The sequence below is a fragment of the Struthio camelus genome, chromosome 3 (assembly GCF_040807025.1).
Source record: "Struthio camelus isolate bStrCam1 chromosome 3, bStrCam1.hap1, whole genome shotgun sequence".
Taxonomy (NCBI): domain Eukaryota; kingdom Metazoa; phylum Chordata; class Aves; order Struthioniformes; family Struthionidae; genus Struthio; species Struthio camelus.
Window position 1 is genome coordinate 105,792,097 of NC_090944.1, and position 114,429 is coordinate 105,906,525.

A 114,429-nucleotide genomic window follows, 5' to 3' on the forward strand; every position below is an offset into this window, starting at 1 on the left:
GCAGGACAACCAGCTAGGTCTGGTAGTCACGTAAAAGAAGCTAAGATGAAAAACAACCTTCTTTGACTGCACTTAACAAGGCTTCTTCAAGTACCCCATGTGTAGAGTACCTACAGGCCACAGATGCCCATAGGCAGCTCTGGAGGGAGGGGGATAGTGGGGTCACCTCACAGTCCCCCTCCCTCCATGATGATTGTCTCCATGAAGCCCTGCTTCTAGGTCCCCGGGTTAGGTTTTTGTGTATAAATACAAATGACTGATGATGCTATGTGTCCCCAATGCTAAAAGATGATGCCTCTCCCTCAGTTCACGGCTAGCCAGGCAGGAAGTATGTGAACTGTGCAAATACCTTCAACACCTCTTCCTGCAGCCCAGCGCCCTGACTATTTTGGCCCTGTTCCTCAGGGTTTGTAGTCAGTGTATCGGCCCCATTTGGAATATGCCCCTTATGCTCCCTGGCACCATAACACACTCTAAACTATGATACGAGATACCAGCTACAGCCATGCTACGAGCCCATGCTTTCATATGTTACTAGCTTTCAGTAGACTCCTCAGCAACACAGGTGACAAGTTTAGTGAGGAGGGGTCCTGTGCAGATGGTGGTGCGAGGGCAAGCCCCCACTCCTGCCCTCCCTGCTCAGGTCCTGTGTCAGCTTCATTTATGTGCTATGAAATACACAAGCTGTTCCTAACATCAATCTACAATATTTCTGCAGTCACAATCACTTTGATATTTGTTGGGAATAAATGCAATTGGGAAAGTAGCATGTATGGATTTCTCTGATGTTTAAAAAAATTGTACTGTGGGAGTTTTCTGTAGCCTGAAGACTCAACGCGTAGGCTGTCTGGATTATATCGGTTGCCATCTGGCTCTCAGTCTCACTCTTTGTTTTCAGTCTCTAGGCCATTATGTCTTTAGTAAATAATCAAACATATTTTGTTCTATTCAACTTCTTTTATTCTGTTGAATTGCTGATTAGGAGCCAAAGGTTTATTTGAACAGGTGATAACTTTGCTGCTTACTTGGTGCTACTGGAACATAGTTTTGGGTCACATCTACACTACAAATGCAGTCGTGTCAAGCAATCTGAACACATAGCAACAAAGTATAGTGTCTCTAAGGCTTTGAAGGTGTTCCAGAGAGCTCCAGAGAACAGAGAGCCAAGTAACTACAACAACTTACAGTAGGCACAACCGTTTTCAAAGACTATTTTGAATTCCAGTATCATTACAAGTCCCTACAAGGTTGTAGACAGGCTTCCCTAGTTCATACCATGGCCTGTTGGGGGCCCTGTAGCAAAGCTCTGTCCTTTCTCTTGTTGAACCACGTCACTGGAAGATCAAATCCATAGCAAATATTAAACGCTTGCGGCTGAAAATGTGCAAAAACATGAACGTCCACCTTGAACCAGGCCATGACCACTCAGCTAGGTACCCCGTGGCTTCTCGGTCGCTAACTGCCTCCTTCAACTGAGGCAGTATGGACTGGGGCAGCTCTGCTGAGCAGGAGAAGCAAAACGTGTCCTGTGTTTGCGCGCTCAGAATGCCAACTGGCAGTTGTGTCCTGCCTGCTGGCAGCTGTGACATTCCTAGGGGGCCACAGGAATAGTTACAGGACAGACGCAGCACAGCAGAGGAAAGGGAAAATTGTGACATATAAGCAAGGAGAAAAGCGATGGGAGCCAGAAGAGCCAGCCAAAAGGGGTAGAAGTTGTAGCCTTCCATAAAAAATGAGTTGGGTGATTACTGAGTAGGTCTGAGTAGAATAGTGTTTGAAATCAGTCACTGCTCTCCTCATCCTGAATCTTGTTGTTGTTGTTTTAAAGAATGGCCATTTTACAGTAAATAAACTGTGATAACCCCAAAGCCTTTCCTCCCTCTCTGTGCCAGAGGAAGCTAAGTTTATCCCAAGCATTTCCAAAATCACATAGCATTTGAAGGCACAGTAACATATGGGGTCAGAAGCTTATAAATAAAAGCCAGTTTGAGCTTCAATCCATTTCCACCTTGTTTTTTATTTTTGTTGCATACTCTGAAAGAAAAAGTCTCTCTCAAGCCTACATATTTTAACAGGCTGCCAATTCTTTCCTGCAGCTTTTGCAGCTTTCAACTGTTCATGCCCCCATAACTATATATTTTTTAGTTACTGATAAACATCGCAGAATTAAATTCCCTCAGAAAGTCAATGTCATTTGGCCAGATAACATCTTCAGAAAACAGCTATAAATCATCTATCAGAAAACTTATATCCTGGTATTTTAGATCAAACTTCTGCACAGATATTGGATCCCTCAGCTACCATATTTTTAGGTTTCTGATTTTTTCCTGTACTTGATGCAAACTGTGTCTCTCACTCTAAAAAAAAAAAAAAAAAGGATTCTCAATTCAGCAAGAACCACACCACCACCACCTCCTTTAATTTTGCTTGCATAACATGTGGTGGGGTTATCAGAGTGGTACTAGATGTCAGGCTCTCTCCTCAGTTTAAGCTGTTGTAAAGGATGAAGAGCTTGCACCATGAAACTACAGAGAACTTTAAAGTGTAAATATAGGTGTTCACTTTATCTTCTTGCCTTTAGCTGTTTCCTATCATACATCTCAGAGTCTAGTTTGTTATTTTAAAATTAAAGACACAGGAACTTGCACTTTCTTAAGAAACAGCACAGAGGAGAAAGAATCTTACAGTCTGCAGCTTCTTCCTTATACAAAAGTCCTCCTTATAAGCCTTTCTCACTTTGAGTTAAGCCACTGATTTTCTATCATTTATTAAAAACTGACAGCCACAAAACCAGCCAAAGAGGGCAGCGTCCTGCCTCAAATGTCCAAGGCGTACTGCTTACTCCTGCTTGTATATTCACTTCCCATTCCAAACAGCAATTAAAAAACAGACCAATTAGCTGACTATTTTTCCTTCCTTTCCAGCCGTGCCAGAGATGGAGCTGGCAAAAGTCCCAGGCTGAGAGGAATAGAAAATATCATAAGAGTTTGCCTGTGCCTCAAGTCTTGATTTGTTCCTTTACTTTCCACTAACTGCCAATATACAACAGATAAGCAGCAAATATGAAGGTTGCTGGAGAAGGACAACACAGCTTTATGAATATAGGCTTATCCTCTAGCTTCAGAGGCTTATGACTTCTATTTCAAGCTGAATATAGATTTATTTCACATTTAGGGACACATATATTTTTCAGCTGTGCCCAGCAGCTAGGAGTGTGGAAGAACGATTGCTTCTCTGCACCCGGCTTATGTTGATCAGTGTAAGCAGGGCCCAACCCACAAATAAGCTCACAAAAGGAATTTTGTCTCTGATCTTAATGGCATTAGGAATTAATTATGATACTTCCTCATACACCCAGAAACTTAACTAGATAAACAAAAACGTGATCAACAACTGCCCTAAGCTGTAAGTCCACAGAAGGTGCAAAGCCGTTGACAGGCCTTGAACAGGATCTTTTCTTTTCAGTGTTTCTTCTAGTCTGTTATGAGCAGCAAGGAGAGAGAGTAGGGAGGTAACTTCTGGTACCCCTTAAAAAAAAGAAATGCTAAAACTAGAAAACATAAATTGTTTTATTTGCAGTTGTTTCAGTTCAACTTGCAAATTCAAAGTCTTTCTTTAAATATTCCCATCAGAATATTTCTCACATATCAAAACTGGTTGTTTTTCCAGCAGCAATTCTGGCCACAATCTCTATCTGGAAACTTGGACATCAGAGAAGCCCTCTAACTGGAATATGTTATCTGCCTTTCAAAGACACTTTTTTGTGGGATAATGGCTCTAGCCTCCCATGCCACCTCGACTTTCCTTTTTCAGATTATCCCCTCTCATTTGAAATCGCAAATTTCTTTGGGCAGTAAGCCCAGTCTTTGTATGCATTTCTTTTTGGACCTCTATGCTCACGCGATTCCCAGTCCTGCTCACTACGTTAGGACGGCTGCATAAGACAAGATAATCACAGCATGAATTTTTTTTCATTCCATGACATAAAACACCTGTTTATTACACCTGTCTGTGTTCCCATGAAACATCATCAAAAAAAAAACCCCTCCATCCTTCCTTCAGAGAAACCACCAGTTGGATTTCCTTAGGAGCTAGGGCAGAACTCAAGGAAAGGGCGGTCACTGGCAGCGCAGGAGCACAGCCCTTTCTCCTGGGACTGTACCTGCGTGTGAGTCAGCAGAAACAGCCTTAGCTGCCTCATGAAAGAAGGAACCTGCCAACATGAAAGTGAAAAGTAATTGCTAAGAGAGCTCTTTAAGTACCCCAAGATGTGTAAGACCTATAGATGCCAAACACATCTGAGAGCGAGGTAAGCACTGCAAAGGCCTGCCAGGAAAAGGCAAGGCCGAGCGCTGGCTAGCCGTGCCGCGGCAAGGTGTGAATCCTCCCACCCACCTGCGTGGTCCCAGCCCTGGCACCGAGGGCAAGCCCCCTGCTCTGCCGGCTTTGGGGCCAGTCCGGTGGGAAGCGTGGGGACATCGGCCCCACCAGAAGCTGCGGCTGAGCATCTCGGCCTGCAGCAGCCTCTTTTCCTCCCATTGTCTCCACTTTTTCTTTCTCCTCACCCTGGGAAGGGAGAACACGTAATAGGGCTCTCCCTTCCCAGGGTGCGGAAAAAGAAAGAGCAGAGTGGAAAGTTTATGCTGCTGCTACCTTCCCATCCAGCTCTCCTGGCTGGGATTCGGGGCAGCGAACAGCACACGGTGAGCTGGGAAGGGCATGGGGCCATGCAGTGTGCGAGAGCTGGGACTGCCCCGGGGGCAGATGTGCAGCCCCAGGCAGGCTGTGGCTGTGTGCACTATGGGCAGGGCTGGGTTTGCTTCCACCCACTGCTCCCTCCTGTTCTTCAGGCGTGGAGTCAGAAGAAAACCGCAGCCTGCAACAGTGCTATGAAGCCAAGCACGGAATGTGGATAAGGAGGCCCATAGTCTGTAGGCAGTGCAGGAGCTCCCTGTGTGTTTTTCAGAGCCAAAAGAGGCCAACATCTAACGAACACTGTATTCAGCCCAACTTTTTATTCCTTAATATTACAGTATTACATATCTTATGAATGGGAAGTTGAGGCCAAAAGGTAAAAACACTTTGTTGAAAGGCATAATGTATAAGCTATGAATTTAATACAACAAAAAAAACCCCTTCCTGTTCCAACCATAGAGCAAAGTCCTGCACCCCACTGGCAGATCCTTGCATAAGGGTTAAGATGTTTTACAGAGTCTTCAGGATAGAAGTCTTATTACAGGAAACTGCATTGAAGAGACTCAAGAAGCATTTTTCTGTCTAAAACCATCTTTAGCCTCCTATTTCACCATTTTCATCTACCAGAATTAGAAGTTTGAGTTCTACATTTCCATCAGCTGCAGGTTGCTAGTATCACTTTGCACCTTGAGCTACAACAAGCGTTCAGTGAGAAGATTTCAGCTTTTGCAAGTGTTGCCTGGTCTGCGATTTTATCTTTTAGGCTATTGTGTTCAGAGGGGAACACACAGCCAGGCATGGACCATAGGAACAGATGCTTAACAGATACAGGTTTATCTTGTTTTTCTACTTCTTGCCACCCTCCCCCTCAAAATTACTGAGTCTCTCCTGAAATACTGAGGGCAATAGGTGAACAGGAGTCTGTGGGCTCTAAGCTGCTGGGAGCCGATATAAGTGTTATCAGGTGCTTACCAGACTCAGCATTATGTCCTGCCCTCAGCTCCGTCAGGGAACCCCACCTCCCTCTCCTTGGGCTAGTTTTGGCATCAGTCACCAGTCAGGCACCTCTTCCTCCTTCTCTTCTGTTAGGATGAATTCTTGTGGGGCTGAGCGTTAATGTAGGCATTGGCTACATTAACTTTACTTAAATCATGATAGTATCCTTCTCTGTCTTGTGCCTGTGCATCTCACTACTTTCCTAGCTCACACCACAGTAACCTCACCTGGTTGCCAAAAAGCAAAGGTTCAGCCCCTTCTCCCTCAGAATGAGGCTGTCCTCACTTCTACAGATGTCTATCATGGGTATCACTGAAATACATTTTGCTACTCATTAAGGCAAGCAGTTACCTATTTTGGACGGTATTTTAGGGAAACTGTTGGAGATGAAAAAGACTGTAAATACTGCTGGACCACCTGATGTAGTTACACTGTTGCTAAAAGTCTTACGAAAAATTCATTAATAGCCGCTCAGCTATTTGAGTCTCTCTGGCATTCAGACAGCAGCCATAAAAGCACATTTTATTTTATTGTAGTACTAATCAATTCTAACACTTCCTGTCTCAGTGCATTCTCTTTTAAGCCCTCCCCACCAAAAAACACAATCCCTAGAATAAACCTTTGTTCCTCTTTCAACAGCTGTCCCTAATCTTGTTGTATAATACTTCACTACGCTGTATCCAATTGAAGACCAGATGCTACCGAACTGAAATCACCAATATTCCATATAAGTGCGGCCATATGCTTGCATAAAACAACTTGCTTTATCAGCTCCTTACCTTCAAGCTCTTTGAAATAGGGTAAGTCTCATCTGTGAGGTACATTACAAGTGCAGGGAGCTGTAAAAATAAATTTCATTTATTGATTTCAAACCTCCTTGTGACAGAGAGGATAAACTGTAATTTTTTTATTGCAAAATATTAAAATAAATTACATTTTACAAAGACTTAGCAAATATTTACATACAGTGTGATTCCAGTGACAATCAGCAACAAAGAACAGACAGACAGGCATATTATGGAGTGATATAGTCAAGGCTGTAGAAACTTCAAAAGTCATATGAAAGACAAGCAAAGTTTTTAAAAGGTAAATATATCACAAGTGGAACGAAGTCCACGAGGCACAAAAGTTACAAGTCTACAACAGAGTTCTTACGTTTCTGTTTAGGTCAACAGACTTGCATATTGCTTTTTGCTCTCCTTATCAGCAAGGCTTGTCTGTCTTTACCTGTACTCTCACAGATCAACTGGAGAAACATATCTCAACATACACAACTGTGTCACTCTGGACCTGTTATCAGTCTATCATTTTATTTCTGCATGTTTTGTGACATCCATTGCCAGCAACAGATTCACAAATCGTTAGCGGAGAAAAAATTAAAACAACACTTCTTGTATTTCCTCAGTGATTTCGTACCAGTGTATCAGATGTGTTACACTGCCTGCCATGAGATAAGTATCTGCTACTGACGCTCTTCTGGTTACCTTAAAACAGGTTTCAATGGCACAAGACACAAAAGCAAGAAGTGTCACAATGATGTCATGAAGAACAGGGTCACCTAATCTATACCTTTTAATTGTAAAAGGGCCTTTGCAGGAACAGACTTAAAAAAAAATTTTTTTTTTGAATTGTTGGCTCATCTTGGCAAAATTAAGATAATATTACACAAGTGTACTTAACATAATGGCCTCGAAGTGACTGGAAATCAATTTATTTGCATATAATAGCCAGCAAGAAGAATTTTCACTTCTTTTCCATCCGTTCTTCACAAATCCTTATAAGCTTGCTTTAACAGAAAAAAAAAAAAAAAACCTCCTCTTTCTCCCCTTTCCTCTCTCCCCAGCAAGAGATCTGTTTCACCTGTAAAAATTAATTACATAGAATTAAAAGTTACTAACATTGCTATTTAGCCAAATGCAATCTTAAATAGCATCCAAATAAAATGTTTCCAGACTGGCCAAATAACTGAAATAATTATATGACCTTACCAAATAGCATTGGGGAATTCCCCAAAATTAACCAGAGGTGCTTTTAAGGCTGAATAGCTCAAAATCCAGACTGGACACCCTTCTAACTCACTACATGTAAATCTAAAGGCAGAAAGATAACATTAATTTAGGTTCCCCAGGCAGCTGCTTTTCTCAAGATATGGAAGACAAGCAGGCAAAAAGCTGTCTTGCTTAGCACTTCAGCAGTTCTGAGATGGCACCGTAATTTTAAAAACACTGGGAAATGGTTCAACTTTTTGAAGAGAGCCAGTATGAAAGCTGTATGCCAACTAAACTCCTCCAAAACACAGAGAGCAAGTACGGCTTAACTTGAACTTACCGCTTGTGCTGGCCCCTGTGCAAAGAGGTGAACTTTTTCCCCAGCATTAAAATTGCATTAAGGCACATGGTGGGGATGTCTTGAAAACAGTTTGTGAGGTGTTATCATGTTTCCCAAAAGTGGGAATTTTGTACTTTGTTTTAATAAATTTAAACCATTGCTTTAAATCCCATGATGCTTGTTATGCAGACTTACAGTCTATGCTGACTGCACTGCGAAAGGCCAAAGAGCCACATCTAACTTGATAATATGAAACAGATCCCATCCGTCCTCAGCTCTGCCATACAAGTGCACTCCACTAATAGAGAGTCTAGGTTCCAGTGTGAAACATCCCTTCCCAATCACAGAAGCCCAGCCAAGTGTCTGGGTTGTATTATTTCTGTATTCAAGAGTTTTTGTTTTTTTTTTTTCTAAATGACGCTTGCACTTTGGCTATGCTTTTCCACCTGGCAAGCCTCTTCTCCCTTCACTGTCCCGTAGCTTACTAACTGTTGCTAAAACTTTGATCTTTGTATCAATAATGGAAGACAAGTTGGAGGATAAGAAAAGCTGTATGGAGTGCTTTTTCATTTTCTTGTAAGCTAATATGCATTTTTTTAAAACGAGAGGGCTAGACTCGCTACATAAGCATCCTTTATGTCACGTATGCTGTCTTACCTACCAGTTCTTATGGCTGTAAGGTACAGTTATCAGCCTTGACCCTTCGTACACAAAGCCCTTAATTCAAAACAGTTGAAGGGCTTGGAGTCCTTTTAAAATAGCGGTGGGGAAAAAACCTTCTCAATAGGCCTCTCTTTCTTCTGTCTGCTGGAACTCAAACTGATCCAGCCGCTCCCACTCCAAATGGCAGTAATGTAATGCAATTGGACTTCAAATTAGAACCTCCCTTCAGCAATATTGTCATCAAATATGAATTAACTACTGAATCCAATGATGTTGATTCCACATTTTTGTCAGCGTAACAGAGTTGGCCCTGGCCTTGTGTTAACTTTTCATTTGAAAATCTCATACACGTGGAAGCTTCTAAAAAGAAATTAATAAAGACATCCCCTTGTTTCACAGTAGATGACTTCAAAATTTCTTGTCAACAGGATATCCAGCCAGAGAGCTGGGTTCCAATGTGTCCTCTTCCTCTTATGGAAGGAGAGGCCAGCAATTCAAGCAGCAGTCAGTATTTGCAGTTATTAGAAAATTTAGTAATTCAAGATTAGCATTGCAAGATTCCATAAACCCTTCTTATAAAGTTAATGAGTCAGCCAGCATTACACTGAAAATGAGAATGAGACAACTTTAACTGTTCAGTGGCATACTGGGCATACTGGAATGACTTAAGTAATGTAAAACTAAACAAAACAACAGAACTTGTCATATTAAAGTTCAAAGGTCTTGGCAATTTTCTGTTCCAAGAATATTTGATACAACTGAAATCAGTACCTTTTGCCAGCATGTGATCAAGAGCCTCACTTGAAAGAGCTATCAGGATTAATGCATAGACAAGGAAAAAAGGAAGAAAAATAAAAATCATGCTATAATTTTTTTTGTAGCCAAAATGATTTGGGCTTAAATATTATTAAATGATATACTTCCTTATATCAATGAGAAGCCCATCTCCAAGTCAAGTGATAATACTTTCTGGAGCTCATAGCTGAAGTCCGCTTAAAAAAAAGAAAAAGTGTCTTACAGTCTTAAGTCATGCAATCACAGCTCAGTTTTACACCAGATCTGACATTACCCAGCATTCTTGAAAGTGGGATAGAATAACCATTGTGTACCCATACAGGTCAGGCTTAAAAAAAAACAAAACAAAACAAAAATGCAAAGTATAACAAACTGTTTCAAAAATCATCTCATTCAAGTCTAGTCTGAAGTACCAAGGCAGGGAGAAACAGCAAACAACAATACTGACAAACACACTGCACAAAGCAGCAGCACTAAAGGTCCCTTCTGACAGGCATCAGGGCATTTGGAGAGTATCTGCTACTCCAAAGGCGACTTTTCTCAGAAGAACAGAGTCACTAAAACTTCACCTGTACATAGATACTGTATAAGGTTCATTCAAGTATTTCCTCTAGGAAATGGACAGTGGAAGGACACGTTCACCATTTAAAAAAAAAAAAAAAAAGTTGCATCCTGCTTGTGCTCATATATGCTTTGATCAACAGTTCTTCCAGTCACCTTATCTTTAACAGTTCTGGGGCTGATGTGCAGTTTAGCAGCCCGACAGGTGAGCTTCATCCCCGATGAGTTGTTCTTTGTTAGAGGGCTCCTTCTCAATCCATTCCTTTGGAATTTTTAATTTTAATATTTTATTCACAAAAATACTATTCACTGTCTTTTGACCAGCACTAATGTATTCCAGGCAGATATTCCAGAAGCTTCTTCTCCAGTTTGCCAATGCACCTCAGCTAAGATGGAATACCAGGACATACAGATCTGAAGTTTCTCATTAAGAATAAGTTATACCATTTTTTGTGGTAGCAACTTAACAATGGACAGCTAAAAAACCTCACACTCCTTTTTTTCCATCTGCGATCAAAGCAGGATTCAATCCAGGTTTTCAGAGGTGAAAGGCTAGTGGAGTAACCGGATACATCTGATGCCCAAAACGGTCTGTCTGCAATAGTATAGTTTCACTCCCAAACTAATTTCTCCATGAAATGCACAAATACAGAGCAGGTCCAGTGTAATAACTAGTCTTTTCTTTTCTAGTTTGTTCAAGAACTATAAAATCCCAAGAAGGAGTAGAACTCCAAAATCAACTGTTATTTTACAAGTTTTCTTAAAAAACAGAAAAGCAAAGCTGATGGGCTCAGAAACCAACTTAGGATGGCAAAAAGACACTGGAGTTTATTAGTTTGGGGCTTGCTTTTGTTTTCAGAGATAGAAGAAACTGCAAAGACACGCTCTTCTCCTTGCTCCATTTATTTGTTCGATATGCACTGGCCACTTTTAGAAAACCATTGTCAAATGTGCTTCACGTTGCAGCCTTCACATTGCTTACTGTATTATATTCATTCATCAGTTGTTCATAAGGCACAGAAAGTTCCAGCTCATTGTTGGTAAAGGTAGATTCATCAGAGGATGGGAATTTTACCAGTTTTTTTGCAGTTTCAGGTTCTTCTACGAGATTATCATCCATGGAGGATTTTGAAGTTTCCTCATCATCTGTGAGATCCTCCTCTTCATCATCATCTTCATTTACAAATGTTATGTTGGCGTTCTCAAAGATTAGGGGTCGATAGTCTCTCGAGTCCCACACTTCCCCTTCTTCTTCACTGATCCTGTCTAGCTGGTTTACAAACATTGTTCCTTCTAGAGGGCTGTCTCCAACACGTTTATCATGCAGGTGTCTCAGCACATGACCATTCTGAATGTCTAGGGAAGCCTCATCATACTCAAATGACTTGGTCTTTGTGTAAGTCACCTGAGCATCTTTACTGGCATTCTGCATATTTTGCTTGGCATTCTCTACTTTAATCATTTTGTCATTATTAGTCTTCAGGGCCTTCTTTCCAATCTGCTTAATAAGATCATTGTAGGTCTCTTCCTTCTTCGAAAGGAAGCTGAAAATGTTCACATCCTTTGAGGTACCCATTTGAAGGGGTTTTTTAGATCGAGGATGGTTGTCAAATGATTCTTTTCTTTTTTTCCTCCGTTTCTTGATTGCTTTGTGCACTTCCACAAACATACTGACCTTCCAGTTGACAAAGAGTGAAAGCCAAGCCAGGCCTAGGTAGATCCATAACTCCACAAAGTATCTGTAAAGGGCATGATAGTTTGCATCTGGATTTACACCTACAAAGAATTTGAAACAGGAACATTACTGAAAGAGTACTTACAGCTGAAAAGCCTTCAAAGTTATCACCCAGAGAAGTATTCCCTCCCACACTAACAGATCCTTATTGTTTGGACACTGCTCTGAGAAGTGATAAGTGGGGACCTGAAACCTCCTGACAGAAGCAGTTGCAGGTCTTTCACTTGCCTGCATGTGTTCTAACCTCTGGTCTACAACATAAAATAGCAGCATATTTGACCTCCCCTTGTAAGCTCTAAAAGTGAACTTCGTTCTCTTCAAAAAATACAAGCACCCCCCCTGCCACTACTCTCCCTTGAGAGAGGGTTCAGCCTCCAAAGTCCTGATCAAGGCAGTAGATTTTAGAGAAAGATACGATTAGGAGGGAGAACCACTATGTTCAGCATTTCCTGTTGGCTAGTTCCAGCTGCACAGAGAGCATCACTCCATTACTGATATTTCCTGCTCAGCATACAGGATCCCATTCCAAGGTGCTTAACTATTAGGGTGAATAGGAAAGCTCCTTGCCTGAAATAGGGAAATAGGGACCTGATGCACCTGAGAGTGTAATGAACTCCAAAACTGCTCCAGACTAAGGCTAAGGGCTTAGGTATCTAAAACCAGAAAAAGCAAGATCCAATCCATCAGAGCAGGATTCAGCTTTTATCAAATCTTGTATTAAGCTAAATGCTTTGCAAAAGCTTAGAAAGCACCTTTGAGAATTAAGAGTTTAAAAATACAATTGCCTCACTATGCTAAAAGTGAAACAATACAAAAAAATGCAATTACTAACCAGCAACAAAATCTCCAAATCCTATGGTGGTGATAGTGATGAATGAGAAATAGAGACCTTCAATGTAATCCCAGCCTTCAGTCACCATAAAGACAAAGGGAGGAATAACCAGATGGACCAAGACACCCCAAACAATGAAAATAGCTGTGCATGTAATTTGTGCTTTCCTCTGTAAAGAAAGAAGAAGCAAAATTCAAGAAAAGAACTCTTAACTTGCCATAACTAAAAGTCACTGACTGAAGTAAACACTGAAGTAAAGGTTTTTCCTTTATGCAGAACGGACTACTCTTACTACTATTTACTCAAAAACGATTCTTTGTTCTCAGGGCATTTCCTCATAGTTCTGCTTCACACAGTCTAAAAGTTTTAGAGTTCCTGATATTTTATAAATAGGCACGGTATACAAATATAGCACTCCGGTTTACAAAGCACAGTCAGTACCTCTGATTTTCATTTTATTCATTTGAGTATAGAGGATCAGGAGCTGGGTTAGGACACTTCTATTTGTCTTCCCTCCCCTGTACCACTTGTCTTATATCTCTGCACAACCATACTTCACAAGTTTGCATGCACATGTGCATTTCACCATCATTTTCTGTACCTTCTCAGGTGCTGAACCAAGAAGATTTTTGTTGCATTAACACTTAGGCCAGCTCTGTTTGTGAAATTAGAGCGTAAACCAACCCCACCCTCTTCCAGGCATTCTGCCCCCTGCATTGCCTGCACCTCTGTGCACTGAACTAGAACGGAGATAAATTCACCAGGCAAGAAGAAGCAGGAGGAAAAAAAAAAATCACAGTAACACAGAACAAAACATCATTTCTCATCTGGTTCACTACATTGCAGGAAATGCTCACACTAGCATAAAAGCAGTTGGGAACAAAGCAGGACAGCTTATTTCAATGCCAAAGAAGCTTGAAGGGAATGCTTGTGAAACTAGAGCCTCATCTACACTGAACATACAACTTCTACTATAGGAATAATGTATGTTTCCATAGAAGCTACAATATTTATATTTAGTATCATTCAAAGGTTTCTTCAAGACCTTAATTTGCTAAAACTTCTGGCAGAACTTACCTACAACATCTAGTCCTGCTGTCAGTTACACCTATGCAATATCATTTGGGAAATTCATACTTGTGTATGTGTTTGTTTACTACCAAGATTAGCAGGTAAGTGAAGAAGTGTAAGCTTAATTCATGCATCAAAAATACACAGCAGGAGGATAAACAAGCAGAGGACCTTACCAGGCTTACTCCTCTTTTTGTCAGAAACTGGCCCAGCCTCTTGGCACGTCCTCCAAAAAACTTCCCCAGAGCACTGATCCATGTCAAACAGAGAGGAACTCCAAAGAGCCCATAAAATATGCAGAAGAGACGCCCAGAGGGTGTCTTTGGAGAAACATTTCCGTAACCTAAAAGAGGTAAGTATGTACACGGTCTGTTCTTGTTACAGAGAATTCAAGGCAATTCTACCTATATAGAAAACAATACTGTGTGGGCTTCTGCTACATCAGATGCTCCTTACTTCACCATCCATAAGAGCTTTAGCCTACTCCAGCTGCTGATCTTCGGAATCTGGATGCCTTTCAACCCTACTCCAGTAAATGTGTATTGTATTAATGCAGACTGAGAGGAGTGTTGCATTTTGAGTGTTTCCTGGATTGCGTGCCTCTTTTTCTTGATTAGATGAGATAAATAAAACTCATCTCAAGGCCTTTGACATGATTTCCTTCCCTCCAGCAGCAATGTGAAAAGCTTGAGTTTTAACGTGAACCAACTTTACAGAGTAAAAGCTCAAAATTGCCCCCAAAGTTAGCTTCCACTTGCAAGATCTATTATGCACATTTACCTCGTGACCTGGAGCCTTCCCATGGAGAGAGCTTGTAGGTGAAGCGGAAGGCGAGTTATGACACAACAAGGTATTTTGACTGAATTTAGCTTTTTGCTGGCCACAGAACCCAATAGGGCATTACAGACTCTGTCTCTAAAATCACTATACTTTCTAACCCTCTGCCACGGTTTTCTTATTTAAGTCAGTTCCCAATTTCTTCAACTTTTTGTCACAAGTTATAATATAAGCTGGGTATTACGAGTTTCCAATAATATATGAAAAACATGATGCTGCATATGCTTTAATAGTAAGACTTCCATTTCTGCATACTTTGAACTTTCTGTAGTTAATTTGCATTCCTGTTTCTTACATAATAGGTGTAAGCAAGGTGTAGCAAAATCTTATAGCAAAGATTTTTCTGTAAAAGGAAAACACAGATGATTTTTGAGCTCTTCTGTATGTCAAAAGAGGAAGAAGTCTTCCAGTTCAGAGGGTATTATAAGCACTAATCAGCAGTGAGATTTATAAGAGCACACCTGTTCTTTGCTTTCTTAAGGATGGAGGGGAAAAAAGTCTAGACTGTTCTGCAAGGCAAGAACACTGCTAATTCAGTAGCTTAAGAGGATGCATGTGAGTAGTAGGACAGCCATGTAAAAACTTCATATAAACATGCTTCAAGCATTATCTTAATGAAATATTTTGTAATAGTTTTGTTCTGGAATTTTATGATCTGGAAATTTAAGTGCACGATTCATTGGAATTGGAATGACACCAATCATCCCAGACACCAGCATCTTGAACTAGTTACTTATCAGAAAGGGCAGCATTTCCCGTATTTACACCCATGAACGGAGTGCTAAAAAACTGCTTTTCCTCTATGAACCTGCCTGTGAGGACAGGTATTCTATTCAGCAGATACCTTGACACAGAAATGGAAGAGCACAGACCCACTGGTGCATAAGGAAAATTACAGCTAGGAAAGTTGATATAGTAAATACTTACCGATTGTAGTGATTACAGTAGCAGCAAAGATCACAGCGTTAGGCCAATTCCAGTTATTGAAAGTGTTGTTCCCAGTGATGGCAACCCCTTGTCCAGCAGCATTTGACACAACCTGCAAGAAAACAGTTTACAGTCATTCTTGGAAAATCCTGGCAGCCTGAAAGAGAAATGCGCGCATCCCTCTCAGGTTTTCCCCATCTTGTTCCTACTTGCAAAATAATCACACAGGTTTTTTGTGAAGGCTAGCCTTGTACATTCACTGATAGTAATTTTATGAAATATTAAAAATTTGCCTCAGCTAGTAAGTAGCAGCATAGGTGCTGTGACATTTAAATAGCAATTTTTAATTAGATAAGCTCTTACTTGATTCACCAGTTTTACCCAAATGGATCTCTTCCAGAGACCCAACGCTCTCTGCCAGACCCAGCTAGCATTTCATCTCCAGTATAGTTCCTAAATTCGGTTAATACTAGACAGGGACATTCTTCAGAATTACAACCCATTTCAAAACACTTACGTGCCTCAGTTTGACTCGGGTATGAACAGGACATCAAAGAATCGTTGTCAAAGCTAGTGCTAATAATGTTAATTCACCTGCTGTTCCTGGCAAAATCAGATCCTCTGCAAGCCAGCATAAAACTACTTCTAAGCAAAGAAAGACAACCTATGTTTTTCCAAGCTAACTAAACTGCTTCCATCCAACAAGACTCTAATCGCTGACCTTGAATTGGGCCCCTTTCTCATCCCCTGTATTTGAATCTAGTAGGTCATTATGAATGTAAAGCTTTTGTTTACAATGTCTGGGGTGGAAAAGTGTAGTTTTTGGTGTTTCCACAGATTCAGCAAATCCATCTTTTGACATCTGTTCAGGTCTTCAGGAGCTGAAGAATTATTAACCATCTTCACCTTTTATAGGAAGGGACTTGGACACAGCCTGCTCCAGCTTTCAAAAACTAGACTACAGAAACTGCTATGATAACCCACTCAATGCCTATTTTGCCAAACCTCAACGTTTCAAAGTAAAACCATGCATGTTATGATTCTGACATGTATTTCTACCTCCCTAAAGTGAAAGAGTAAAGCAGTTTACAACACTGTCCTAGAAATGCCTAGTTATTTAAATCTTTGTTCTGCTACATCACACTGCAGTTAAAGCCTTCTCAAGTTGCAGCTGCATTTTCCCCTTCAATGTAAACTCTGGTGGTCTAAACACAACTCTAAAGCTACATCCATATACAAAGAGGGACAGGTACCTTCGAAAGGTGATTCACCCCATAACCTTCTATGCCTCCCCCTCAGAGAACGTTGAGCACAAATAGTGAGTTGACTAAATGCCTACACTTTTTACCTTTTAACACAACAGGTAAGGTTCATCTTAAACTGGTAAGAATTAATACAGGAACCTGTAACTGACTCTTCCTTCCCTCATCCCCTCCCTCCTTTCTTCTATCCTACTTGATTAAGATCTGATCTTGGACCCAACAGAGACTCAACATAAAGTTCAATCAATCACCATTAAAAACATATGCAAGTTAACACAGGTTTTAATTATTCTTGAGACTTATTACGTATCACCACCCTCCCACTGTAATAAATTGCCCTCAGAATGTGTATTGTGCATATACAAGATGCAAACAATTTAATTAAAAATGCACTTTCAATGCAGAAGCTATTATGGAAGACAAAACAAATAGCACGGAGAGTGACTGAAGGTACAAAACTAGACCTTTCTCCTGGGAAGCTCAGCACGCATACAAAGCAGCATGCAGTGACTTTCCATAGCCTAAAGGCTCTGTCTGGATAGAAAAAGATGTAGAGAATGTTCTCACCAAGGCAGTCATTTGTCATAAGAAAGCAGTGTTGAAATCAGAAGTAGCCCTGAAACGAGCAGGCAGATAGCAAGCAGGTAAACACACACAATGCCACCCTCTTTCAAAACAGGAGCCTGTTAATATTTAAGATAGCTATACTGGATGACAATAGTTCATCTGAGCAAAGACCAATCAAAGTCACTTCATTCATTTCTGCTACGGTCTACAAATGAATTTCCTAAAGTCTCAAAGAACATCCAAAGCACCTGATAGATACAATCTGTGATTTATGCGCTATGAGAAGATATTTAGACTTCTCCTGCTGCCCAGCAAAACCGCACGAAATGTTATATGAAACACCAGCTCTCCAGTTACTTTTCATGCTTTAAGCTGACTTGGATTTCTTCTCTTCCTCACAGAGCAACTGAACTCATAAGAGAGGCACTGAAGTATCTGTTTCCCCTGTCACTGGGCCATTATCTCATTGCCTGACTCCACCTTCAGTTTGAGCGGATGAGCTCAGTTCCCCAGCACGCAGAGGCAATTACTTTAAAACGAGCCGGTGGTTGAGGTCTGGAGGTGTGAAGGGGGCCCTGACTCAAGGGGCAGAGAAGCAGCTGGAATGAGTAGCATGCAGCTGCTCTTCACACCCAGTCGGTTAGCATTTTGGGATTGGAGAGGGATGGCTAGCTCTTCCAGAGTTGTATAAACACTTGAAATTCAGAATCACAGCTACTCTTTAGCCAAAGCTACACCACCCTCTTCTTGTCCCTATTAGCACACAGTTATCTGCTATTAGTGCATAATTATCTATATGTTCAGCCTATCATTAAAGTTATTTTATGCCTGTAATAGGCCTGAATGTGATTGCTGCGCCCAGCCAGAACAAAGAGTCACAAAACAAGCTTAGTTAGCTTTGGTGCAGTGGGAAATACATAGCTGCTTTCCAAGCAGAGTAACTTTTGACCATACTGAAATAATTAAATCTTTTGGCTTTAACAAACAAACGGACACTATACAACTGAACAGCAAATGTTTTTTTGCTTGGTAAATCAGTTATGCAATGTCAGAGATGCCTTTATTTTTATACGCTAGGATACAGAATGCCCCAGTCTGGCTGTGTCAGACTTCTCAAACTACAGAAAATTTGCTCTAAAAAGCCTTTGGCCGGGATTATTGGGGGTGACGGAGAAGAGGTTAGATTTTGTATCTGCTCTTAATATCCTGAAAGAAGTTGTTCTGAACGCATCTTTTAAAGTATGCCCAAATTAACAAGCTGAAAATAGTTAACTAACTTGGAATACGTACATTGCTTTAGATTATACCACATGACTGTCTGTATTGATAAAGTAAAAACTTTATTTTAGCTCAAATGACTTCTGCCTCACAGCGATCAAACCTCCTCTCCTGCCCCACCAACTCTGCACTTTGGCAAGTGAAACAAGGAAAATAAAGTCTCTAGACCCTGGAGTTATTGCTGAAAGTCAATAGATATTCCAATTGCAGAGGGAAATTTAAGGTACACATAAAAATAATACTCCTTCTGATTACGTTAACAGAAACAGAAACTGGGGCGGGGGGGGAAGCAGGGGGTAAAGAGGCCGTTTTGATATAATCAAGCATACCATTTGCTCCACTTGAAGGTACTTCCCCAAAAATCAACCACAGCACTGCTCCAGTACAGCCCTGTTTCCTGGTGCCAGTGACATTTTCCTTAACTCTCTGATGATCGGTTTTATGATTTACGAGAGATCAGAAAAAACTAGTTGTTCATCTCCATTATGTATTGTCTTGGGCAAAGGAGAGTTATCTTAGACAGGATTTGAGATGCTTTTGGGAACATAACACTTGCATCCTCTATACAATTAAGGATATAACTGAACAAAGAGAGAAAGAGAGCGGGAGAAGGGGAAGAGAAGTCCCAGAAAAACAGCAAGGTCCTCCTAAACTCGGAAGCCACATACCACTACACTTCTTCAAATGGCTATGAATTACAAAACATAGAGGATTCTTCTGGTTATTGGCCCATAAGGATTTGCTCAGTCAAGATTTGCTCAGGGCAAGTCTCAATGGTGGCTTAAAAGCCTGCAACAGTCAGCAAACCCATCTCAGCTGTTCTTGTCTTCAGATTAGCAGGAGGAATGGTTAAGTTTGAAATTTGACAAATACCAGTACAGGGTAAAATAGGACACAATAGAATTACATTTAAACCCTGTAAAAGTGATATGAGGGTATAAAACTAAAGGAACAAGCAAATGGAATTCTGTCTATATGATTAGGAGTGACAATTAACTGAGTATGTGTAATATGCTATCTTACTTTGGATTTTTAGCCTTTAGAGGAAAAAAAATGTAGAAGACAACCACCTTCTGTCTTTGCAAGCATGAACAAGTGAGAGCCATGCCTTTATTTTCTTCTTTCTAGGAAGCATATTTTTAAAGTAGCTTCTGTTCAGTAAAAAGTACCTAGTAAAAAGGTGCACCTTTGTTAAAAAATTAGCTTTACAATGTCATTGCAAAACATTATTTGCAAGCAAATTCACATGAGGAAAAGTGAATTTGAAATCTTTTTACAGTGGTACACTTAGGAAAAGATGTTCACATATAACAAAAAAGGTTTGAAAGAAGGTACTGTACACACTGTTACCTTGTTTAGACACCTGCACCGATTTTTGAACTAATTCATCATTATCCAAACGCAGGTATGTTTCATAATGGCTGTAATCAAGTTGTAGCAGCTGTAGCTAGCACAGAATTATCTGAAGATAAGAAGTTTGAATGCATTTGACTTATTTGCCTTGATAAGACAGAAGAACATGATGGACCATAAGACTACCTTTCTTACAGCAGAAATAGACTTCCCTAAGTAATGGCAGTTATTGCTGTACTCTTTGGCACAAAAGTGATTGTGTACCAGTGCAAGAATATACACACGGATGGTAACATTATTCTCGGAGTTAAGGGCTGCAAGAAAGTTGTGATCCAGGTTTTGTATATCAAATAGGAATAATTTCATATTTGGAATGAAATCTGAGACACTTTAGTAAGGATTGGCTGGGTCTGACAGCAATAAGCATTAGAAAAAAAGGAGCCCTTCTTCCAAGGTATTTATGGTCAAATGAACTAAAGATACAGGACAACAAACAGGTTATGTAAACTAGAGCAACAGATCCTTCCTCACAGGCACCCTATTACGTATAAAAATAACTCTTAGGTACCACCCAATCTTAGGTCTCCGTTTGAAGAGGCTAATGCCTCCCTTCTGTAATTCAAAGCATTCCCTGGTCTAGCTGTAGTTTTAAAGTTCCCCCACTGGCATGAACCCCAACCCCTTAGTTAATATCTTTTGCAAATGCAAGTGTTTCTCTTTGATCAGAAAGGAGAATTTAACTGTTAAGCTTGAAATCAGACCCATGGGCTTTAATTCTACACTCCACACAGTATTTCCAAGTATCCTCTATATAAAGTGCAGCTGCAAAAGGCTGATGCATCCAAAAGCAGAGTCTGCTGATTAAAGCAATAACTGATGCATCCTTTCAGGACTCCTGAGCTTTGTCTACATTTCTCACTCCAAAGGAACATGAAATGGCTTTACTTCTTCCTCAAGATCTTATGCTTATGCTGTAAATAGTTAATGTGCAGAGGAGCATTTAAAATTACAAATCTACCCGGTACTTTAGAGACCTTCCCACAAGGCATAAATCTTCATTTAATCCATCATACTTTGTAAATGGAAACCAATGTAGTACTGTTTCGAGTAAGCAATTGCATCTTGGGACTGCGTTCTAATCCTCCTTAAACTAGCTGTGTGGTTTTGTTTTCTTTTCTTTCTCTGAAATCTCTGAAACACCAAGATGCAAGTTAAGCATCTAAAGATTTTTAGAAAATCCTCAAATTCTCTTTCAGAATAGTCCATTGCTGTTCCACCTTCCATTTCTTACATACCAAGAATTTGTCTTTTTTTGTGCTGATAGATGACATTTACAAATTCAGATCACCCTAGAAAGACTTTTGCTTCTCCCAATAGCCTACTTATACTTTTCTCCATTGCTGGCCTTACTGAAGGTTTTATCCAGCTGAGATCTCATTTTTCACACTGACATCCAAATCTTTTATATAATTTGAAGAAACTAGAAAACTGTGGAGTAATTATCTAATCGCGAGTACGCACAATTTAGCCAATCATAATAAAACTGTCCAGGGTTATAGGGTTTGCATTTATAAATATCAGATGAAACTTTACACTGCTGTTCATCTTTCAGCAGTTTTTACTTTAACTGAATCCAGCAGCAATAGAATAAACTAGCAGAAGACAAAAGGTCCACAAGCCACTAGCACTGCAGTCTTGTTTTTGATTTCACCACAAGGCATTTTAGCAGAAGAGAGGCCAAGTCAACAGACATGGAAGGAGATACAGAGCCAGAGATACAGCTACATACACAGTTGTCACAGCTCCCCCCAAGGATAGGCAGAAGTGTCTACCTGTGGCTCCCAAAACACAATCCTTATCATTGCTCTGCTTTTGGTACTTGTGTGCTGGTGAAGTCTTCAGATAAAAAGCCTTTGCCCAGGAAACCTGAAACGCGCAGTGCAGAGGAGAGGATAGGCATGGCAAAGCTATCTCCAACAAACAAACCAGAACTTGGAAGGACATCAGCCACCATCCTTCAGACAGCATAGTTGCTATATAACATAGACAGAGATATTTGCATTCTCAAAAATACGAGTGACTCACTCTCAGCATGCACAAAGCAGAATGCAACATATGTTGAGATCACCTCCAGTCATCTGGAGAAAAACAGGTCAAGTGGTGCAAGAACTTGCATGGACATTTTTCATGGCTTATCGAATCAAATACGGTAGTCTAAAGGTAGTTGAGGTAGCCTTTGGACTACCTAAACTACTTTAAAGAAAACGCAACTGCATCTCTTCTATTTGTCCCCCTTGGTTTTTGCAGTTACCCAGCTTATCTGGCTACAATAGTACAGTTACAATAGCAACTGAATGTTTACAATAATCCAATTTTAAATGCAATTAGAATATATTCAATTGTTAATGTTTATCTTTGCAATAAGAAAAAAAATGGACTCAGATATGTTAAGGCTCCCAGGCCAGACCTACATTACGGAGTTCTGCTGACCTAGATAACACTGACACAGGATTACATGCAAGTAAAGAGAAAAGACAACCTCTTAGTTCATATCCCTTCTCAAGCAAAAATAATCCTGTGTGGTCAGAGCTAGACCGTTAGAAGAAGTTTCTCAGACTTATCATGCAGGCAAGCAACACAGTCACCATGGCCAGACATTTCCTGCCCTGTTGGCATATGGCACTTGGACATCTGCTGGCATATTGACAGCAGCAGAAACTGTTCCACAGACACAGCCTGAATTTGTACCTTCTTTATAGCTAGATCAAAAGTAGTAGTTTCATGGACAAGCTTGGAATATATTAGTCCTGGCTGATAGCTGACACTAATTGTCTATCGTAGAAGTTTGTGGCTCAAGTGTTTAAGCAAAGATATTTTTATAATAAAATCCCATAATCTATTGTTTTAACTTGTAGCTGTTAAAAATAAAGTTTAAAGCCACTTGCCTCTTTTCCCTTTTTTGACCTGACTAAATAGAGGATACTGCACATCACAGGAAATATTTTCCTCACTGGAGTATCTTGGCAGCATGGGGCTTGAGTAAGCAGGAGGAAAGAGAAGCCAAATATGCAACTAATGATCTTACCAATGAGTAAAACTCAGAGAAACTTTTCTCCTCCAGTCACTTTTCCTGTCTGGATAGAAGACGTGTATGGGTATGATTCATGAAAATTTTCTGTTTAAGTTCTCTGAAAATTTCATATTAACCTATATATGCTTGAGACTAAAATAGTTTGCTTCTCTCCCTAACCTTCACTTCCAAAGACAGCTGCCGCTGCTGCTAAGAAAATCTTCCTATGCGCTTACCTTGGTAGCCAAAGACTCAAGGTAGCAGAACTGCAGAAAGACAAGTCAGAACACACCAGGTTAAATTATTTGATCTAAGTAGGACTAACGGCAGCTATTCTAAAGTCATTTTTAAGAGTGCTGCTGTACATGTGTCCGTGTACAGGGAGATCAAAGCTCATTGTTTCTGGGATATAGAAAAAAATCCTTCAAGGAAACCAAAACACACAGCCTAGAATACAAAACAGCAGCACCCTTTTCAGATATGCATATTTTTGCCAGCCTTTTGGCATCTTGCAAATTCTGCAAGTAATCTGCTCAGACCAAGAGTGCTCAGGAAACTAGGGCAGTAACTATCCACCCCTCCAGAACATCTCTAACTCCCCAGAAAAGCACAGACTTGTGGTTCCTGTCCATAATTTTTTCCCTATCACCAGTTTAATGACGGCCTTATCCTGATTGCTTACTTGGACTCCTAGTTCCCAGCTGACTGAAACATGCTGGCACATGACCAGCACCAGCATGCAAGGCCAAAGGAACAAGCGTTTCAGGCTGCCTCAGGCACTTGACAGTCTCTGCGGGACTATGCTAATCAACAGGACTTCGGATGGTTGACCTTTCATTTCCCTCTCTCTCTCTCAGCATTATCTGAGTTTGGAATATGAATTTGATGGTCGTCAGGACAAGAACCATGCCAGATGTAAAAAAGAAGACTTTTAGCTGAGTCCTGGATTTCCTACTTCACTTCTGTGGGGAATGGTTTGCGACCTTTTTTGTAGAAAGAAAAATAAGACAAGTGAACCACATTGTCTCGGTCTAATGGGCAACACCCTTGTGTCTTGCTAACCTGTGAAAGTTTTACTGTCCTTTACTGACCTATGTAGAGAGTAGAGTTAGAAGGTGGTTGGGGCAAGAGATGCAGGATATGAGTCAGCAGCACCTGCGTTAGAAAAGGATGGTGGGGATAAATCAAACAAAAAAAAAAATCCACATTTATTAAAGAGGACATCACGTGACTGCACAAGTCTGATTCCTGATCAACTAAATATACACAAACGGATCCTCAGTTAAGTCAAGTGCTGTGCAAGGCACTTCTTCCCAGATGTCTACTAAGAGTTGCTAGGTTCTTCAAGACTCTTGCAACTCCTAGAACTTGTACAGGCCATTCAAATGAATGTCAGTAGGATCTCAGGCAGAAATAGCATACGTTTCCAGTAGCATGATGGGATTAAGGCCAGTAGCCACCTATCACAAGCCAAAAGTAGAAATTCCATCTCAGAAAAATAGGAAGTGGTCCTTGAGGAGATAATGTTAACTTTTATTTTTAAAAGAATAACGAAAAGCCCTTACATTTGCTGTTGACAGAATTAAATGGTAAATCTAACCACAAACATATATTAACATTGTGTGAAAAGCTAAAGAGATCAATATTAATATATGGGATTCCTCCCCTCTTGCTCATTAATAGAGCTAAAACAAAAATAAAACGAAACCCCGAAGAGCGAGTGTTAGTCCCATTGTTTACATTCCTACATAGAGCATCTGCAAATAGCAGGGGACACAATTTTTCCCTTTGCTGTCATGCACTGCATTTATAAAAGGGTTGATTAAGTGTTACTGCAAATAAAAACATATTTTACATTTTTTAATCAATAGTTTTATCTTAAAATAGAGTTCCTATCAAAGGGCAAAGTTTTGAAAGTTCCAACTTAGAGGAAAAAAAAAATTCCTGGCAACATACAGGTTTATATACTTTGGGAGGCTTTTCTTTTCAGTAACAGTAAGATTTAATCCCAAATGAGAGATATTATCACATTCCGACTGACACAGAAGAAAGAATGCTATCTTCTCAGTTTTCCAAGGTCTTCAGAAAAAGGAGAACTTCTTTAAAACAGGTCAACACACCAGTGGATTTTTTTTTTTAAATAAGACAACTTAAGAAGTTAAGCTTGCTGAAAGGGATTGTAAATGATGTTAGCATACAAAACAGAAAAGTTAAATGCACATATATAGGTCAAACATACTGTAGATACCAGATTTTATCCAAAAAGACAATAAAACAAGGTTGAACTTACTTTGCAGTAAGTTTAGCCAGTCTTGTTTTTCCTTTACCCCGACAATTTCTGTGTGTTGTGCTTTTCAATAGTGCTGCCCAAATGCACGAATGTATTGCGGATCCAGGCCGTTCTACAGCTCTTATTGCTTTCCCTTCATTACGCTTAACTTTGGTCTGTTAGCAACTTGGACTTCCATCTAAGCATACCTTTTCTTACCTAATAGAGCCCCCAGTACATGCCACTTCATAGACAGCTGTCCCTACATCCAAGTCTGATATTTACAGAATGCATGTAAACACATGCCTGGTTTTCACTTTACATATTTTGTTCTAATAGGACAGCAAATCAGATATTGTTTGTGGCTGTTAATTTAGCGTATAGCATGCTCAGAGTGTGGGTGGGTTTTTTTGGTGCATCATGGTCTTGATTTACTAATTGTTTAGTTTTGCCACAGTTCTGTGATTTTTAGGGGGAACAAAAAAACACACACGTTGGGGAACTTTTGTCCCTAGATTTCACCAATGTTTTCGTCGGACTCACTAGTTTTATTAGATGGAGAAAGCAGAGCAGGCTAGTTTGTTCTGCACATGACTTTTAAATCAGACAGATTCCAAGAAATGCAATTAAGCACATGCCATGGGGAAGGCCAAAGATAGAGCTGCAGATTCCTTAAAATTTACTGATTAGCCAGGAAAGTAGAATAGGCTGTCTAGTAAGAACACCTGAAGATCAGGGTGTTAAACACAGACATACAAGATTCTACAACACACAGAAATGGTCTGTAGCAGAGGAAAAATAGTCTTGACTAAGGGACTACATCATCCTGCTGTAAAAATTGCCTGTGTATGTCCTCCAAAGAACAAGACTGAGCTAGAAGAGGGACTAGAAAACCCCCAGATCTAAACCCTACATACATACTTTTATGGTGGAAAATGTTCACTTATTTAGAGTGGTTCCAAGGAAGCTTCATCTGAGGTTTATTTAAGTGCACAGAACTGAGGAAGAATACAGAAACATTGCAAAACAAACTGGAACTGCTGAACAGTGAGCTCTTCTAGATGCCTCTGAGAAAGAGACACAGGTTCATCCAACAAGCAAATTTATACTCGTTTGCATTTGAAGTTGCATCAGGTTAGGTGTTCTGTTTAAAACACACTATCTGATCCCAGAATAACCTTTATGTATGGAGTATTTAAACAAGAGCATCCTTGTAATGTGTTAGTGCACTTCTGCACACAGTCTCCAGGACTATCAAGAGGGTTGGGAGTGAAGTTTTCAAAAGCACTTATGTTTGAATGCAATGCCGCCATAAAGAAAGCTGTAAAGATAATACAGTTAGCCTAATAAAGGCAGGGATCTCTAAGGGTCTAAAAATCTATCCTGTTCTTGCAAAAGAGACCTTCTTTCTAATTATTCTGGTAAGTGGAATATCTCCTTCCATGAGTGGTTCCAAGTGCTTGCACTCATGACAGATTTTTTTTCCCTCTGGCATCATTATTCTAGTATACCCCAGATCACGCATGTTAAACAATGCAAAAAGTTCTTAGGTGGATTGAGTCTTAAAGGGAAGGGAGTGTAGGCTTAAATAAGTCTGAGCCCTTCCCCCTTGCCCCACCCCACCCCGGGTTTAACCTTCAAAGGGTATTCTTGTCGAAGAGTTACTACAGGCCAAGCATCTTAAACTATTGTTCTTTTACTCTATGCCCTACCTAATTGGCAGGAAGAACCGTGGTAGAGAATGCACATTTGGAACAAATAGGAACACTTGTTATTTCATTCTTTCAACTGTTCATTTGTTTCATTGTTCTTAGTTAGCAATTTAACCATCTTAAATAATCCTTAAAAAGGTGATCTGTTAATCAACTTGTACTGGGCAGAACAAGTCATGCTCTTCAAGCTTACTAACCTCAGCTTACTAACCAGAAATACGTCTAATCATTCAGAGACAAAAAAGGGGGCAAGATTTTCACCAGAGACAGTCATGCAGAATTAGAAGATGCATGCTTTCCTTTGCTTTTAGCTTGTTGTCTGAAGGCCATGCAATAAATCAAGAATTCATCTTGATGTAAAGAACCATCTCTGTATAGGCTTGAACCTGAAAGACTGATAAAAATTAACTGCGGCTCCTATTTGTGAGTCCAGAGGCCTCAGGACACAGACCAACAGAAATAATCTGAGAGCCTACGACCAATTTAACTCCATATTATTGCTTGGGAATAGAGAATGTAAATCCCCATGTCAGCTATTCTATGCCCCAAAGATTATCAAAATTAAACTCAAAGGATGAGCAGGATGAAATGCACAGGATACATAAGAAGTGAGGATTAATGTCTTGGGCATTTTTGTAGTGCCAGCGTTAGGTAGGTTGAATATTCCCCCTATCCCCCAAATAAAGCCAGATATTCACATGCTGACCATTTTAATAGTTCATATAGATGTTGATGATCACATCAACAAGGTCTGTGCTAGCTACAACACATATTTAGGGATGCTTCCACTTGGAGGAACAGAGTCTTAGTATTGCTACAATGTATTCCAAGACTACCTGTTCAACAAGCTTTATTCACTGGGCAAACAGCTCCTTTTACTCCCAGCCCTGTAAACTAGCAGTGTATCACCTCTTTGTTCCCACTGTGTTGAACACAAGCTTCCCAGAATATATCGATATTTCTGACTTTTGTCTGGAAAGTTACTGCTGAATAATCACCCTAACAGAAAAAGACAGCCTGCCTGAGGACATGACACTTCCCAAGATGTAAGTGCACTCTTCTTTTTGTTTTAATTTTTGTCCCTTGGCATGAAGAATGAGGGCTGAGAGTTTTAAAGGAAATGGAAAATATCCTGGGAAATAATCACCATTGACATGACAAGAGAATTCTCTCCTGTGGGACAAACAAGTGGGCGGGGAATGAACATATCTCACTCCACTACCTAACCCTCCTTGTACTCTCGTCCCAACTGCTGCAGCATCTGAAAATTAATAGAAAAAACAGTAATTCCAGGAAAAGATGTTGATTTAATAACAGACATGTACAGTATGATCACTTGCCTGTAGAAGAAAACCACTGGAAACTCACCTGACTTGGCTGAATTGTATCCTCCCACAAGAGACAGCAGAGTAGCAAAATACAGCTTAAAATTAATCTACTTTGTGCAACTTCCTTTTCCAGTCTATGCTATGAACTGAATCTGTCCTTTGATCAGCCTGAAGTGAGAGAGCTCCAAAACTGCTGTATCTTGAAATCAAACCTTATTGCCCTTGCAAGCAATACAATTTTTGTCATCAATTTTATTTGAAGAAGATAAAGGTCTGAAACAGGTAGCACACAGGTTGTGATAAGCCCCAGCAGTCCTGAAAGCATAAAAGTAATGACAAAACAGTCAGCTGACACACTGACTCTATCTTTCAGGGCTGTTTACTGGCATCACTTCAATCATTAGCAAGGATGGCACTGGACTTTTCATTCATATTACCCATGCATTTGGGCATCCCATAAATCACGTGACATTATAGACTTTGACATAACTCCAATATATAAGCACCCTTTTTAAACATTTATTGCTCATTTGATTTGATAGGCCTACAAACTGTACATATGTGAATAGTATTATTGAAAATGGGATATTTTCAAAGCCAGCTTTAAGATGTTCTAATCACCCATAACAACTTATTCTGCCTCTCCTTTCCTGCACCAAATAAAGTGCTATCATAAACAGCAGCAGTAAATGGAAGGGGAATATATTTTTTCATTACATTCTATCAGTCTAGTCATACATTTTAGGCATCTCAACAACAGAAGCACATCTAAAAACAAAGGGGAAGAAATTCAAGGAACAACATCTAGGATGCTTGAAATCCCTTTCCTGATGTATTACTGTCATTCTGCAAAGCACTGGTGAAACTCAGCTGTCAGAATCTGTACAATTCTAGTAATCTCCATTCAAAAAAACAAAACAAAAAGGGAAACAAAAGCAGACAAGGGCTAGCAGAACGAGGAGACAGTCTTATGGGTACACCAAGGCAGTTTGGATTACTAAAATAAAGGCTGAGAGCGGACAGGATCACTTTTTTTGTAATATGTCAGAAACAGGAACATAAGATGACAAACACAAAAGCCATTTAAACTAAAGACCAGTGCTAGTATAAGAAGAAAACAAACATAAATCAATCATGAGCCAAACCAGGCTATAAATTAGAACAGGTTCTCAACCTGAGCAATACATTTTTAACAATCCATTCAGCACGGTAGTGTAGGTGAACCTCCCCAACTAAGTCATGCTTAATCTTAACAATTAGTTAAGTTTAGTGAAAATATTTCTATGATGGGGTGTTACAGGTAAGACTTGAGATCTGAAATCCTTACAATAAATATACTTTGGAAAGTATTTTATTATCCTCAAGTAACAGCCTCTCAAAAACAGAGAGCAGGCATTCTTCAGACAGAGGTTATGAGAAATGTCAAACAAATTCACCCTTTTCTGTGGCACTGTTCAAAGACATGCAGGAATTCTTCCTCAAGGATTGACATGATGCAGAGTAGTCAGGGAGAAAATAAAGGCTGGAGAGTAAAATGAATTACCTGTAAAGAAACAACTATACTGATAAAGAGACAACAATAGCACTTTAGCAACACCAGCCTGAATTTTATTTTTTTCTGGGAGACGTCTAATGAATTTTAAAAGTTCTTTCAATAAGGCTTGCACATCACAAAATACATGTCATTTCCTTTGTTAGGTATACCAGTGGTTCTACAAAATGGACACAACGCTCTACTGATTTTGTAAAGTCTCATCTTAAGACCACATTTAGTGAGAAGTAAAAGTCAAGATTACAGATTTTGTAGCGATAATTTCCACACTCATTATTTGCATGAAATGCTGCTTTACTGAAGGTTTATAAACAGCTGTTACATCTACAGCTATCAGACATAACACAAGAGCTGTCCTCTTCAGATTAAGTAAAGTTTGCCTGAAAATATTCCTGCTGATAATGGAAACAGAATCCTAATCAAGGATTGCAGTGAGAACACCACACAACTTAAAGGGCAGGGGGGGAAGGGGAAGAAGGCCTGTTCTTTGACTATTTGCTTTGATGAAAAGCAAAGCAAGAGATTCATGTACCTTTGCAGCTTCCAGTCATAAACCACTATTTTGTAAAAGTAATTTCGAAATACACAGTTTGAGAAATTCAGTCAATATATAGGTATTTTCTATAAAGTCTTCACCTTGCATACACTGGTGTTTGTGGAAATCTGTTCCACAAACAATGCTTGTTGATTTCATTGTCTGCAACAAGTTTTCTAGCTTCCATATTTCCCATCCTCATGGAAACCCCTGTCATATTCCCAGACTGCTCCTACTGAAAGGAGTGCCCCAAGTCTGAGATTTTAGTTTTTACACAGTAAATTCAAGAATGATGCCACAAAACGCCATTCAACCCAAACATGGCTGGGCCTAAGCACACGTCCCTTATCTTTTTCCAAGGCAAGGAAGGCCATAGCAGCATTGCTCATATGCCCTAAGGGAAAAGATAGCACGGCTTAACACGGAATTAGTGACCATTATTGCTTTGTTTAGTATTTTAACAACCTTTTTACAGACTTACAACTCAAAGGAGATACAGGCTGTGAATAGTCTGGTCTTTGGAAGTATCTGTTACTATTTCTGCACCTTAGTGTGTAACAGTGAACTGTTCTTGTGGCTACTACCGCAGTTTTCCTTCTTACTTTGTATCATGCATTCAAGCCCCTAAGAGAAAGCAAGAACTGAAAGCTACTGTGCAATCAGAAATCAGGCAATCTTAATTTGCTGCAGCGTGATTTCTGAATTTTTTAACAAGTTAAATGAGTACAGCCGAACAGTTTTTCTAAATTCCTCCTCACTACCAACTGCCCCCCACCCCAGCATAGCAGAACTCGGGTCAGAGTCATACGACTTTTTAAAGATTTAAAAGCTCCAAATGTCTTCATTTGTCAATCCAATTGAATTGGCAGAGAGGACAACGTCCATATCTGGAAGTCGGCCGACAGATGTTGGTGCTCTAACATTGCTCCTAATATTTTCCTTGCCACAGCCGCTAGATAGCAGGGTGCTTCCCTGGCGACCTCCCAGCCCAGAGGTTTAAAAAAAAAAAAAAAAAGAAAGGCAAATTATTGTGATAGGAGAATTAATGAATTCCCCTGCAATAAACCCTCAAGTTCTGAAATGTTTTCTATTTGTAAGATGAAACGTGAAGTCAAGTCATTCTGATACTTAGGTGGTAAGAGTCCATCAAAGAAAAAAAAATGATGTGAACAAATGGAGTTCTACTTCCATTCTGCAGTACAAATAGATGTTAATGTTTCCTCTGGAAAAAACTTCTAATTTGTATGGATATTAACCTCTTGGAGGCATGTCAATATTTTTATGGCATGTACTGTTTAAGCTCTGCTTATGTATGATGTATAGCATGAACAGTTAGTTTTCCTATAAGTCATAATTCATAGGACAAACAATGTGAGAGATATTAATGGAAAGAGATCAACAAGGTTATTTCCTTTTGCAGCTTTCTGCAGAGTTAAATAATAAGTGAAACTCATAATTCAGCAAATTAGTTAACTGGAATTATTTTGTCATTGCAGAATCGAGATCTGAAGCTTACCTATTTGTGATACTTGCAAATTCCATGGTTGAGTGAATTAAATGCTGCTTAACTTTATTTCTCCTTTACATTTATGTGCAATGGACTTAAATACCAACGATTTTGAAAAGGCAGCTGGCTTCTTTGTTAGATGATGACTACAGAATTTAACAGTTAATATGGATTTGTTCCCCCCTATTAGTTTCAGGACTAGATTCCAGTTTAATGAACTAGTTAACAAACTATTTGGACAAAAAGCTTATTCACTCCTTTACCAGCATTCCCTTGCTTTTGTGATTAATACAATTACAGAACTGTTTCCTCTTTACTTTCCCAAGTTCCACACAGACAAATTTTGAAGACAAATTAGCTAAAGGTTACTGCTGCATGAGAACTGCAGCTGTTCTGCAGATGCTAAGTGCCCCAACTTTTTCTTCCTCGGAAGAGAAATTACTCTCATTCAGAAATAAAACATATCAGAGAATTTCATACCTTCATTAATACAGCTTAATTTTGAGGGTTCCTGTGCAGACATGCTTATAATACACCATTTAGTTGAAGAGAGAAGTATTTGAACAACTCTTACATTGCATCAGCTGAATTAAGAAGTTGGAAAGCAGTAATAGCTGATTAGGTTTCCTTCCTATCTGAATACATACATGGTGACTAACATAGCCAACTCCCCTTTAAAATAGATTTGGTAAATGCTGTTGTCCCCATTTTACAGATAAGAAGGTGGAAGCAGAAGGGTCAAGTAGTTTAATCAAGCCCTGACACCAGTTGGTGACCTAGGTGAGGTAGGGTTAGAATCAAACCATGTTTACATGAGACTGTGCAACAGTTTACTGTAGAGTTGGTACTGATCACATAAGCAGATGCTAGCCCACATAACAGCCTCAGTTTTCAGAATAATAGTTTAGTTTAGCTGAAGCTGATTTCAAGTACATTTAAATTAAACCAAAACAATCTTAGAGTCAATAAAAACAGTTTACTGAGATTAATTTACTAGATGGGGATGCGTTGGATTACATCTTTGAAGCACTGTAATTTTCTATTCTTGCACAAACAAGGCCTAAAGATACCAGAGCAGCAACTGAGCAATCTAGTTCATCTTAGTAGACTTTCACCCACCCAGAAAATGCAACTGGAATATAAACAGAAGAGTATTGATACTACATAAGAGAAGTAAAAGGGTCAGTTGAATATAAAATTAATTCCCACCCCACCCCAAGCTTTCAGTGTATAAAAATAGTTCTTTAGGATAAGTCAAAACACAGGTGATCCAAGTTTGACAGCTTTGCTCACAGAGGCCTAAAGAAGCTTCTCAACATATTGAATGAATTGCAACACAAAGTATTATTGCATTAAGAAGTTTATTATGTTCCCTTCCAAACTTTGCCATGCATAAAAAAAATACACTTCAGATTAAAGAAGTTATAAAAAAATCACTTGAAGAGTTAAACAAACAAACAAACAAACTACAAAACAAAAAAATTCCAATCAGTTTTTATGGATGTTCTTAGTAGCTAGGACTAAAAATTCCATAGGCTTCCTTTTTCAAAAGTGTTTTTGGTTTTCACCTCCAAATTTCAACACAATATTAGAAGTCTTGCTTCTCTGAAGACAGACTAGCAGATGTTGCCCGAGGTAGCATCACACCTCTCATTTCCTACTTAAAATCTCAGAAATACAGCTAAGGTAAGAGTCCAGCATCAGCCTGCATTAAACTTACTCCTTTTACAAATCTCAAGATGACTTTTTCTTCTTAGCAGCTGACTAAACAAAAGCCGAGTCAGGATGATCAGTAAAATTTTTTCAAGGATTCAGAATCTAAAGATAGGTTGAAAGGGATTTACATCTCTGATAACAATATCTGAAAACAACCAAAAAAAAAGAGAGAGAGAGAGAGGAAAAAAAGCTCTCCTGGACACCTATTATTTGCCTGAGAATTTAGTGAGCTTGTGCGTACTAGAATAAAAATCCTATATCTTTCAACAGCATCAAAGCAATGAAATAACGCTTAAATCAAACAGACTTGAGTGGAGAAGTGTGCTGAGAACAATGACAATATTTTCAATCAAGCAGACTTTTGAACCACAAAATAGGAACAAAGACTACACTGTAGGCTATTAACTCTCCAGGGGTAGAAGCTTTACTAACTCACCTTGTTAAGTCAAACAAACAAACAAAAAGATTCCAGAATAGTTTAAATCAACTGAAAACTTTACATAACCCCAACCATGCTAGTCTCCTGCCCTGTAGCGTTCCATTAGAAAGGAGGAGGAGGAGAGGCAAGGCAAGGCAGGTTTCCAAAGTCAACATGGACAGGATGCTTTGTAAGAACAGCAAGGTGATGGTTTTATGTTAACAGGAGCCACAAGGAAAAAAACCCACCACCACAGAAACACTAGTTACTTGGAGACTTTTGTTACTGTGCATTTAGCTTTATCCACAGCTTAACTTAAAGCAAAATTATGTTATCATTCACCTTGATCCTCTGATGTACTACAAATCCTTTCAACACTAGATCAGTTCAAGACTGATCTTGGGGTGGGGGCAGGAGCCAAGGAAGGGAGGTTACTTGGGACAAATATTTTCACATAGAGATACAGAGATCTGCCAGCACAGTTAAGGCAGGATATGAAGAACTGCGATCAGTGACTAAGATAAGTGTGCTCAGAAATGCTCTAATCTAGACACTGTCAGACCTGCAATAGCATAACTTGGCTAGTCTGCCTTGCTTCTTGTGCTGGGGGAGTGAATTGACTGGTAATAACATCACTGCTGCTAAGAGCTACATATGCATCAGAAGATCTCTTAAACATAGAGCAGCATAATCAGTACATGCACAAAACCCATTTTTCCTGGACAGTATAACCTTAAAACCCATTCCCCTGCCACACATGCACTGGAACACTTATCTTCTGCTATTTTAGTATGTTCAGCACAAATACTTTCCCAGAGGGCTTCCAATCAATAACTTACACAAAAACAAAATTTCCTTCCCTCCCCACCCCCCCCCCCCAAAAAAAAAAGAGCTGATAGTACATTGGAAAAAATTATTGAAGTGTCTTTTCAATTCTGTATCACACACAGTTCCTGGGCAGAAACCCATGGTAAATAAGGCATCATATTTAACTGAGATATATCCTGTAGAAAAATGTTTTGAATAAATAAACAAAAAGCAGTTTTATTCAACTGAAAAACCTTTAAGCAAACTTGTTTAACAGCTTGAGTTTAGCTTTAAAGTTTGTCCTAGAATTATTTATCCTATAATATTACACTAGCAGATCTCACCTGTTAATTAGATTACACATTCACATTCAGCTTTATCAGTTCAAAATTTCTTCAAGCTGGTTTTACTATGTTTTTCACTCTGACCTACCCGCATGTCATGCATCTGAACTGCCTTTGTTCAGATTTTAGAACGGCAGCATCACACAAGCTAGTTCATAACTGTGATAAGGACGTTGCCCAGTTTGATGTCTTTATGATGGTGTTTTGCATCTTACTATTGAAACCAAGAGGAAATATTCTAATGACTACCAAAGTGAGATAGTTTCCCCAGAGACAACAGTGAGAGGAGAGGAGAGGAGAAAAATGATTTCATATGATGCAGAAGAGTCAAGAAGTTATGGTAGCCAAAAAATCCCAGTTTCAACCCACTGTAGTTACATAAGGCAAATACATTTCAGAATGAATGAGGGCAACTACTTTAGCTACTGCATTTCACATCACAGCCAACCATATTCATTAATGACTCAGTTTCAATAGAATTATTGCACAGAAGAGTTCAGCTATTTGGCAAAAATCCAACTCCTCTCTCCCTCTCACCCCAAATTATGAGACTACTAAATTGTGCACACTTCCAGATTGGTAAAGTTCCTCATATATTTCCAGTTCACTCCTAAACACCTAACATGAGTTGAATTGAAGATAAAAAGTAACAGAGTATGGGGTAGGTAGGTAGAGTCAGTGCTCTGCCACTTCTCTCAATTGCCCTGTCCCTGAGCATATAAAAAAGCCAAACCACCTTGCTATCTTCTTGCTGCTGTAGTATGGGAAGAGGGATCAATTGACAACAGCACTATCATTGCTGCCTTCTGTTTATTACACTCTTTCCTTCCTACCCTTGATTTCCTGCAATGTCATCTCTAACTGCTCAGCAAGCATCTATTTCCTTCTCCTTAGAAACTGGAGGCAGAGGAAACACTTTTACACTTTACTGGGTAGAGACACCTCCAGCTTAAGATCTGCTTGGCATCAGAGATGCACAAAAAGTCAAGATCACAGAAAAGCTGCAGTTACTTCAAATGAGTAAGAATTTTCTTCAGAAAGATGAACAAAATTCAGCTGTAAACACCTAGACAACACCAAGTGTTAAACTACTTTATCTCACTGTTTCTCTGTCAGGAAAAGAAAAACAGCTGTTGGGACATCTGTCCAAATGACCAGCTGTCTATATTATAGCAGAGCTGGGCATGCATTCTTAAAACACATGCGAATAAAGCCAAGGCCCTCCCAAAATGTGAGCTATATCTCACATTTCAGCAAAATAAACACAACTCATTTCACTGAAGAAGTTGGCAGGTTTAGGACCTTGCAGAGACTATGTAGCAATTTCATTAAATACTGCAGTTATCCTACTCTCCCAAAAGAAACCATCAAGCTATGCAGTCTGGTTTGAGAGCCTACCTTGAAAATCCAGTGCTACTGTAACAAATTACATAGGGAGAGAACAAACTTTGTTACCGCTCTTGCTTCTCACAGAAGCAACTCCTAAGTTTCACATTCTTCCTTTCCCTTCTTTTGCCCTCTACTCCAAAAAGCCCTAAATAAATGAAATTGGGAACATGCAAATCTTATTTTAGAAGGGCAAATTGATTGTGATCACTTGACCCAAATGTAAAGGTGTCAGCATACTCTGATACCAATAAGAAAGAAAGAGCGATTTTCTAAGCATGAACTCGAATGCCACTTAAAAATCCTTGTGCCAACAAGGCAAACGTTGATTACAGAATGGCCCTCTATCATTCTGCAGTCACGTACGCACCATTTACACAAGCTTGAAGGTTGAAATTCTAACTTAATTGACAAGTTATCATGACTTACACTGGCTTGAAGGTTGAATTTCTGATTTAATTGGCAAGTTATCATGGTCCAACTATTTAATTTGATTTTAACATTTTCATAGCAATCTGTGGAGCCAGTTAGCAGCAACTATTGCAGCTGTGTGTTTAGTAGTAGGGTGAGGGCTCCAGCCAGACTGATGCAATAGAAGTCTGTGGAAGAAGTCAGTTCCGCGAGTGAGTTTGGTTAGACCCATTCCCTCTACGCAGCTGCTTGGCTCCAGTCACCTCCCCTGTTTCTTTGGTGCCTGGAAGATGCTCATCAGCCTCACTTCTCTCAAAGGCCAGAGCAAACTTACTTACAGCTGCTGTTTCTCTGCCAAAGAAACACACATGATTCTTAAGCAATTTTCCCTCCACAGCCTTTTTTACTCCCCTGCAGGGGGTTGGGAGTGTAAGTGAGGAGCAGCAGTATGAGCTCTTAGAGATCACACATGCAAAAGTCATCACCGATAAACTTGATCTTTCAGCACAAGCCACAAAAATACTTTATCATAGATGACTACACTTGCCACTTTAGAACCTTCATAAATGCAGGATTATTTTCAGGCTCCATTAGCTATCGCTCCTTAGCTGCCATCATCTGCCAGTCTCTTGCCTCACTTTATAGTCCAAACTAATGTTAAATAACTGATATCTTTGTTGTTAAAAACAATCAGATCTCAGAGACCTGTGATAGGTCTAGAGACTAGTCCTAGACTTTTTTTTCCCACCTGCTGCAACCTCAGAGGCACACAGGTCTAGGTTTTGTTTCTCAGCAGTGGGAAGCTGCTTATGCAATATTTGAAAGATACTGGTTACAGAACAAAGTCAATTTAGTTTTTGCCAGTTTGCTCAATCATGTCCAACTTTTACTTTTTCTCTGAGGCAGAAATACAGCCCTATAGATTAGCGTAGCCATAACCAGTCCCACAACAAGGGTTAAAATTGGGTCATGTCAAGGGTCAAAATCAGGAGAACTGCTACAGATGTGCGTGTTGGTAGAAAAGGAATGTTTCATGATGCAGTGATTTCAGACTTTCAGCAGAGGCTATGATATACAACCTATTGATGTCAGTAGCTTCCTACTTCCTTTACACCAGGCGTATTTCTTCCTCTTCAGAAAACAGTGCAAGAAGTTTGAACTTAAAGCACTTCAAAAGCTACTTAGCACCCAGCAGTGTCTTTGAGCCCCCGGAGTTCACACAGCACAATGCAAAAAAACTTCTGTTCCAATTTGACTGTAAACAGACCTGCTAGGGTAAGGCATGCCTAGAAGGGATCTCTTCTGCCTATAATTAAAATGTTCATAAGTACATAATTAATACTGTGATATCTAAAGCTTCTAATATAAAGACATGACAAAACAACATGCATAGAAACAGAAAAAAAATGCATGTCTAGAATTACCCATTAAAGAAGAACTTAGTGTTTTAGTGCAAAGCTCTAAACAATAGATCCTGCTGTTCTCGCTTGAGGAACATGAATCAGAAAGACAACACGAAATAAAGGACTGCAAAGGGATGTCTTCAAACGTATGTCATCCCTTCAACAAACGGGGTAGTAAAAGTGAGGTGTGCTTATTGCATGCCATGCTTTAAGCAGTTCAATTTGCCTAGAAGTATAGTTCTTAGGAGAGTTGTAATGGCATGAACAACTTTGTGTGTGACCAAAGTGGTATTTCAGTTCAGATCTGGAGCGCACCGCTGAGGTTGCTCTCCCTATTCTCCTCAATTGTCATGCCTTGTTGACACTGCAGAGCAGATTCAGAGCATATGAGCTGACCTCCTTTCAGACTAAATCAAACTGCAAGATGTACTCCAGGAAGAAATCTAATGCATGTGAACTGCTCATGGGCATTCAATCCATACAATCATAGTACAGTCAGTACAAAGTAAAAAGTATAAAGTAAAATCCACGCAAATGCAGACACCGGGGACCGGGGGGGGGGGGGGGGGGGGGACGTCAAGTCCTTAGCACCAACTGTTTTGCTCTACAGATCCACTCCCATTGGGCTGCACTAACTGCTAATATAGACAAAGCTTTAGAGGACTTGGCTTCCAGTTTTAACAAAGCATTAAACACATAAGGCATGATGAGGACAAAAGGATTATCCCAGAGACATAAAAAGGATATAGATTTTAACCTTTCAAGAGTCCCCATAAGACTGTCACCCAGTTTAAGACTGTATATTGAAAAATATACAAATGAAGGTTGTGACAAACTTGCCTCAGAAACCATTTTTTCCTATTCAGGTTAATATTATTCAGGGATCCTGAAAAAGTAAAAAGGCATGCTCCCTTTGGGAAATTGTATCACATTATTAACTTTTTCTTTCAAGATAGCTACCATGGGATTTAAGCACAGCACACAGTTAAGATAAAAACAAACCCTGAATTTTCACCCTTGTGGATATGGCTGGTCCCTTCGAATTATACACATACATTTATAAGAAATAGTTTTCTCGAAAGCATTCTCACTTGCTTCCTTGCTCCTCAAGCTATTGACTGTCATTTTCAATTCAGCTTGTTTTTGGTTGTATGTTAATCATACTGCACATCCACGTGCAGTATCAGTGCATAATGTAATTGCTCGGAAGGTCAACAGCATTAGGAGAAAAACAAAACAAAAATTCATTTTATTGAATTAGATTAAGAGAAAAAGCAACAATTTATTCTAAAAAGGAAATCTATACAAAGTCATCATTACAAGAACCATGTATACAGCATGAAGCTAAGCAGTGGTTCTAAGACCTTCTAAGACAACAGGCTGTTGATAGTCTGCAAAGTTTCTTGCATGGCATCATCTTCAGAGCAGAGCTTGTCAGAAAACACATCTGACAGCAGAAGGTAACATGTCAGGTAATGCCAACTTTCTGCTCTAAAATAAGCAAAAGACAACACACTGTAAGCACTCAAGGACAAGTCCAGAGCAAAAAAAATTAGAACCTTTGATCGATTGCTATTGCTCCATCAGCAGAGAGAGTTGCAGCGTATGCACTATCAGCTTTGTTTAACTATGTTCCAAGAAAGTTTAAACAATATAATGGTTAAACGGAAAAAACAGAAAAACATTCCTGCTTACAAATTCTTTTGCATGTAGGCACACATAGAGAAAAGCTATGAAGCAGGGTAGTACTCCACATTCTTAATTTTCTTCTTATAGATATTCCCACTGCAGCATTGTAACTGCGGTTCATGGCTGACAGTTCATCCCTGCTGAACCTTGAACGTGCAGAACTGAAGATACATACTTGATACACACTTTACAATAGCTACTTCTTAGGCATTAACCTTCAATGGCACTGTAAAGTTTTTAGGTGAGTGGTATTAGATGCTTTTGTCAACAATTGTGCAGTTAAAGGTTTTGCGTTGGTAACCACTTGTCTCTGTCTGGTATCTGCTGAGCTTTATTTTGTTCAGACCACGCAAAAGCCTGTCTTGAAAGGGACAGCTCACCTGGCAGTTCAAACTAAGGAATTCAGTCTTTTCCCTCCCTGCCTCCCCCCAACACCAATACCTTAAATGGAAGGGATCAGGAAGTTCAAACAAACAAACGAACTCGCTGCGGTGGCAGTAGCCTAGGGAACTTTCATACCTTATGCATGCACCTCCTGAAGGGCAGAGGGGAAGGGAAAGATTATGAAAATATGTCCATATTGACTTTATATCAGTGAACATATCAAGTTTTAGGGTCACTCGGCAAACCCTAAGCAATAGCCATGTACATTCTCTTTATTGACTGTTGAGCTAACGAAAGGCATTTAGAACTTAATCCCAGTTTTGAGAAAGTTTGCAGACCATAGTTTTCTAAAAAGTATTGTATGTAGATTTGAACCTTGATATGTCAGCTTGGAAGTACAGCTTTGTGGGAAACACAGTGCTCAGAATTAGAGCAAATTTATATAGTTTCCTACTAAAACTGCAAAACTCCAAGAAACAAGTCTAGAATTAAATTTCATTGTCCTCACCTTCCCCTCAACCTTCAAACACAAAATAAAACCCTGCAAATGCACCTTGTCAGTATTTGGGGTGGGGAAGACAGCCTTGCTTTAAAAAATATATAATAATAATAAAGGGGGAAAACTACTATCGAGTCACTTATTGTTATTTCCTTTAGCATAATCCCCTTGTGTGCCATGTATATCCTTGCAGATGCTCTCCTTAAAAGTTTTCTAAACATTTGTTCACAGCACTGGGCTCCAAGTCTAAACATTTAAGTTTCTAAAGCTATCTCTCAGGCCTTCTGTTTACAGTCTTGTATGCTTTTCAAATAAAGACCTCAATTATTTGTTCTTATACTTAGTATGTTTGTCTGCTTCTCCTAAATGGAGCCGGCAGTTTCTCTTTTCATTTTATTATTCTGTTTTGAAAGTAATCATTTTCACTTATCTTCAAATTCTTTCCTTTTTTTTCCCCACTAGCCTTGAGGTTTATCAATGGGAAGTATTTAATTTCTTAACGACTACAGTGGGCCAGTAAAAAAGATTTCCCAGTAAACAAGATGTGGGCCCAGTGTTGCAAACCCTTGCTCATGCAAATAGTGACATGCGGGTCAAGAGGGCTCCTCCTTGCATGAATAGCTCCTTTATCATTAAGCTGATATTTCACAATCAGGATGGAGCAATGAAGAGTAAAAGTAAGGAACTGGAGAAGAGGGAAGTGACTGCATTGCCTTACATTTGCTTTGGTCTCCAAAACTCAGTTCTACAACAGGGTAGGCAAAGGTGTGATTACTGTGGATTTCACAGCCTTCTCCCTCCTCCTCCTAAAGAGTCCCCAGGCTCTGAGCCACAGTAGCAAGTGGCAAGGGCAAGTCATAGACTGTTATCAACACACACACAAGTGTTTATGCTTCTTTGAACTGTTACAATTAAGATTCTACAATATCGATAAATACGGCACAGTTACATCAATATTAAAAATTCCTATTTTTACAGCTTACTTTCACAGCTGTTCCACAGTGCTATGAGACATTTCTATCCCAAGATAATTGTATCAACACCAGGAATTGTGCATCCTCCCCCCTTCATATATATAGTTGTGGCTGAGTCTCTTTGGAGGCCTAGATAAATTGTCATGTGAAGCATCTTAGCCACATTTTAGTTTGAGCAATCTGCTTTATGCAGAATGACATGGACAGGCAGCAACCAGCCTGTACACAGTCCAGAGTCAGTCACCTTTAATGTCCAGGCTGAAGTAGCACTACTCCAGTAAGAGTTTAAGTACTTCTTTCTTTAAGCCTTACTGTTCTGATAACTAGTGTGGTACTTATAATAATGAGAAAAAAATGGATCCTTCACATAAATGACTTCTAAATGCTGTTTTTAAACTTTTTTTTTAAAGCATTTCTCTCAGTTAGGATTGGGGGAAAATACTTTTTTTTCTAGCATACCCTGCAATACTCAGCTTATGAGTTTCGTGAAAGTGTCTGTTAAACACACTTCAGTAAACATTTATTGCAGTGTATTTCTGCTGTAATCAGATGTTATGAAACCTTCTGTTACAGAATATAAACTTTAGATTATATTTGACCTGATATAGCCCTCTAATAATCAGTTAAACTGCCAGTACAGACATAGCATCCTGTATGTGACTTGCGAGTCTGTGCTGATAAGCTACTCGTCTTGAAAAGTGGTTAAGATCACGCTACAGATCTAACTTTGTAGCCACCCCACACAAAAAATTACAGCTAACATTAGGCTCAGCTGAACTCAGAGCCACGCTGGGTGGGAAAAAGGGCAACAGAGAGATTTGTGTCTGAATAAGTCAATCCTTGTCACCTTTCAACCTGCTTCTGGAAACAAAATTGGTATTATTAGTTCAATTTTAACACTTCTTTGCATCCTTGCATTTTATCAACAACTTTGATAAAAGTCTATCAACTATTTTAAATTCACGCTTGGTGATGATTATTTAATAACTTCATCCAGTGTGTGTTTTAAATGGGGACGTTAAAGAGGGTATCAGTGAACAGATAGAAAAATTTCAAAGTGGCTCTGTAGAGTCACAAGAGCGTCAATGACAACGATAGCAGGCAGAGGGAGAGAAAAAGCTCTGAGATGAACTGAAGGCCTGTCAAGAAGAGACAAGAGCTGAGAAATGAGACAAGTCATGCAAAATCCTAAGAACAAGTTCAGGGAGTCCATGGGAAAGGCTCAAAAAAGGAACAAAACAAAGGTGAGGATTAGGAAAAAATACACTTTTTAATCAACAACATTCTGTATGTACTACAAGAGAATAAATTTATAGTTTTAATGTGAAAGCAAGGTGACTGGGATTTGCCAGAAGAGAATAGATATTAGTAATGTTTTAAAGAGTCAGCAGAACATGATAGGAAAAAAGCATGGACTGTGATTGAGAAAGGACAATTATGAAGATTGTCTCCTACATGCTCTACAGTTTACTTGAGATGAAACCCTGATATGCTTATATTATTTTTTTTTTCCTATTAAATTCAGCTGGACTGCCTGCCTTCCTCCTCTGTAGGAAATACCATCCCCTCCCCCCCATCACCCCATCACCCCTCACACATAAAAGGTTAATAAGAAGAGCAACAAAAGCACAAGTCTGGAAGAGAGTAAGCAGTAAAGTTTCCAGTCACCAATAAGAGTTAAAAAAGAATAAGTGAAGTCTCACATTTAGCCAAGCTGAGCTTGAGCTGACAAAAAAAAAAAATATCCATGAGGAATCATCACTCCACCAAGATTGGATATGGAAAGCAAGGTATGACTGGAAGTAGCACGGAAGCAAAACTGAAAGTCACAGGACTGTGAGGATGTCATTAGGAACTAACACTAAGGAGAGTTCCTAACACTAGGAGCTAACTAAGGAGAGAAGTCCTTCCACATTGTGGTGTGCAGAGATACTCAGACCAGATATTCTGGTCTGTCTGTAGTTTGATCTATATTAATTTTTTCTTCTCACTGCTTCTGCACCCATCCCCGCACTATATTGAGCTACAACATATAGTCTATTCTAATGAACTACCCTAGAATTTTTTCCGAGCTCTTTTATCTGTTTTAGGGAAATCTTTCTGTCCCCTCAGGATTGTGGTTCTCTTTGTGGTAAAAACACTAGTTAAATGATCCTCTCACACCAATATGAATTTCAGCCTAAATTGAGCCAGAATCCAGACTCTGAATTATATTTGCAGCATGCTAGGCTTAAACACATACTCCAGCCGGGTAATAGTTTTCCTTGAGGATGTTCGAGACGTTTGGGATAAATCCAAGTAAGATATCTGTAAGATATCTGTAAGATATCTGCCCCATAAGCATGGCTTGTCCCCACATCCCCCTACAGTTTCTAGCCTCCATCCACCCTTCGTACCGTACACCAGAGTCATATTTAATAGGATACTAAGACGGTAACAGTAAGGACACTACCAGATAGCAACAGAAAGCTCTGCTATCTGAAGCAGACAGAAAGCAGTCACCAACTGAAGAAAGGGAATTTAAACCACAAACTTTTAGAAGCAAGAACCACATTCTCTTGTAAGTATTGATTACACCAATAGAACTAATGAGCCGTTATCCCAGTCTTCTGTATTTTAGCATTTTACTAGGCTTTTAGTGAATTAAAAAATAAACAATGACCAGAAGATCTAGTTAATATAAGCATGTCTGAAATAAAGAAAAAAGTCCCAAGTAACTAATTTTTGCCACTGGAGTCCCCACATGTCTGGGCAGCCTATTTTCATAGTTCACCATTGCTTGCCATCACGTTTAAATGGATATCACATGTGTAAAAAGGCACTAAGCAAGTTTACATTGCTTCAGGATTTACTACATGCTATTGATTAATAATTAGTTTTGAAGAGGCAGTCTACCAGATAAAAGAGATAGGACGATAATCAGCTCCTTATGGCTTGGAAAGAAATAATTTTCCTAAAAGAAAAATACAGCGTAAGAGTCGTAATCATCCCTGTGTGCAAGGCATTCATTTCTGACCAATTTCCCCAGCCCTTCCTTCAGTTATCCTCACTGACCTCTCAGACCTCCACACAGACCGCAGACACGTTTTCCTCACAACGAGAGTATTCAGGACAAAAAAAAAAAAAAAAAAGTCAGACAGAAGAGGACCAAGAAGCCTGGCTTCGTCTTCTCCTCATACACAACATCCATTGAGGCAGGAGAAACCACCCTGGATGCTAGAACAAGAGCCGTATTCAACACTAGCGCATTTGGTAGCAGAGCTTCAGCTGGGCTTGGAGGAGCACACTCAATGAACGCTTCAAATCCCAAGAACCAGACAACAACAACCACCACCACCAAAATAAAACCCCAAATAACCCCCACACTCTTATCACCACGGAGGGGGAAGCGACCCATTTCATCACTCCGCCGTGGAGCAGTTAGCCAGGACGGAGAGTCCCCCCCACCCCGCTCCCGGGACGGTTTTCAGGACGGGCTTTGGCCAGGAGCTTTCCAAGGGCGCCGGCTCGCCCAGCCGCGCTCCCGCCCGCCCAAAGCCGCGTTATTTTCCGCGGGCAGCACCTGCCGCCGCCGCCAGCCCGGCCGCCCCGCTCTACCTGCAGGATCTTGTCCAGCCCCTCTTGGCCCAGGCAGGGAAACTGCTTGAGCAGCTCCGTCTTCTGCCGCTTGTAGTCGTCGGTGGCCGAGCGCCAGTGCGGCTCCTCCAGCACCTCGAAGATCGCCGCGCCGATGGACAGGTAGAAGATGATGGCCGAGGTCAGCAAGGGGCCCCTGTCCACCATGGTGCCGGCCGGCCCGGCAGCGGCGCGGAGCGGCGCGGGGAGCGGCGGGCGGCGGTGGGGGCCGGGCCGGGCCGAGGAGGGGAGGGAGAGCCCCGCGCTGCGGCCGGAGGGTGCCTGGTGCCGCCCTGTCCTTCCCCGACACCTCTGCCTTCCCCCGCCGTCCGCCTCGCCGCGCCTCTCTCCCGGCCTCCGCCGCTCTCCCTTAGAGTCTTCCACACTCTCCTCCCACTCTCCTCCTCCCTCCCGTTCTCCCTCTCTCCTCCTCCGCTCCTCTCCCCCCTGCTTGCCTCCATCCCCCGTCTTTTTTTTTTTTTTTTCCTTTCCCCTCCCTTCACAGCGGCGATTTGAATTTGGTGCCCTCCCGCTTCCTCCCCTCCCCGGCCCGCCCCGACGCGCGCGGGCGGGGGCGGGGGCGCGCAAGGCCGGCGGGGCGCACCGAGGCGTCGCCGGCCCCGGCCCCGGCCGTTGGCCGTTGGTCCCGGCTCGCGCCCGCCCGCCCGCCAGGAGCTGCGTGTGGGGGCGCGACCTCGGCCGCCCCCTCCCCCCCCCCCCAACTCTTCCCGCCGCGCAGCCGTTGAGGGCGGGCGCGGGGCCGCTGAGGAGAGGCGAGGCGAGCTCGCCCAGGACGGGGAGGGAGGGCGGGAGGGCGAGCCCTGCCTGTGCCCCGAGGGGCGGCGGGGCCGCCCCCCCGGGCTGGTCTGTACCCGGCACGGTTCGGCCTCCGAGCTCCCTGCCCTCAGCGCTAGGGAGTTGTGGAGCGGGACGCGGCTTCCCTTCTGCCTCCGGCGAAGTGCTGGAGGGAAGGTGAGGTTGGAAGGGGGCGGGAGCGGGGGGCGGCAGGCAAGGTTCACCCTTTCCTTGAGATGCTGCCTGTTTGCATGACAGACCCTCTGAAGCAGGAGCTGTATCTCCCCTTCCTTCGTGCGCTGTGTACGTTCAATAAATAGTGCGTTTCCAGGCGTGGGTGTGTGTCTGTGGGTTTGGGAGCTAGAGGCAGAGACCCCTGCCAGTGATTTTCCATGAGATGCTCAAAACCCTCTGGGCTGAAGCTCTCCAGCTTGTCCTACTCACGAAGCCCTAAGCAGGCACAGTTTGCAGCTGCGCGCAAGTGCACGCTCCTCCAACTGCAAGGTAGAAGGAAGGCAACAGGACTGTTTTGAATGAATTGGGCTGGGGATGCGGTTAAACGGGCCAGGGAAAGACTAAGGCAGTGACAGTATATCGCTGTGTGCTGTGCTACATGGCAAAGGGCTCTTGAGGCGCACGTAGTTGGCATTAGGAGCACCCGTGTCATGGGGATAATTTATTCCCTGCTTCCTCTAACCCCCTGCAAAAAAATCTGTCAAAAATACAGAGTTGTCCATGTCACTTGTGTCAACACCAGGGTTTTGGGGTGCCCAGGCAGAACTGACACACCAAAGGGCTGAGGAAAGCCAGCTAAACTTTTTTGTGCAGACCTAGTTGAAAGGGGAGGAGGAAGAAGAAGGAAACAAGTAGAAAATACACAGGAGAATAAGAGAGGAAAGAAAGACTGTGTAGAAGGCAAGGGAAGTGCCTTGGTTAGGAAGTACCTGGAGAAAACTTTCTGTAAAACTCTGAACCATGCCAGATGGATGTTTTTGTGAGATTGCCCACAGGAAATTACATGACCCTTAAGCAGTCCTTCTTACTAGCTCACATAGCGCTCACTGAAAATACATCTGCAAGAGGTTCCTGGTAGCTTAAAAGCAGGACTGGATAAACCACAAAATCCGCAAGCATGTTACGTGATCAGCATCACTGTCTTCACATGGGAATCCCCAGTTATGTAAAGACACCATTAAAAAAAAAAAGGATTGCCAAACTGTGAGAGTTGTAAAATGGCATTTATATATGCTAGAGAGAAAATCAAGTAGGAGAGGACATAAACATTTAAAAAATAGTGAATGACATAGAGAAACTACAGTAACTGCTGTTTGTTGATTATTTTTAAGCAAAAACGGGGCATGTTTCATGAAGCTGTCAGAACATTTAAAATTAATTAAAAGGAAAAGATGCAAAATTACCCCATGGAATTTATTCTCAGATGTTATCACCTGGGCCAAGACCTCAGCAGAATCCAAAAGCCATCAACCATACAAGTGAATAACGTTAACATCCATCATTGTCTTACTTAAGGATTTAAAAATAAACTTAAAAATTGGAAGGTATATAAACACACGACAAGTGGCTGACAGTCACTTGAGGAAGAACTCTCCCATAGATGAACTCTGATATAATTCTCCTGTTGGTGCTCTGTTCTTGTACCTTCTTCTGAGTCACCTGCAACTGATTAGGATATTCCAATAGTGGGATCAGTAGTCCAACACGTTACAGCAGTGTTACATCTGTGTGTTCCTGACCTTGAACATCCGTACTTCTTAACTGGAAGGTATTTGATTGCATCTTTGAAACTGTACTCTTCTTCCATCTGTCTCTGACTCTGAAGGCCCATTTATACCAGTGAAACACTATCTTAAAGGGACAAGGAGCAACACGAACGGCCAGAACCTACTGCAATTATATACTGCAGATGAGAGCAAACACACTTTTAGGCATTTTATAGAAAGTTTGTTTGCAATTTTGATGAAACATTTCTGCTTTCCATTCTAAACTCTCAACCACTGATTGCATAATTAGTGCTTTCAGTAACTGAGTCAGTTTGTGTTTAAAAACAAACACACCTGTAAATCATATACCATTTTTCCCTGTGTTGAAATGCTATTGCACTTGTTAGATTGTCTCCCTGTGTTTCTCTGAGCTTCAAAGAGATAACCCTGGTAAGGAATAGCATGTAGGAGAACAGTTTATTCCCCAAGGAACTGTAGGTAACTGCTCCTAGAAGTCATCCTCTGAGTATCAACAAACTTCTCATATTTAAGTATTTTATTTCCATTTCCTTTATCTCTTGCAGAACAAATTACAAGGCATATTTTCATGTTGCTGTCCAAGTGACTGTGGCAAGAAAGAATTTGTTTTCTATAGCTGGCCTCTCTTTGCACCTCCTGGTTTAAAGTGCCTCTCCTGACCTCATAAAAGTTCCCATATCCTCTTATTCATGGCCCTCTGTTTCCCTTGGATTAAACAGTACCCCTATTGTTAACCCATAGCACCTGCCGCATAGGCCCCTCAGCTTTTCATGCTAGCTGAGTTAATGAAAAGGCTGGGGTTATTCACTCAAAGGCTTTAAAATTCCATTAAAAAATCAGAAGAGAAACAGCAGATAGTACTGTGATGAGCAATACCACAAGTATCAATCATTTGTATTATTTGCATAGATCATTATTTCAGGCTATCCAGTCCAAAAGGAAATCTCTTTCAGCCAAGCTGTATGCCTAAGACACATTTGCTGTACAGATGTTTCCTAGAACAGTCTGAAATGAATGAATAAAAGTCAGAAAATGTTTTAGATGGAGCAAATAGAAGACATTATTTGGGCAAAGGAAACCTCTCATGTAGTGGCAAAGGGTGCATATTGTACCGAGTGTGAGCTATGAGAAACAATTAGATCTCTTCTAGCCTGTGCCGTTCTCCACTTGGAAGTCTTTATTTTTGGCTGGCTGATGGCTGTGATCTAGACAACGCCTGTCAATTCTGCATCTTTCACTTTTCTGTATCTATTCAAATTCTGGCATCTCCAACATTTCTTTCAAATGTTATTATATATCTAGCCATAGTTTTGAGTAAGCTGATGGGTGTATTAGCATGACTAGCGTTTTTCCTTCTTTAGTACAGTGCAGCGTGCACAGCAAGGATGAGGCTGGTCTGCGCAGGGTACAGAATTTTCTCTGAGCCATTTGTTGAAATTTCAAGACTTTTCCATATAATCATTCACATCTCTTAGCCTAAGTATTTACACATGGCACATTTTATGTCCTTGCATGTTCTACCATCAATCTACGGTAGCATATGTACTAAAGAAGAAAAAAAAAGAATAAACCCCCTACCAAATCGACCTACACACCACTGCAACACACTTCTTCACTCATGGACAGATAACGAGTGAACAAACACCACATGACAGATGTTAGTCATGCTGCTTAATGAATAACTGGTGATGAGTACAATACCTGTATGGAATGGCTATAATTTGTTCAAGGAGCAAATATGCATTTGAACCATCTGTTTTTCATTGGAATACTTACAATGTTCAAGAGAAATGTCTCTATCAGAGAGTCCAGATATTTCAGCATTTGTCTGTGTGTGTACTTCCTTGACTTCCTCATTCCTCAGCCATTCACAGCAGTCATTGGATCTTCAGAACGGGATGGTGAAGTCCTCTTTCCTTTAAAATAGTTCACAAAGAAAGACTCTGGCCTTCTCCTTCTGCTTCACCATGGCCTGAATCTTGCAGGCGAACACTGCTAGTACCAAATGTTTATTATGGTCCTTGGTATTGACCATATGGTCCTTGGTATATACATTCATATCAGTCACCTGGACAGCCCAGAGTAGAGCTGCACAATGCCCCCCAGCTTGGGCAGTATCAGTCCTGGAGTGAATTTCACCATCACGATAGCTGGAGCATGTTACTATTCTAGATAGGATGATCAAGGCTCGCTAAGCTCCATAGAAACAGAATCAGCGAATAATGAAAAATATCTGCTATTTGGATATGTAAAACATCATTGCTAAATCTTATTTTTATGTAATTAAGAAGAAGTGATATTCTATTTGTTTATAATAATATGTATGAGTCTGCACATTCCTCTGACACTTGTTTCCCAAACAGGTTTACATTAACATGTATTAATCTTGTGTCAGAGTGCAAAAAGATATCTCCAATGTTATGGCATCTGCCTGAATGTGCCAGAGGCGGGAAGAGGTAGGTCTCCTCTTCTCCCAGCTGGGCTGTGCAGTTGGATGCTGGTGTGCCAGGCTGTGCACTGGAGGGCTTGGTTGTGCCTGGCAACTCCCACATCCCCGCTGGGCTCTATGCCTGAAGTGCGGTGCTCACATTTTGTTGGTCAGCTTTATCACCTGCCACTAGAGATGTTCCCACCTACCTCTTCCCTTTATAGAAGCAAAGTCACCACGCTAATTCTAGCAGAGGAAAGGCAGAAAGAAGGTTGATGGCTTTTCTTTTTTTTCCCTTTCGGGTGAGTACATTCCTGTAGGTAACAAATGAGGATAGCTATACACCCTACAAGCATCTAAAGGGATCACATTCTCATAATTTCTTCTCTTAAATCCTGCAGCAAAGGCTTGTGAGGTTATTTTAGATCTTAGCTGGGTGTAAAAAAAAAAAAAAAAGAAAGAGGGAGAGTTGGGTACACACAGCTAATGGGGAATGAGTTTTTAAGATTTTTTTTTTTGTATGGACTTCAGTTGTGTCTGTGCGTGGTGTACTGGAGTGAAAGAAGGCTCACGGCCCATGCTGTCATCAGGCATGAACTTCTTCCTCCTTAAAGGAATTTTGTAAGAATACAAGAGTTCCTGGCACAGCCTACTTCCACAGCCCCTTCGCCTGCCACATGGTCCTTTGTGGTTCCTCCTACATAATGTGTTTTATCAGAAAAGAAGTCAGCAAAGGCTGGGGACACAACACCCACAGCTCTGCTGCATGTGAGGTGCTTACAAGCTCTTTATGGCTCTTAACTTATGGTTTGTACCTTCCTGGACCATAAGGAGATGGGGAATTAAGAGGGTTTGGAGGGAACTAGATTTCAGTGTTCATTGCCTTGCAATGGTTCCTCCCACAAGCCAAGACCCAGGGCAGAAGTAGTAAGCAAATCCTGGTCACTAGCAGATAGACCTCTAGGGAGGCAACGTGGCACAAAATTAAGAGAGTTAGAACATTAGGAAAAATCCACCCGATCTAGCGCTTCAGTCAACAGCTACGCTATTGTCACTGGTGTAAGAAGCAAAGCTGCCTGTGAATTATAACTTACACTGGGCCCAGCATCACAGTGAGCATCATGCTCTTGGCTCTCAATGACTTTGCAGGGATTTTTTCAGGGGTGGGGGTGTCACAGTCAATTACAAGACAACCCATGACTAAGATGGAAGGGCAACTCAGATGCTGGAGGTTTTCCTCATTTTGTATAGCACCTTAGCACTACTTTGTTCTTCATTCTGCCCAGTGGCCTCTCTGTCTCAAGGGTGGGACAAAGTCTGGAGAAACGGGAGAAGCTGTGAGTGAAAGGGAGCAAATTCAAATTGCCCACATTGCTGCTGTGTGACAGCAGCGTTCCCTTCGGGAGCTCACGGAGAATCCCTCCTCTCCCAGATCAGAGGAGTAACGGTGTCAGCAATGAGATTTGGGAGGTGCCTGGCCAAATGCAGAGTTGAGGGAAGGCAGAGGGCATATGAACAGATAGCCCCCAACTATGCCTGGGGATCTGCTGAATTTGCGAAAATCTCTGGAGCAGCTGTGGGAGAGGGAGAGAAGAGGGATGGGGAAAGGCATGCTGACTCCATCAATAAGGGTGAGATGGTGCTCTGTAAGGGCATCCTAATAGAGATGAACTCCCTTCACGTCTTCTTTCACTCAAGAGGACCATCTGAGCCAGCCAGCCAGCTGTCCCCAGTGTATATTGCATTACCAGTATGGGTTATAGAAGCTAATGGTTAGCAGGCTGTTAGAGGTTTCACAACTCATTTCCTCTAAATGTTAGCTATTTCTTTTGCCAAAGAGAGGAGAAAGAGAGGGAGAGGGAGGAGGAGGAAATAAAAACTACACAGGGTAGTTCATCTATGTAAAAGGTTAATTCAGTAGAGAGATGGGTGAACTCTGAAGATGGCACTGCTTCAGTCAGGATAAAAAGTTCAGTGATTTCCTTGCACATGTTTGAAATTGTAACAAGAAAGCCTGTGTAACTAACGGGATCATGCTGCAAACAGCCAGGTTAGCAGCCTCTGCTCAGGAAATCTTGCTGATTGGGGATATTCACAACAATAAAGATTCCCTAGCTGGAGAGCCTGGCTCTTATGTCTGCCTCGTCTTCTGCCTTTGCTTCACTCCCTACTCTCACTGCCAATCTTTTGCAATTCAGTGACAATCACAGTTAATAAAAGGTGTGTCTGCGATCCTATACAGCAATTTACATCATCATCTTTCATGATGAAATTTTCACAGGGGAAGGAGGAGCAGCAATATTTTGCCCAAGTTAAGGTTGCACTGGCAGTATACCAAGAAGCCTGAAGCACTTAATTTTCATAAGAGAGATCTGATTACAGCGGCCTGTATGTGAGTAAAGAAGTCTATCCTGCAGAAACTATAGCCCCTCCACTCCTGCTTCCAAGAAAAGTCTGCATGGAGTCTGGAGCTTACCCTCTTGCGTTACTGACACTGTGTGGCAAGCACATGGACCGGCTTGGGCTGCTGGCTGAGGTTATTGTACTACATGTACAGCAGACCACCCAACAGCTGCCTCTGCCCTTCTGAAAACATAGTTTTACTTAGTTGGGTTGAGGGAACTGCACTGCTTTCACTAAACAGAAGTGGCCAGAGCCTGACGGCTGACGTTAACTGTGTTGTATGCTATTTTAATTTGTTTCTATTATAAACAGATGACAATGCAACTTCCATTTTGACAAAAGGAACTGATAACTGACACAGAGCTATTAAAACAATAAGCATTGTTGTAACAAATAAGCATTGTCTAAGCCAGTTGAATAAAAGAACTGTCAGAAACGTCTTCTGCTGTTCTGTCTAGTGTAAATACAGCAGCCTTGCTTAATAAACAAGGCCTCATTTAGTTTTGGGCTTGCCTCAACACTAGTCTTTTACAGGAACTTGGGACGAGATCATTAAACCTGCATGTATCAGCTGAAGACCTGCTTCTCAAATTTCCTTCTAACGCTGGGAAAGGCCCTAGTTACACAATTATACATTAACTAACAAATAATTATACTCGCTGCAGTGGGAAGTGAGTTATTTTGCAGTTCTCTGTTAGAGTGTTCAGATGCCTTGTATGAAATCTGGAGAGATTAAATTCCTTTACCCTCCTTTATAGTTGGGCTGCTTGCTGGGCATGCTGCAGTGCTGGCATCTAAATCTGTTTGGAGAGCAATGTGGAAAGCTTAACATTGGAATATCCATTATCATGATAGTGTGTGGAAGTCTGGCACCCATCAACAGAGCGGTGTGGGAAGGATATTACTAGGGCTCATTGGTGAAACAGAGAGGAGATTTTGATACCTAACTTCACTAATTTAGAAGAGTGGGAAAAGCTGGTGCTGTCATGCATTGGCAGGACACTGTGGGGAGACTGCTCTTGCAGTGAACAGTCAGACACTGTAAGAAAGGACGGCAATGGAACCTGCGGGAAGGGTTGTGCAGGCTGGCTGCCGTTGCAGGGCATTCGCTGAACACATGCAGGCAACAGGGACCAACTGATAAATAGGTACTACAGCTATTACTCTTATTTTCCCCCAGAAGTTGGCTTTTACATCCAGAGTGACTACATTAAATTTCCTTTCCTCCATTTAATCTAAATGCAAACTCTTATCTGGTTCTGAACAGAGATCCCACATTTTAGGATCCTGTTCAAATCTGAACTTTCTCTTTCCTTCTGTTCTCTAATTCATGGGGAATGCCTCAGAGTCCTGGAGTTTTCACATCAGAAAACTACTGTTAGGCTGATCATGGTTTAGAGATAAAGCCTGAATTCATTCCTGTGTAGCTAGCAGGATTCAGACAGTGGCAGAGAGAAAGGGAAAGAGAGAATAACAATCCCTTGAATAATAGAAGGGGTGCAATCTGGCACTACTAAGAAGATGGATCAAATGATTTCTTAGTCTTTTCCATGTATGACTTCTGCATTTTCATGCAGTCTTTTCGCAACAGGTGAACAGTCTGTTCACCACATCAGAGCCATTGTGCAGGGATAAGGAAGAGCTCATGCTACAAGCTTGATAATTTGCCAATGCCTACAGAAGCAATACGCACCCTTCAGTTAGTCACTGCCTTGAATTATGTTTTCAGTTGTACCTTGTGGAGTGAATAGCAAATAACTTTAGACTATAACACTGCCCAATCTGTTCCTCCATATGCACTCCTCTTCTTTTCCAAAGAATACACCGTACCATGCAGCTAATGAGAGCACTCAAATAACAATGGAAAGAATGACTGTGATAGTCTGCTGAACTAACTTTAAAGCAGCATATCCAGTTCTCTGCCTTTTTTGGTCAGTCTCTTCACACCATTTATGCCTGCTTTTAAACAGACCGGATAGAATAAGAGATTCCGGCACACCTGATCCAATTTTTAAACTGAGCTCCACAAAAAAGGCAGACATTATGCAGTCTTAGAGGAAAAATAGTAGAACTTTCCCTGTTCCCAGCTCAGTTGTATTTCTTAAGACCATTCAAATGATCTGTTGGTAAAGTAGGCAAAGATGGAATGCAGGACACAAAAGGTCACATCTTTCTGCAACGCTGAGTACTGTCTCACATATGGGAGGCCACTTCCAGGCTATATATCAGAACTCACAAATAGTCTTTTAAGCACCTGTGAAAAACCACTGAAACCAACACAGGCCACCTGCAAAGTACAAAGCAATCAGCTCAAAGAATCACATTCATGAAGCTGAACTATAAAGTCTTCAGATTTATTGTTCTCTTGGGGTGAGTTCCAGGCACACGGCTTATTCCCACTGAGCTCTAAAAGTTTTACGTATTTGATTTCTTCTCACTGCATCTTCTCTATGGTCAGTGCTGCAGCCAGCTGGTCTTCTAGCTTGATATGCTTGCCTCTGTTGTAATAACAACACTTGTTGGGCTGACAGAGATGATGATGGAACCAGATATGTAAGCAGGATAAAAAAGGTCACACTAGGCCAGTGGAAAACTTATTCCTTATTCTTTGTAATGACATCTCATTTACAGATTGTGCATACTGCACACTGAGTGAATTTCATTGCTGTCTGCAGGGCTTGGATATGGTTTACAAAACACTTGAGTTCCTCTTAATCCTCAGGGTGGCTGTGAGTAGCACACACCTCTCGTCTTACACTTCTGCATGGGGCGAATTTTTGATTCAAGAGAACTAAAGATTATTTTGGGGAAGTAAGGGCTTTGTTTTTGATTCTTTTTCTCAGTCTGAAAAGCCCCTTATTGAACGATGTAATTACAAAGAATAAAAGTTGCAAATAATATAGCAGGGGAAAGGTTTTAACATCACGCCTCTGTCCTATCTGAGTAGATCACCTCCATACATTGTTCATGATTGGGCAGTGCGGTTTCTGTTCAGAAATGTTCCTGCTTAAGTGTGTGCTACATTCGATGATAATTAACAGAACATTGTGTCAAATCAGTGCCTGGCACAGTATATTGTTCTGCCTTGCCTACCTGCTACTAAGGGCTCAGCTGAGGACAGTTGTGATGACTCAGGTCAAGGCTCCCAGGTACACATGCTGAAGCAGATATATCTCTCCAAAAATAGTGCCCCAGAATGCAAAAAGCAAAAAACGAGAAGTATCTCAGTGAAAAAGCAAATTATTTCATAATTCTTTCAGACCTCTCCTGTCGTGTTGGTTCACACGAGAGCCTGTTTTATCCATTGGGATAAATACTGTTTATGCAGAGGATGGACACAAGCCTTCCCCACCTCTAAAATCCTCCGAGACTTACAGATAGACAGGTCCTACAGTAACTGTCTTCCCACAGGCACGTTTCATCCTTAATGCAGAACGAATTTGGCTCAGCCCTTTGCAGACCTCTGAACTGTCAAAAGTCTGGAAACACGAGACTCTCAGGTAATTGCATCGCATGAGAGGAGAGGAGGTTGAAGGGAGTCATCCCTTGAGAATGCATGCCCACATGTCAGCTCGTATATGTGATTCGACACAAGACGTGTCAGATCATGCACTGGGGAGGTGCACAGGCCACGCCACTGCTGGCAGACATGTGCTGCTTGACAGGGTTGCTTTGAATGCCAGCCCCTGCGGGGTGTCTCCACCTGCCCCCAGCTACAGGCTGCAGCACCTTTGCTCTGCAGCCTCAGTGCTGGTGACAGGTCATATTTACGGGGGTGGCACAGGGAGGGGGACGAGCGTGACAGAGGTTATCAGACTGAATCTCACCCAAAATGCCTCAGGCTCTGCCGAGCTCCTATTGGCAACTTCCAGTGGATCATGCCACTGCCATTACAGCCACAGAAATAATGACTGAGACTTTTTCCTTTAAAAAATGCAGAAGTTTCATTTCATGACAAGATATGCTGAACCACACATTTCTTGGATGTTATTTTGATTCCCAAGTAGTTGTCACCTCTCAGCATTCAGTTTCTTTTTACCAGCCCAGCCTAAGGCCTTCTGTAATCCTCAAGAAATGCTATGTCTTGTATCTTGTTGCTGAAAGATTACTTTGTTCATGCTAGGCTAGAGACCTTCTTTTCATGAGGATCTGTTATCATGCAGGTTACTGAGTTCCTTGTAGCTTTCTCACAGAGCAAATATTGTTCCCTTTTTCCCTAGAAAAAACATTGCAACTGTCAAGGGATTAATGTACATTAAAAAAAAAAATTAGTGAGCACGTCAGAGAATACGTGGGTTCTTTGGGTTCCTGTGTTTCAGAGCCAAAATGCTGAAAAGAACTTCTGTTCAGTTTCAAACACACACACTGTGGCTCTCTGTGCTCTCCGGAGGGTGTCAGTAATTGCAGAAGTGTCCCAGAGGAGAGGAAATCTTATGGCACCAGCTGAAGGCAGGGTAGGCTATGAGATGAACAGTGCCTCTTAAACCAGCAAGAAAAAGAGGAACCACCAGCTCTGTTTTCTCTGCTAGCAGGATGCTCCTCCCAGCCTCAACTTCAATTTAAACTTTCATTTCAGAGAAGTAGATACAAATGGCCATGGTGAAGGCTAATTTGTGTCACAGAAAGTGATGGGAACAAGAGCTCCCTAGATAACTGAAGTCTGGAAAAGAAAGACTTGCGAACAGGTTAAGCGTCATAGCCCATCACTTTGCTTTGAACTTGCTTCAGTTGAGGTGTATTCCGAGCTGGAGTTGTGGAGCAGACCCATCTCTGTTTTCAACTTATTTAACCTCTGTTGTCATGGATTTCTTATTAAAGAGTAGCATAAGCAAGATATCACTCAAAGTAAAAATGCAGAAAAACGGGTTGTGAACGCAGTGGCCATAACATTTTTATTGTTTAAAACGCTTTAAACAATTTGGTAATGAAGTCTGTGGACAAGCGCCTGTGAAGATAAGCTGTTTAAAATAGTGAACTTTAGCCACGTAGGTCTGCACCTTTGCACAGATAACCACGTCATAAACTCAAGCACTCTTATGTTAAAGAGGTTAAAACAGGCTGGCTTGATTAGGAACTCTTCAGTTGTGGACAGAACATATTTCAGCAAATGAAAAGGAGTACAAAGTAATCATGGTCTGAAAAAGCTTTTACCCTGCTCTAAGTTGCACACAGAGCAGGATTTGGCCCAAAAGTATACTGTCAGAAGCAATTTGCACGAACATTATAATAGAAATACATTGTTTTTATGCCTTCTCTCTAATGGTCTCAACTTATTTTATAAGCATTATTTAGCAGAAACTACAGCTCTGTGTTGTAGGAATGTATTTTCATAGGCAGCTCTGAGATGGTTGTGTGAGTTATTCTAGGTCACAAACTAAAAAAAAAAAAAAGGAAGAAAAAAACCCAAAGAACAGTAAAACAAAAGCAGACTGGAAAAGGGAAGCAAGAAAAGGGCCAGGAAATCAGTCAGGCCTGGAGCAGCAGAGTTTTGCCTCCTATTGTTACTGGACAATCTTCTCTGTCCCCATCATTCTCACTAACTTACCTCACCAGCGTGGTGTCAGGTTAAATATTGTCATGGATCTACATGATAAATGTTAGTTTTGAGGTTATTATTTACTTTTTTTTTGAATACTTACCAGGTTCACCCAGGGACTATTAAAGTTTCCACTCAGAGAGGCCCAGATTGCATGATCAGAATCTAGGAGTCGTTTCTTAACTCACTTCCAGTATATTAGAATAAGCTATATATGTCAAGCCATCCCTTTTTAACTTTCCCAAACGTTGGATGTTTATGCAGTATTTTACATGCATATAATTACAGTCACATGTGATTGACATATGCTTAGAAAGATAGTTTTATTTATAAAAAATATTTTAAAATAAGCTTTATTATAAAATAGGCCTCTGGGTTGTTACCCAAGAGAGATTACTTCTGTTCCTGGCTTGTCACAAGAACTGGCCATGTAGGAAACGTATTGAATTTTTTTCATATGGGAGAAAAATAAATCCAGGGAAATTTTTAACTAAGAGGATGTTAAGAGACGTGCAACTGTTAAAGGCTCTGACCAACAAATCAGGGAAATGCTAGCAGATCACCGGTTCCTATGAGAAAGATGCTCTTACAGTTTCCCCACCCAGTAAAGGCTGGGTCCTAATGTTTGTTTTTAGTTGCTAGAGAGCTTGTAACTTGACATAATCAGGAGCTGATGTCAGGGCTTTGTGGCTAATATTGAGCTACAGTCCTGCCAGCATTTATAGTTAACATGTTGTGCTACAGACTGATAGCAGGAAGCAAACTTAAGTCAATGTTTACCTCTACTGTTAAAAGCGAGGAGAAGGAGAGAGGACAGTTGGTGGCTCCAAGGGGGCTTGATAGCCAAAGACTAGCGTCCTTGTAAAACCGATAAATAACAGACAGTCCAAATTTTTGTAAGAGCTCCAAGGTTTCCTGTGGGATTCCTTTAGATAAGAATTTGAAGGGCGCTGGTCACTTCTGAAGGTACATTCCCCTCTCAAGGTCCAGCATATGAGGAGAAACAACGCTCTTAAAAAAAAAAAAAAGATTTGTCCCTTCTCCTCGGAGGGATGGACTCTGTACAGTCTCTTTGAAGAAGTGCAGAGTCAGTGGATGTGTGAAGCAAGAGGAACAATAGGCACAATAGCGGCGAGAAGTAGCAACATAAAAAGTAATAGAAGTGAAAAACAAACAAACCGTGCCATATATAGCCTCCTCAGTCAGGGTCATGCCATAAATACACAATACTGTCTGAAAGTAATGCACATAGTATTTAAGTATCTGAACACACACTTACTGCATAGTTCTAAAAGATTTTCCAGACACAGCATACTATCCTTTTCCTTGCACAATATGTTCTTTTAAGAGGGAAGAGGTGCCAATCCTGAACCTGCAGTCAATGCTCAGGGCTCTTTTCTTAGAGAAGGTTCCCGGAACCACCTCTGCTCAGGTTCAAAGGCTGCTCAAATGTTCAGGCTCAAACTAATAAAGTTAAGCACATTCTTGACAGATTATTTTCTCCCTTTCATAGCTCTCCCCTGAGGTATATTAGTCATGTATTCAGCAGAACGCCTACACTGCATCCACACTATTTGAGGTAGATGTTAAAATAATCCCACACCTGAGCACACAAGTCTGGTACCCGTTTAATCAGTTATGCAATTTGCATGTGTAAATGAATTCTGCATTCACAGATGGTAGCAGATATGTATTATGGCTAGTTCAGAGGAGAATCTGACAACTGTTCCATAACATTCATTTAACATAATGGGACTTTTATCCCATTAAAGTAGAACTCTGCATGCTTATGTATATTTAAAGATGCACAGAACCTAACTGGCTGCATTTGGTTTACTTCTGGAGTTGTAACAGTACTTGGCCAACTGAGAATGGGGCAGTGGAGCTCTGCACAAGATAGTCTTTACTTGTCAAACACTTTGGGAAAGTGAGTGGGACAGCAACACGGGCAATTTCTTCAAACTCTATCAGCCAGTAAGAACAGCTGATTTCATACTCTGGGTGTTTGTATGTCAGTTTGCCCATCATTGCCCCTTTTACTCTGTTTTTGTTTTAAATATACATGTTCAGGTTGAGCAATGCGCTATTCAAAATCTGTATTGTCACTGCTTAGAGAGGAAGTGTGTCACCAGTCCCACTGGCCACTTTGTTGGCACTGGGTTGTTATCAAAGGGCTATGTGAGTGCTGGGTTTCTGGCACCTTTTTTTTTTTTTAGAAAACAGACAAATGCGCCGTTCTGAGCTTTGCAATGAAATAAAAGAAAATAAGGCGGCTTAAGATCTGAATCTATCAACTCTCTGTCAGTACTATCAATTTCTGTAGTATAGTCTCAAATGAAAGTATTTGTGCACGATCAGGCCAGGAGAAAAACTGAGTAGTTACTATGACAAACACTTCAGCTAGTCAGAGAGAATTCAGCTCCCATCAGTTTCTCAGTAACATGGAAACAGAAGCATCTTCCTGACTCAGGTGTTGAAATTACAGTACCTCTCACTCCCTCACTTACAAAACAGCTTCCCATCATGATTTTCAGTTTATATATGACTGAGCATTCCAAGAAAGGTCTTTTGAGAAATCATCCCCCATTTTATGTTTAGTGATCAAACTAAAGTTTGAGTAATGGTAATGGTACATTGAGGCTTTTCAAGTTTTTCTTAGGAACCACAAAACTCCCACTAGGAGCCATGAATGTAGCTTTGTCCATATGCTTATAGACATAAACTCACTTATAGCTTTTTAGAACTGAAAACTCCCTGTAAGAAAAAAAAAAAAAAAAACCACAAGTGAATGCAAGATGTTAGGAACTAATCAAACCACTTGACTAATTCTCCATGGGCATCTCCCCAGTATTTACCTGGTTTGGATTAACTGGAATGTATTTACCTCAAATTCTCTTACCACATGACCTTTAAAATCTTAATCACAAAGATTCCCTGCAAATTTTGGGAAACCAAAAAAGACCTACAACATTCTTCTTCAATCACAACCCAAAAGAAGATTCTAGTACTTTCTCCTTTTAGGAGAAAGAACAAAATAAGTCCTCAAATTAAAATTCATGGCTTGCTTACCTTACTGGTTTATATTTTAGGAAAAGATAATGACAGGAGTTTAGAAATAACAACATTTTAGAAAAATTATTATATCAATGAGCAGAGACCTGGTATAGGACATTAGCCAACTAGAAAAACAAAACCTGATTAACTGAGGTGATGGTGACTCTTTTCTTCCTCTTTAAATCTGTTTTGGGTTTTCAAATTTCCAATTCTAATGCCCAAGACAGAGTTAGCAGGCAAGAAAGTCTTTGCTAAAGACTTTACATTCCCTTCCTTCCTATTCTTTCACATTATCTAATCAAATACTGATGTAAGTAATTGAAATAAACAAAAATAAAAGGCTCATCATAAATTATCCAAGGTCCTCACGGAGTACTGTAGGTAAACCAGTCTTAAAAAAAATAACGTTAACAACTCCACTCTGTTCCACAACCTCATAAAAAGGAAAAACAACAGAAAAACTATTGTTTTCCCTTCGTAGATCACTTTAAGGTCAGGGTATGTTACTTTACTTGAAAGTTTCAACCCTAAAAAAGAAAGTGTCAAAAGAATATTAATCCTGTCCACTGATTACTGCAGAAGACGTGCTGTTATGGGTACTCTCTGTCCTTTTGGCTCTTGCCAGCTGCCCTTGTTTTTACCAGCTGCTGAAATATAGCTTTATTATATGAGTTTGCTGTGTTATATGCTGCTTCCTACTGGTGTGCTCTTGTTTCATTTCTTCCCTCACTGTCTAATGTTTATGCAATTTGCAGCATGTGAATGGATACAGAAACTGGGACATGAGAGACATTGACTATCTAGGTAAAGCTAGAGATCTATGTCTTCTTTTATTCCCTTAGTTCTCTTTTTACTATCTTCATATTCATTTTATTTTCTTACATAATATACTATAGTTGTGTTTACCCTCCAAACACCTATTTATTTGGGAACCATTTAGTTAACTAAAGCAGGAAGAATTTTTCTTGCGGGCGAAGTGATTTTTTGATCAGCGCTGTCTTAATGCTTCCATGATATTTTTGACAGATCAGGTATTTCATTTCTCTGTCATTTCCAGTGTGGACTGTTTAGCATTGGTGTAATATTTTGGTCAGAGGCATGACTTTTACCAACACAGCTACACACCTACAACAAATCGGAAGAATGCCACTGAAAAACACCATATGCAGATATAGGATGTTCTGCTTTTCCTGATGTATTAAACTACTCTAATATAAACACTTCACTATCAATATAACTTCATCCACACTTCAGATGATTGTACATACTAGTTGGAGCAGTTTAATTTCTGGATATAAGCACGGCCCGTATTACTTTTTTATGATTCCCTTTAAAACTGATTGACCATGCTGCAGAATTGCAAAGCAGATCAATTACAATATAATTTGGCCTAAATGTGTTTTGAAAAGGAATATATTTGAAAACCTGAGTTAATTTAAGATTAAATGCTTTTCTGCAAAGGCTTTAGGCAAGTGCTTAAGAGTTTTGCTGAATCAGGAACCAGAGAGTTAATGAATACTTACCTGCTTTTCTCAGTTGTTCTTTTAGGCCCAAGAACTACTGATGATTCAGCACAATGATTACTATACTAATTTTTTTTACCAGGAAATGCTTGAAATGATCTCATACATATAAAAATATTAGCAGTTTTAGAAGTTTTATTATATTAATTTTGCTATTATTATAGTATCCTACACTATAAGCTAGGTGAACAAACATTCAAAAAAGGAATACTGTTTCTTGGGAAGGTAACAGTCTGAAGACAGATCGACAACAGAAATTATGGGCAGGGAAATAGTGTATATGGATTACCCATAAAATCTCTGGAAGAGGACCTGATAGTGAAGCAAAGAATGACTTTAATACATAAAAGATAATTTTGTCTACCCTGGCTTCAAAGGCAGAGAAAGATGAGAAACTTTGTGACCCTTCATTATGGAGGGTCCGTCTTCCTTCCAAATGAATTTTTTGGTGATCTGCAAGCAGTAGCAGGGTCACATGGAGTCAAATATGTTAGGATGTGAATATGGCAAAAAGTAGTTGGGAAAATCTGAATGTTGAGAGCAGTGAGAACTTTACAGTATAAGAGGGTTTTATTGGAAAACATGTACTCATAAAAACAAAATTGCTTCACCAAAATGGTTTTGATGAGCTTCTGATGAAATATAGGCCAGATCTACTGGACATATGCAGCTTGCTTGGAGTCCACCCAACTGGTCTGGCAAGTAACTGAAGAACATGGGCTTCCCAATCCACAGCTCTGTGTCAGCGCTGCAATGCTGCCTTGGCTACTTGAAATTGGACCCCAAGGCTTCCAGGTTACCTGCCAGCAGCCTCACCCTGACATCTGGATTGCTTCGAACCTGGTAATCTAAAGTTTTCCTTGCTCCCCAACTTCCAGGTAAAGCCCAGACAGCCAACTCTACTCAGGAACTGGCTCCGAGGGCCACTTCAGGGAATGGGGTTATCTGCTTAAAATGAGGTCTCTCTGCTGGGAAGAACTTCAAGACTCCCAGAAGTGAAGGGTGATCATGCTGTACCACATTCATATTGTTATTCTAAACGTATGTGCTACCAATTGATATTAAAAGTATTACATAATGATGGTATTAATGATATTGTTCACAATACCAGTTCTATTGTGAATGTGTGATCCAGGGGAAATTTTGATATTTATATATTTAATTTCTTCTGTAAATATATCCCTTTTCTCTTGTAGAATTTCTGACATCCAATTAACTTCAGTAGAGAGACATCTGGGAAAACAGACACCGTGCATATGCAGGCCTAAATTCTGGTAGATATAGAGAAAAAAATAAAATTAATCATGTGCATGACGATTCAGAATTTTACTCATTTTCTACTAAATACTTGGGTAAGAACAGGAATTGCGTAGAATATAATGGGGATTTTTCTGTGTTAAGGACTAAAGATTCTTAGGTACATAGAAACCACCTCAATCAAAACTAAAATGCAGCCACTTCACCTCCAACACAGAAAGAGTGCCAGTGAGAACGGAGCATGTGATTATCACAGAGAACTGTTGCTACCATTTCTCAGTCAAGCAAGACAGAAAGAATTCTGACAAAAGAAACCATCTAAGAGCACTTAGCTGTAGAGGTAGGTGTAGATACCACTTTTATTCTGGTGTAGATGGGAAATGTTTTGTGTTTGCTGACACTCTGATTGCATACACTGAGATTTGTAACTATCTAAACATAACCAAACTCTCAAAAATACCATGTGAGAAAGAGTTGAGATCTGGCAGAAAAAACAAACACTTAAGACTGAGTCTTGTCATTTCAATATAGCATTTAGTGATCTGCTTTCAGAAGATATTTTATTATTTAAAAAAAAAAATAATAATTTGGCAACTGATATTCACAAAAGTCTGATTATCTGTGCTCCATCGTCCAACTCCTAATAGTTTTCCTGGTGTTTTATTTTTACCTAAAAAGAACAGTTATACTGATTTAATGTAGGGTGCAGTGTGATACCATAGCACTAATGGTCTAAGGTGTCATTGAAAAAGATTTTCCCATTTCCCAGACAGGTTCTGCACGCAAAGTTACACTATTGCAGTTACAGAGGTGCTGGGCTATTAGGGTCCACATTCTGTTTCCATAGGTAGTTAAGTCTTATACTAATTTAAAAACTGATACTGAACTGATGCAGTCTGAGTGGACATAGCATTCTCTGGCTTGATTCAGCCTCAACTAATTGCCCACTGACTTAAGCTAAATCCTTAAAGCCACTCTTAACTTTCTGTGTATCAGGGTGTATTCTGTTTAATCTTTACCATTTACTTTTATGTAAATAGAAAAAGTCTTCAAATGTACCTAAGTGATTCAGGACCCTAAGATGTCTTTAGAAATGACTTGCATGTCTAAGAAGCTCAGTCTGTTTGTAAGACATTAAAACTAAAGCTTGTTTTGAAAATGTTATTCATCATCTTAAAATGACAAGAGTCTGCACCTGCACTATTCAGGAAAAAGTCCTAGATTAGAAAACAAGTCCGAAGTACATATTTAGTTCAGAATAAGCAATTAATAGTTTAGAGAGATCAAAGAGAGAACTTGCACCTCTAACTATGATTGTTCAAACCTGCCTGGCTGTAGGTTCACAACAGCGACCACTTCAAGTTTGTCTTCACAACCACGAGCAATAGAAACTTTAACATTTAAGCAATCTCAGATCTCCAGGCCTAAGATCTGTGGAAAGCCCTGAATTCCATGCTAGCCATACATTTTCCATTCCTGGGGATTTCTAATGTCTCTTTTAATAACAGTCTCCAACCATGAAAGCCAGTGGTGATCACAAGTTCTTAAACTGTCAGTTATCTGGCATTTGCATCTCTTGTTGAGGGGAATGAGCAGGGTGTGGAAGAGGGGAAGATGGCATGCAAAGTGCAACTGAAGTCAAAGAGAGATTTGCAAACATGCTGGCTAAATGGCCAGCTGCTAATCTGCCCTTTAATGCAGAGACTCAGGAAAAGTTAGAAACGGAGAGATATCTTTTAACAGTGTCAATACACTGAGAAACATCATTGTTAACATGGCTTAACATAGTTTAATGAGCATAAACTTTCCTTCCCTGTTAATTAATTAATCTAGTATAAATAAAAGGATTTAATACTTTCACCTTCCTCCTCATTTGGATACGATGGTATCAGTTTAAAATCTGAGACACAAAGGTACATCAACATTGTATATTCTTAGGTTAACTAAAAGAAAAGACCTCACCTTGTAATATAAGCGGTAACAATTTCAGCACTAATCATAACTTTCTGAAAGCCAAGCATTTTCCACCAAGAATGGAGATAATTTGAAGAGAAAAATATCTAAATATCTACTGAATAGACTTATAGGCTATCCTATTTATTGCATCCTGCTAGTGGAGCATGGCCAAATGGATCAGGGTTTGGTAACGGACCTGGTGGCCTAACCACATTGGCTGTTTATATTATGGTGTGAAGTTTTGGGGTTTGGTTCTGAGGCCCAGAGACAGCTGGGCAATGCTATCCCCATCCATTTTCCTCTCCTATAGGCTGCCTTGGAAATATTAAGCGCAACAAGCTACTTTTCTGTCGATAACAGGCTATCACACAAGCAAATGACCAAGCCAAATATATAGAAGAGCTTTGATTAAGTTGAAAGCAAACACTAACCTGTGTGTGAAATAGTATGAAAGGTATAGAACAAACATTTTTTATGGTTCAAAATGGAAGAGTCAGGCCTCCAAAATCAGGATTAAAGAGTTTGTGTGTTTCTTTTGCGCATTTTGAGTCTTTACACCCAACTTCATTATTCCAGCATGTGTGCCTGTATGAATGAGACAAGTTAGGAAATAGCTCTCTGGTTTCCCTGAGATTACAAAGTCCCACTAGAGCAGTCCCACTTCTCTGCCCCACTGCCTGCATCTCTCTCAATCACACTGCAACTGTTCTTGTAGCTGCAGGTATTCTTTATCTTTCCTTTTATCTTAGGATAGTTGATGTACATCAGTCACCCCAAGGTTTAAAAATAAAAAAAAAAAAAGATGGAAAAAACAGCTTTTAGCACTGAAGACAAGCCCTAAGGAAATACTGACAAGCAATCTGTCTTGGGGGTAATTTCCAGATGGATCCAGTACAGAAACCACATTCCTGAAACCAGCAGATGAAAGCACGGCAGCTGATACAGCTTAAGTTTGTGACTCAGGCAAATCTGTGTTTACCCAGGTAGGATTAATGCTGATACCAACCAGAGCTGTAGTCACTTAGTGCCAACAGTAATGGCTCTGGGGCTGTCCATCTAAACTGACTACTTGCTCTGCTGACTGCTATGAATATACCATTGATTTCTTCATTTATTTTAAAAATGACAAAACAAACACTCCCAATACAATCTAGGCTTTGATTTGCAGGAGGGCTGAGCTGGTTCAGGCAGGTTACAGTAATTTGTCTGTTGACATTCTTCTGATGGACAAAACGCCTGTTATAAACAGGTTTGTTGCTTCTCTCACTCTAGCAGCCTCTCACCAAAAGTATGGTCTGATTCTGGCTTTAAGAGTTTGCTCTGCAGATACAGTGCTCCCATATGCAGTGTAGCTCCAAACACTATCTCAGACAAAATTAGTTAGACATACCATTAGGAAGAACAGAGAATTTTAGAAGGCGAAATCTTCCCGCAGCTGAGTAGAAAAGATGGGAGACATATTCTTCTGTGGATCGTGAATTCAGAGCCTATGCGGCTTTTACATCCCATTTAAAACTGAAAGAGAATATAAATAGTCCATAGGACTGGAAGTGGCCAACTACAGGAGGTGAACATGCAGTTTCATGGCAGTTTAAGCTGACCTAAATCTGGGCTGATACAGCTATATTCAGCCCTTGACCTGATCATGTATTCCTGTCTTCTTTCCTGTTCCAGGATTGCCACATATGCAACTATTTGGGAATTGATTCAGAAACTGATCTATCTTAACACTAGCCTTTCCAAAAAATAATTAAAAAATAATAATTATTTTTAAACCAGATCAACTTCCAAAACAGCTCACGTTACAGACATACAAATATTAGTTCTGGCAGAGGGAAGGAGGTGGGAATATGAAGCTGGGAAGGAGTGAAAGGAGGATTTAGGCAGCTCGGACGTAAATGACCTCAAGGTGCCCAGAAGCCCAGTCTAAGATTTCGCACCTGCATTTTGCGGCCTTACAAGTATTTGATTTGCGATTAATACAAAATGAACAGAAACTGTACATGCTTGCTGTTTGGATCTACCTGCAATTGTAATAATCATGTTAGAGAAGCCAAACCTCATCCACTTCCTAGAGTCTCAATACACTTCAAACTAACTCCATCATTAGTGCATGTTTTACTCAGAAACCCCATCCCAGTTTAGCTAAAGTATGTTTTTAGGATCAAAGCTTGGAGCAATAAGGTGACACATGGAGACAAAAGGTGCTAGGGAAGTTCATTGCTCACTGACCCCTCTGCTTACCAGCAGGAATCAGAAGTGTGGAGGTGCTCTGCTGTGCTGAGTGCCAAACAGGTTGTCCTGAAACATCTGTAAGGCTGCAGCCTGCGACAAGCCCCTTTGGAAAGGCTGCTGCAAGTCCAGAGGGAGAACAAAGAAGCATGATAGAAACGAACGAAACCTCTCACATGAAGAAAGATTGCAAAGATTAAAATTTTCATAGATGAGAGGCAAGTAAAAGGCTCCTGAGAAAAGTGTCTGTGAGCCAGTGGTCTGGAAAAGGGAGACTAGGAACTTCTGTTCTCCTAGTACTTACTACCAAAAGGCATTCAATAAATCGGTGGGAAATAAACTGATGCAAACAGAATACTTCACTAGATATGTAACTCAACTGAAGAACTCATTTCTAGAGGACACACTGAGATCCAGAACATGAAAACCTTTCAAATGGTCCTGTATAATTATATGGATACCAAGAATATTGAGAGCTAACATAATTAATTACTAAAAGAACAGGAGAGTATCTTTAATCTTATACTCTGGTACTTAAACCGCTGTAGGGCAGGTGGGTTTATATCTGCCTACTGCAGGCCTTTTCTGCCTGCCTCTTAGACCTCTGGTCTGACCACTCTCTCAGGTGGGCTCTGATTAGGTGGATGTTTGAGTCCATCTCTCACAGAAATTCCTATATTCTTCTAATTCAATGAGGCACTGCATTCAAGGTTCAAATCTTGTTGGTTGCAGTGATTTGTTTAAAGTATTTGTTTAATGTTTTGCTAAGCAAGAGCTGATGTTGGTACCTATTTTGGCCACTGCAGAATTTGCACCATTCTTAAGAATAGTCCTTTGGCCTATTGGAAAAGATGCAGGCACATGACTGTTAGCTCCACTGGTTTGATTAGCACATGCTAACCACTTGGGTGGATGTTTATTTAAAACCATCTGTTCAGTTAATCTGTGTAACTATCTGAAACAACTCCTGAGGTCAATCTTTCAACTGAAAGGATTGGACAGATGGTCAGCTTTACAATGCAGGTGGAGCACTGCAGGTTTGAGAAAGCAGATGTAATCCCAATACAAACTTGAATTATCCACTTTCCTTGCAGTTGTTGGATTGTTAGAATGATTGCATCAGTTCCTAGCCAGTGCTTTTGCTAACGCAACCGTGTTAGCTCACACTGCAAGTAAAGTCTAGCGTCTGACATTAGAAATCTGGGGGCACCGTGGAATCATTTCATCATTAACCTTCCAGCTGCCACCCCATAACTACTACTTGCTGCCCCTTCAGCTGAAAAGATCACTACTACTTGAGTATACACAACTCGTGAGCAGTTCTAAAGGGCATTTAAACTTGTCCGCTTAGTTTGCATTGATAAGGCTGTTAATATGCCTGTGGTCAGTTACTGTGTCTCAGATGAAATGGGGTGACACTAGCCTCTGAAGGCCGCTAACTCCTTAAATTTCTTAAAGATAACAGAACATCTGCCTATATGCTTGCTGCTTCTGCAGGCTTTGGCCTGGGTAGACTTAAGCTAGCAATCTCCCTGTTGTCCCAAAGAAGGGTTCTTTCACCCGGTGCGCAATGAGCCGAAAACACACAGAGTCGAGATATTTGTTTAATTCATTTCTGCACAGAGATGGGTGCTAGGAGGCAATCCCACAAAGCTAGCACACCTGATTACTACACAGCTTACACTTTATGCAGTTTAAGCAATAGTTATCAGTATAGTTTACAACTACATTAAGGCATCCTTATTCTTATTGGTTCTGTTAGGTCTCATCTTCATTTAAAGTCACAGTATCCTCTTTTTCTACTAGGCGGGCTCTATGGGGAAGGGGCTTTGATCAGCAGGGGGCTTCCCTGCTTGTAGGTGGGTTTTTTATTATGCTAATTGGGATAGTTCACCCGTAGTTCAAGTAGTTCTCTCCTGTTTATCAACTGTTTTTGTTCTCTTCAGGTTTATTTGGGAACTTCCTTATCTGGTTGCCTTATAGTGTTGTCTTGCTCCTTCCTTCAAGCCTTGTTTTGTTAACTACCTGTGAAAGACTGCATAATACCCTAATCTCCTTTTTTTCCATACCTGCAACATCCCTACCTATGTCATTTTCTGCATTCATAAAAGAAAGTGATAGCACATATCTGGCTCACAGATTTCATGTTATGGTTTCGTAAGTGATGCATGAAACACAATAATTAAATACACCTGCTTTTTAAAAAAATCCAAAGACACAAATTGTTCGGCAGGTCTTGTCAGCATAATGGTAAAGGGCACTGAAATTCAAGCATGGAAGTCCCAGCAGAATACGACAACATATGTTTGGATATTTTGATTGTCCTTAAAACCTTACAGGACTTTGAAAACCAAAGGGAAGGTAAATAGTTAAAAAGTATTCATTTGGCACATGAGTCTTTCTGTTTACAGAAACTCAGAAAAGCAGAGTGATTTTCAGGGAAAATTTGTTCTGAGCAGTTTCGTCAGGTACATCTACTAGAGGGCTGTCCAAATAATTGATTTTGTGGCTTGGCAGTCAAATAAAAATTTGGGGAAAAATTCAGCTACAATCAAACAGAATTTGACTGTTCTTGCCAAACAAAAAAAAAAAAATTGATTTGACCTGTCACGTTCCCAGCTGACACAAAATATTTCATTTGAAGGATCTGCACAGAAGCATAAAAAAAACAGAGAGAGAGAGGTTCTCAGATCTGTTACTGGGAGACAACTGCCCCTTTATCCAATATCTCAAGGGCTGCAGTACTTACATAGGATCTGAGCTATCCAGATTCAGCTCTGTCCTTTATCTCCATTGCTCATTGTCCAGAAAAGTGCCACAAACCCAATGTGTGGTTAAAGAGCAGCTCTCCAGTTATCTGCTGATACACTTTCACTTTGGATAAACATTTACAGGAGCAAAGACTGGAAATCCAGTCTTCTGGGGAGTTTATCACACAGCAGGTGGAGGATCATTCCTGGACTCTTTTCTGTAGTCTTTCTTTTGTAATATTTGAATGCTTTATGCAAAGTGTAGTTGCAGTGCTAAGGCAGATTGAACTTACCCACCTCAGCCCGCTCAAGACACCCTCCAAGAAGATGTGGAGTTTGCTCCTCTCAGGCAGGAATGGGAACCTGGGTTTCCCTGTTAGATAAATGCAATAGCTGTCACATCCTCCTTTGCCTCTGTGGTAAAAGGGGAGGAGATCGGCTCCAGTCAATGGTATCTAATAATTTCAAACTGAATTTCTAAATAACTCTGGGAAAATTCAATTACTCTTCCCTGAAAGTTTCTCTAGCTCCAGAAATTTCTTTGCAAACTCTTGGGGAAAGAATACAGGTCGGATACATTGTCCGACACAGAAAAGCTCAGAAGGACCCAAAGAAGTGGGCTTTTACAGTGAAAAAGTTTCATTATAATCTATTGCTTATTTGAAGTACAAAAAGTTGCAGTGGAAACTCCCAGGTACAGAGCACTCTGACAGATTGCCATACGGTCTGCTCTGAAGCCCAGAGGGGAGCTCTTTGCCCTCACCCTTCTCTCTTCTGTAGTTTGAAGCTGGGCAGTGCTGCTTCTTAACACTAGCAATCGAAATAGGAAATCTAGCTTACAGTCTGGTCCTGTATCAGAAGCACAGCAGATATGTTGTGGTTTCAGATTTACTGCAACTGCTTATGAAGGAGACGTGACACTGTTCTGTAGCATGGATAGTTTTTTAGACCAAAAACACACTTTATTCTTTTTACATGGAAAAATGAGTTTTCAGTTATGCTGATATCATTTTATAGCTGCACTTACAACTACTTTAAGATCCTTTTACATTGTGAAAGTGGTGGTGTAAGCTGGCCTTCATGAGATGATAAGCAGGCTTATAATGATACATGGGGAAGCCTGCAAAGAAGTATCTAATTTTGTTTTTGAGTCTCTATGAATATATGACAGTTACATGAATTAGATATAAAAAATATATCCCTCGTCAAGGCTGGAAAAGACAGGTTGAACTTAAAATTTGCTGTTAAACTGAGTGCCACTAAACATATTTACACTTTAGATATACTGGGTCATAACACAAAACATTATCTTCTGAAGAAAATGTTCTGGCAATTTCAGTGGGAATATACTGATCCTAGCCTCTAAAATCTAATATCTCTGTACTTCTTGCCAAACTATTTGTCTGTTAGCTAAGTTTAAATTCAAGCAACTATGTACAGAAGGCAAATGGAGGAAATGTCTAAGGGGTCGCTTGAAAAAGGTCTAAGAAGGCATGTTGTCTTGTGCGTTGCTACTGATGCACAAGAACACTGCTTGGAAGAAATCAAGACATTGTCAAGACTGCTGGCATAAGTAGATGAATGACCAGTGCCTTTGGGGCACTGATGTTTCATTAGATAGGCAAAAATAGACAAGCCATCACATCCATTCACATGTAGTGGGAATGAGAAAAAATCCTTCTACTTTCTTAATGGTAAGAATCTAAGCCAGGAGGCTTTTTTTTTGCATATGGGTGGAACACAAGGAGGAAAAATAGGGACACGCAGTTGCTTTGATCATTTTTTTTACTATTGCAAAAGTCAGTCAATCAATAAAAATAAATCAGATTTTAGACCATACCAAAAATGACTGCAGTCTTACTGTCACCATCCTTGGACAGAGGTTGAAACACAAACTGTGCCAAAAAGTGATCTTTTTACTGCAACAACTTTAGATTCCAGGCACATTTCAGTGCTGTCTATTCCAGGTGACTAGGGATGGCAGATAGAAAAAAAAAAAAAAACAAAAGCAGCCAAAGCAAACCAATTTCTGCTTTGTGCAAAATTCTAGGTTGTTAACAATGTACTGAGAACAAAACACAAGCACCCAGAATTTCTAGCAAATGGGAACAATCCAGTCAATTGGCCAGCCAAAATACTTGCTCAGCTACAAGCAGGGAAGCTAGGCAGTTGGCCAGTTCCCTAATAAGCTAACCAAACTGTGAACCCATGAGGCAGTTACACCTTCAGCCAGACCACCAACTTGCCTGACTTCTGCCAAATACTTTCAAAGTACCAATGTGTCTCCAGGAAAAAAAAAAAAGTGTCTCCAGTGAAAAAAGAATTGTTTCTGGAAAATGAGTGTTGATGGCAAAATTGTGACCAGGTCAGGGGGCAATTCTGTGGTGCTTAAAAGGCCTCCTTAAATTGCCTGAGGCCTGGGATCACTATGGAATATTGCTTATACCAAAAGGGAGGTACAACTGGAAATGAGGTGCCCAATGTTAAAGGAGTAGCTGGGGAAGTAGATGGTACTAGGACTCAAAACAGTAGACAGAGATAATGCACATTGTTAAGCCTACCCTGCTAATGGCACTCTACTGATAAGGAAATAGTGTCCTTCCTATTCTCATTACCAGTTACTGTTTTTACCCTTGGGACTGGGGCACTTGGAAAAATTTGCCTCTAAATTTACATTCTTGAAAATATACAGAAAAGAGTGAAGTTTTGCTAATATTTACAAACTTCCTGCAGTGTATGTTTACTAGGTACCAGAAGTCCACCAAGAATCATGAATGTCTGAGGTATACCTGACTCCAGCCATAGTCCAAAAGCTGAGCATTTTATTTCTGGAGAAGAAAACCTTTATTATTACTTATACTTGGCTTGTGCACTAGTATGTCCTAGGCTGACCTTTGCTAGGGGCGAGTACTGAATATAAAGCTCCTCTTCTCATTTGCTTCACTCAACCTCTTCCTAAATGTTCCTTTTATGATGACTTTCACAGCACGTCATAAAAATTTAATGATTCTCAATAGAACTTTATGGGACTTGATAGCCAGAAATAAAAGGGGCCATTGAACTGTGAGAGACCACTTTTGGGCCCTCGAGTACCTTGGTGTACTTTTCCACTGACAGAAGCCAGCATGAATATATAGCAAAGAGGAGACACACTTTGCAGCACAGATCACACGACTGCGACAAGCTAGATAGAAAAGTGCTCAGTGTTGCTGAGAAATAGAAGCTTCACATTTAAAGAAAACCTTCACTAGTGCTAAATAATGGTTCTGCCCTATTCAGAATTCACAAATCTGGCCAGGTATCCAAAGCCCAGCCCAGTTTCCAGCTCACACAGGGACTGCAGTTGGCACTGGAGCCTTGGTTTATTTAGCCAAGACAGACCTTGACAGTATCCCCATATTCCTATTTGTATAGTAGAAATACTTTTCATTCCTCTAGCACCTTTTATCAGAGAATTGATCTCCTTTACCGACAGTAATGAATTAACATTCACAACGCCAATGTAAATTGGGATTTGTTTTCCTTGTTCTACAGATGGGAAAGAATGAAGCAGAAAGATTATGCAACACATTTAAAGAAGGCTTGGCAGAGCCAGGGACGGACTCCAGATCTCCTGATGCCTTAGCCATTGCCCTAACCTTGCTACCATTGTCTTTTCACCTGCATGCTATGCAATAGACATTCAAGCTAGGCATAAATATAGGAAAAAGCTTCACCTGCTTTTAAAAATGGATGCCTAAACTCATGGGTTCATACCTGGACACCAGGTGTGCTAAATTTCTGGGAAAACTGCAGGCCCAAGATTTCACTGATTCTGAAAAGCAGTGACTAAATAAGATTAAAATCTCTAACTGTACCCATGCATTTAAAAAAGATCTTCCCCTCCTTTTTTTTTCAGCAGGCACTGCTAAGTAGCCATGTTGAGTGTGAAGGTGTTATAGAAAAGAAAAAGGTATTGTGAAAGGAAAAAGAATTGCTTTTTGTTTCACTGGTGTCAGTATGTCTGTCTCAGATATCATAACTGAGGTTGATTTTATTTGTACACATTTGGCAAAGTTCCCAGGAAATATTTGCTTGGACTAGACCAGATAGTACCTGATTTTGAATATAGAACCCCAGACTTTTCATAGGTTGACTACATATCAACAGAGCATCCTGTATCATGTGGTCACCACTTTTCTCTTGCCCAACGACACTATTGCATTTACCACTTACGTATTCTGTTTCTGTCAATGAGGTAAACTAGTAATATTAAAAAAAGAGGCAGCAAACCATTAGGCATTGTGTAACACTCACATCCTGTGTGGAAGAATGATTTTGTTGGATACTATGATTTGGGTATATTTCTTGATGCAAGGAAGACATGCAAAGTACAATTCCCTGAACACAGTGGAAATAAATAAAAACAGGTATAACTTTGAATGCATTCCCATGCCTGTCCCTCCAGTTAGTTCTGGGCTCCTGAGCATTCCTTTTTCCTTCATAATAGGTCTGAGAGTGTTTCTACTGCTGTCTGCCTATGCTTGTTCCTCCTTGCACGCAAGGCAGACATGTAGCCTGTATTAATCCACTGATTTGAGGAGTTTAGCTTCAGATTAGACCCGTAAAGTGAACCACTTCAGGGCAGAAAGTTGTTACTTTTCATGTCCTGTTGTTTCCTAATATCTCACTTGGAGAAGAGTTCTCAAAACTCCAACTTGTTACATCCAGAGCCATAACTGACTACAGTTGAAACAAAAGACAAGTGGCGATGACTTAGAACTTTCTAGCTTGAAAATAAGATAGCTGGCAATAATACACCAACTTGCAACAGAGGGAGCTTTCTTTTGCTCTTGCAGACATCATTTGAGAGGTCAGCATGGGTTTCCCCATGATAACACCAAATGAAATGCTTAAATGCTACAGGTTAGCCAGATTTTTAAAGCTATGTTTGCCTCATCTTTGTCATAGCTGCTGCTCTATTCTGCCATAACTGTCAGGCCAGCTGGAGGCTACCTACAGAATCAGTCCCTCCATATGTTAACTTTAATTGTTTACTCAGATCTGAGGAAGGAAAAAAAAATCCTCCCAGTATTGAAACACACTATGAAGGCGATTCATTCTAGCCTGAGAGTCTTGTCCTTGTTTTATATAATTTGCTTTTTCACATTAACAGTTCCCTTGTGTTCCTGCCTGGATGGACTTTTTGACATTAATATTATGTTATATTTCTACTAAAAATCCACCTTCTCCAAGATTCAGTTTCTCTAATGCCATCTGTGATAGAAAAATGGCTGTCAATAAATACACTGATTACTATCCCTAGCGAAACTCTACTGTGAGATCCAGGCATCAGCTGTTACAGTTGGTGGGTTCATCACTGTGCTATACATGCATACGTGCACACAGTCTCATCTGAAAGACATTTAGGGATCGACTTTATATTCAAAAGTTCAGAGCTCCCAGGGCCAAGAAAGCAAGTTGTCTGCAGTCAGGTGCTTGACTTTGATGCACAGCTACTTGATTTGTATAAGTCCTAGTGTTTATTTGTTGCAAAGGGTGGACATGAAATTGTATATGGCCAACAATGTCTGGTCTTTTGTGAAATCTAACATGAAAATGCTTGAAATCAAATGTTAATGCTAACATGTGCTCTCTCCTGGCTATTCCTGCACTGTTCTTTATGTTTTCATTGCTAAGAACAGTATTACACCATACATTTATTAGCAAATTACCTATTTCATTGCCTATAGCAAATTACATTACCTACAAAATTTCATTACCTATAGCAAATTACCTATTCATTGCAACCCTTTTCCAGGCCAGATATCTGTTTTAGCCCACCCTGGACCCCTCAGTCCACACTGCAAAAAAGATTTGAGCTTTTCAAGCTACAACCGTTCCTCATGCAACAGATAGCCCCTATTACCTCCAGTCTGTAGTTGGTCCTTTTCCATAGATATTCTCGCCACTTGTTCCCCATTTCCTTTCCTCTCCCAATCAACCTTTGAAACAACCAGCCCTGAAACCATCCCTGTGTGTGACGCGGCAGAGTTACAGCCTCACAGCACACCTGTCCAGAGGCAGGCAATAACTAGCAATTAGGTTATATTTATTCCACAGAGCCCCAGATTTAGGCTGGCTACCGCATTACACCACATAAAGAACCTCTATTATAATAGGAATTGAGACTAGGTGACTCAAAGCCTTTCCTTCAGGCAGAGATGTTTTTCCCGTCTTTTGGTTTTCCTAACCTGCCATTGACCTTTGCTCTTCTCCCGTGCACACTGTCACTCCGTCTCAAGGAAACCTGAAATTGAGGCAAACCTGGACTAAAACCAAGTTCAATTCAGTATTTTCAGTTTAGACAAAGCCAAGGATGCCTCAGCTGCTCTTTGCCATGGGAAGCTTTCTGAAGGCAAATCTCCCTGCAGAAATATCTTTCTACAGAGAGCACCTGTGTATGTAGCAGAGCTCAGGCAGTAAAAAATAGTCCATCTTTAGGATAGTGAGGTCAGAAAGGGAGGTCAACTTTAGGTAATAAAACCTAGGGCAGGGACTGTGATACCTCTTTTTGGCTTGCGGAGCACCACACATGCTAATGATACAGTTCTGGGGCAAAAGAAAGTAACAGAGAGAATAAACACATACTTTTCTTTGGATACTTGACTTTATGGAGCACTTTAGCCAAGAATTCATTTTTTCATCTTTCTTCATCTCCTTTCTCTCTTTCAGGTCTCACTGTTTAGCTTTCAGAAAAAACTTTCCAAAATAGTTGCCATGCGTTTCATTCTTATTACTCAATAATCTCAGGTGCTTTTGATTTTAAATCCTGAAGTATCTCCCTTAATGGTAAGTTTAAGGTTCATAGAAATGTTTCCAGACACTGATGGAGACAGTATATATGCCTAAATTTAACCTTGTTACTGTACAGCAATTTTCCTTCCATGCAAACACTCTGAAGTGCAAATGCCTTTAGAAGCCCAGAAAAATGTGAGAGAATTTTAGAAGGTGAACTGCAGGCCATTCAGCACAGCTGGGCACCCAGGGTGCGTAATTAGTTAATATAATTCCAGCTTCACCATTCCTAATGCCCAATGTGGCAAGTAGAAATTGATCATCCCATTAATTAACTCTGTTAGCTAATCATAAACCTGAATTATATATGTAGCAAAGGTATTTTCTTACCTCATACAGAGGGTTTGAGGCTTGATGTTTGAGTCCCTTTTGTGGAAGATTGCTAATATATTGATTTGAGTGTGCCAACTATTAATTGGCATCAAGATCCCTAGCTGTTGCAAATCAATGAGTGGAAGGCAGTAGCGACACAAAATATATGGTTTCTGTCTTCTAAGGGAAGGTTATGGAGCTTCACAGGGACTTAAGCAGTACAGAGAGAAGTGGTCAGGAAATGTACTTCATATAGATTGAGTTTCTTTCTAGTCAACGTATACAGTAATATTGAGCAAAGATGTTCTCATATAGTTATCTGCAAACACGCTTGTCTCATCAGAATGACTATTTAGGCTTTAGATTCTGCACAACACATCATAATTTCACTTATCCAATGGCAAATCTATACTAAACAATAGAAAGCAGTGCGGCGGTTCCTAATTTAACATGTCCAGATAGCTCTGCGTGGAGGACAAATGCTCAGAGAGACTCACTCAGATCCAGAAGTAATATAGGTGCATGATATACAGGCTAATAAGCCTTACCAATCCACAGGGCGTATTATGAGCTCTCGAGACTGTCTGGATTTTAATAATCCTGTCTAGAGTGCATTAGAGATTGATTCTGAACAATGATATGTTGGTAAATAACATGCTTGGGAATTGGGCCCTGGCCTGGGATGGAGCAAGATGCCACAAATCAACTGTTCCAGGCTGCTAAGCAATGCACAGCCAGGCAGCCACTCCCGGGATTACTCCACTGCCTCCTCCACAGGCGAAGTCGCAGGAACAGGGCTGGAAGGCAGGGACACAGGCTGTAGAGCTGAAGGTGGAAGGGAAGTGGAGGAGCTGGAGTCCAACTGTGGAAGCTGAGTGTCACAGAGACATGGTGACAAAGTGGAAGAGTTGTTGTAGATAAGGACTGAGGTTTGAGGAAGACATGGTGTGAAGTGGTATAATTCCCATGTGCCTGTGTGTCCAGAATATCAACCCTGCAAGCTCCTACCTTGGCTGAGTTCCCTCCAGCTCCAGAGCAGCCTTGAGCAATAACAGATCAGGTTCCTTTCACAGCTCTTCCCCATGTGCCACAGGTAGAATACCAAGATAACTGCACAAAAACCGGTGGACATACTGCGGACACCTGAGACAAAATTTGATCCTATGTGTCCAGTTCACCAGCCTTAAGGCACACATTTGCCTGCAGCCCTTCTGCGTTCAGCTGGACGTTTGCTGCGTACATGCTGCTTGCCTAGAAGGAATCCAAAGTATTTATTGGCATGCCAGCACCAGGGCAATTACTGCCATACTGGAACTGCCCCTGGCTCTCATGTGATATCCTGCCTTAATGGTTGACAGTGCTCTCGTCTCCATGTCCTCTTGAGGCATCTGAGTGCGTAACATCAACTCTGGGGTGAGCTGAGGACAGCTCCTTCTGTGTCTGTATAAGTAGAATTGCATGCCTCCTATGTACTCTATGATTTTGTTAGTTTCATCCACCGAGGAGTAATAATCTTTATGTGACAGCGTAAGGTTAGCCTGAGAAAGTCATGCTAATTTAATTGGCAAAGTTAAATTTATATCAGCATGAGGAAACTGAGATGGACACTGCCATCACAGTTTTGACAGATGAACTCTGGCAAAAATCACCACAGTAGTTCAAGACGGTACTACTCCAGCCATTGCCTTTGCCCTTTGCTGCTTTATTGGGTGGGAGGAAAGCACAAATCAATATAGTTACATACATAAAATCTTCCTTCAGAGATTCTTATTCTGATATGTAATTATTTCTCTCCAGTTTAGCTTTGGGTGCTTTGAATAATTCAATTTAATGTAAATTGAAAAGACATACTTTTATTCTATAAAATAAGATGCATGGCGGTAAATATTCTAGTTTAGGGAGGGCTTCCTTTTTTCTTTATGGGAGTTCCTTAATGGAGATATGTTTGTGCTCACCACAAAGTGCATAAGCATCCAATGCAGTGCAGCACCAATTGCATGGATGCAACACCATGCATGTGTGCATCCAATGCAATAAGACTCACAGTGCACGCGCTGTAGATTTGATCTCTACAAAACTGGTAGTAGTTTCTTTTCAGATATCTTCTTGTCAGACAGTCCAGGCAGAGCTGTACTATTGCGGCAACCAGACTACTGGACATCTAGGCATGATTTCTGGGCAGAAAGAGAGGACTCATCTGGGCAAACATGGAAGAATAGTACTCCTAAACTTAGATGTCTAACTCAGGTGTATATGCAAATGTTCTTGGGGAGCCTCCAGAGCATAATTTAGTATACCAGTATTACTTCTTTGCATCAGCTACAAAAGTGTCTAGCTAGATTCCTGCAGCCAGGCAGTTTTCTCTCTGGGTACCTACACAAAGAAATATCAAGTTTTTTCTTAGTTAACTATATGAATATAATGTGAAAAATATATACCATGTAGGCAAACACTCAAACAAATCTTTATCTACATTAATATTGTGAAAAAGGAGTAGCTACATAACCTTTTATGTGGGTTTAAAATGTCTTCAAGTTACGCTGAGAACAGCTTTCCTTTGCAGACAAACCATGAGCTTCATGTTGCAACGCAGATGAACTGCTTTGCACAGTCTTTTTATTATCACTGGTTCAACATTTTTTCCTTTTCCAGGCCCTGAAAACTGCTCTTATTTCCTGATTTAGATTTTAAGCTCTTTGGAGTAGGAATCATGTCTATGTTTGTTTGTACAGCATAATCACGTCTTGCTGTATGACTGTGGTTTGTAAACATTACCACAATATAAATAATACATTAATCATTAATTATATTGTTGATACATTGCTATATCCTAAGCGATTACACCACCTATTACTCTTTGGCTCCTCACAGAGATGGGTTCAAGACACTTCCATTGTCAAAAGATTTGTCTGAAGTCATAGTTGCCTCAGATCTTCATGGAACAGATCATAAGCAGAGGCAGACTTTGCATTGCGAACTTTGGTTGCCTAAGGTAGTAACCATATCACAGATTGGTAGATTTCTGTAAAGTAAAAATACTAATTATTAGCTAAGGTATGTGTATCAGGTCATATGCATACAAAATTTGTATTGCACAAAATACAAAATTTGATGCATCTCAGAATCTTGAAAGTGCTTTGCAAACAGCGTTTGGCTGCCTCCCATTCAGAAAAATGTTGTAATATCAGTTTAATATCCGGGTAAACTAGCGAGTTTAGTCAGCACTGTCACAATTAATAAGAAAGTGGGTAACCCTGTCTGCTTGATGTGTGTGAGAAAGAAGTAAATGCTGGATGGCACAAGTTAGGTGCAGATCTATTCCAATTTCTCGTGACAGCCAGTGACTACAACACTGAGTTCCCTGTTATTTGGCCTGAATTGATTTGATTGCCAAGGTTATGCTGGAAATTTGTGGCAAAGCAAAAAAAGAAATCAGATCTAACTCTCACTAAATTATGATTTCTGAATCACAGTAACTGGTATGGTGCGATCCATGACAGCATTTAGCCACACAAAGAGCAATTTAAGACAATTTTCCACCTACTTGGAGGCAAACAAGTCAAAGCTCATCTAGACTGCCTAGGGATTAAGACATTCTGCTTGGATAAGAAGCCTTGAGTTTCACTCTCCTATCAATGGAAGAGATTAGTAATACACTTTATATATACATAAATACGACCACAGCCTAAGAGGCACAGATCCTCCCCTCCTCCCCCAGGGGAGTTTGTACTTCCTCCCCAAGCAACTATGTACCAAGGGTCCTTCTTGCCCTGTCCTCCCTGGCCACATGAGTCTCGTAGTTGTGGCTGCTTATCATCAGCAGGAGGGTAGATGGTGTCACTAGGAATCACCAGTGCCTGGCGAATGGCTCTCTTGCAGAGAGGGAACTCTGGGTTCAATTCTCCAGAGGCTGAGGAGCGCCAGAAAGTGACTGCGCAAGAAGTAGCTGCTGGAATTGTCTGTCCTTCCACTTCATTTGTCTGTGTTCAAGTGCATGACTTAGCTGTCTAAGTTGAAGAGCCAGTTTCAGGTTGTGCCCAGCTCACAAAAGCACCTAATTCCATAGCAAAGGTAAACTACTAAATTTAGGCAAAACACAGAACGTCAGACACATCCCTTTCTTCAGTGTTTCTTGTTGCCTGGCTTAATACTTTCAACACCGGCATTCCTGTTTTCAACCTCAACCTTAAAAATCTGCCTCTGCTTGTTCATTTTGTGGGACACCTAACTCAGTGCCAGGGGTTCCCTTCCTGGAGGTGGACACACATATTTTAGATACATCGGTACTGAGCTTCACACCTCCCAACCCCTTCTAGAGAAAGCCTTCTGAGATTCCTCAGTAACTAGGCACCGTATTTCAGGTGCCAACAATCCTGCTTTGATATGGACTATTTACAAAGGGCTTTTACTGGGCAGAGAAGACACACTCTTTTGATCATCTGGGGAAGCAGAAAGTAGTAGCTGTGGAAGCAGTGGCTGGACCAGCGACTAGGAACTCAGAAGACCTTGAGTCATATTATTACTTCTAAAATAAAGCTTGGGCAAATCAACTCTCAGGGTCTCGGTTCCTCCTCTCCAAAAGAAAGAATACTGATTTATCTTACAGGGGTGCTGTAAGGACAAGTTGCGAAGCATGGGAACAGAATGGGAACAGGGGTCAAAGACAATAGTCATAGTCTAAGTGATTATAACTCAGGTTACGAGAACTGCTCACACGCACAGGGAGAAATTATAGTGAACAAGCCCTGTCTTGCATGAGGCTTCTTAATTTGCCTGGGCATTGTCATATTGCAGCACTTTATGTGCTTTAGCATTCTGGGGACACATTTAGCAAAAACATGACTAACTTCTTTGAGTTTTATAGGGAATATTAATCCCCGTTCTTGAGCTGTGCCTGAACCTTTCCTTCCTGAATATCAAGATAGCCTGTGGCTATTTGTGTCCCAGTAATATCTTTATACGCAAACCACAGTTCTGACCTGCATCACCCTCAGGTAACCTCCATGTCAGGTGTGTCTAGAGCAGAGAGGTCCAGGCTTTCTGAGGTATAGCTATTTCACAGAGCATATGAAATTGTGGATCAGCAGAACATTAGGATCTACAGGCTTGTCAAGCATATGATTCCAAGCCTCTTAAAATCAAGATGCTGGAGTAATTTCATCGTTTGTTCATTACTAGAAATAAAGCCTCATCATTGACTGAGTTTCTCAGAACAAGTCAAGTGTGTCTGTGTGTCCAGAAGGGCTTATAGCCTAAATGTTAGATGTCAAGAAATCAGTGAAAGCAACAAAGTAAATGGAGAGAGGGGAAAGGTAGGACAAAGTTGAAAAATTTCAGCTCATGTGACTAAACTGTCAGATAATGTAACTATTTAAGTTGTCTTCTTCCATTTTAAAAGCCTGTATTTCATAGATAACGTTCCAGACGCAAGATTCTGGGAAAGGTCTGAAAGGAGAGGCTACAGTCTTAGTAAGTAGGGAGAAGGAGAGGTGTTTGATGGAAGGGCTGGAAAAGAAAACACAAATCAGCAGAGACTTTTCACAACAGACTGCATAGTCACAGCATGTGAACTAAAGGCTAGCCCTTGTTATTCATTTAGAGGAAACCATAGAACTTTTCTTTCATAGCAGTCATCCAGTTTATAGGGTCACATGCTTATCACATGCTACAAATGTACTAGAAGATAATTAACCAACTCTAATGAATCTTGGCACAATCGAATCTTCTTTTCCAAGATTCTGCTGGCTAAAGGTCACCAATTCTGAAAAATTAACTTCTTGATCTAATCAGATGCTACATCACCTCTCATTTTAAAGTCGAACTTAAGTGAACTTCAGAAATGGTAACATTTATCTAACACCAATTCTTTCCTCTCCTCTCTAGTGCCCTGTTTCATTTAAGCACCTTTACAGCACCACTTTCACCACAGTATCCACCTTAGTCTTAAAGACAAATCTTAAAGATATTCTCTCTTTCTGCTGCCATGAAGTTGGAACATCTAGCATTGAAATCATGGAGGAATATGGGGCTCATTCCTCTCACTACAGGAAACCACAGTAACACTGCAGTAGTGGTAGAGCAGTAGCAGCATGCTGGCTGCTTAACAGAAAGCACATAAGAGAAAGTTCCTTCCCCTGTGGAGGGTGTAACACTCCCAAAAGCAGTGCACCCTGCTGTGCAATGCAATTTCGCATGCAATCTCACTCTGCAGAGAGATGGAATCGCATGAGAAAAATCTGTGGCTTTAAAATATGTGTATGTATAAAATGATAGAGGATTATAAATCAGTTGAAAGAAATGAAAGATATAAGTGCAGACTGGAAGAAAAGAGATGAAGCATGTGATTAGTAGATTAATGGGAAGAAATTGAAAGACCAAAACAGGACAGGCACACAAGAAGTGCATCAATAAAGGGAGAACTAGGAGCAGGTATATGGAAATACCATGAGTTAGTCTGTTCCTAAAAGATGTTCACATTTGAATTCCTCATCTGAGCTTCTGGTGGACAGCCCAGGGTTGTCTGATACGTATGGAAACCCTGATTAGTTCTGCCTGTCCCTGACAAGAGCCCTGACCTTGTTACGAAACCCACATACACAGCAGATCTGAGAGGTCCACAGTCTTCAGCATAACCCTACTCGAATTAGGGGCACACGTGCATGAGCTCACTTGCAGAACGTAACTCAAAGTTTCCAAGTCACATAACAGTTATCCCAGCTAATGCATAACACCAGCCCTTTAAGGGAAGCAATATCAGCAGCCTCAAGTATTTCACTCCTCCCTCTTATAAATAACAGAAGGATTACTTGGATATCACGCAGCTTTCTTTCTATTTAACTAGTTGCCATAGTGCCTCTACTATCAAACTATGTGATAGCTACTGTTACCCACTGTATCACTAACCTCTATAAATTGTGTTTTTCTTTCTGCTTAGAAAAAAAAAGTAAGAAATTACGTTTCAAAGAATGTTCTGGAAGCATGGAGACCATCTAATGATGTCTTGTGCCTCTTTAGAAAGTCTAAGCCAGAAAAATTCCAACTAATGAAAACGGGCAATGAAGAATTAAAGTACATGTTGAGGCAACCTTCACTCTGCCTGACTTGTGCAGCCCCCCCCCCCCCCCCCCCACACAAATAGCTTGCATACTCTCAGGTTGTCCTTAAAGTGCAAAGAACGGGAGGTGGCTATACTTGCCCTGCAGCCAAATACCTGGTGCACTTCACAGACCAGATCTCTTAAATATGATAAGCCCTTTGACTTTTCTTACAGTCTCTCTGTCTTCATGCACTTGATTTTATGTAATCTAACTCTACACTTACTTGTCATTAAATGTCATGTGCAGACAGCTACCAGCTAACTGTTGACATCCTTTGCCGTCCTTATTCATACAACCTATTCAATGGAGTGCTTTGATGAAGTATTTAGGATTTCTCGAAGAGATGTGAACCCCTCCTTTGATCAGATGAGGGTCCTATGGTCCATTCAGATCACCTTTTAACGCAAATAATAGCTTTGTTGAACTGCTATGACTAATCCTCCTGGCTAATCACACCTCAGACAGCGAAGATAGATAGTTAGAAAATTTGCACATAATCCCACTGCTACTAACAGGGAAGGGTGAGTGTCAAGGTTTTATGGATATATCCTTTAGTCCTTTATTTCCCATTATTCAGAGATATGGAAGGGCATGAAATACTATTGGACAGCTTTAACTCTGCATTAGCGATGTCTCCTGTCACTGAATACAAGATCTGTCACTGAATTTATGAACCTCCCAGACGTGAGAGTTGGCCAAGGATCATGCCTCCCGCTCTGCAAGTATAGAAATGAAGCAGAAAGCTGAGCTGTGAGCTGCTATTTCAGCCAAGTTTCCTCCTTGTGAGATAAGGATTAGCGTATCAGGAAAACTCAGTCAATGTAACGTGTTTGAATTAGATGTATATATTAAGTCTTATTAACATGGTTTGAGGAGAGAAAGATTCTTTTTCTACTGTAATTTTTTTAATGAGAAGACCTAATCCCCAATGAGTCTATGCCAAGCCACTTCTCAGCCCTATTATCTGAAAAGGAGTGTTTAAGCATTCATTTCTTAAAAGAATGCAGCAATTTTTATATAAAAATACATTTTTGACTCTTTTCATAATGTATTAATCTAGTAAATACAAAAGAGGATCAAATGAGCCCTCCTTATGACAATTTTTCACTAATTTAGACTTCAACCTGCTTTAGAAGTAATTGCTTTTGAACCATATGAACGATAGTCTGGGTTTCCTCTGTATTATGGAAGCTCTGTGGGCTAAAAAATTAGAAGAGAAACTGACTCTTTAGAACAATAAAAATAACCTCTAACTCTGTTGCGTTTCCATCACCTGGCTGCTTGCTGTAGGCCTCTTTTTTATGAGTCATTGTGACCACAACAGTTTGCCCAACTAAACCATCTACCAGAGCTTAGGCTGTGTGATGAACAGTGTGTGCTATAAGTGATGTTAAAAGCAATGTGATGCAATCAAATATTTGCATATCACTGAGGTATGTGCTCTATAAATACATAAAAGCAAGCAATCATGATGTTTTCCTTGTGGTCACATTGGTTATTTACTATAGTAGGTGTCAGTCTCTTGAACAATTAAGATATCAACAGAGTTTAGAGAAGGCTCATATTTATTTATATGTTAGGTATGTGGGTAATATTGGGAAGTGTCTACCAGTAAAAGGCATTAATGAGTGCTGACTTTTCAAAGCTAATTCTGTTATACGACAGCAATACCTCTCCTGAGCCGTCCTCCTCTCATTTCAATTTTTCATCAGTACATAAGAGAACATTTAGGAGCTGTAATTTGTTTTCCAGGTTTGTGGGCACGTAAGGAAAAGCAAGAGGAGAGATGATCAAATGGGAATTGCTAATGCAGTAATATAAATGTCTTTTCCATAAATATATAGGCTTGAGGTCAGAGCAAAAGACCAAACGCCAGGACTCTTGAGCTTTGTTCTGTGATCTGCTTCTAAGACAATCCTTGGATAAACCGCCTTGTCAAGTTCCTAGGGTGAGATCCTAAAGGCAGAGCCTTGCATTTATATTGTCCTCTCTTCAGCTGTCAAGGGTGCATCCCATAGAGGACCATTTAGCTGACGTGGGCCCATGGCTAAATGTTCAACTTCTTTGCTCACTGCCCCTTAATCACATTAAAGGAGCAACAAACACAACAGAACCAATGCTAGAGTCATCTGAGGTGACTCTGAATACATACAGGATTACTGGCCTGACAATTTCTTCCCTATTTATCATATTTTAGAGTAGAATCACATCTGAAGGAACTCCATGGAGTTAGTCATCAGCTGAAGGTACTTTAGATGATTAATTTCTAATTGCATATTGATTATTTAAAGCATACATTTTAATATCATAAAAGCTGATTATGGACTTGATTTTACTGACTCTCTACCTAGTACCAGAACAGAAAGTATGGTTGCTTTCCTGGCACTCTGCGCGGTAACTGGAACATAGTAAGAGCTTATTTTGCTGCTGTAACCTTTTTAATCTGATATTTTGGTGTGTATCAGGGTGCCAAGAAGAAATGTAGGAGTTCTTACTTTTTTCAAAACTAGACTGCTCCAAGTTTTATCAAGTCAGACAAAAAAAATTTCTAAGAGAAATAAAATCTGTCAGTTTAGCTGTTTCTATATCTATACATATTAAAATAGTACCCTTAACATCGTGACACAAAGAAATAATGCATATTTCTCAGTGTTTTCCTGGTGCTTATCAGAGACATAAGGTCTATCAACTAATTAGAAAGAAATTTCTCAAAGAGAGTCACGCTTGCATGTATGTTTTTTTGAAGAGGTTCTCTTTTCCCACCACAACACATATGTTGTTTGGATCTTTAGTTTTAAGATGTCACCACACGGAAAAATATTATTCATAGCCCAAACTCTCATATTCATTTATTCCAGGAATGACCCATGTGACCATTTATCTTTGAATAGGACTTGCTCTTTTTACAGTCTCTTTATTAACTGGTGAATTAAAAATACGCCATCAGTTAAGATGAAATTCTTTCACTAAGTTATACAGAAAGATAAACAAGGGGATCATAACAATCTGTTCTGCCATCATTATCTATTAATTTATAAACAAGGATTCCTTAAAACATTTTATCTGACACCTTCCAGCAGCAAAGATTTAAATCCAAGGGAAGATGAGCCCTTTTACAGGCAAAATGAGCGAAGTGAGATTCAAGCAGCAAAAAGATCTCAGAAATGACTTTCCAGCCTACTAGTTGGAGCACGAAAGCCTCATGAATGGGTCAAAATGGAATAAATTTCGGTTTCTTAACATCTTACAGTGGTATTTGCTCACAAACTCTGTTGTGACTGACCCTCAGGTTCTTCTCTTGTAGCACCATTTCGTTATGCCATACGCTAATTTCCGAGACATGCTCTATCGAGAATGGCACTTTGATCAACACTTTCTCTAGGGATTATCATATATAACCTAAATGATATAGAAATTAATTACATTTATTTTGTGTGCTCAAGAAAGGGGCATACCTAGGGAAAAAAAAAAAGATCATGCCCTCTCCAATAACAGTACATGTATGGTCAAGGATCATAGAGCCTACAAGATCAACTAAGTGTTGTCTCTGTTCATTCCTAGTAAGTTAAAGTTCAATGGCAAACAAAAGCAGTCCATCAGAAGCAATAAAATTTGCAGGTTTGCCTTAGGTTCTGCAGTGGATTTTCTCTGTGACTATGGCTTCGCTTGTTAACAAATTTTAACTATCTCACAATGCACAGTGGTTTGCTAATGTCATAGGGCTGTTCCAGAAACCTTTACAGAGTAATTTGCACTTTTAGATAACTTTAAGATCCTCCCTCTACAGTGTAAAGGGGCAAGCTTCCTCCTCTTCCATAGCAGAGAAAAGAGAGCAATTTTATCTTCTTCTTTCACTAGATGCAAGATAGATCCTGTGATTAAATTAGGCACTCGCTGGTGGAGAGAATAAGTTGAGAAATGCAGGTTCTTGTTCCCTACCACAGCTAACCTGATAACTGAAGTGATGGTGGTATACGGAGAAGACGACTGCTATGAAGTCTACAGTGGCTGAGGCAGTGATTGCGAGAATCTGGCGACACAGCAGAAACTTTGAAGTAACTTTGGGTTTTTTACTAAAGATGTGCAGTTTCCAAATAGGAATACCATCAGTATCTCAATATCAGTGTATTTCCTGCATTTCACTTTCAAAACATTTATAAAGCTTTTTTCCCCCCACCACCCTTGCATCAAAATACACATAAAACCCTTCTTGGCTCCTCTCTATTTATGCTGGGCTGGAGTAGTATGCTCCCATTCCTGCAGCACAGAGTTGTGGCCGTGCCGGAGGTAGTGCGGGAGCTGCCAGACCTGCTTCACAGTTCCAGGACGCAGAGCCAGCAAAGAAGTGTCTGGCAGCAACAGCTCAGCATTCAGCTGTGCAACACTCCCATCCTCCTAATGCATTTCACACTCAGCAGATTGAATTGCTTTGGTCTTCTCATTTATTTTTCTTCCAGCAAGCAAAACAACTTTTCCCCTCCTTTTCCTTGACAAAGAGTTTTCCCATATGCTCCAAATCAATTGCAACCTTTTTGATGCTTTGTTACCGCCCACAACTTGGGCTGCAGTCAAAAAATGGCAGCTTCAGTGTTTCTGTTTCTCCTCCAACCAAACTAAAATTGAAACGTTCTGTTCATTACTTCAAGGGTTAATCAGTGTCTTATCACTGCTCTCTTATTTTGTAGAGGAGCAACTTCTTAACTAGAATTAAACTCGTATCTTGTTGTAAATAACATATCTGACGCGCTTTTGTCTTTCTTCTTGGGCGTTCTCTATGAACAGAAAGGAATTTGCTCAGGTTCATTCACTGATCAACATTATTTACTGACTTAAGGTATGCTTCCTCAATTGCCTTAATTTGATTTAATGCTGTACTTCATGCATTTCTGTCCCTTCCTATGTGCTGCCACAAGTCCTTGTGTACCCATACCGTCAGCTGGGGCAGGGGACTGATCTAAAAGGAAATAAACCCTTTTTTTTTTTGGTAGAACTCATTCTGAGCAGGTGCTGTTCCCACGTATGCCTGGTGGGCATTGTCATAGCATAAGGGACATGGCACAAGGGACATGGCACAGAGGTCGGAATACCCTCTGCTTTCAGCAGAGGTGTGGACTTAGCAGGGGTGTGAACTTCACCTTTAGTTTTGGCCTGATTCTGACAAACTATTTGATATTTTGTTTTAGTCCCCATGGGCAGTCATCATTCTGGGAATGGAGAGTTACATTTTCAAGTTCTATATGCATTTTTTTCTTTATCTGATATTTGCCGTAATTTGAATTGTTTTTATTAAACGCTTGAATGTGCTGGTGAGAAACTTCATGGAAAGCAAGACAAGAAGGGATGCAAGTGCAGGAGAAAGAATGAAAGACAAAACCACATCCCTACTGATAAAGATGTAATTAGAATAAGAAAAAGGAGAAAAAAAAAACAAGGAAAATAAGTCCTTTGGGAGGTATATTTCATATAATTCAGTTAATTGGTTAATTACATTATTTGGTAGTTTGACGAAATCAAGACCCATTAGATATGTATCCATTAGGAAGACTTTCAGCACAGCAGCCCTGGTATAATTATATTCTAGAAAAGGTCACGGGCAAAATGAATTTAAATTTTGAAATGAATACACAAAGAATATTTTTTCTCTACTATTCCAAGTCTGCTTTTTGCAGCCTAAGAGCATAAGCAGCCAAAGGAATCTAACGTGGTTCAGCTTACATCATGTGACAGAAAATCTGTTTCTGTCACCTTTTACATTGTAGAAGTATTCAAATAGCCTTAGTACTTGTGTTAGCTAAAATACATTAAATACTTTCCTTATATTAGTCCTCAAAGTCATGCTATGGGACTGCTATGGGACTGCAAACAGAAGAAAGCAGTTCTTTTGGAACTAAAGGAAAAAGTGAGCTATTCAGTGGAAAATCTGAGAACAGCTTAATTTGACAGATAAAACTTCAGTCGGAGATGAGATTTCATTGCACTTCTCTTCAGCTCAACACCCATCTTATCCCAGGCCATCCTGTGTACTTACAGCCTACGATACAGGCTCCGATTATCTCTTTTTTTGCTTTCAGGAGTGTTATGAATTAAGTTATTGATGTTTGGATAGTACTTTGGCTTCTGGAGGCACAGGCCCCACAGAAGTATTACCACTTCAAAGAGGTCAGCGGCCCAAAAACATGCTGAGCTGAAATGACACGAGATAGTGGGGTGAATCTGCGCTCATACGGCTGAGCAAAGGCAGAGATGATTCAGATTATTACATTTATCAGGAAGCATTTATTTCAAAGCTCTAAGTACTCATTCTCTTTCCTTCCAGTTCAGTGTTCGTTTCCAGTGGTCATTTCCATAAATTTGGCATTTATAGAAGGTAAAGACTAAATATTTAAAGCAAGAAAATCTAATTGCACAGTTGGAGGTTAAACCCAGTCCTAGAGCTCAGCCTCCTAAGGGCTTTGTCCTACAAAAGTCTCAAGAATTTACTATATCTTTAAGGTAGTTTACATGTTATCATCACAGATGCACTGCACAAGTGTGAAGAGGGAGCTACACCAGTGTGGATCATGCTAGCAATGTACTAGATTCAGCTTTACAAATGCTGGTCTAGTCCAGACAGGTTATAAATATGTCAGTCAGAGGTGCAAGATCTTTGCTTTTGTTTTTAACACACAAAGGCTTATACCAGTAAAAGCCCTAGACACAGAAGCCCGACCCTAATATAACTTATATTGCTTCTCAGGTCACAATGAACTGTGCAACAGTTCAGTGAGCACTTTCGATGCATACTATTAGATTAGTGATAAAGTGTGGAGAAAGGTTGCTTGTTTTAACTATACACGTACAATAAAAGCAGCAAAACTTCCTCATGTTAAGAAGTCTTTGCTCATTAAACCTACTTTTCCTCAATGCAGTGCTTGTTATGCTGTCATGACTTTTTTCTCCAGTGTAGATAAGGTTTATCTTCCTTCTCTTGAGTGCCAAGTGGAGAGTCAATTGAAATTAACCCTTTGCTGGATGAAGGCAACCGCAGAGAATTTCCTTACAATTTTCAGTTTTCATATGCATCAATGCTGGAGAGAGACATGGGTCTCTTTGCCTGCTCTCTAAGCAGCAACAAACATGGAAAAGGAATGCTGTTTATTTGGTGCAGCTGGAAAGAATGAAGATGATCTTCTTCCTTTATTCCTTTCAGGAATCCAGACTACTGTTAGGTAACAAGAAAACTATTCTAATAATTTTCCACGTAAGTAAGCAAGCATTTCACCACTGATGCTCCAGCTGGCTTCTCTGATGCTGCCAAGTTGCACAGGTGATGGATGAAGCTTGTTATAGCGTCCCCAAATCTACAGAGAAACTTGTCCGCCTAACTGCACTGTAGTGGTTAAAACATTCATTTGATAACACTGAGTATAGGAACATTCAATTGCCTTTTCAATTTTTCCTTTTAACAGGGCTACTGTAATTCAGGTATTTACCTTTAGGACAGGATCCATTGCCAGACGAAATTCCTTCCATGGCTTAGACTATATTCTTCTTTACACCATTTAGGTGTAAAACTCATGCTTCTTCTCTTCTGGATGTGGCTTCTGGAAAAAAATGTTTTACGTTCTTTACTCAACTCTCCCTTTGCATTGGATTCAGGAACCTGGGCGTCTCCCTTGGGGGCTGCGAGCTGCTCTTGTTGCCAGGACAGCTGGACAGGAGAGACTGCAGTGTGAACATGCATTCTGCTTTGCAGATTTAGCCCTTGCTTGCTAGCACTGGCAAGGTGTCTCTGCACAGATGGGTGCAGGCAGTCCCGGGGCTGTTTGGCTTGCTCTCTTGGCTGCCTGGACTGCAGCCAGTGCCGATGCAGAAGTAATGATCTTAGCTTGGTGCTGCGTCTGAGGTCACATCCCCTGCCTTGCAGCAAAGCTTATGTGCTCAGACCATGCTAATACGACTGCATGGTATCTGGTTTGGATCTGGCAGCCAACAGAGACCATGGGGATAGCAGATGTGTGGATGCTTGCACCAAACTGAACTGTGCTTCAGTTTCATCATTAACACTAAGGGGTACAGTTTCAGAGAGCTCTGGAAAGACAGACAGTGATGTTTTGCTTCTGGACAATCCATGAGCTAGTCATGTGGGTAGCACTATCAGAAGACTGAGGCGTGCAAGGGCGAGTTTAACGGTGAGTTATATAAGTGCTCATGGAATTTCCAAAGGGATTTTAATGCAGTTCCTGAAGAAAGACATCATTGTAGGCAGGAAACAGTATTAATCATGAAAGGTTCTTTGTCACTCAGAAAGATAAAACAGCAATAAAGCTTCAGGAACCGGAGATACTCCTTATAGCTATGTCTATGAAGGGGTAAGAATGGGAGAGAGAAACTGCAAGGGGAAATGCTGAGGTATTCTGCCATTGCCTTTAATATGCAGAAAAATTCATGATGATCGGCCTCAGTTCAGTACCTCTGCAATTGCAGATAACCCTGTAAGACATTCCTACTCCAAAAGGCTCCACACACCATCTACTCCACTCTCCAACCCAGACCACAAGTCTCCGTCATACTCTGTATCAAACTTCTATATGGAAGACCATAACACAAACTGTGCCATAGGAAGACATCAGGATCTCAAAAGTGTTACTAGTGACCTGCATTACTGCTCTAGAAAGAAAAACATTAAGTGAAAATACTCAGATGATTTAAGAACATGGTTCTGCATGTTCTTGCATGTTCATGCAAGAGAAGACAAAATAAGATAAACAAATAAAACCAGAGAACTATTCTTGGCAGGTTGAACTAAGGGAAAGTTGCTTCCAGACCCCACGTTTGGTAGCTGATATACCTTGCTCACATGCTAATGGCACTTGGGTTTTCTAGCACCAGCACCACTAGGACTAATAGTTCATGCCACTGGCCAACTGGCCAATCTCTGAGCCTTCAGCAGAAGTCAAATGCCTCCATCTTCTAGGTGAGAGAAATGGGAAAAAAAATCTGAAATGAGAAAGCTGCACTATTATGTTTCTTCCTTCACGAGTTGATTCACTTCCCTAACATAAGGGAAGAACTAAGGGAAAATATAGTATTTCCTTTCATCTCCTGCTGACCTTTGAAGCATTTGAAACGGAGCTTATCTTACCCTCTGTTTATCGCTGTTTGGCAAAATGATATTCTGCTGTTAGTGCTACTGTAACCCAGCTCCCCAGCACAGTACAGCCTTGGAGCACAAGTTTTTTCCCCTCTCAGGACCTTTGCTTTATAGACTCTCTTGCTATCACAAGAATAGCCCACATCTTCTCCTTATCTCTCCTGAGTCAGCATGGCCAGCAAGTAATTCAGCACTGACCCACCAGATCTTGACCCTGGGACAGGATGTTGGTTCATCGCATTATCTGCCTGGGCTGCACTGCCACTATATGGGGATTTCAGCAATGAACCCATTTTGGGAGCTCCTGTCCCCATCCCATCCAACTCCAGCTGCTCATCCATACCAGCCCCTCGGCTGCATCAGCACAGCTGTTTATGGGGCTGTGCGAGGAACCACAACATTGAAATGATCCTCATTAAAAATAACTCTTTCGGGGAAAGGGAAGGCAGAGAAGCATCTATTTGCAGTTAATCTTGATTTGGTGGTCGAGGTCATGGCATAGCCCCACAAACAGGTGTGTCAGCAGGAATGAGGCAACAGTTTGCAGAGGTTCGGGGATGGGGCTCAGCAAACCACAACAGGGCAGGGCCCCCTTCACCTAGCACTGTTGCCAGAGCTCTTACCCTGCGGAATGACAGCCTCTGTTTGTGCTCCAGGTTCTTTCAAATGCAAGAGGAAGAGGAAGGAAACTGCTTATGGTCATCCCATCAGCATGTGCAAAATTATAAGAAAGAGACAAAGAGCTATCATGGAAATGTTACATACTGTTAATTACTTCTTTTTACTATGAATAGCCTGAACTCTCATTACCAAGTTGTGAATAATCTCACACTTCATTATAATAGGAATTTCTTTGGTTATAGTTTTGTTATTTGGAGGGTTTTGTTAAACATGGGGTAGAAAGCAACAAAAATTAATTAAAGCATATCTGGGTGTGAGAGTGGGAAGGGGAGAGCCAGCTCAAAATATGAAGGTGTATCAGTTTAACTAATAGAATTGTGGCACAGATGTAATTAAATTGCAATTCTGCATGAGGAAATTCTGACATTGGCATATGTCTTGTTTACACTGGATGTATGCCACAGAAGTCAGATATAAACTAAAATGGTTACATTTTAGCCAGGTACTTGTTTCTTGGTGCGGCCACAGTAAGAGCTGCACCTATAGTACAGTTTGGGAACATAATTAAAATAAATCTGAAATCTGAATTGTCTTATAACCATGTTTGCTGCAGCATGAGCTGAATTGCAAGTCAGCTTAAAAATGCCAAAAAAGGATCCTGCAGTACCGTAGACTTCTGTGGCCTATAACTAAACACAAGGAAAATGTAGACGAGCAGAGCAAAGAAGGAAGGTCATAGCGTATTCTTCAGCAGTCAGTTAACAAGCAAACTCATTTGGCTTGGTTGAAGGCTGCTGACAGCTCTGCAGTCACAATAGCTGGGTCATCCTTTTTCAGCTTATATGAATAAACACCCCATGTTCTGATATAGGTGGACCAGAGTGCCTGTGAGTATGGATCCCGTCTTTATAAGAGAAAATATGGGATGCCTGCTTTGCTTGCAGAAATTTCTCAGGCCAGGATTCCCTGAGATGGTCATCCACTTTCAAGTTACATAGTAATGGATCAAAAACAATGTGGTCTCAGGCTGCAATGCTCTGAACTAGTATCTACTATCTGCTTTCTTTACTGGCTCAAAGGTGTCCACAATGTTTTGAAGAAGTAGCTCAGCAGGTAAAATTTGTTTCCCTGCACCTAATTTGCCAGAAATGCGATACTGTCCTCCTGTCTTGTCCATATCAAATGTGCACTACCACATGATCCTGCAGAGCACAGAAACTGGTACTGATGTGCATGGAACTGCAGTCTCATTGTTCCAGCTGATCTAGAAGAAGTATAGTGCAGCACTTCCCCACCTTTTTAGCCCACATTACATTTAAATTAATGAAGGACCATTTTGCAGCAGTGCTCAGGGTAAAGGAGGAGCTGGGTAAGTGACCCACTGCTTGTAGCACTTGGAGATGAAATATGCCTCATAGACCAAGAAAAGCTTACCAAAAAAAAAAAAAAGTCAATGAAAAAACTCATCAAGACAGACTTCAAAGGATTATCTGCAGTAGGTAGGTATGGGGACAGGCCCCTATCTTATGTATTGTATAATTTCTGAAACTAAGAAAACCTGGAGGTGAGGACCGTCAAGGCTGATAGTTGTAGTTAGTATTCACATTCCTGTTGGCTGGCTGACCAGAACTACAAAAATGTTGTACATTCAGGAGTGTGATTCTGCTATTTTGGCAGCCTCTTGGCACAAGAATGAAAGTTATTTCCTTAATATGAGGACAGCACGAGAACAAATGCCTGAGATGGTGGAGGTCTGGCTTTAAGTCATCGCTTGCTTTGGGGGTATTTCTATCAAATAACATCACGCACAGTGCTGGCTGGAGTCCCTCTATAATCAATGAGGTGAGATAAGCACTCCTGCTCTCTAGCACTCTGAAGGGGCTTATCTCTCCCTAGTGACCACAGAGGAAGACTAAGATGAGCTAACTGACTTAGGCTGTAGTTTTACATTACAAAGCATTTCACAGCTATTCTAGTTTAAAGTATCATCTTCCTCTCCCTACAGACCCCTCTCCACAGATCCCTTCTCTCATTTACACCCCATTCAGTGGCATGATACTCCTTCAGTTGTGCGGCTGTGTTGTAAATAGCCTCGTGGAATTGATCCAGTGAGAAAATAACAATATGAAAATTATTTTTTAGATGGAATCTTCCAGGGTGGTTCACAGTGTGGCCACGCAAGCAGCTCTGTCAGCACAACGGGTGCACCCTTGTCAGGGACGGGGATAAGAAGCAGAGGGAAGGAGGAACAGTACTGGCTTAGAGTAGTCATAAGGTCACACACAGCCTTAATCTGCCTCTGTGCTTCTGGAACTCACATCTGTACACTTGGAGCTGGAGCATGTCCCAGCTATGTTCAAGCCCCTCAAGAGGGTAAAACTTGAGCTCGCATCAGCCTCTCTCCTCTCTCTTTCTCTTCCCTTTTTCCCTGTGTTCATGGGAAAGAAACCTAGAAGCATGGGCTATAGGGTATCTATTGTGAGCAAAGTCAAGTGCCTAAAAATTTAGGTGACCTATTTCAATCCTTGCACTAATGTGTAGCTTCAGGCAGTCATTTGCCTCAGAACCTCCTCTTCCCACATAAAATGGGAGCAACAGCATTTTTCCAACCTAAAGAAGAGCTATGAGGACAAAGGCTACCAGTTCAGTGATGAGGTTCAGACAAACTCAGAAAACCTTGAAAAAGATTGTAGTATCTTCAATGCCAAATTTGTTGATAATAGAATTCAGTGTAAGCGGGGGCCAGATTCTCCTGGCTGCCTATCAAAGGCAGCCTCATGACAGAACTTCCCTGTGATGTGGCTTTGCTGTGTAACTGCTGATTGTCAGCCTCTGTTGTAACATAATTCTGTAATAAGGCACCTGTTGCTTGGGGGCAAAAGAAAATGGATCGTTTGTACAAGTAATGAAAGTGCCATTGATTTTGGTGAAAGTTGTTATTACAATTATGAAAAGGTCCCTTCAGTCTTGCACATGGGCACATGAGGCAATGAGTGTCAAAATCACACTCTTAGCGGCAAACAGGCAAGGCACTGAAATGTCAGTGAGAGCAGTGGGAGGCAAAATACCCAGCTATGCAGTCATATTCTGAGATCCTGCCAGACAATGTTTGCAGAGGCTTTCAGGAAAAGAAGGAGAGAGATGGTCTGAGATTGATGGTAGTCCCTAAGTGTATCACAGCAAAAGCACCGATTTACACCAGGATGCTTAATTCTCTGAATGCAAAGGAGCACAAACAGCATTCAGAGGCAAAGTTTTGAACAACAACAACAACAAAGTCCCTTGCCTTGAAATTAGTCTGCAATTCCATAGCCAGCAAATATGGATATAAAGTTATATGATAGTAGGAAAACTGTGGCAACAGACCTTCAAAAATGATACTATCGTGGACATCTTCTCTGTTGCTTAAGACAGCCACAGGACAAAGAGGCACATAGCAGTGCCAGTTCTCAAGATAGCTTTATCCAGAGATGTGATCAGATGCAAATGGAGAGCGGAGAGAAAGCTGGCTGCACAGCTACCTTGGTGCTTCTGTTTCACTTGACCTGGAACTTTTACACGAGACTGGAATCTGCTTATGGAAAGAGTATATGCCTTCACCCTGCTATAGCTGAACAACTCCCCTCTATAAAAGAAGAGCAGTCCTCCCGAAGTGAATGGTCTCTGTTCAACAGCTGGATTTCTATTTCCTCAAGCTGAAGGGTGAGCTAGGGCCAATGCGTCCAGCACCACCAGTGATCATCTCTTTTTACTTAGTTCTGAAATATAGCTAATTTAGCCCAGGGAGACAAGTCATTGCCACTGTGCAGAGCTCTTGCAGATTTGCATCACCCACCAGGAAGTGAGCCACCAGAATGCAGAGGACGGAAAGTTATTGCACCCCTGTTGATTTTTCTTCTCCTTTTCAAACAGAACTTCCGGTTATGATTTCCAGCTGCCATTTTAACCTTATTTAATTTTAACTAATATCTTGGATCTCTTGACTTACTTTCTTACAAGACTATTCTCTCTTTCACACAGACCTGCAATCTGGAATTCGTATTCAATGGGATCGTTTATCTCCATAGGCAGGTTAAATCTGTATCTTACAGCTTCTCATAAATATCTCCACACAGCTGAAGCTCTCCACTAGGCTATTGTCATCTCACACCTTGATGACTACCATTTTTCTTTCCTTCTTTTCCCTAAAAGTAATTTTTGTTGAGCCCTGCTTAATTCTATCCAGGACTACTGGCTTCATCCCTATTAAATGCTACAAGAGCTTCCTACAGCATGGTACCTCAGAATGAATATTTCTTAAGGCAGAAGTACTCAAAGGACCTATCTCTTACAAGCAGTCCAATCCTGAGAGATCACCTTTACCTTATATTATCGCAGAACCAGAATAGTTGAGGTTGGAAGAGACCTCTGGAGATCATCTAGTCCAACTGCCCCCTACCCAAAGCATGGGCAACTACAGCAGGTTCCTCAGGGTTCTGAATGTCTTCAAGGATGGAGACTCCACAACCTCTCCGGGCAACCTGTTCGCGTGTTTGACCACCCTCACAGGGAAAAAGCTTTTTTCTTATGTTTAAATGGAATTTCCTGTATTTCGGTTTGTGCTCATTGCCTCTCATCCTGTCACTGGGCACCACTGAGAAGACTCTGGTTCTGGCTTCTTTACCCCAACTCCCATCAGGTATTTATACATATTGATAAGATCCCCCCTCAGCCTTCTCTTCTCTAGGCTCAACAGTTTCAGCTCTCAGCCTCTCCTCATAGGTCACATGCTCCAATCCCTTAATCATCTTTGGGACCCTTTGCTGCACCTGCTCCAGTATGGCCATGCGTCTCTTGCAGTGCGGAGAAGTGGACATAGCACTCTAGAGGTGGTTTCACCAGTATGGAGCAGAGGGGAAGGATCACCTCCCTTGACCTGCTGGGTACACTCTGCCTAATACAGCCTGTGAGGTCGCTGGCTGCCTTTGCCGTGAGAGTTCTTTGCTGGCTCATGTTCATCTTGTCCACTAGGACCCCCAGGTCCTTTTCTGCACAGCTGCTTTCCAGCCAGCTGGCCACATCTTGTACTGGTGCATGGAGTTATTCCTTCCCAGGGGGACGGTTTGGCATTCCCCTGTGTTGAACTTCATGAGCTTCCTCTCTGCCCATCTCTCCCGCTTGTTGAGGTCCTTCTGAATAACAGCGCAACCATCTGGTGAATCAGCCCCTCTTCCAGTTTTGTATCACCGGTAGACTTGCTAAGGGTGCACCCTTCCCCATCATCCAGGTTGTTAATGAAGATGTTAAACAGTATTAGCTTCAGCATCTAACCCCGAGGGACATCACCAGTGACTGGCCTCTGGCTGGACTTCTTGACTTCGATCACAAACGTCTGAGCCCAGAAGCTCAGCCAGATTTCAATCCACCTCACTGACTGCTTATTTAGCCTATACTTCATCAGCTTGTCTATGAGGATGTGACGGAAGACAGTGCCGAATGCTTTAGTAAATTTGAGAAAAACAACATCCACTGTTCTTCTCTCCTCCACCAAGAGACTCATCTCCTTGTAAGAAGGCTATTGGGCTTGTTAAACCTGGTTTTCCCTTCAAAAATTCATGCTGACTACTCCCAGTCACCTTCTTGTCCCTTATGTGTCTGGAAATGATTTCCAGGATTATTTGCTCTATCATCTTCCCAGGGATCAAGGTAAGGCTTACTGGCCTGAAGTAGTACCTTCCTGGCCTTTGTGAAGTTAAGAGTGACATCTGCCTTCTTCCAGTGCGTGGCAACCTCTCCCAATCACCACGACCTTTCAAAGAAAATCAAATGTGGCCTCACAGTGATATTGGCCAGCTCCATCCACGCTCATGGGTCCATCCTGTCAGGTCCCAGATGGACCTGACACATCTAAGTTTTTAAATCCATCTAAGGCTGTGGAGCTCTGCTTGATGAATGGGCTTGGTGCCTCCATTAGAGTACAGAATCAGTGCCTGAAAATTACAAAGCCTGCCCGCAGTGGTACCGAGGCCTACCGATTATGATAAGAAAATAGGAGAGGGTTTAGAAGGAAGATTCGTAAGATCTGGTACATTGAACAGCCTTTCCTTCTTTGAAGATCGTCTGAAGATACTTTCAAGAAAGAAAAGCTCACTGTGAGCTCAAGAGCTCACACGTGTATAAAGACAATACAAGGATGTACTGTCTAACACAGTTCCCTTTGCTTATGGTCTTATTACAGCACAAGGTTGTCCACACAGAAATTAGTAATTAGCAGTGTGAGTGCAGTTGCAAAATTATGTTGATAAAGAATAGAAGTAACTTTTTGCATATAGACAACTCCTACAATAATCAAATAACAAATGGTCAATCTATAAAGAACCCCAGAGTGCAAATTCCATTGAACACAAGAAACTACTGCATATATTGTTGACTATTGCTTGTGCTTAACACATACAATGTTTGGCTTTAACATTGCTTTCTACATCTGACTCCTCAACTATGTAGGCTGATATCCTACTTCTTTTTTAAATTAAATTCTGTACAATAACTTAGAATAAAGAATCATTCGGTCCTTTAATTGAGAGAGAAGGGAAGGCAGGAGAGGCTGCCTGTGTGCAATGCCTGGCAGGCTGTAGGCTGAAATTCCAAGGTACAATAACAGGGGTAGGCCTCTCACTCACCCTCCCAAATAGTGAAGCTGTTGTCTAGTAAAGCACAGGCTGATGAGGGTTTGATATTACAGGCTGGTTAGAAAATGCCATGAAGTAGTCTGAGCATTAAAGATACGTGGGAGAGGAGAAGGAAGAAGAAACAGATAGCATATTTTCTATATATCAGAGGCCAGAAAAAAAAAAAGGTTGCCAAGAGTGGGATCTCATAAGCCAACAGTCATGTACTCTCCAGCATATATCAAGGCAACCATCCAAGATGCTGAGGCCATAACAAGTGAACTGACGGCTCTTGTCTGTAGTGCAAAGTTAATTACAGAAGGCATCCTCTACCCTAACACTGGGGAAACTGTCTCGTTGGCAGATGTACCCATATGCAAGGTTTCCCCCTTTAATGGCTATCTTGTCAGGGCTGCAGGGAATCCTCAGATCAGGTGCATGGTAATGACATCACCAAAAGTTTGATGACCCAGCTGAAGCCAAAGTAGAGATTTCACTGTTATGTGGGAACTTGCAGGTTCAAGGGTTTATGTAATCAAAACTGTTCTGCAGTCTGGAGGGGAGGAAACTGGGCTCTGCTTTAGCATTGCACTGCCAGCCAGCTAAGGACAAAGTCCTAAGCAGCTGCTCTTGTGTAAGATGTCTGGGTTGCAGCAACTTTATATGCAAAAAATGTTTGTAGCTTGTTTCTGGTCCAAGAGATAAAATGTACGAGAGAAAATGAACTTAACCTTTTATTAGAGAGATGAGTCATTACTAATCCATGAGGCTGCTGAAGGGGCTTCTCTGGACTCAAAGTCTATGTATTATATTAGGTGGAGTGAATGGTGTGATAGCATCAGGCACTCTGGCTAAGCCGGAGGAACCTTAGGAGGAGCTGGGGTGTGCATAAGACAAGGTTCTTATGTTATGCATGGGAATGGCCCTTTATGTGATTGAAAAGACTGATTTAACATTTCAGAAGCCCTCCTTTCATGGGAAGGGGTGGGAACCGAAGCTGCTCAGGGAGGACTGAACCCGTGGATTTGGCCAACAGGAAGAAGTGTGGAGTTGGGAAAAATCAGCCTTGCAAGCAGGGAGGTGTTCAAACACCACTGAGAAACTCAGGCAAGCTGGCTGCTGCAAGGACTCTGTGTGCCATACCTTTGCAGGAGCAGAAGGCAGCACACAGATTTGCCCCTTCCTAAAGAGGAGAGCCTAAGGCCATTAGCGTGCTTTGCAGAGTGCTAGCTAAGAGTGACTCAGGGCATCCCTACCACTGGGCATATGCCTGTTACCTTTCATTTCTCCATTTCCTCCTAGTCTGGAACACGAGCCCAAACATAGGCAGAACTTACCTAGACACATGAAGAAGTCTGGCCTTTTTTCACATTCAGGAGACAACAGATAATTAGCTTTACCTCCAGATGCTCAGGCTGTTTCTACAGAGGTAACTTCTCACTCTTTCATGATGCAAAATGTCTGTGGCAAAATGTCTTTGCGGCTGAGAATCAAGGTGGAGATTCCCTGTGTGGGTGCACTTTATGCTGTCTCTGTGTTAGCTAGGCTGGCCATCTCAGCTGGAAAGCCCCTGATTGTAAAAATGAGACCTAATTGCACATGAATAACAACCATTCATGGACCATTTTACACTGTGTATGTGTATGCATATGTTTGTGTGGGTGGTGGGTGCATACAAGATGTTCTCTCAGACTCTTATAGAATGGAAATTTGAAAGTGGAATTGAAAGTGATGAAATTACTGAGTGCTGCATGAAAGTAACAGAAATATCGTGCAACCAGATGATTTTTCCATAAGCTTTTGCTGTACACTGGTATTGGCCTCACTCCTGTTAGTAGGATTATGTTTGCTGGCAAATGTGCATACTGAACTGATGATGAATTAAGGAGCAGTGTTTTTAATCAATAAGTGTTTGTCTGTCTATCATGTTGATTTTATTCTCCCCAACATATTCTCTTTCATAGTGGAAAGATCATAAGATGAATGAGCTATCAAAAGGATATATCAGAAAAAGCTTTAGAGGTTAGCATCTTTTTTTTATGTGGATTTGGAGGCTTTAGACACTTGTTAAATTTGAGAGTTAAAAGAGAACAGCTTTGATGATGCAATATAATGTTGGGATTGCAGGAAAAGAAGATCCTAGCAGAAGGCCAGCACACAGATGTGTCAGATGATATTGCATTCCACATATTAGAAGTCACAATCTCCTCACCGAGCCCTCACTCCCTATTTAACCTGAGTGTATTCATTTATATTATTTTGGCTTCCTTTGTAAAGAATGTTGAGATTTACTCTTGAATAACTAAGATTTATTGGAGAAAAAACATGTATTTTAGTACCTATTAATAATAATCATCATAAGGTCAAAATTGCATAGGTTTCCCCATAACGCAGATCCTAGAGGAAGACAACACAGTGGGAGGCCTGGTTCTGGCACAATTTCAATTAAAAAAGTTTTGTGAGCAAAAAGGAAAAGAGAAGGCTGTGAATATGAACATTTAGGGAAAAAGAGAGCTATGGACCGAAACAGACATCCCTTGCTGGACCGATATTGGTGAGATTTTTCCTCACGTAACAACAAATATTTCCCATTTTTGAAATTCAGTTCCTAAAAAAAAAAATCATTATACAGAAAAAAACCCTCTTAACTCATTCCCCTGACTGTAGTTCAACACAGAAGGAAAACACAGCTGTTTCACAATACAGCTGTTGAGCGAGATTTTGTATGAATGTGGCACCCTCCTGCCCCTTTGGGACCCGAAGTAGCAGCTCAGGGCGGGCAGCCTTCTCTGGATGTGACAGGAAGGTTCCCAGCACAGCCTTGGGGGTGCCAGCACAACAGCCTGGGAATCAGGACGCAGGAGTGACACCCACCAGCGCAAGTACTTAGGATTCAATGAGGGCGGGACCAGAGATAATTTGTCCCTGGGCTTCAATTCTTAAGTTATCCCATAAAATCATAACTCATTTGTGCCTACATAAGTGATAGACATTCACTTTACAGCCCTATGCAGGCTACGCAGATTAGAAATCTGACACAGGAGAATCTCTAGGGCTTTACACAGGTTTAATCCATTTGCAGAGCAGTTCTCTGTGCATTGGCTGCAGTTGTGATCCAGTTGTCTGCGGGCTGCAGGGACCGTTGTTGGTATAGCTGGAAATCATGGTCTGTTTGAAGTAAAGAGAAGGCAGGAAGGGGACTGTTATTCAAATGGTTGTTCCTGAGGCAAATTGCCTTGATAGCTCCTTACAGGGCACTGCGGTTAGCATATAGTCTTTGCTGGAGGCAGGTGTACTCAGTCACAGAATACCTGCTCAACTTAAGGTTGCTACATGCAGGAATTCAATGACTAGTACCTGAGAAAATCACTGCTGTACAAAGCATTAGCTTCAAAATCCCTGCCATTCTACAACCACATGTAACTTCATGTAACCTAATTCACTTCCCTGTTCCTGCAGCCAGTTCCTTTTGGATGCAAAACCTGCAGACCTCTTCCCATCTCTCCCCATTCACATATGAAAGGGATTTGCTGGTAGCAAATAAACAGCATTTTTTACCTCCTGAAATACCTAACATGCTATTTGAAGAAGATATAATAATTGTGAGCACTGTGTCAGTGCCCAGAGAGATAGAAGAAAGGAGCCATACTGTCTCTCACTGGATAATTCACCTTCCATCACCATCCAGGAGGGCGGGATGAGATAAGCTGTATACGCGGCAGGTGGGAGGTGCACTGCAGACCAAAGAGGATCAGAGCTGTATGAAGGAAAGAAACTAACCAATATGAAAAAACAAGATATAAGGATCTGGTAGAATGAAATGTTCCTACTCACCACCTTCTCTTTTCCCTATGCCAAGGGACATAAAATCAGAAAGTAGGATTTTCTCAGCTCTCTCAGCCCTACTTAACCTTCTTTAGCAATGCTAATTCTCTGGACCTCTTTCTATCCTAGTGCAATTGTGCCATAGTCCTCAAGGAAATAGGCAGTTCTGATAACTTTTATTTCACTTACAGGGTAACAGAGGCCAAGAATGTAAATGTATTTAGCTACAGAAATCTACTTCCTTTTCCAAGCACTTTATCATCTGACTCTTATTTGATTCAATAGAAGTTAGATGTGAAAGCACTTTTGAAATACCGTCTAACTTAACCTAACACTTACCTGCATTTTTAGGCACCTACATACCCTTAAGAATGAGACCTAGGTGACCCATTTTTAAAAGTGACATAGAAACATAAAGCTATGCCTTATTGTAGGTCTCCAGGGTGAAAAGTCGTGGGAGTTAGGCTTTAAGTATCCCTAGACATCTGAGTGTTTGCAAAGCTGTCATGGGTCTCTACTTGCTTTCAGCCTGCCTGGTAGGTCAAGCTAGGTGTTCAGCAAGAAACCTGAACTCAGCTGTTCATATCTGAGAAGAAAATGTTTCCGACTGGCATAAAAGATGATCGCCTAACCTTCTCAGCTACCGTTCCCAGGGCCCCTTTTGTCTAGAGAACAACTGTACCCCCTAGGCCATGGAGTGTTCCAGCTTCCTAAACTGCATAAAGACTTATCAAGTGCAGAATAAGAGGCCCAAATGTTGTTACAAAGCCCAGCTTAGGAGATGCTACAGGCAGGAAGGCCTTTGTCTGGCTACCTCTAAGGACTAGGGAGGGTTTTCACAAGGACTTGCTTGGCTTCCCTCATATCCGCAGTTTCCTTGATCTGGTTTATAACAATAAATGCAGAGTCTATAAAATAACTCTTGTGAGGACAGACATCCACTTCAATGGAAAAACAATAATAGCTAGTCTTCCTTAGAAACTGGAGCGGTGTGAATAAAAGAGCTCTGCTAGACAGCAAACTATGCCAAATGGGCATATTTTACTAGATGAGAAAACAGCTTGTCACTGCTAGTTGTTCAAATTATGTGTGATTCAGTTCTTCCTGTAGTTATTTTTAAAACGTTGTTAAGAGTGTATAATATGTAGCTAGGAATAAAAAAGGTGTTAAATTGTTAGCTCCCCTGGTAGGTAGGTGGTGATAATGAACATTTTGTAAAGTTCTTGTTAACAGACAAATCCCTCTAATGCTCAGGAAGTCTCTTATAGCAATAACAGTCTCTAAGCAAAGTAATGGTTCCTACGGTGTACACACAGGTTTTGATCTATTGCTTTTTTTGCTTAATTATGATATATAAAACAGAGCTAAAATCAGATGAGGGATCAGAACTCCAGGATACCTGTTATGCAGGTGTCCCAAAGTGACATCCCAAACTGCTGGTATGGACCACAGTAAATGGCTTGCAGCTGGCTTACAAGTCACTCTGTGTGCTCAGCCCTTCTCACTGTGTGACTTGCTGCAGCAGATACTTCTCCGGTTACATGGCAGACCTTGTGAGAGGCCTCATTTCCACAGTGTGGCCCACAAGTCCAGCATGTGGGAAATGAAGACATTGGGCAAGACTATTTACCTTATTTACCTTATTGATCAGCTACAATCAACAACCAGATCTGGGCCCTAGACCTCTGCCTAGAGTGGCAGACACAGCCTGAAGAGCAGCAATCTCTGAACAAAATGGCCGTGCTGGCAGAATTTTCTTGGGTTGGTGCAGTTTTAGCAGAAGATCGGTGCTTCACCAGCAGAGCTTGGCTTGTCCCTGTGATTTCCCCTGCGGTTTTCCTGTTGATATAGCTATAGCCATATCAAGACCATGTCTGCACTTAGAATATCTGCTTACCTCCTGGCAGTGCCCTCAGCAGACACCTGGGTTATAGCTGCTGAAGCTCATATAGCAATGCTTGAACTAACTTCGGACTTGTTAGTGTGGGTACTAACAGCTGTTAGCTATTATCTAGCTTCACAATAAATGTTACAATCACTGCTGTCTGCAGGACGACTGTGACTATACATGGAGCTTATTCTGTTCCCCAGCACTTGAGCTTCCTCTTAGATTAAATATTTGCTACCCATCAGTGCCTTTGGGAACACAGAAATCACTGTATGGTGCAGAGATTGACACCCGGAGTATGGAGGAGATGAAGAGATGGAAATGGCAGTCTGGACAGGAGGAATCAAAGAGAACCTCAATGGCCTCCAGCACCCTTGGAATAAGACTAATTCATTATGTGGACAGGGACAGACCTGCCAGTGCTACGAGGAACATGGCATCCTCCCATGTGTGGGCACTCACAGTGCTTTTCTTGTACCTCCAATACGCAGGCATTGACGGATTAGGTGTATCAAGGATAGCCAGTCAGTCTCATGAACATGCCCCAGTCTGACTGAAGGGCTTTATTTGCTGGGCTCCTGCATGGCCTTGTCCTGCTGACCTTTACTCTTTTCAATTAACTGACTCAGTGGATAACTAAAGCCTCCTCAGCCTATGCCATTCTTTGCTTTTCTGGCAGGTATCTTGCAAATCTTGTTATCAGCACTTTGAGTACAAGCTTCCTGCAGGCATCAGAGCTTCTGACTGTGGGTCATGCGGGTAGTGGCTTCTCCAGCATCTTACAAGCAGCATTTCCTCTGCATCAGGGGCTTGTAAGAGCTGAGGGCTCTGCACTACAGAGTTCACTTCACAGGGTGACCTCCACATTTGTACTCATCTTTTGTGTAGGATCTCATGCTGGGGGGGAGCTTATCTCATTTAACTTTACATGTTTATGATGTAAATCTCTATCTGAGTAGTCATGCTAAGCTCATTTTATAGCTTATGGAAATAGGTACTTTTGCAGTGGGATTTATGTGCTGTCAGGACACAATCCTGGGTGATATGCTCTAGGTGACCCTGCCTGAGCAGGGGGCTTGGACTAGATGATCTCAAGAGGTCCCTTCTAACCTCAACCATTCTGGGGTTCTGTGATTTTCATTATCAACTTAAGAATGAAATGAGTCATGCCTTAGCCATGTCTTTTTTCTCTCCATTAGTTATCAGGAAAGCTTAATACCTTATTCAGGTGCGAGTCTCTACACTTAGGCAGATGAAGTCCACTGCATGTGACTTCCTCAGTCAGATGTTTGTAACATCACATGATTGTAATTTAGTTTTCATCGACATAATCATAAGTAAGAATCTCACTGGCTAGGTCTAGTTCGAAGGTAATGAAGGCTTTCCTTCCCGTGACCAACTTGTCTGGGTATTGGAAATGATCACACCTACAAAGCAGAATGGAAAGTGTTCTTAAGGCAGGGGACTAGGCACAAGGAGTAACATTCTTGAAAGATACCGTAATGTGTCTCTTTAAAGAAATGTTGATCACATCTTTGAAAATGTTTGCCTTACTTTTTCACTACAGCACAAGAAATGAAGCTGCAGCTTACATGGTTGAACTACAACAAAGAAGGAATCACATAGCAAAATATTTTAAGACTAAAAGAACTATCTTAGAGTCAGGACTTCTGAATCTTACTCCTACCTGGGGCATTAACTCTGTGGCCTTTTTTAAGTAACTTATCACCAGTCTCTCAGGAGATAATATGTACTTGCAGCAAAACCAATAATGAAATAAAATGAATTCTCAGCACCTTGAAAATTAGTTTAAGAAAAGTCTGAGACTCAGTGCATAATTGTGATGAAAACCAATTCAGTGAACTGATCTAAGGCTTAATTACTACAATCATAAAGGGCTCTGTGACCTAGAGTAAGATAAGAAACAGCAACCTCAGTCATAATCTCACTGAAGTCAACAGAATTACAGCTAATCTGATTTCAGTCTGCAGACTTTGTTTTTAATCATTATTTTTTCCAAGCATCTGTAATATGCAAAGTACCTCCTGGACAGTTGGATAGACATATGCCTTTCCTGGAAGAACTTAGGAGCCCGATCTGTGTGCAACCTGCCATGATCTGAGAATGCACCATTCAAGAATCAGCTATGAGTAATTTACAGGATTTTTGACTCTCGCCCCCCTTCTGCAGAAGTAGTCCTTCTTGGCTTCTGTAATTTTTAATGGTGTCAGTGGTCCACCCAAAATCTGGTGCCAAACACATGGTGGGGAGCAGGAAAGAGAGAAAGGGGAAGCATAAAAGAATGCAAGCTGAACAAAAGCTACTGTATAAACTTTCTGCACAACCACTCAGGAGGAATGAGGAAACAACCCTGACTTTTCTTAACTCTTTAGTCATCGTTCAGGTTCCTGGTTCACTCTCCAGATATGGGTTAAGTTATAACCCAGGGACAAATGACTTTGAAAAGAGTGATTCATTTACTGTGCTGAATAACAGATGCTTGCTTCATGGACAGAACACGTCACTGGTCAGATTTGAATCTTGAATTATGAGGCCCCTGCTTAATGGTGCAAGGAAACAGCAAGGTTTGTGTACAGATAAAGGGATTTAGGCGGGTATTCCTACCTCTTGACTCATCAGCAAAACTGGCATTGGCAGAGCCACCTTTGAGGCAGACAACGTGAGTGACCTCTTACAGCTGAGGCAACAAAGATGTCAATTTGCTGACATGAAATACTTAGCATTTGCCAGCAATAATTGTTTGTTGACAAAAATGGCATAATAGTGAGTGAGGAATCTTTTTTTTTTAAATAATATTGGTATTAAGAAATTAATGGAGAACAGCAAAACACACTCCTCTTCTGCCTTTCCTAGAAAAGCAGCTCAATCCAGCACCAATCTTGGGTTAGACAGGGTGTGAAAGACATAACCTTCGCAGCACTCAGCAATACATCCCAAAGGTTGAGAGCTATGAGGCCGTTATATGCGCCCAAGCCCTCCAAAACATAGCCAAGCACAACGTGAAAAGTGTAAAAGAAAGCACTGATCCAGTGATGCAATGGAAAAACACAAGGTCTATCGAAACATCAGAATTCTTTTGCTAATAGTTGAAGCAATTCATATTAGATAACATACCTGGGCTGCAAACTAGGAAAGATGCACTATGGAGTGTGTCCTGTTTGGATGGAAGGGTCTCACAATGACTCTTCTTTACACATTTCCAGCCCTAAGGCAGCACCTCCAGTGTTCCTGTAAGTGTTCGGGTGGGAGAAGGGAGGAGGAAAGGGAGACAGCTTGGAAATGCCTGTAATAAATCTCACCGGGACTCATCACTTTAGTACACGAGTGATGTACACTGGCCAGTAATTGGATGACCAAGGTGGTATGGCTTGCAGAGAAATGGGAGGTTGTCTGTTATATATCTTACAAATCATTTTAGTGCCTGCTGTACTTACTCAGCCACTGTTTGGATGCAACCAGCAGCAACTGTTTTACCCTCCAGCATACAAATAATTTAAGCCAACAGTTCTTGTCAACCGAAGAATACATAACAAAAGGCATTCTTAGGAATCCACCCAAGCTAAAGGAGAGCTTGAGCTTTATCACCTAATCTGAGCCATGCAAGCAAGATTTTTATGCACAAACAGTAGAGCATTTAGGCGAATGTACAGGCAGGAGTACAGCTTAAGACTGCAATGTAGACGTACCGTGAAACTGTGATTCCATTGACTTGCACACTTACAGAGAGACTGTGAATGAAACCCAAAAATCTGAATAGACAAGATGAACACAGAGAGGTCCCACAGTCAAGTAGCAGGTCAAAAGAAAAACAGATACCAGGATTCAGATCTCTAAACTACCAGCTAAGCAGCCAGTTCACTGGTTTGCACTCATCCTCCTACAACTCACATCAACTCTATCTAAAGTACTGCAGGAAAAGAAGAAGCTGGGATTTGGTGGCTGGATGCAGATCTTTTTGGCTTAGGTTTACATGCAGACATGCATGTTTTTGCAATAGAGCATATGATCCAAATTAGTACTTGATTTGTGTGTGCGTGTGTGTGAGCAGTCCTTGCCCTCATGAGTGACCCAGGAATAATAAAGCAACCTACGGGTAATTTGATGTTTATGAGCAACACTACAAGAGGAAACTTCGTGCAGGTCAGTTCTTGAAGGCAGCTCTGTAATAATGAAAGGACAGGCATCGCCTAGCATTCACAAATCACTTTGAGATAATATACCTGGATACCTAGTATATATGACTTTTCCAACAAGAGCAAGACAGCTCGTGCAGCTCCTGACTCTCAAAAGCACCCCTCTCATCCCAGAGTATCATGACATTCCCAGCAGAGACAGGATAAGGTAACATTTTGGTTATAAGATTGCAAAAGATCATTTATAAAGAGAAGGGAAAGAAAGTAATACTGAAGGTAATGGAAAATCTCTTCCCAGATGCCTGCTCCAGTGAACAGTGTGTTTTGTCCGTTCATCCTCATGTTTCAGAACCTCTGAGACCATTAACAAAAAGCAGTAGCATAAGAGCAGGCCTGAGCCTGACAGCAATAAATGGAGCAGTGAAGAAGGAGACGAATGTTTATGGCTATTGCAGGGAAGCCATTCAAAGGAAATCTAAGAATTTCATTGCCTGGATAATTTATGTCATCTGAAGCTGGGTAATGCTGCCACGCACTCTCCCTTCATCCTCACGTCATAAACTCTGCAAGAAGTCAGAGTGAATTAGATTTCATCACTGCATCATCCACTTCAGTTTGCTTTGCAACAGGCATTACATCACCTTGCCTCTGACTAGCTGCTCTATCTATAACAGCCTCTCATTAAACAAAGCATCCTCTGGGAACAATGGATGTGACATGGCTTTCAGGATGCCATCTGCCCTATAGAGTCTGCAGTGTCTAGACTACCCAGAGGGAAAGGCCTGCCCTGGTAAAGTGAACCATGTGTCAGGCGCGAGAGTTTTTGGCGGTTCTCATAGCCAAAGTCTTAGGAGAGAACAGGCCCCAGGGACATCTTTATCTTTTGGAGGGTTCATCAAGAGAAGAGGGATGGATCTAAGTGCCACTGCTCATCCTGGCTTAAATTATATCCCTGAGTTTCGCTACAGATTTTCAGTGTTCCCAGCACAATGACGTAAACCATTCAATAATACCTTCACTAAATGCAGTGCAACTAGGGTATGCTCATTCCAGCAGCTCACTCCTTTTGTGCCCTCTGCTGTTCAGGTAAGCATTACTTCTCTGCTATGGTAAAGTCTCACCTGTTAACCTGCTCATTCATCCATTTGTCGGGCTCCCGATCTATCCACCTCAAAAATCACCCAGAAACTGAAATAAGAGCTTTCACTCAGACATTGATGTTAATTTAAATGAATCAATCTCGATCATCACAGTAGGTCTGACTGTCATTAATATTTAATATCACATTTCATAGATCCAGGAAATGGAAAATTAGATCCTGCCAATTAAATTGACACTTTTCATTAAAACCATAGTCCTTGGTGCTATTATTGACAGTTTAGTGCAGTAGCAAACAAACAAACCCAATCTGTTGATTTCTGCATTCTGCAACACTATTGTTATGAAGAAAGCGATTTTTTAAAAAGGATTGAAAACACTTTAGCTGAAGAAAGAGAAGAGGCTAAATCATTTAATGCATCTATTATAACAATATGTTGGTCACTGAAGACGAGCTATTTGGTTTTGGCATCTGATGTTGTCTTTGAACTGGTTGTTTCTCACCTGCTTTTTTTCTTCTTCGATGCAGCTAAAACTTCTACATCTTTTTTTATCCATAGAGAGACAACTGACGAGCCCTATTCTCCTCACTTTTGATTATCCTACGCAGGAGAAGCCCATGTTCAAAAAATGCTGGGTAGTAAAACCTTTCAGCCGTCTCTATATGGAACATAGAAACCCAACAAAGAACCAAAACAGATTTATTCCTGCAACTCATACATCAGCCTTCAAAAAGACTGAAGAAACCAATATTACAAATCAGGTTTGTCCAGCTTCTTAACAGCTGAGTACCAGATTATATGGTCAGATAAATGCATATTTTAAGACCTTCTGACTGAAAAAAGGAAACTGCTCAGTGTTCAGATGGACTCGTCCATGCATGGAACTGGCTCTTGGGATGCTTATGAGCCCCCCTATAATTTAGGTTATGCCATACAAATGAGACTGCCACATCCCACACGACACATTTCTTGAAGCACAACAGCACAGAGCTATCGAACTATTTCAAACAGACAAGTGATCTTGTCCAAGTCCAGCACCTGCCTTGAGTCACAGGGAGCCTCCTTTGTTTCAAGGGATGCTGCAGCTGCTGCATCCACAAAGGAGAAGCAAAACTGGGAGTGGAAATCACAGATGTCCTTCCCACACCAGGAGCATACTGGAGCATACCAGATGGGCCCTCGCCTTTGCTGACTCAGGGTGTGGCGGGAAGGAGCCCAGAGCTGGTACCTGGCCTCCAGTACGAGAAAGGCTAGACAACCCTGAGTGCCATGCTACCCACATCCCTTCTGCTTATGACTTGACCTTTAATGCGGATGAAAATGTGATTGTGGGCCTACATTCTTGGCCAAGATAAGTCAGTAAAAATCTACTTTATTTGCAGATATGATCCACTGCATTTAATCACAATATGCTGATTTAGCCCATCAGAAATCTGGCATATATTCAGTGACTTTCCGTTATCTTAATCTCTAGACTTTATGAGGAGGGGGAAAGCATGCAAACTGAACCTGTGAACAGCCTCCCAAATAGCTGCAGTTTAACTGAGAACTTCTCAATGGGAAAACGGTTAAAGTGACATTTGACCTTTTTTTCTTTTTGAA

At 40.9% G+C, this 114,429-nt stretch overlaps 1 protein-coding gene and 1 long non-coding RNA gene across 2 annotated transcripts; both read right to left on the minus strand.

The window, feature by feature from the left end:
• Nucleotides 1–6,583: 6,583 nt before the first annotated feature.
• KCNK5 (potassium two pore domain channel subfamily K member 5) lies at nt 6,584–45,923 on the minus strand. The gene is made up of 5 exons (XM_009686760.2): nt 45,502–45,923; nt 15,441–15,552; nt 13,853–14,019; nt 12,606–12,774; nt 6,584–11,814 (listed from the first exon to the last, which is right to left on the minus strand). The coding sequence occupies exons 1-5, from the start codon at nt 45,685–45,687 to the stop codon at nt 10,994–10,996; spliced, it is 1,455 nt and encodes a 484-aa protein (XP_009685055.2). The 5' UTR covers nt 45,688–45,923; the 3' UTR covers nt 6,584–10,993.
• LOC138066826 (uncharacterized) lies at nt 39,616–45,120 on the minus strand. Its single transcript, XR_011140347.1, has 2 exons — nt 44,959–45,120; nt 39,616–39,849 (listed from the first exon to the last, which is right to left on the minus strand). It is a non-coding gene; the product is annotated as an uncharacterized lncRNA (long non-coding RNA).
• Nucleotides 45,924–114,429: the final 68,506 nt, after the last annotated feature.

Coding starts and splice junctions, on each gene's coding strand:
- KCNK5 (XM_009686760.2), bottom strand. CDS start 45,687: ATGGTGGACAGGGGCCCCTTGCTGACCTCGGCCATCATCTTCTACCTG. Junction 15,553..45,501: donor GGCTGGACAAGATCCTGCAG/GTAGAGCGGGGC, acceptor GTTTTCTTGCAG/GTTGTGTCAAATGCTGCTGG. Junction 12,775..13,852: donor CAAAAAGAGGAGTAAGCCTG/GTAAGGTCCTCT, acceptor CTTTCTTTACAG/AGGAAAGCACAAATTACATG.